The sequence below is a fragment of the Carassius gibelio genome, chromosome B19, assembly GCF_023724105.1.
Source record: "Carassius gibelio isolate Cgi1373 ecotype wild population from Czech Republic chromosome B19, carGib1.2-hapl.c, whole genome shotgun sequence".
Classification (NCBI taxonomy): domain Eukaryota; kingdom Metazoa; phylum Chordata; class Actinopteri; order Cypriniformes; family Cyprinidae; genus Carassius; species Carassius gibelio.
This window is the reverse complement of record NC_068414.1, coordinates 33,927,922-34,072,100: the sequence shown is the minus strand read 5'-3', so window position 1 is coordinate 34,072,100 and position 144,179 is coordinate 33,927,922. Positions and strand designations below refer to the sequence as shown.

The window sequence follows — 144,179 nt, the reverse complement described above, 5'->3', positions numbered from 1 at the left end:
ACCACCCAGAACACCCTAGCAACAAACGTCAACCTTCTAAAATACCCTCAGAACACCCTAGTAATCACCTAGAACACCCTAGCAAACAAAAATCAACATTCTAAAAAAAAAAAGTCAGAAAACCCTAGCAACAAAGAACAACATTCTAAAATACCCTCAGAACACCCTATTAACCACCCAGAACACCCTAGCAACAAATGTCAACATTAAAAAAAAAAAAACCTCGGAACACCCTAGTAACCCCCCAAAAAACCCTAGCAACAAAACAACATTCTAAAAAAAAAAAACAGATCACCATAGCAACCACTCAGAACACCCTAGCAACAAACAACATCCTAACAACCCCTCAGAACACCCTAGCAACCAACAACAACATTCTAAAAAACCCTGAGAAGATGCTAATGACCATATAATTAGGCCTACATAATCTTGTTTAACTACAAATGCGACTGTGGCTGTTATGCATGAACAAATATAAATCATTAATCAAAAATAAATAAATCGATTGTGTGACATTAATATGGCTCACTGAGGAGCGATTCGAAACAGAGGTCAAAGCGCAGAGCTTTACAGCATCTGTCCCGGACTGAAACTCCTCAGTGTCGAGAGGCTTTTACTAAATAAAGATCTTATGCAACAGTCGCTGCTGTGAAAGGAATAACACACTGCATTCATCTGCTCCACTGAATTCATTACGACACCAAAAGGCCTCCAGAAATACAATTCTCACGAACACTGAAGTAACGATCATTAAAAATGATGCATTAAAACACATTCTGGATGCTGATTGGTCAACACTGCATTCTTGTGTCGCTAAAACACCCAGGCAGGCAGTCATGAACTAAAACAGTAATAAACTAAATATACTAGCAACATAAAACCTTCCATGCCTTACTGCTTATAATAGATATGTGTAAGTTTGTTTGATGTTACAAAGCTGGCTTGTATCCCAGCTCATGTAGACAAATAGAAGCAAACCATCCTGAAGCTGATTCGGCTAAAATCCCTGTTTTTATGACCAGTGGCCAACGCTTTGGGAAGCCAGTCATTAACGGTTACACACTTAAACTTAAAGTACAGCATCTGTGGCATAATAATTATGAGGTGTACGTGTGTGATACTGATTTTATACAAACAAGAAGTTAATATTCAGCGAGTTACATTTTAGACGCAATACGGTCTGTTTCACCAACAAAAAGCTTTTCAAGCAAAGCTGGATCCCAACTTTCCTAGAGTCTCCAGAGTTTCGTTCCTGAATCAGTCGTGTAAGTTAGTGATTCAACAATCCATTCATAAAGAAAGTCACTTGCTTTGTTTCTAAATTAATCTGCTGTTTTGAACAAATCATTTGAGTGAATAATTTAATAAATCACTCATTAAGACAGAGACTTGCTGCCACCTACTGGCTGTTTTAGCATCATTTATTTATTCATCCTCGACAGGCCTAAACCCTCCAAGCATAGTATTGTTTAATTATCACTATTGAAAAAAAAAAGAATACATTTTCTTTTGGTCAATATCACACACAGCTAGTATAAAATTATGTGCATGTTCTTTGGTTTTGTTTCATTCTGTCTTTAATCAAAGGATGCTTCCAAACATTATGGCATTCTATTTGTGCAAAAGCAATAACCGCAGACAAAGACAGATGTACTGCACTAAAACCAAAAATAGTTATTCTCTGGCACTGCTTAAATTCTTTTCTGGGATGAGTAAATGCAAACTTTCCTACAGCCGGGCAGCAATCAGCATCTCAGTGGTGAGGATTCATGCAAACAGCAGATCTGTGCGCTCGGTGGTCAGACTGTGATGTAAAGTGTTTACTGCGGATGCAGCCTGAGACACACTGAGAGAATCCAGTCCTGCGGCCCGTCCAATTACACTGCGCATCCAACACAGATCACGAGAGCCATTCACAAACCCATCAGAGCCACAGCACAGCACTCACAAATCAGTTTAAACACTCACTTTGAATAAGTTTGACTCTGCCACCCAATGAAAACAGATGCCAGATAAACACAGCTTTTTAAATCAAATGTTGTAAGCCAGCCAAATACTTCATAAACGGGTTAACTAGCAGTTTAACTACTAGTTTGACCCTTGACGAACTCCAAGCTGCTGCACTGTGAGTTTCACACGGATCATGTGACTGATAGGAGCAGATCAGATTACACAACACAGATGGAGACCACAACACAATTCAGCTGCTTTGGTAAAAGAAGAGAATTATAAATATAAAATTATCAAGCTGTATCAAGTGAAAATGTTATTTTTTTAAATATTATATTTAATACAAGTAACAATATAAAATATTACTATTTTTATTTTTTTATTTTACATGTTAATTTTTCATTTGAGTATAATTGTATTCATTTTATGTACTTTTGTTAATTATATTGCCTTTTAATATTTTTTACTATTTTTAAAATATATAATTTTTTTAATTTTAATCATGATTGAGATATATATATGTGATTATTATGGTTATTTAAAATGTCAAGAAAATAACAACAAAAACAACAAATAAGCAAATGAATAAATAGATGGCATAAAGAAGCACTACTCAGTTCAAGGATACAAAAATAGAAACACACTTTTATAGGTACTGTTCTTGGATAACATGATATCAGTCTGAACACAGTTCAGCAGAGACAACAAGAGAAACACAAAGCCAGTGTGACTCACCAAAAGGCCTTGAAAGCTTCATAAAGATCCAGTCGGACTGCATATGAGAGCAGCGTCGAGTCTTCTGTCCGGACGCACAGCTGGCTGAGAACCTGGAGAGAGCGTCCAGACATGGGTTAAAGCCCACTAACCAGCAGTCTGCAGTAAACCAGCCACACACACACACACACACACACACACAAACACCTGCTTTGCATTGCTCGCTGTTGATGGTCAATCTACATGTTGTTTCAACACATTCTCAATAAGAGAAGTCAAAAATGTGCTTGACACACAAGCTGACATGAAACTCACCAAATAACAAAAGCCTTGTCCCCCGAGTTTGAACTGAACACTGGCTTTAATATTGTGTTTGCATATTCAAATAAACATTTCCAAAGGCAACAACCTCTTTAAAGCAATAGCTTGTTATTATATTAGACTTTAATTTTGTTTTTGCCTGTTTTGAAGCATGCATCATGGGAGTATAAATCATATTTCCTTCCATGGAAAAGAGCACGTAGTGAAGCTCAAAGCAAGATTCAGTGCACAAGAGCCCAGTGAAAGTGAACGGGACACCAGGAACCTCTCAGTTGTGTAACAGTCATCCATCAGCTCTCTGTCCACCAGCAGGTTCACATTTAGACATCACATACTCAACACACAGCTCATAATGTCATACACATATGTAACATTAACATAACATTTCATACCCGTATATAAGAGACATGCAGCATTTATACTAAGCCTCAAATGTAACCTATAGCTGTTGATGCATCCGTGAACATTTATGAAGCGCGCAGATATAAACCAAAATACCGCAGTGATTACGTGGCCAATCAGCTGCTACTATCACACAGAGCTGCAGATGCGTGAAGAGTTGGATGTGAATGATGACGCGCACAGAACATCAATCAAACGATCAAAAGAGCCGCCGCCGACGCGGTGCAGCGCAAACGCTACATTGTAAACACACTCACCCTGACGCGCGCGTTCCTGTCTTTATGTCTCTGTCAGAAATGAAGATGAGATTGTTGTGCTAGTTCTGTTGCTGCTCTTCTCGGGTTCTGTCTGCACTTCAGCCGCTGTTTTAATGCGCCTTTAAAGGCGAAATATCACTGACAGACGCGAGCCGCTTCCGTCGACGGATAAGTAGATTCATTTACATAAGAGGGCGGGGTTTAGAATTTAAAGGTAACTTCATCATTCGCCACCTGACTGCTGAGGTGCCAATGACAGAAACATACTACAGTGAATGTGTAATTATGTACAACATATATAGTTTACAATAGGGTTGGATAGTAAAAATCTAAAAATAATATAAAGTTAATATAATAATAATATAAAAAAATATAAAGTTAACTGAAATAAAGCTGAAATGTAAATAAACTTAAATAGTTATATTTTAAAAAGCACATAGCAAATTTACCAAATAAATATAATAAATGGGGGTGGGGAAGTATCTGAACCAGTAGTGTAGCCAGAAAAGAGACTCTGGGTGTGCATATGAAAATCTGGGTGTGCCACATTTATTGTCAGTTTACTGTGCAAAATTATGGGATAGCATTTTTGTCACACTGCTTCCGTCCAACCATACTCCTAGTGTTAATTTGCAGGTCGTGTCAAAATGTAGTTAATTGTTAAATGTAATAATTTTCTTCCGAATACGATACTTTTAAACTTTAGCTATTTCATTTTGTTTATTTTTCATTACAATTTATTCACTTTAAATAAATTATAATATATAATTATAGGATTAAAATGAATTGTAGTTGCTCAATATAGAGCTTTTTTTTTCATGTTTTTGTAATGTCTGGGAAGCCAGAATGCGCATGCATCAACAGAAACATTTATTAGCTGAACCCTGTTTTTTTTTTACGTGCCATTTATAGCAAGCCATATTACAGATGATATTACAGATGCTTTGTCAGATTTAAGTTGAAGCGCGTGCCGAACCGTGTGTGGTGAACCGAACGCTTTGGGTTTTTTTTTTATTTCAGCGAACCGTACCATCCCTATTACCTCAATAATCAATCAATTACAGGCCTAAAACAATCATGCCCGAGCAGACGGATATTAGTACATCTCATCACACCGGCACCCGCGTCTAAATCAGTTGTATGGTCTGGTTTTCAGTCTAAAACAGTTGTGTCAAGTATAAATGTCTCATCTGTTTCGGGAGGTGCGCGCGCAGTCAGCGGAGGCTCGCACCTTTTTTTCTCAGATTTTGAAAAATCTTCGCGATCAACTTAAAAATACTTCCAAGATCGACTTTCGACCGCGATCGACGGGTTGGTGACTCCAGATATAGCGACCAACTTTTTTTGAGCAAGCATTGATTATGCGTAACACAATCTCAATTTGTGGGAGGCATGTATTGGGCTTCAAACGCTGTGCGCGCACGCGCTACGCGGGACGTGTGGTCACCCTACCTGGCACACCCGTCTAGAGTGTGTCCACCTTTGTGTGTGGGTCCATGTACATGCTGAATCGACAGGTAAAAAAAAAATATTATCAAGTCCAAATATTCCTTTATCACCAATTAACTGTTTGACAAACACTTCCTGCTTCGATGTCCAGATCTGAATTTAAAAAAATCTCAAACATGCTCCGAAGTCCCGATCTGAATCAAACCGAGTCGCGAACAGGCTCCGAAGTGCCGATCTGAATCAACCGAGTCGCGAACAGGCTCCGAAGTCCCGATCTGAATCAACCGAGTCGCGAACAGGCTCCGAATTCCCGATCTGAATCAACCGAGTCGCGAACATGCTCCGAAGTCCCGATCTGAATCAACCGAGTCGCCAACAGGCTCCGAAGTGCCAATATGAATCAACCGAGTTGCGAACAGGCTCCGAAGTGCCGATCTGAATCAACCGAGTCGCGAACATACTCCGAAGTGCCGATCTGAATCAACCAAGTCGCGAACAGGCTCCGAAGTCCCGATCTGAATCAACCGAGTCGCGAACAGGCTCCGAAGTCCCGATCTGAATCAACCGAGTCGCGAACAGGCTCCGAAGTGCCGATCTGAATCAACCGAGTCGCGAACAGGCTCCGAAGTGCCGATCTGAATCAACCGAGTCGCGAACAGGCTCCGAAGTGCCGATCTGAATCAACCGAGTCGGGAACAAAAAAAAAATATATATATATTCTAAGTAAACAACAATAGCCCAAGTTTAGTAAACATTTTTTATTGAGGCTATAAAAAATGATTTTGCATTTATTTTTAGGTGTGCCAGCTGCCACTGTGGGTGGCACAGGCACACCCTGGTACACCTGTGGCTACGCCACTGATCTGAATAAATCTTAAGGTTTTATAACTCATTTTTTAAAAAGTATTCAATGAAATAAAGATGAAATAAAATATAAAAATTATCAAAACTTTAAATGTCGTCTTGACAACTAACTGAAATGAGTTTAAAATAAAGCACTAAAATTACTAATTGGAAATAAAAACTAAAACTGAACTAAATGCAGAAATATTAAAGAAAAAAAAGAAAAATGATAAAGAAAAAAATAAATAAATGAAAATAACAAAAATAAAAAGTGACTAATAATAAACAAACAATATAAAACACAAAATGTAATAATTCATTTGTATTTACATTTATTTATTTGAAGAGGTACATTATTCTACGTACTACACATTTCATGCTGTGCAGAATACTTAATAATTATAATCAATAAATCGCAGTCAGTAAACACTGTCCTAATTTCTTCAGACAGGCCTGTGGGCATCAGCTGTCAATCAAACACAGGATGTGGTGATGAGCTCTCAAAATGATCAGTAACATTCCCCAAAAACAAGTATGTGAGTGCATTTGAGTCTTGTTATTTAGTATAGCCTGCATATGTGCATATTCCATTGTAAAATATAGATTCAGTCTTGACTTTTTATTGACGGTTTATTTATTGATTTGTGAATACATCATTTCTGTTAGACAAACTGAGCATTAAGTGATATTCAGCTCATGTCAGTGTGAGTCAGAGCTGGGATACAGACAGAACCATGTGGAACGTGTGGGGTTTAATACATCTATAAGAATAACAAGCAGTGGGAAATCTCACCAAACACTTCCTGTTTGAGCGTATCGCTGGTTTAATCACACTATCTCTGACAGGAGATCACATATACATCAACATAACATATCAGTCCACAAACTAAGCTCCTGTTTAAATTCACCGTCTCCTAGGTCTGGAAACGTATTTGCGATGCAATAATTATTTTAAGTGTTTTCTGTAGTATCTGTTTAAAATCTGCTTGGTTCTTGACAATAATCTGCTGAAAACATGCTTGCTCCTCTAGAATTTGTTCTTGGTTCTTGACAATAATCTGATAATAACGTGCTTGCTGTTCTAGAATTTTTTCTTGGTTCTCGACATTAATCTGATGAAAACGTGCTTGCTGCTCTAGAATTATTTCTTGGTTCTTGATAACAGTGTTCAGACGGTTCCAAATTTCTCTGTTTGCGTCGTTCTGCTGTCGGTTCTTGTATTCCTCTTGGTCTGAAGAAAGTTTTTCTGCATCACCGTCTGAATCTGCGACGTTTTCAACGGTGTCTGGGGATGGATTTAAATCTTTCTGTTGATCCACATTAGACGTGCTGGTCGTATCGCACCCGTCCCATGCTTGAACATCATGTTCGTTACAGATCGCTGTGTCTTCTGATTCTGCATTAATAATAATCATAATTAATTAATACCAATGCTACTATAAATAATAATATTAATAATAGTTTAATTAGATTCCTCTATACGCACCAGTAGATTGTCTTGGACGTTTTCGCTCAGGGGTGTTAGGTATCACACCGGTCTCTCGGGGTCTTGCAGGCTTTTGTCCACCAGTCTGAACCGACAGAGCAGTCACGTCCTGGTCTTCCTGATGTGTTATTGATAGCCTCCTAACACCTACACCAGAACTGCCATCAACAAATGCTTGTGGTGATAATGGTGGTATAGTGTTAGCAAGACTCCTCATATGATCTAGAGTGAAAAGAACAAGCATCTAATGTTTTTATCTTTTTTTTTTCAAATATGTGGTATATTATAAATAATATGCACGATTAATACATACCAGTTGGTGCAGAGTTTGTAGATGTTTGCGGTGGGGCATGGATCTGGGCAGTCACAACCACTTTTCTTCCTGTTTGTGTGAATAATGAGAAAGAAACGATCATAAACAATGCATACACAACGCTCAATTTGCGGGGAGTTAACAGGCCCTTAAACACTCCAGTGCATGTACAATTTATTTATTTTTATGACATAATATAAATTATTAACAAAACTTACCGGGTGTTGTGGTGTTGTCAGGCCTAACCCCGGACGCCTCGGATGCAATGCAAGGTTGTGCTGTCGGTGAGAATAATGAAAAAGAACAACATAAACACGTGTTCGTTATCCTCTTAACTGTCACTCATATTTTTGAACATAGACTTCAAAGTGCATGAGCCAAACCTAATCTTTGACAAAGGTCTGAACTCCTGATATTGATGTAGGATTTTGAGGTGCACTTTTTCCATAAATTAAACTAATAAATTACTTTTCCTACATAATTTAATAAAAAAGATTGGTAAAATATCTATTTAGGAGTCTTAGACCTTTCCAACCATAGATTAGATCATGATTAGATTAGGTTTAATTTAAATTTAATTAAATTTAATAGGATTTAATTTAATTGTAATATAGTGAAGTAAACATAGGGGGCCCACCAGGGGGCCAGGGGACACTTTTAAACATAATGGTATGTTTATTATTATTATTATTATTTATATATAAATTAATAAATAAAGATACAATAGTGAATCATACCGTTCGTGTTCAATGCTATGATGTCATTCACAATCGTCTCATAACCGGTGTTCTGCTTACAGAACATCATATCGCCTGTGAAGCAATGGGAACTCATACCGTGATCACATAAAAACACATTTGATTTAAACAACGGATGTGAATTAAAACTAGACTTACCGTTAGGAGAGACAGACATTTTCCCCTCAAAAAACAATGTTGTTCTGATTTAACCCGTAGGAAAAAAAACTGTTAAGCTTCAGGTCCTGCGGTGGAAGCTTTTGTAATCGCGAAATGCTGCCGCGAAAAAGGGGCGTGTCCCGTGTAGCCAACATCAAAGGAAACAACACCCTCATGAAATATCATTAACATAAAACCACCCTATACTTTAAAGAAATGAATAAAAACTGTTTTTTATTTTTATTTTTATATATAGAGAAATTTTAGATAGTTTCACCTATTTTAAATATCAACACTCACATTTATGTGTGTGTGTGTGTGTGTGTTAAGAAAAAAAGATTTTAAAAACTTAGTTTAAAATTTATGTGAGATTTCAAATCTTTTTACACAACACACAATCTAAGAGTTTAAATCACATATCATATACAGTCCTCAACATTAAGGAACATCTGTTTGATTTTATTAATTTTGGGTTAACATTAATATATTTATTTCTACGATAGTTTGATTAGTTTTTGATTTAAATAAATGTTTCTCTCTTTCTCTCTCTCTCTGTCTTGTTTTAACAAAAGTCTACATAAAGGACAACGTCGATGCTTCTAAGGCGTTAAGACTTCTTTTTTTCCTGTTGGCTTTCCAAAAATTATAATAATTCTCACCTGGAAAGACGTGTGTCCAGACAAGCTCCTCTTCAGAGGTGGAGACGGGCCAGTAGCCACACTGTCTGTGTTTAGGTATTAACATATAGATCAAACAAACATCGATCCTGTTAAGGTGACAATACACTCACTTTGCTCAGACATTTATTCCAGGAAGAGCCCAAACCCCTTCTGACAGGAAGTGAACAACAGGTCAGGAAGAAACTCCACAGAAACCCCCAAAGCTCAGGTGAGAGATACAACCATCATAAATCCAGTAATAAATACAACAAAGTCAAATCTGACTTCTGTTTGATCTTTTGATTTACACACACCTCCGTCATGTCCTCCTCATGTCAATCAAGGGTGACAGGACCCAGTGACATGGCAGTCACGTGACAGACAGGTCATATAACCATAAATCAAACCATAAATCTGACCATGTACAAATTTGACATATGACAACCTGTCAATCAACGCATAAATCAAGCCATAAATCAGGGTCATCAAAGTGTCACAAAACATATTAAATAAATAAAAAATTAATAAAGTACATAAATAAATTTTTTTAACTGAAAATATAACAAACATATCAAAATATTATTTTGAATATGTGAAATGTTTTATGTCAATATGAAAATGTACTAAAACTATTCAAATAAAATTCGAAATATATTGTAATACTATATATATTGTATTATATTATCTATTATATATATATATATATTTAAAAATGTAAAAAATGAGAAAAGCACATAAAAAGTGACTAATAATAAACACACAATATAAAACACAAAATGTAGTAATAATACATTTGCATTTACATGTATTTATTTGAAGAGGTACATTATTCTACGTAATACACATTTCATGCTGTGCAGAATACTTTATTATTATAATCAATAAATCACAGTCAGTAAACACTGTCCTAATTTCTTCAGACAGGCCTGTGGGCATCAGCTGTCAATCAAACACAGGATGTGGTGATGAGCTCTCAAAATGATCAGTAACATTCCCCAAAAACAAGTATGTGAGTGCATTTGAGTCTTGTTATTTAGTATAGCCTGCATATGTGCATATTCCATTGTAAAATATAGATTCAGTCTTGACTTTTTATTGACGGTTTATTTATTGATTTGTGAATACATCATTTCTGTTAGACAAACTGAGCATTAAGTGATATTCAGCTCATGTCAGTGTGAGTCAGAGCTGGGATACAGACAGAACCATGTGGAACGTGTGGGGTTTAATACATCTATAAGAATAACAAGCAGTGGGAAATCTCACCAAACACTTCCTGTTTGAGCGTATCGCTGGTTTAATCACACTATCTCTGACAGGAGATCACATATACATCAACATAACATATCAGTCCACAAACAAAGCTCCTGTTTAAATTCACCGTCTCCTAGGTCTGGAAACGTATTTGCGATGCAATAATTATTTTAAGTGTTTTCTGTAGTATCTGTTTAAAATCTGCTTGGTTCTTGACAATAATCTGCTGAAAACATGCTTGCTCTTCTAGAATTTGTTCTTGGTTCTTGACAATAATCTGATAAAAACGTGCTTGCTGTTCTAGAATTTTTTCTTGGTTCTCGACATTAATCTGATGAAAACGTGCTTGCTGCTCTAGAATTATTTCTTGGTTCTTGATAACAGTGTTCAGACGGTTCCAAATTTCTTTGTTTGCGTCGTTCTGCTGTCGGTTCTTGTATTCCTCTTGGTCTGAAGAAAGTTTTTCTGCATCACCGTCTGAATCTGCGACGTTTTCAACGGTGTCTGGGGATGGATTTAAATCTTTCTGTTGATCCACATTAGACGTGCTGGTCGTATCGCACCCGTCCCATGCTTGAACATCATGTTCGTTACAGATCGCTGTGTCTTCTGATTCTGCATTAATAATAATCATAATTAATTAATACCAATGCTACTATAAATAATAATATTAATAATAGTTTAATTAGATTCCTCTATACGCACCAGTAGATTGTCTTGGACGTTTTCGCTCAGGGGTGTTAGGTATCACACCGGTCTCTCGGGGTCTTGCAGGCTTTTGTCCACCAGTCTGAACCGACAGAGCAGTCACGTCCTGGTCTTCCTGATGTGTTATTGATAGCCTCCTAACACCTACACCAGAACTGCCATCAACAAATGCTTGTGGTGATAATGGTGGTATAGTGTTAGCAAGACTCCTCATATGATCTAGAGTGAAAAGAACAAGCATCTAATGTTTTTATCTATTTTTTTTTCAAATATGTGGTATATTATAAATAATATGCACGATTAATACATACCAGTTGGTGCAGAGTTTGTAGATGTTTGCGGTGGGGCATGGATCTGGGCAGTCACAACCACTTTTCTTCCTGTTTGTGTGAATAATGAGAAAGAAACGATCATAAACAATGCATACACAACGCTCAATTTGCGGGGAGTTAACAGGCCCTTAAACACTCCAGTGCATGTACAATTTATTTATTTTTATGACATAATATAAATTATTAACAAAACTTACCGGGTGTTGTGGTGTTGTCAGGCCTAACCCCGGACGCCTCGGATGCAATGCAAGGTTGTGCTGTCGGTGAGAATAATGAAAAAGAACAACATAAACACGTGTTCGTTATCCTCTTAACTGTCACTCATATTTTTGAACATAGACTTCAAAGTGCATGAGCCAAACCTAATCTTTGACAAAGGTCTGAACTCCTGATATTGATGTAGGATTTTGAGGTGCACTTTTTCCATAAATTAAACTAATAAATTACTTTTCCTACATAATTTAATAAAAAAGATTGGTAAAATATCTATTTAGGAGTCTTAGACCTTTCCAACCATAGATTAGATCATGATTAGATTAGGTTTAATTTAAATTTAATTAAATTTAATAGGATTTAATTTAATTGTAATATAGTGAAGTAAACATAGGGGGCCCACCAAGGGGCCAGGGGAAAATTTTAAACATAATGGTATGTTTATTATTATTATTATTATTATTATTTATATATAAATTAATAAATAAAGATACAATAGTTGAATCATACCGTTCGTGTTCAATGCTATGATGTCATTCACAATCGTCTCATAACCGGTGTTCTGCTTACAGAACATCATATCGCCTGTGAAGCAATGGGAACTCATACCGTGATCACATAAAAACACATTTGATTTAAACAACGGATGTGAATTAAAACTAGACTTACCGTTAGGAGAGACAGACATTTTCCCCTCAAAAAACAATGTTGTTCTGATTTAACCCGTAGGAAAAAAAACTGTTAAGCTTCAGGTCCTGCGGTGGAAGCTTTTGTAATCGCGAAATGCTGCCGCGAAAAAGGGGCGTGTCCCGTGTAGCCAACATCAAAGGAAACAACACCCTCATGAAATATCATTAACATAAAACCACCCTATACTTTAAAGAAATGAATAAAAACTGTTTTTTATTTTTATTTTTATATATAGAGAAATTTTAGATAGTTTCACCTATTTTAAATATCAACACTCACATTTATGTGTGTGTGTGTGTGTGTTAAGAAAAAAAGATTTTAAAAACTTAGTTTAAAATTTATGTGAGATTTCAAATCTTTTTACACAACACACAATCTAAGAGTTTAAATCACATATCATATACAGTCCTCAACATTAAGGAACATCTGTTTGATTTTATTAATTTTGGGTTAACATTAATATATTTATTTCTACGATAGTTTGATTAGTTTTTGATTTAAATAAATGTTTCTCTCTTTCTCTCTCTCTCTGTCTTGTTTTAACAAAAGTCTACATAAAGGACAACGTCGATGCTTCTAAGGCGTTAAGACTTCTTTTTTTCCTGTTGGCTTTCCAAAAATTATAATAATTCTCACCTGGAAAGACGTGTGTCCAGACAAGCTCCTCTTCAGAGGTGGAGACGGGCCAGTAGCCACACTGTCTGTGTTTAGGTATTAACATATAGATCAAACAAACATCGATCCTGTTAAGGTGACAATACACTCACTTTGCTCAGACATTTATTCCAGGAAGAGCCCAAACCCCTCCTGACAGGAAGTGAACAACAGGTCAGGAAGAAACTCCACAGAAACCCCCACAGCTCAGGTGAGAGATACAACCATCATAAATCCAGTAATAAATACAACAAAGTCAAATCTGACTTCTGTTTGATCTTTTGATTTACACACACCTCCGTCATGTCCTCCTCATGTCAATCAAGGGTGACAGGACCCAGTGACATGGCAGTCACGTGACAGACAGGTCATATAGCCATAAATCAAACCATAAATCTGACCATGTACAAATTTGACATATGACAACCTGTCAATCAACGCATAAATCAAGCCATAAATCAGGGTCATCAAAGTGTCACAAAACATATTAAATAAATAAAAAATTAATAAAGTACATAAATACATTTTTTTAACTGAAAATATAACAAACATATCAAAATATTATTTTGAATATGTGAAATGTTTTATGTCAATATGAAAATGTACTAAAACTATTCAAATAAAATTCGAAATATATTGTAATACTATATATATTGTATTATATTATCTATTATATATATATATATATTTAAAAATGTAAAAAATGAGAAAAGCACATAAAAAGTGACTAATAATAAACACACAATATAAAACACAAAATGTAGTAATAATACATTTGCATTTACATGTATTTATTTGAAGAGGTACATTATTCTACGTAATACACATTTCATGCTGTGCAGAATACTTTATTATTATAATCTATAAATCACAGTCAGTAAACACTGTCCTAATTTCTTCAGACAGGCCTGTGGGCATCAGCTGTCAATCAAACACAGGATGTGGTGATGAGCTCTCAAAATGATCAGTAACATTCCCCAAAAACAAGTATGTGAGTGCATTTGAGTCTTGTTATGTAGTATAGCCTGCATATGTGCATATTTCATTTTAAAATATAGATTCAGTCTTGACTTTTATTGACAATGTATTGATTTGTGAACACATCATTTCTGTTAGACAAACTGAGCATTAAGTGATATTCAGCTCATGTCAGTGTGAGTCAGAGCTGGGATACAGACAGAACCATGTGGACGTGTGGGGTTTAATACATCTATAAGAATAACAAGCAGTGGGAAATCTCACCAAACACTTCCTGTTTGAGCGTATCGCTGGTTTAATCACACTATCTCTGATGAGAACAGCACGTCAAAGCCTCTCGCAGACCATTCTGCTGCCTGTGACCTCTGACCGGAGATCACATATACATCAACATATCAGTCCACAAACAAAGCTCCTGTTTAAATTCACCGTCTCCAAGAGGTCTGGAAACAGCTTCTGATCACGTCTGTGTGTGTTTCACACGCTGAAGACGACAAGAAACTGCTGAATCGCTTTCCAGAGGTCAAACACACAAGAAAACACTTCAGTCAGAAGTTCTTGTTTTAGTGTAAGTCAACCTTATTTCAGTCATTATTCACTTATAAATCCCCAGGAGAAATAACAACATAACCGAAAGAAAGAAAGAAAGAAAGAAAGAAAGAAAGAAAGAAAGAAAGAAAGAAAGAAAGAAAAACGAATAAAAAATGTCAAAAGCACATGGCGAATGACTAAAAAAATTTACTAAAACAACCAAAAACTGTTTAAAAAATATGATAAAAAAGAAATCTAAAAAGAAATAACTATCAAATATTGTTTTACATAATTTTAATTTTACAAAACAAATTGTTTACATAATTTATATAGGCTAGTAGTGTGTACAAATACTTTAAATATATGATTTTTTTTATTTTTATAAAAATTATTTGGGAAATTGTATGCCTGCGAAAATACGACAGCCTACTGTCTGGGAATATGATCACATTATACCATTTTTAATAACATTATATTTTCGTTATTGTTATCATTATCTTATTGTTTTAACACGCCCCCACACACTATTACGCATTACGTGTGTTTAAGTGTTTGCCTTATTTGAAAACTAAAAAAGGGGAATATTTAAGCAAACGTTTATATTTGCTCTGAATATTACTGTCTGGAAGACAAATGTTTGTCTAAGCTGATCTCGTTTAGTTTGGTCATTTCTACTCTAAATCACCTGCTCAGTTATTAATCCTTCCAGAAAGTTCAGACCATTAGTTTTTCTCAGGTCATGACACGTCAGGCTTCGTCCGGGGCTATTTGTTGTGTTTATTGTCGGAGTGTGAGGAATAAATCAAGCTGTTGTCATAAAGGCTCGAGGGAGATGTTGTGCGCTGAGGGCTGATGGATGTCTGGAGGAACACGGGTCACCGAGCAGCGCGACACAAACACGTCCGGCTCGCTGGGATCGCGGCCCGCGCGCAGACTCCACACCGGCGGGAGTCGGGACCGGAAGCCATTGTGTGGATGAACTCTGCGCGGCGGAGAGAGAGAGAGAGAGAGGCTCCGGGTCCTGGACGAGCTCCAGACCGCTATTGTTCCTCCGTGTGAAGTGTGTGATTATCTGGAGTCTCTGCTTCCCCTCCCTCACTTTCACACCCGGCGGAACCATCAGCCCCCTGTGGTAAGCATTTTGTTCTAACCATGAAGAAAAATATACAGTGGTGATGGGGGTATTTAGGAAAACATTGCCATATGGCAACAGTGTACCAACAATGGAAAATAGTCAAAAAATGTGATTATGAATTTCTTTTCAATTGGAATGCACATCTGTTTTAGAAATTGATGCATCCAATCTTCATTTCCATAAAAATCTGCCACACACACACACACATTTGTTTTTGTGAAAAGTGGTGTAAAAAAGGTGTAATTTTTATTCTGTAGAAACTGTATATTCTATAGCCCTACACCAACCCTAACCCTCACAGAAAACTTTGTGCAATTTTACTTTCTCAAAAAAAACCTCATTCTGTATGATTTATAAGCATTTAAAAAAATGGGGACATGGGTTATGTCCTCATAAGTCACCCTCTCCTTGTAATACCTGTGTCATACCCATGTCATTATACAGAGTTGTGTCCTGATGACACAAAAACAAGAGCGCACACACACACACACACACACACACACACACAGTCACTGAAGGCCCTTCCTCATTGTAATCACATGGAAGAGCCAACTCTACACTCTTCCTGTTGCCCTTTCTCTGAAATATTGCTGAACTATAACTTTATTTTCTTATTCATGCATCAACACAACTAAACTACACTGAACACTTTAAATAAAGAAATAATTGCAATCATATTATTGATGTTACTATCTCTTCAATTCAGTGGGAAAAAATGTGTTGGAGGAACATTCAAATGTCATTTGACTTAAAAACAGCACATCATCGACTACTTAAGGTCGGTCCTTTTAATTACCATATTGCAATATTTTGTATTTTTCACAATAACAAGGAAATAGAAATCATTTGTTGACATATGGCAACTCCATACCATAAAGGGTTAATGGGGCTCCACCAATCACAACGCATTTGTATTCTCGCTGGAGCTATCTAGCTTATTTTTAATGTAAAATGACACAGAATGTGTTAATATTCTTGAAATAAATGCCTCTTATAAGAGAGTGTTTGCACAACACCACTTTCAACTAAAAACTTAAGCTTTTCATGCATTTTGGCTGTTCATTTACACAACAATGCCGTACTGGGATCCTGAAAACAATGCTGTTGTTGTCTCTTAGAAAACGTAAAAAAGTTAATTTATAAAAATCGTGATGTTATGCACATATCTTATATGTTTTTAGTTTATAGGTTTGCATGCAGGTGCATAGTTTTTCTTTACAGTGTGTCACATACTGTTTGATTATGTTCTTCATTTGAGTTAAATTAAAAAAGCAAGTTCTATATATAGTGTAAAGATAAACCTGTAATTATTTCTATTTTAGATCTTACTGTTGGTGGCCTTTCAATCAGGGATAAAAATGTAATAACCAAAATTTTAAAAACAACTTTAATGTGTGCCGTACTTGAATGTGTGTGAATGAGATTTGAGAGCAGCTGCAAAAGAGAAGATTTTCTGTGAATAAAGATTAAAAATGCTGTTTTCTTGCATCAAAAGCTAAAGCACAGCGACTGAGTTGCACAAGTGTCCCAAGGTTTTGGAAGATGAACTCACCTGATCTTTTCTGAACACAGAGTTGTTTTTCTACTTTTCCTAAAAGTCCATCACATTCCCTGATTGACTTTTTAATTGGTGGCTGATTGCTCAAGAAGCAAGCGTTTATTCCCCGAGCGTGTCTTTGCTAGAGTAAATCTGCGGGATTGTTGAACCTTATTAAAAAGGCTCAAAATGTGCTCAGGAGAACAAAACACAATCAAAATAAAGGAAGAAAATAGCATGTAGACAAATAGATTTCTAGGGTGATTACTGAATACTTCAACATCTATAACATTTTGTTTTTTTTTCAGTTGTTTTAAAGAAAATATTTGTTGAATTAACATACTGATATGATAAAGTTCATTTTACAAGTAATTCAACAACTTTATCTGATGGAGATTGTGTTGGGGTCATTTTCTCATATTTATATGACTCATAATGCTCAAAGTACTGATTAAATAATTTATTTCTTGTTGAAATTAGCTAACTTTTTTTGCATTTAGGGTCATGAATGTGCATGCAAAGTTTCAACAGATATGCATTTTGGAAAAGCTGTACAAATATTGATTCCACCATTGACCCTCATTGGTTTCCATGCAATTAGCCAGACTCTAAAAAACAGAAAAACTTTACTGTAACTAGTAGAAGAATAAAATATGGCTTACATGAGAACTTAGGAAATTCAAGACTCACAGTTTACTCGTAATTTCTTTTCATTTTTTTTTTAAGTTTCACAGTCAAAGCTGTTTTTTGTTGTTGTTGTTGTTGTTGTTAATAATTATATTCTATTTGACCCAGATAAGTGTTTGAAAAAACACAATAAAAAGGCAGAGAAAGTACAAATACATTATTAGATGATATTTTTACTTAAATTGAGATATTTACACCTTAGTGTTCAAATAGTCACTACAAGCAATTATTTTAATTGAATAAAAAAATTATAATTTATTTATTTTATTTGTTTGTTTGTGTATATTCTGAACATTAGAATATGGGTAAAACGGACCCCTAAAACAATAGAAATAACACAATAAAATAGATGAGAATTACTGAATTTCTCACATATTTTGAGCTTTTCATAGTGTCAGTTTTTGCCTAACTGCATAGAAACCAAAAGTGGGTCAAAGTGACCCCCAAACACAAAAGGTATAATTCTCACAATTTTTTTTTGTTGTTGTTGTTGTTTTTTTGTTCTTTTTTGCATGAATCTTTGTTTTTCATAGAGTCATTTTTTGCCAAATTGAAACAGAAGTTGTAGCCAGTTTTCAGCACAACAGGAGGATGATGCATTGCTGTGGCAGCTGCAAAAGGGAAGATTTTCTGTGAATAAAGATTACAAATGTTGTTTTCTCACGTTAAAAGCTACTCTAGATCAAATGAGCTGCACAGGTGTACCAATGATTTGGAAAATGAACTCACATTAACTATTTTTGCTCAAGGTGGCGCATGAGTTTCCATCAAAGAAGACAAGCATTGGTATAAAGTGTCTAATAGCAAGTGTGGGTTTGGTTTGCTGTGGTGGCTGATGGTCTGCAGCGTCCAGCATCTGTTTCCATCACAGTGGATTTGAGTGTGGACAGCGGGTTTATTTTAGATGTGTCAGAATGTCTCATTCCTCTAGTAATCCTCAAGATGCTGCGTGAATGTCACAGAGGATTCAGGATCTCTGTCTCTAAATACCCTTTCCTCTCCATGCATCAGGACATCAAACCTCAATCTGAAAACAACCACAGACAATCCTCAGTGGGCTTTTCAGTGAAAAGAAACTATTCTGAGCTGCATAAACATGCTTTTACATTTCTACACGTCAGCATTCCCTTTGACTTTGACTGATGCAGTTTGGATTAAGTGAGTTTTTGCACACTTTGTCTGCCAGCGAATTAGTGTTGAGCATTTTAAAAACTGATTGATGAAAGAGAGCTTGTGTTTGCACGAGGTTTGCTTTTATGAAAAAACAAGCAAATGTCATCTGGAATATGTGACTACCTGCATAATTGCTGTGAACAGACAGAATATGATTTATGAAGCATTCAGCATGTGCAAAACAGTTCATGAAGGGAGAAAAATGTACCAGATACTTGAGAAAAACTGATATATTAATGTGTTTAACTTTAAACGCAAACAAACAATGAAAAGTAGAGGTTAAAAACAAGACATTAAAAGGGTGATATATAACTAGTTTGCTTATTGTTGTGTATATTAGTGATTTTCGTGCATTATTTGACATCAGCAAAGTATTTACATTATTTAGAAAGCAACTTCTTTATAGCCTTATTCCACAAATCAATTTAACATTATTAACATTTTGAAGGAAACGATGCCCTCTTGTGGTAAGTTTAATGTCTCACACTCAAACAGATGTTTACTTGTGAAGATCTAAAACAAATGTTCATTAAAAACACATTAAATATCATATCATTTTATGTAATAATTTAATTAAAAAAATGATTTGAGAAATATTTATTCACATTAACAATTTTATATACATTAAATACTTAAGGGTTTATATTTGAGTTTACAGTGAAATTACTGTAATTTTATCATTATTATTATTATTATTATTATTATATTTAATTCCATGATTTTCTTTTCCAGGTCTTAAAAAGAAAAATCATACTTTAAAAAATGTCCACATATATGGTGGTTTTCCAAAAACCAATGCTTTTTTATTTTTGGCTGCTCTAATTCATTTAAATGAATATTCCTCAGGATTTATATTTGATCACAAACACATTTTCAAAATAGACAAAAATAGCCATTTCTATTGATATAACTAGAAAATGTTCTATGGAATATAAAGAATTATGTGACCAGTGGCGTAGCACAGTGGCAGCTGGCACACCTAAAAATAGATGCAGAATTATTTTTTTATAGTCTCAATAAAAATTGTTTACTAAACTTGGGCTATTGTTGTTCACTTAGAATATATATATATATTTTTTTTTGTTCGCGACTCGGTTGATTCAGATCGGCACTTCGGAGCCTGTTCGCGACTCGGTTGATTCAGATCGGCACTTCGGAGCATGTTCGCGACTCGGTTGATTCAGATCGGCACTTCGGAGCCTGTTCGCGACTCGGTTGATTCAGATCGGCACTTCGGAGCATGTTCGCGACTCCGTTGATTCAGATCGGCACTTCGGAGCCTGTTCGCGACTCGGTTGATTCAGATCGGCACTTCGGAGCCTGTTTGAGATTTTTTACCAGTCGATTCACCATGTACATGGATCCACACACAAAGGAGGAGACACTCTAGACGGGTGTGCCAGGTAGGGGGGACCACCCGTGACGCGTAGCGCGTGCGTCACGCATAATCAATGCTTGCTTAAAAAAAGTTGGTCGCTATATCTGGAGTCACCAACCCGTCGATCGCGGTCGACAAGTCGATCTTGGAAGCATTTTAAGTCGATCGCGAAGATTTTTCAAAATCTGAGAAAAAAGGTGCGAGCCTCCGATGACTGCGCGCGCACCTCCCGAAACAGACGAGACATTTATACTTGACACAACTGTTTTAGACTGAAAACCAGACCATACAACTGATTTAGACGCGGGTGCCGGTGTGATGAGATGTACTAATATCCGTCTGCTCGGGCATGATTGTTTTAGGCCTGTAATTGATTGATTATTGAGGTAATAGTGATGGCACGGTTCGCTGAAATTAAAAAAAAAACAAACCGTTCGGTTCACCACACACGGTTCGGCACGCGCTTCAACTTAAATCTGACAAAGCATCTGTAATATCATCTGTAATATGGCTTGCTATAAATGGCATGTAAAAAAAAAAAACAGGGTTCAGCTAATAAATGTTTCTGTTGATGCATGCGCATTCTGGCTTCCCAGACATTTACAAAAACATGAAAAAAAGATCTATATTGAACAACTACAATTCATTTTAATCCTATAATTATATATTATAATTTATTTAAAGTGAATAAATTGTAATGAAAAATAAACAAAATGAAATAGCTAAAGTTCAAAATTATCGTATTTGGAAGAAAATTGTTACATTAAACAATTAACTACATTTTGACACGACCTGCAAATTAACACTAGGAGTATGGTTGGACGGAAGCAGTGTGACAAAAATACTATCCCATAATTTTGCACAGTAATCTGACAATAAATGTGGCACAGCCAGATTTTCATATGCACACCCAGAGTCTCTTTTCTGGCTACACTACTGCACTGTATTGAGATGTTATCAATATATCTTCTGTGTTTGATTTTGAGAGAGTTTGTGTTCCTGTTCACTGCCGTCTCTATGCTCCTAGACTCTTTCTGACCGTGTTTCAGAGCTTTAATCAAATATGTAAAAGAATCTCAGATCTCTTTCATCAGTTCAGACTCCAGCCGTTTAACTCTGTCTGATCTTCACATACGAGGAGTTTGTTCCTTTAGATTCTGTCTCGTGTAACTTCATCTTACGCTCTGCAATTCAATTCCCCAAATGATTCAGTCAGTGGAAGGATCTGACTGTAATTTCCCATGGAGTATGAAACATCAACATCCAATGGTTTGATGTTAAACACTCAACATTAAATACATCTCAAACCAATGTATATTTATAAGGAAGTTAAGAAAAGGGTCTGAGTGCACATCAGTTGCTTTCTTTTGTTTTCACCCAGAATAGGAATAGTTCACCCAGAATCATTTGATTGTTTTTAAATCAAATGAAGCCTCTTTGAAATCTCAACAATCTCCATCACTCATACAGATAAAGAAAGAGCATCTCTCAGTATAGCAATCACCATTATTTTGTCTTGTGTCTCATTCTCTCTCTTCAGCAGCTGATCTGTCTGAAGTGAGTCTCGCTGTTCACTATCTGCAGTTAAAAACTAAGCTTAGGATCAGAAAACACAAAATGTCACAGTTTGCAACAAGCACAACAAAACTGATGTAAGGCAACTTGTGACTGTCGTAGTTCAGGCTCTTTCGTGTTTTAGTGTAAATCCACTGTAGAAACATTGACAACTTAATTACTAATGGGTTTAAAGCTTATAAAAAGTAAATTACTTTAAAAAAAAATGTATTTCTCTGACTTACCACAACAATATTTCCATCAGATCATAAATTTAAATCAGCAGGATCAGTCTCTTCTCGACCGTTGGAATTCAAAAACGTGCACTGCACTCAAATGCAAACAATTTGTTTACTTTGTAAAATTAATGAAAATAATGAGTTTATAACCTCTTTTTGTTTATGTTTGGTGTTCAACAGATAAAACAATTTAATCCATAAAGCAAAACTATTAAGTTGTGGTACATAATTTCACATAAATGACAAAGATTGAAATTATAAAGAGCAGCAAACAAGGCTATAAGTAAGGGGCCGTTCACACATCGCGTTTTTTGCGCGCTCAAGTTCGTTATTTCAAATGTAGGCACGTGGTATGCGCGCTCATAATGGAAGCGACGTGCGCTCATTTTTCCAGGTGTATCCTCACCGCATCAAGCTAAAACATCCAACTTTTCAAAAGCACCGCAGGTCATGAGACAAGAACCAACCAATCAGCTTCATCCTTTCCCGTGAAAACTCAGCCAATATGAAGGAACAGCTGATCATAGCTCTATATGGATAGGCATTTTTAATTAATTTAGTAGATAGTTCTAATTACGTTTTCCATGCGTGTTTAGGTGTGATATGTGAACTCGTATTTTTTGTTTTAATTATGTGCCTTTTAACAGTATCAAGTATATTCAAAAACTAAACAAATCGTGCCTAAAAAGTGCATGCATCTAGGCTAATGTAAAATTACATGATGAAGTCATACTAGTGCGCGTGTGCAGTTTGAGTGCGTTCTTGCATTATTCGGTGTAGTCAAATCCATTTATGAATGCATTTGAATGATCACAAAATTCAAGATATGGGGGTTAGAAAATTTATATATTTATATCATTTTATGTAGTTAATCAATATCACACGAAGAGTGCCATTTCAGTTTTTCTCCAAAAATCAGCATGATTAAAATACGATATTGTTACTCCAAACAATAATTTAATTACAAATACAAAAAGCCTTTTTTAGCATAAAAGTTCTTTGGAGTTTAGTAAAGAACCCTATGGTACTATATAGAACCCCACTCTTTTTTCTAAGAGTGTGTTCTCCTTGGAGATTGAAAATGTTTCTTTTTTGAGACCCCAGGAGCCCAAATTCAGACCCAGAACAATAAAACCCACAGAAGAGGTGGGAGTTCAGAGGAATCTTTATATTACCAAACTGCAGGGAGAGGAAGAGTAGATATAAGCCATGATCTGCAAGATTACCCACAATCTGATGTGATCCGACCACCTCAGAGAAAACCAGTGTTGAGGTGCTGCAAGAGCTTTTGAAGCACAGCAGCTGTGAATCATTTGAGTCAGTTCGGGAGTTCGGAGCGAGTTCGCAAATCATTTGAGTCAGTTCGGGAGTTCGTAGCGGGTTCGCGAATCATTTGAGTCAGTTTGGGGATCACGAATCATTTGAGTCAGTTCGTGAGTTCGGAGCGGGTTCGCGAATCATTTGAATCAGTTCGAGAGTTCGTAGCGGGATTCCGAATCATTCGAGTCAGTTCGGTAGTTCATAGCGAGTTCGCGAATCATTCGAGTCAGTTTGGGGATCGCGAATCATCTGAGTCAGTTCGGGAGTTCGGAGCGGGATCGCGAATCATTTGAGTCAGTTTGGGAGTTCATAGCGGGATCGCAAATCATTTGAGTCAGTTTGGGAGTTCGGAGCGTGAATCATTTTAATCAGTTCAGGAGTTCGGAGCGGGTTCGCGAATCATTTGAGTAAATTTGGGGATCGCGAATCATTTGAGTCAGTTCGGGAGTTCGGTGCGGGATCGCGAATCATTTGAGTCAGTTTGGGGATCGTGAATCATTTGAATCAGTTCGGGAGTTCGAAGCGGGATCGCGAATCATTTGAGTCAGTTTGGGGTACGCGAATCATTTGATTCAGTTCGGGAGTTTGGAGCGGGATCGCAAATCATTTGAGTCAGTTCCGAAGTTCATAGCGGGTTCGCGAATCATTTGTATTCAATGATCAACAACAGTATGACAACAATATGACATTTGCCAAATTCATGTCAGATACAGCATAATTAAAACTTGTCAAATCTGTTTTAATCAGCTCAGATCTTTTGCTCAATGTAAAATAATGGAAAAAGAGCTTAAATGGCAGTGACCGACAATTAAAGGCAGTCAGGCAGCATCAATAATGAAGTATTTAGTATGTTTTGGTAATATGAGTTTGAAGTAATAAACAGCTTTGAGCAGTGATATAATTATGATCTTGAAAATGAATTTATGGTGATTCGGACGTGACATGAATGCAGCTTGAACAAAAACATGTTGTGAGCCCTGAAAACACTTTCATATAATTTCTATAAAGGTATTATACCGTTATATGTACCTATATTTAGCATGCATCTTTTACATGCTAATTTCATTAGTTTGTATAAAAACAAAAAGGAGCAAATAATGATATTCTTCCATGTCGATAAAACAAAAACATAACAATACAACATATTCCTGGCAGTGCTTTAGTGTTTTCTCCAAGGTTTTCAACTTCCTACTTGAGAAGCGCTTTTGGTCACTTCTTTGTGTCAAGTGAACGACTTGAAAAACAAATGCAAGCATTACAGTCGGCTTCCTTATACAGCATGTCATCTTTCTAGCTTTAGCCCATAAAACACATTTATGATTGTAAGAGTTATCTATCAAGTAGAAATACAACAATAACAAGCATGTACACTACCTTCCACAGTCTGGGGTCTGTAAGATTGTTAATACTTTTATTCAGCAAATATGCATTAGACTGATCAGAAGGGAGAGCTATAGACATTTATAATGTTGCAAAAGATTTCTGTTTCAATTAACTCAGAATGGCACAAAACTTTTTTGGCATTTGGAATGTGAACACACAAAAATTTAGGGCTTGACTGGAGCAGGCTAAGTGGTCATAAAAAAAAATCATCACACTTGTGGTCTTCAGTCAGAAATGACCAACCATAGGAAATGAATGTGAAAATTGACAAAAACACAAACATTTATCGGATACAAATCTGCCACAATGCAGAATGCATTCAAATGAAATGATATGGCTATAACCATATAGTCATAACGAGTCAGAAAACCATAACAAGAAGTTGAAATCAGATCAGACCCAGAAGCCTAAAGCTCTGATAAAACATTCCTGTTCATTTTTGTTGTTACATTTTAATAGAATTTGTAGAATTTAAAATGAATTATGTTTTGTGTAACAAAATGCTTTCTCTGTGTTCAGGTTTGACTGTAGTAATAATTCAAAAACTGACGCTTTAAATCAACATATCCAAACCCACAATAATACAAATAAGTATTTATGTCTAAAAACATTATAGCCCTTTAATATAGAGCTTCATGGGAAACTAAGGGCTAAATAATGGAATTGAAGATGTTTTTCTTACTTTACTCCCAACTTACTACAAAAAATAAAAAGTTAAGCTTTTAAAATTTTGGGTATCCAGTCACTTTTGACTGTGAAGACCACAAGTGTGACTCCCGAATAAGGTGCACCAGAGGGTTAAATGCTATTCTTTTTAACTTTCTTTTCATCAAAGAATCCTGAAAATAATGCATCACAGAAATATTGGGCAGCACAACAATTTTCAACATTGATAATAATCAGAAATGTTTCTTGAGCAGTAAATCAGTATTTTAGACTGATTTCTGAAGATCATGTGACACTGAAGACTGGAGGAATGATGCTGAAAATACAAATTTGATCACAGCAATAAATTCCATTTCACAACATATTTACATAGTTTTTTAAATTGAAATGGTTTCTTTTTTTGACAAACAAATGCTGACTTCTTTCAAAAACACAAAAAAATCTTACTGACCCCAAACTTTTGACCCCTCGTGTGAATAACATCTTTGATGACAGTGATTAGTGAGGAGTGAATATCAGATACAGGAACATGCTGCGACACGCTAAAGCTAACGGTGTTAATTAAACAGGAAGCTGAAGTGATGTGGGCTCAGGTGGATGGACTGAAGTTCATAGGCAGTGCTAATTCATCTGTCATGGTGAAACCATCGGTCATTCATTCGTCTCTCTCCGGCGGGGATCTGTCTCTCTGTCTGCGCTGGGCTAAAAACTGCTGGACCACAGACGACCAATCCACAACGTTCTCCACACGCACCTGTCCTCCAGACATGGACAGCACCACCTGACCGTCTGCATGTGTGTATGTATGATTGTATTCATTTAATCAATCATTCAGTCAGTCATTCAATAAAGCAATAGCCAACTCATAGTGGTAGAAATTTAAATAATCATAATAACAACAAAACTTCAATAAATAAATGATAATAGAATAATTACCATAGCTTTTTTCATTAAAACAGTTTTTGAACTGAATATTTTGAAGTAAAAGACTGAAATAGCTTTTTCTTGTTAAATGTAATCTACTAAACTTTATTTACAAATTTTTTACAGAGCATTATATAATAATATATTATGATAATTTATTTGAATGCGGCAAAGGCTATTTTTATTGTATACTAATAGTCAAAGTCAAAATAATCTTAGAAGCAATAAAACTTCAATAAATAAATAAAACAGAATAATTAAACAATATTTCTCTTACAACAATATAAAAAAATAAAGCAACTATTTAGTTTTTTTCCGTGTGATATTTTACAGAAAATCTAAAATTAGATTAAAATTTACCCAATAAATTAATCTTCTCCCAAAGAAGAGGAGGCAGTGAACTTGTGTACTTGCCTTCGGGAAGGATCTGCGTCCTCTTGTTTCCTCTGGCAGATGCTTGAGCCAGCAGCTCTAGAGAACGAGAGCCTGTCAATCCTTCAGTGTCTTCATTCTCATTCATCTCATTACGACACTTCACAGAGCAGATCTTCCCTGAACACAACGGGAACGAGAAACCTTGAGATGTAAACATAGAATACTAAAAAAACTAATAAACTTAAAGAGAAAAGACAAAAAGTGCAAGATGTAAACTCGATATTTTAAAAAGGCTAAACTGTGAGATGTTGCCTTATAATTCTAAGAAGAAAAAGTAAATAATGAGAGATGTAAACTTCGAATTCGGAGAAAAGAATATTACAATTGTGAAAGGTAAACTCAAAATTCTCAGGAAAAAAGTCAGAATTGTGGGATGTACACTAAGAATTCTGAGAAACATTTTTAGAACTGTGAGATGTAAATTAAAAATTCTCAGGAGAAAAGTCAGAATTGTGGGATGTTAAAATAGAATTGTGAGAGAAAATTCAAAACTGCAAGATGAAAACTCAGAATTCTGAAAAAATAAGGTTAAAATTGTGAGATGTAAACTTAGAATTTTGAGAATTCTTTTTTTTAGAACTGTGAGATGTAAATTCAAAATTCTCAGGAAAAAAGTCAGAACTTACTTAGAATTCTGATAGCAAATTAAAAACTGCAATATGTAAACTCAGAATTCTGAAAAAAAAAAAAATTGTGATGTAAATTAAAAATTCTGAGGAAAAGTCAGAATTGCAAGGTGTAAACTAAGTAATATAATAATAACTTGCAAAATACAAGATATAAACTCACAATTGCAAAAAAAAAAAAAAGAAAGTTTTTGTGCTTTGCTGGACACAAGTTTCCACAGTAACATGCAAACGATCTCTATATGAAAAGATAAAAAGTTCTACCTGCACGTTTGCAGAGGACCTTGATGGAGGAGAACAGGTTGGAGAACAGGTTGAAAGGAGATGGAACTCCAGATTTGCGGCTCATGTCGCGGATCAGAACGGCGCGGCCAAACTTCCACTCCGTGTCAGACTGAGCCTGGATGCGCTGGTACGTGTCGCTCATCATGGCAATGAGCAGGTTGATCAACACAATACACGTCACCACCAGATACACACCAAACACCATCTTAGCCAAAACGGCCGTGGCAGGAGGCGAGCGCTCCAAGTCGGGAATTTTATCCGGTTCGGATAAACCAAACAAGGCGAAGAAGAGCAGCACAGACATGTTTATAGGATCCGGAACCGTCACATTACCAGTGCTGTTGTCTGAATCTCGAGGATACAGCGGCTGACACAAAGCAGTGAGACTCAGCGTGAAGGCAGTGTGGAACAATATGAGGATCACAGCGAACCGACACAGATCCTTCATCAGGTCTCGGATGATTATAGCCCACGGGCCGAATAAGTGATGGAAGGTGAGGAACTCCAGCAGCTGGATGAACCCCAGCATCATCGCCACGGCCAGCAGGACGTTTCGGGCGAACAGACAGTGCAGATGCAACGGCGGCCACCATTGGGTGAAGACCGCCAGCAGGTGGCACAGCAGAGCCGCAGCGGAGAAGCCCAGGAGAAGAAGACGAATCCACGCTAATCCGGCACGCTCACCTGGAAACGTCAGCTCAGATACCAGTATCCCCCAGAGCCAGATCAGCAGCAGACACTCAGACCAGCCGGGAACCAGACGGCCCTCAGACAGAGGACTCACGGGCGGATACACGATCGTCAGGATGAACAGAGCCAGCAGGAAGACGTGTGACACCAGGTGACTCATGAACTTCACGATTGGGATGGTGTTAAAGCTGAGTGGAGATTAAAGCAATCAGTTACAAACATTTCTCCTCAAATACATCAGTACACTGAAATGAATTCAGCACCAACTTCCAGTTCACGCAGACTTTAAAAACCTTTTGATCTAATTGAAATAATAATAAAAATAAAATAAATAAAATGCAAATATTAGATTCAAAACAAACTTAGACAGACTTATAAAATTTGAAATGTTGCTTTGGCAAATAACTGAAAAAAAGTACTTAAATACTAAAATTACAAAATCTTAAGTTGAAATAAAAATAAATTTAAGCTGAATAGTAATATGAAAAAAAGATAAATGTCAAGAGCACATGAAATAAGTACAAATTAAGATAAAATTAAAAATGAAACCTGAAAATATAAAACAAAATCTAAAATATTATTAAATATCATATAAGTTTATAAATAATTCTAAACTGAGAATACTTCTAAATATTAGATGAGAAATTAGAAATGTTAACTTGGCAAATAAAATTACTGAAATAAAAATAATATTTTTAAGCAAAATGGAAATATAAGTAATAAAAAAATAAGTAATAAAAAAGACAAACAACAGTAATATTTAAGTTTCTTTTGATCTTTCGGTCACACTTTATTTTAAGGTCCAGTTTTCACTATTAACAAACCATTAACTACATCTTTTGCTTCAGTAATCTTCTAATTTGCTGCTTATTAAGGTTAGTTAATTAGTTAGGTAGATGTTAAGTTAAGGTATTATGTAGAATACGGTCAAGCAGAATATGCGCTTCGTAAATACTAAAAACAGCCAATGTTATTAAAAGGTATGCTAATAAGCAAGTAGTTAATAGTGAGATTTGGTCCTATACTGAAGTGCTACCGAACTTTCCATTCATCAAAGATTGCTGAAACTAATCATGGTATTAAACAGCACAACTGTTTTAACATTGATAATAATCAGAAATGTTTGTTGAGCAGTAATTCGGTATATCAGAATGATTTCTGAAGATTATGTGACACTGAAGACTGGAGGAATGATGCTGAAAATACAGCTGCACATCACAGAAATAAATTACATTCTACTATATATTCACATAGAAGACCAATATTCCCAATATTACTGTTTTGACTATCTTTGATCAAATAAACGCAGTCCTGGTGAGAGGTTTCCTGTGTAAGAGTGTACCTGTGTCTGAGCGGCAGTGAGAGCGTCACCCACAGCGGAGGGAAGAGCAGCAGACAGAAGAACAGCAGCAGGATCTTCCATGAATCCCACTGCAGGCTTCCATGCCACACGTCTGTCAGGTACGTCTGCACCGCCGGATGGGACACCACACCCTTCCGCTGGCCCTCGATCAGGCAGTCCAGCACGCTGGCGCCCCGGTGGTCCACGGCCCTGAGGATGGGGCCCGCACCGTGGCCCCCGGCAGAAGCGGCGAGGGTCAGGAGGTCAGAGGCCATGAGCTCACAGTGACAGGTGGCGGCCTGCAGGTCGACGGAGCGCTCCTTCTCTCGGAGCGCGGCCAGACTCAGAGCTCGAGACAGACGCACACACGTGTCCAGAGGAGCCGGAGAATGAAGAACCAACTCCTCCAGAGACACATTATCATTCATCCGGCCGCACACCATCAGATTGAACACAAACTACAGACAGAACACAAGACAAAACCTGCTGAAGGATCCAGTTTGAATTGGTTTATTTGAATTGGTTTATTGGTGGACTTAACCTTCACATAATCCAGTTTTAGTAAAAGTGATGTGCCTCAGTGTTTCACACGCAGTGTATGCGTGAGTCTGACCTTCTTGTCTTCCAGCAGTCGGAGGATGTTCTTCTCTCGTCTCAGCAGGAAGATGACGGTTTCCTCGTGGTTCTCCTGAGCGGCGTACTGCAGCGGCGTCCATCCGACTCGACATTCGACACACGGTGACGCCCCGCTCTCCACCAGGAACGACACCGCCTCCAAACATCCAGCTTTAGCTGCGTAATGCAGCGCCGTCCAGCCACTCTGAAACACAGACCAAACGTACATCAGCTTGGCTGCTTTAAAAAAAAAAAAGTCATATACATGTTATTTCAGCTTTATTTATAGGGGTTATTGCATGAGAAATCAAATTCCCCTTGATATTTCAATACAGGAGAGGTCTTTGTCTGTCTAACACATCCTGCAAGCTTCATAACTTGAAATGTCCTCATCCTGTTCGTCTCACCGTGTCCGTGTGGTTGATATCCGCTCCCTGTCCCAGCAGGACTCTCACCATGGCCACGTGTCCGTGTGCGGCGGCCAGATGCAGACAGGTACATCCACGCTTGTCGGTCAGGTGCAGGAGAGACCCAGAGCGGCTGAGCAGCAGCCCGACCACAGCCGTGTGTCCGCTCTGAGCCGCCAGGTGCAGAGGACTGGAGCCCTGAAACACACGACGGACGGTCACTACTGCGCTCAAACATCACGCTTCACACCACAGCAGTGCTTCTGATCTCTTGCCTGAATGTTTGTTTCTGCATCGGCCTGAACACCAGGAGAATTCAGCAACAGACGAACCACGTTCTCATGACCGGACTGAGCCGCCAGGTGCAGAGGAGTGTAGCCTGACTGAACACACACACACACACACAAACACACACACACACACACGCACACAGACACACACACACACACGCAATCATAAATCGTGCACTGATGATTCATTATCTTCACTATAAGTGCATTGTGGCCTTTGTGTCTGTAAAAGCAAACTACCTTAAGATATCAATAATTATTTTGAGAGAATGTATGTTAAATATTCTTTACATACACTGTTTAATGCTGTATGGAGGTGACAAATGCATTTACTGTGCACAGGAAATAATATTGTAGAAATAATATTATTAATTAAATATGTAATATTGAATATATATTTAATTATATGATATATCTTAAATATATTTAATTACAAATTGATGCATTACAATATGAATGATTATTACAATATGAATACATAATATAAAATTAGTATTATATACATTTTATAATATTTTACTGCTGCACTGGGTCTTTATGCAGAATTTAGAGCAGTTATAACATTTATTTAGAATAATATATACAATTTATTCTGTAAAATGTTAACTGTGTAACTCAATTATGAGTTATTTTTTAACATTTGAAATAAAGATAAAATTATTAAATTGATGTTTTTAACATGAAATGATAAATATATAATCATGGACTAATTTATAAAAGATCAATAACTATAAATATATTTAAAGATAAATATAAGTAAATACACATTTTCAAATTAATATTTGTTTTTATTATTTTATGATATACAGAAATTGGAGCATAAATCCTACTCAGAATTAACTTGACTTCGTAGAGATTTATTAAGATAAAAAAAAAAATCGATTAAGTTCAATAACCTTTTCCCTTCTTTTTATATATATATATATATATATATATATATATACACAGGTCCTTCTCAAAAAATTAGCATATTGTGATAAAGTTTATTATTTTCCATAATGTAATGATAAAAATTAAACTTTCATATATTTTAGTTTCATTGCACACCAACTGAAATATTTCAGGTCTTTTATTGTTTTAATACTGATGATTTTGGCATACAGCTCATGAAAACCCCAAATTCCTATCTCAAAAAATTAGCATATTTCATCCGACCAATAAAAGAAAAGTGTTTTTAATAAAAAAAAAAGTCAACCTTCAAATAATTATGTTCAGTTATGCACTCAATACTTGGTCGGGAATCCTTTTGCAGAAATGACTGCTTCAATGCGGCGTGGCATGGAGGCAATCAGCCTGTGGCACTGCTGAGGTGTTATGGAGGCACAGGATGCTTCGATAGCGGCCTTAAGCTCATCCAGAGTGTTGGGTCTTGCATCTCTCAACTCTCTCTTTACAATATCCCACAGATTCTCTATGGGGTTCAGGTCAGGAGAGTTGGCAGGCCAATTGAGCACAGTAATACCACGGTTAGTAAACCATTTACCAGTGGTTTTGGCACTGTGAGCAGGTGCCAGGTCGTGCTGAAAAACGAAATCTTCATCTCCATAAAGCTTCTCAGCAGATGGAAGCATGAAGTGCTCCAAAATCTCCTGATAGCTAGCTGCATTGACCCTGCCCTTAAAAAAAAAACAGTGGACCAACACCAGCAGCTGACATGGCACCCCAGACCATCACTGACTGTGGTTACTTGACACTGGACTTCAGGCATTTTGGCATTTCCTTCTCCCCAGTCTTCCTCCAGATTCTGGCACCTTGATTTCCGAATGACATGCAAAATTTGCTTTCATCCGAAAAAAGTACTTTGGACCACTGAGCAACAGTCCAGTGCTGCTTCTCTGTAGCCCATTTCCTGCACACGCCTGTGCACGGTGGCTCTGGATGTTTCTACTCCCGACTCAGTCCACTGCTTCCGCAGGTCCCCCAAGGTCTGGAATCAGTCCTTCTCCACAATCTTCCTCAGGGTCCGGACACCTCTTCTCGTTGTGCAGCGTTTTTTGCCACACTTTTTCCTTCCCACAGACTTCCCACTGAGGTGCCTTGATACAGCACTCTGGGAACAGCCTATTCATTCAGAAATTTCTTTCTGTGTCTTCCCCTCTCGCTTGAGGGTGTCAGTGATGGCCTTCTGGACAGCAGTCAGGTCGGCAGTCCATGATTGCGGTTTTGAGTAATGAATCAAGCCTCAGGAATCTTTTGCAGGTGTTTAGAGTTAATTGGTTGATTCAGATGATTAGGTTAATAGCTCGTTAAGATAACCTTTTCATGATATGCTATTTTTGAGATTTTGGGTTTTCATGAGCTGTATGCCAAAATCATCAGTATTAAAACAATAAAAGACCTGAAATATTTCAGTTGGTGTGCAATGAATCTAAAATATATGAAAGTTAAATTTTTATCATTACATAATGGAAAATAATGAACTGTTTCACAATATGCTAATTTTTTTAGAAGGACCTGTATATAAAAAAAAAATAATCTGATTTATTGGAATGACAAGAAAAACACTTGTGGGTTTGTTTCCCAGTGAAAACAAAGTGTAAAACTTAATTTCAAAGCAAGAATTCCCCAAATGAAGGAATCTAATTAAGAATGGCTTCTTTGCTAATATGCATGTTCTGCGGTGTAACTCTGAGTGAAAGTGTGGTGTCACCTCAGCTAACGGCTGTTGTCTCTTCACGTCATCTTTGCCGCTGCTGTTGTTGTTGTTGGGGAATTCACTGCGTATTGTAGCTGGAACTTTAGTCAGGATCTCTCTCACAAAGTCCACCTGTCCGAAACAGGCTGCCATGTGCAGAGCCGTTAAACCCGTCTACACACACACACACACACAAGGTTCACTGAATCATTACAGCATACAAGTTTTGTTCTGCTTGACCTTTATAAGCAGAGGTCACGTGTTCACATGCAGCACCTTGGAGCTCTGGATCTTCAGTGAAACGCTGCCTTTCAGCACCTCCAGAATATGAGTGTGTCCATTCTTGGCAGCCAGATGTACGGCCGTCATGCCCTCCTGAAAGAGTCAGGTATTAGAAATGATCATGTTAAATGTTCTCCGCCATATTTGGTCTGTCTAACTCACGGCGTCCTCCTCCGTCACTGATGCTCCAGCGTCCAGAAGAACTCTCACCACCTCAGTGTGACCCCCAGCAGCAGCCAGATGCAGCGGACACAAACCGTTAGCCTGCAGAGTCAGAAACAGCAGAAGATAGAGTATTATACACAACTCTTCTCATTTTCATTTAGATTCATGAACTTAATAAAATTAATAAACACTATATAGATATATATAAATATATAAAACCATGACATATTATATTCATTCATCTATACAGGACGTGTGTGTGTGTGTGAGTGTGCGCATGTGTGTATATATATATAGTGTTCCTGTAGCTCAACTGGTAGAGCACTGTGCTAGCAAGCAAGCAAGCGCAAGGTTGGGGGTTCGGTTCCCCGGGAACACATGATAGGTAAAAATTGATAGCCTGAATGCACTGTAAGTCGCTTTGGATAAAAGCGTCTGCTTAATGCATAAATTTAAATGTAAATTTTAAACATATATATATATATATATATATATATATATATATATAGTGTATAGTATATGTATACGTGTATGTTTAACAATCAAATAATATTATTTGAATATTAAACAACACGCACACACACATTTCGCACAGAACATTTAAAATATATTTACTTTTTTTTTCAGCCACTTCCCAAGGAAACATTTCTTATTTTATTTGGTTCAACTAAGTATTTAAAATATCTAAAACTTAAACTTAAATCAAACTGAATAAAAAACACGGTTGATGGTTAATTTAAATATCTAATTCTCATTCTTGTATTTTTTTTTATTAATATATTTAATTAAATCTAAATGTAAATTAAATTCTGGTATTCATTTTTGCTCTTGCATTTGCTTTTTATTTGCAGTTGTTTTGTAACCGTAGTATGAAATGTGTATACTATTGGGAATATACTGTTACTAATTAAAATTAAGTAAGAAATATAATAAAAAAATATATATAGATATATACACATTAAAAAACTAAATTAATAAAAACTATTTTTTATTTATTTTTGTTCCAAATTTCAAAAACTTAAACTAAAATCAGAAATAGATAATGACAGTAAAATAATAAAAGCTGAAATGAGCAGTGACGTCCTGACCTTGTTGTTGAGCGTGACCGGTCCCTGATTAAACAGGAGCAGCTCTTTAATGACAGCCACGCTGCCTTTAGCTGCAGCCATGTGTGTGCAGGTCGCTCCCTCCATGTTAGCTAGCACGGCTAATTCAGGCCGCTGCCTCAGAAACAGCTTCACCACCTCCGAGTGATCGCTCTCCGCCGCCAGATGAAGAGGAGTCTGACCGCGCTGAAACAAACACCACCAGATGAGCCACCAGGAGGATCACGGGTATTATTCTCAGGGTTCGGTCAGTTATAAACAACACGACTGGGCGAATTCAAGAAGCATATTTTGAGAATATATATAAGATATCTTATACTTCCTTTAGACAGCAATGTCAGCAAACAACTGCATCTGGAATAGCATATACACCACGAAAAGCTGCATTTACATTTCTATAATAGGAAAAAAATACTGTTTTTAAATGTGAAATTATGAATATACAATCACAAATTGATTAAAATATGAAGAATTATGAATTAGTGTATACATATTTGTATTATAATATTTATTTTTAATATTTTATTGTCTCTATGCAGCATTTTGAGAATTATTTAGATTGTTTCATGTTTAATATTTTAATTCCAAGTACAATAACACAAAATAGCAGAATTATTATTATTATTATTATTATTATCAGGGTTCTGTTAGCTATAAAGATGACATTTATGACTTATAAATAAAATATTGAGAATAATTTATCGAATTTACCTGAAATGTTTCATAAACAGGTTTTATTATAAGAACTTTTGTTCAAATATTTTAAGGTTTATTTTGGTGTCACTTCACATTAAGGTCTCATTCGTTCACATTAGTTTATGCATTAGCTGACAAGAACTACTAATTACCAATTAATTACCAATTAACGATTATTAACAAACACAACTTGTCATTTTAAAAAGATATTAGTAAATGCAAGAAATTCACATTAGCTTGATTAATAAATGCTGCAGGTATTGTTCATCACTTCATGTTAATTAATGCATCAAATAATGTTATAGGTTTAAATGTTGTTTATTATTTATAGCTAAATTCGTACAAAAGTTGTTTATTATTATTTATTCGTATAATTTACTGTTATACTGAATTTGTATTAGTTACAGACATTACTCCGAATAAACTTGGCAGTGTAAAAAGCATTCATTTAGCTAAATGTAAAAATCACTTAAGAGTTATTTCAACTATATATCAGTTGTATTAAGTTACACGTTTAAATTTAATTTGTTTAAATAAAAGAAACAATTGATAGATGACAAAATCAAATTCACAAAGTAGTTTCACTTTGCTGGCAAGTCCATGTTAGAAGTTGAACTCATTAAATCATGGTGGATTTGAGATTTAATCTGAAGAAAAACACACTATATTATCTCTTGCAGGTGTCTGTGTTTCGGTCTCATCACACTCACTATATCTGTAGCAGTGATGTCAGCGTTCAGGTTTAACAGACTGCTGCAAACGTCCAGCTGTCCGCTGATGGCTGCCAGATGCAGAGGCGTCTGCTTTCTCTGTGATGAAAACCAGCCGCTCAGTTTCTGTTCTCTGGGTTATGGTATCTGCACAGAGCTTTGGGTTCTTACCAGAGAGAGAGCATCAACACTGGCCTGATGTGTCTCCACCAGTAACCTGACGAGCCGCGCTGAGCCGCTCTGAGCGCTGAGGTGCAGAGGCGTCAGGCCCAGTTTGGTCTTGGTGTTCACAAAGGCCTTATGGGACAGCAGGAGGTCCACGATGTCTTCATGACCTTGTTCTGCAGCCAGATGAATGGCAGCCTTCCCCTCCTGATGAGATTTCATAGAAATCCACAATTCATTATTTCTGAAGCGCTTCTTCAGGATACAGATTCAGAGATTCAGATCCATAAATAAACTTACAACTGGAAGTCTACAAATAAAACATTATGTTGTAACATTGTCACAATTATTTTTATTAAAACAAATTCTCCAACATCGAAAATAATCATGCACTTTGTTTAGTATTATGTAAAGAAGAAAACAATGATTTTGGTTAAAAGTGATTTTGTTGTTGTTATTGGAGTATGTTTTAGAAGAAAATACTTTATTTTATTTTTTTTTAACTATACTTCGAAATTTCACGTTTAATAAAATGTTACTTCTTTGTAATTGTGAAATTTACAAGCCATTTCTGAGTGAAAACTGTTTCTATAATTTGTCTAGCAAATACATACTGTTATTTCTAAATCAAGTTTCTTGGAGTAGCATGTGCATACAATACTATGGTAAATGAATACAGCATTTACTCGTAAATAACTCTACTAAAATACTTACATTAAAACAAATTACATTTTTGTATTGAACTTTATTAATTATATTGTTAAAATATTTTTATATTTTATTATAATTAAATTATTATTTTTATTATTTGTCAGCTATAAATAATTAACTCTAAGTAAAATATTCAAAGAAAATCTATTCTACAGCTGTTCACAGTTTTTTCCCCACACCATTTAACACTACATTAACATTAACATTTATATAATATATTTATTATAAAATGGAATTCACTTTAAATAGATTTATAAATGCTTAATTAAAAATATATGAATAAAATAAATGACATCCAAATTATATAAATGAGAAGCAAATGAAAGCTAAGCAGAAATACACACACATATATATGTATATATGTATGTATATATATATATATATATATAATGCAGCAGAAATAAGGCACTTGAGTGACAGATCGTCTCTGACCTCATCAAACACATCCAGTCTGGCGTTGTTCTGCAGCAGGATCTTCACGACCTCTGTGTGACCCTGCTCTGCGGCCAACAGCAGCGGTGACCAGCCGTTCTGTCCCACACACACACACACACACACACACACACACACACACACACACTTCAACTCTAACGAACCAAACTGATTACAGTGGAGCTGACAGTACATATGTGCATCCAGGGTTATTATTGTTAATTAAATCTAAAACTAAAAATATGGAATATATTTTAAAATAAAAAATTTTTTTTGTTTGTTTGTTATTATGAAATCGAAATAAAATAATAAAATAAAACAAAAATGCATTTTGCTCTTGCAACTTAAATAATTGTAAAATTAATCACTAAAACTGGAACTAAAAGTAAAACAAAAATAACATGAAACCTAAAAATAGATCAAATAAAAATAACCTAACACTACTAAAAACTTTTTTGTTAACTGATATAAAGTGATGTAAAATATAAATATTAGACAAAAACTAAATAAATTAGTAATCTTGTCTTTGTAACTAACTAAAATAATTAGTTAGTCACAATATGTTGAATTACTAAAATAACTGGAAATAAATAAATAGCTAAAATGCAACTAAAATGAAAATTAAAACCTAAATACACACAATATAAAAATCTATTCTGAATAGTTACATATACAATAAATAATGAAATGGCATGACAAAATTACTTAAATTAAATTACAAATGAAATATAAAAAGAAAACAATTTAAAATATAAAAAATAACTATGCTTAGATAAGAAACACTTTTACTCGTGTTTTGAGAACATCTGATCTTTAAAAAAAAGTGCAAAAAATAATGTCACCGACTCAATTCAAATAAAATAAAAGTTTTTTTTTAATCACTTTCTTAATCAGCACATTTTTGCATGTTTTAAAGAGTAGGTAAAGTACAAGGAAAGAAAACAGTGGAGTCTTTTCAGCTTGTCAGTCTGAGATCTTTCTGAGATGTGAGGCAGATCTGTAGTCTCTGTTGATTTGTACCTTGGCGTGTTTGTTGATGGCGGTCTGGAGCTGGTTGGAGGGGACGTTCCTGAGCATCTCCTGGAGGACGGCGGTGTTTCCCACCCTGGCGCTGTAATGAAGAGGCGTCTCTCCGCTCTGAGGAAACAACAGATTCACAGCAGCAGTTTACTGGTCAGTTGTGTGTCACGATGTCAAACAGCACAGAGCACACCTGTCGGGTGACGGCGGTGACGTCGGCGTGATGCTCCATCAGGATCTTGATGATGCAGGTGTCCTCGTCCGGCTCGTGCACCGCGTCGCTCCTGAGCTCGGCTGCCAGGTGCAGCGGCGTCTCGCCTTTCTGCAGGGGGCACCAAACACAAGCAGAGCATGCTGGGTGTTAACTGCTGCTTTGTAGTTAATCACCTTGTTCTCATTGATCTGTGAGTCTGACCTGGTTCCCTTCACGCACACAGAGCTCCGCCTCCTGACGGCTTCTCTCATTGCTCAGAGAGTTTAAAACCTCCTCCACCACACGAGCGTGACAGTGACGCACCGCAACGTGGAGAGGGCTTTCACCAACCTCAACACACAGATACAGATTGAGATAATATTGATATTGCAAATAAATTTAATCTGCTACAAGAGAAGACCTAAAGGGTGAAAATGCAAATACATAAATTAATCTTAGTATGCATGAAAAGAAAATGGGGGTTGAGCTGATAAATACAAATATAAACAACATACAGAATACAACACAAAATATACATACCTTTCAAACAAGACATTTTAAACAAACAAACAAATAAATAAATAAATCTTAGTATGGCTTTTTTAAAGTTGGGGTTTGAATAAAATACATAAAAAATACAAAGCATAGAATGCATGAAACAAAATATAATAACTTTTGCATTGAAGGCATTTCATTAAATAATAGATAAACATATAAATAATACATTTTAGTATGTTTTTTGTAAAAGTGGACATTTAATTGATAAATATAAATACCATACACAGTATTTAATACAAAAATATAAAATTGAAAGACATTTCAAACAGGACATTTAAAATAAATAAATTAATTAATCAATAAATAAATCTTATAGCTTTTTTAAAGTTGGGGAGAATATATATATTCTTTATATTTTGTTTACAATATATTTTGTTTATATTTGGAGTACAAAATATTATTTAATATTTACATTGTTCTACATTTTTATTATACACATGCTAAGAAACATCAGTTAATGCAACTGTTAACATAAACAATGAACAGTACTTTTCCAGCATTTATTAATCTTGTTTAATTATTATTATTTTTTTAAATTCTAATACACTTTTAACATGATTAAATATTAATAAGTAATATTACGATTAGAAGCAATATAAGATATAAGATAATAAAATTGCATTATTTATTCCTGAATTTTTTGTTGTTTTTGTGTCTCACCTTGAGATGCAGTTATTTTTCAGATGTATAATAAAGTACCTTAGACTTCCAGGTCATGTCTCCAGCCTCCTGGATCAGCGCTCGTATCATCTGCAGAGCGCCGTGACGCGCGGCTACATGCATAGCGGTCTCTCCGTTCTGATCAGAGAAGGAAACACGCTTTTAACGGCAGGTTTTCCTTCGTTACACACTGAACCAGTGACGCCCACCTGCTGCTCTGCGTTCACATCGGCTCCGCTCTTCAGAAGCATCTCAGCCACTCGTTCACCTTCCTTCACTCTCGCTGCGATGTGCAGAGGGGTCTCCTGCGCCTTCAAAGAGGACACACACATCAATCAAGAGTTTGCTTGCATTCGCTGTCAAATTTCATAAACTGATATTGCATCCTGGAGGTTTTTTTTTGTTTTTTTTTTACACTGAGCAATTTTTTTTCACTTATTTTTTGCAGATTGATACAGCCTTAACTTTACTGGACCTGAAATGAAAGCTCCCTATGCGAAAATAATTATTCTATAACATTTTACAATAAGGTTTAATGGCAATGACACTTCTAAAGTGAATTAATTTCAGTTGATTTTAATTTCAATATTTACAAGTAACAGTGCTATTTAAGAATCACTGAGATACTATTATGTTTTATTGATGTTTTTAATTAGCTTTTCTTTTTATAGTTTCTGTTTTTCTTTTTGTTTTGTTTTAGTAATTTTGTTTTGTACTAAAAAAAATATATATTTTAAATTTTACATTTTTATTTAGTTTCAGTAATTGGTTGTTATTTAGTACGTATTTTTAAAAATATATTTTATTTTATATCTGTTAATATTTAACAAAATTTGAATTGCTTTACTACATTTTTATAACGTTTAAATAGTGTTTAATTTGTATTTCAGTGAGAAATGTTGCTCAACTACCTGAAATAAAACAAATATATATTTTTATTTAATTGATTAATATTATATTTTATTTCAAGTAACGGGAATTATTTTTATGGTTTGGTTGTTTAGTGGTTTTTTAGTGTAGTATGTTTTTTCTTAATGTGTCTACAAAATGTTTATTTATTTTTATTTCAGTTTAAGTTTTAGTTATTTTAGTAGTTAAACTAAATTAACATGAGAAATGCTGTATTAACAACTAACTAAATAATAAACCTGACTATTGCACTATTAAAATCAAGCTGTATTTGTTAATATTATTTAATGGATCAGTGCCTATGCGAACTAATAATGAACAGTTAATATATAGATACTGTAACAAATGTACTGCTACAAATGTATCATTGTTATAGTTATAGTTTGACCTAATGAGTACTTATTGTAAAGCATTGCCTCTTTTTATTTAAATTTGGTTATGATTGTTTTATATAACTCCTCTCTGAACTCTTCTGGAAATGTCTTCATGATAAATCAGATCCGTACAGGTATGTTTTTACCTTTCCTCCTCTGAGCTGCACATTTGCCCCGAATCCCAGCAGCATCTGCACCACCTGTGGCTTGCAGCTCTCCACCGCCATGTGAAGCGCCGTCTGTCCGTCTTTAGCCGTGGAGTCCACATGCGCCCCCTTCTGGAGCAGAGCCTTCACTACAGCCGTGTGTCCTCTCTTAGCCGCGGCGTGAAGACAAACCGCCCCTGACTGCACAACATCACACAACACCCAACCACACACAAGAACACATTACAGAAAAACGATTAGACACAACCAATCCTGAAAACAAGATCTATATAGTTATAAAATCAAACAAGATATTAGGGTTTCCTCTGGATTTGGAAGTCCTATAATGCAAGGAATTCAGTTTAGCGCAAAGTATATCATGCACTAAACATTGCAAAAATATATAATGCAAATCTCTAATGCAACTAATGAGAATTTTTCAAAGCAGCATTGGATCGCATCATTCTGATCCAAAAATATGATTTCAGATGATCAAATTTGGATTAGCAGAGCTTTAAATAGGGTTACATATCAAAATATAAGCTACTGGAATTGCAGAACAATCAGCATTATGCCACATTAACTGATTTTATTTGACAGAAACAGCACAATAAAATCATATAAATATACCCTACTATTTTCAGTTCCTTTAAACAGTGAGATTTATTATCTGACCCACAACAAATAAAGAAAAATTAACAAATATACATGCAATTGTAAGAAACCACAATTGACTGTCTCACTGTGTCACTGTAATTAATATATAGCGATTACAATAAATTTAATGTAATATATATTAAAATATATTTAAATTTCAATTTAAACTGGACTTTGAATAACTTTTGTTTATTTTAATTTTTTATTTATATTTTTTAGAATTAAATATACAATTTTTTTTTGCTTGATATTGACAGTTGTTTGGGGGATTATTATTAAAAATGTTTTCTATTTTCTTCCTTATCTACTTTATCACTGTAATTCTTGTTTGCAAAATTTCATTCTGTTCCTAAAATCCCTGAATCCACCAATTCGAAATATTATTAAATAATATAATATAAATAAAAATAAATTTAAAAAATCAAATAGTATTTACATTTTTTAAACAATTTTCATTCAGAAATTGCTAGTAAATTCGGAAATTACTACAAAGAAACTGCACGTTAACACTGTATGAAACATGAAATATTAAAGCAATTGTATTTTCTTGTCAAACAAGTTTTGAACAACAAATACTGAAGGTCTGATCCAGAATCAAAACCTAAAGAAACCTTCGGAAACCTTTCTCTTCTTTTGAACAAACTATTTTCAAGATCTAATCCAATCTTCAAACTTGTAATAATCAGTCTACTTCTAAACTAATTTGACAGATGTGTTGAGGACCTTGTTGGGCATGTGCAGCGAGACGCCTTTCCTCAGTAGCATGAGAGCGGTTTCAGGGTGACCACATTGAGACGCGATGTGCAAAAGTGTGTTGCCGTCCTGTACAAGATCATACGGGAGATTCATTAGAAACATCTTCACAGAACACAACATTGTGCTTAAATTTGCACTCAGAGATCTCAAAGTGGATTCAAATATTTCTCATCAAATAATATGAGACGTTCCTCCATCATTTTATATCTTGGTACACTTTTACGTTAAAGAGGATTGACTCATTTGTGTCTGTTTTCAATTGATCAATTTTAAACTTAATTAAGACTTTATTTTTCCATTTAAGGAATAATAAATGATTTGAAAGCAGATCACCTTTGTTCTTGCTAACACACAGGACTTGAACTTCTCGGTGAGGATTTCGACTGCACTGGTGTGTCCCCGCTCTGCGGCGATGTGGAGAGGAGATCTGTCCATCTGAAACAGAGGAGAAAAACTGATTTGAAAAAACAACAACAACGGAGACATGAAAACATAATTAAACAATGAAAACAACAACAAAAAAAACAATAAAACACTAATTTAAAATTAATTCAAATTGTAAAAATATCTAAAAATTCCATTTAAAAAAATAAATAAAACACTTTCTTAAAATATCACATAAAATATTAAAATAAATATAATACAAATTAAATGTATACAGTAAATCTATATAAAAAATAAACATTAATAAAACTTTATGAAATAAAATACTTAAAAAATAAAAAATAATAAATCAAAATGAACTCAATCAATCACAAAAATGTAATATTAAAAAATAAAATAAAACAATGAAAATTATCTAAATGACATATATGTAAAAGGAAAATGCATGATAAATAACATTACAAATAAAATGCTTACTAAAAATTTTACAATTATGTCAACTGCAAAATAAAAATGAAACAACTTACTGAAAAAAAAATTATAATATTTACATAAGAACTATTTTATATGCTTACTTTTTTGGAATTGTAGCTTAAAATTGAGTTCAGTTTGTTACAATTGAATTTCCTGAAGGCAACTTGAATGTATTTAGACATAAAACAATACTTAAAACAGTATAAAAATAAATAATAAAAGTACATAAATCCCTAAACTTAATTAAATTATATATATATTATAATATAAAAATATTATATTCAGCTCTGGAAAACATTTAAGAGATCACTTGAAAATTCTCAGTTTCTCTGGATTTACAATTTATAGTTATGTGTTTGAGTAAAACATAATTTTTATTTTATTCATCAGACAACTGATGAAATTTCTTCCAAATGTTAAATAAATATGTTGTCATTTAAATAATTTTTTGACATTTTGTCAAAAAAACTAAAACAGAAAGTTGCCATGTTTCCTAGCATGTTTAGTATACCCCTGTTTTAACTAAAGAAGAGTTAAGAAAACAGTATTTGGGGGAATAACCTTGATTTTTAATCACAACAAATGAACACATTTGTTATTTTACCCAATTGTCATGTATGTAATAACAATGCTCTAAATTAAATATTTCTATTTGAAATTTGGAAGAAATGTTATCAGACCCCTATAAAATGAAACAAATATTCACATTTTACTCAAACCCATACCTATCATATCCATTAAATCTAGAGAATTTTAAAGAGGTCTCTTATTTTTTATCTAGAGCGGTCTATTCTTTTAAAAAATATATATAATATTAATAAATAGATCAAAAGAGATCAAAAAACATTTGGGAATCCTTCTACATAAACAGCCAGGCTTTATTACTGAATTGACTGTTCAGTAATTTATGAACACAATACAATGTTTTCAGTGTCACCTTGTCTAAGATGTTGGGACTGGCTTTGCAGTGGAATAAAAACTTCAGCATGTTCTCGTCTCCTTCCAGAGCAGCGATGTGCAGAGGAGTCTGCCATTCATTCTGTAAACAAACAGGGCATGATGGGTAATCAGCTCAATACCACTCTGTCCTTTCCAGTTTGAGAAATCAGACAGGAATGGAAACACAATGTTTGTATTTCAAACAGCAGCACAACATTGACTCGTATGTTATTAGCAAACCTCAGTTTCTTCTCATTGCTTTCCAGGTTACCAAAAGCTGTTGCATAAAAAAAGCATTAATGTTTGCCTACAAAACTAACACTGGCTTTAAACCCCTTTACATATATTTCCTGCTTCAGACTTCTGTGCCTCTAGAAGCTTGCGTTCTGCAAGTGGACTAAATATTATAGTGCCATCCCAAAGAGACACAAAATCACATTGACATCACTTCCATCTACAATTGAACCTCCAACACTTAACATGACTAAAAACACATCTGTTCCATCTTTATTTGACCCTCTAACTATAGAACTTTCTATTCTATTTTAATTCTACTTCATCTATTTGTCTTATTTTTTATTTAAAAAAAAAACACTAGCTTTCTATTTTTTCTATTTTTACTTGTTTTGGTGTGTGTGTGTATAAAATGTAAAAGCATACAGTCTACTCCACGTTCCTGCAGCACTGCAGTTTTAAATGTATGTTCTTTTCATTCAGATGAGAGGTGAAGCTGTGACGTATCGATCTGCCGTTGGTCACAGAGTATAACGTGATGCGAATTCACAGGCCAGAGTTCACCAAGCTTGAATTTTGCCACGGAGTGAAATGCCAAATATCGTTGCACGGGCCTGCGTTTGTGGTCTGACATATTTGCATGTGTATGAATGGAAGTCAATGGAAGGAAAAGTCTAGTGTGACCGCAGCTTTATGCTAACTGAGATTTTTGTTATAGCACTTGCATATTACTCTTTTGTTGTTTTTGTTTGCTTCCATTGTCCTCATTCGTAAGTCGCTTTTGATAAAAGTGACTGCTAAATTACTACATGTAAATGTATTTCTTTTCTTTCAACTTTTTTTTATACATTTGAAAAATAGACCCTCTTACACTAGAACTCTATTCTATTTCTATTCTTTCAAATTGTTTATTTATATTTAAAATGACCCCATAACACTTGCATTCTCTTTCTCTCTCTCTCTCTCTCTCTCTCTCTCTCTCTCTATATATATATATATATATATATAATCTCGCAGCGTGAACTGCATTAGACTAACTGGGACTTTATTGCTCTATTGTTACTCTATTGCATCTTTTGTCCTCATTTGGAAGACACTTTGGATAAAAGTGCCTGCTAAATGACTAAATGTTAATAAAATGTAAATGTGTGTGTGTGTGTATGTTTGTGTCCCCCTTATGAAGCACTCAGACACTCTCTAATGAATGATGAATAACTGATCAGAAAGCACTTAAACGTGAATCTGAAACTCAGTCTGTGCTTTCTCCGTGCTTTTGTCTCAACCAGGGTTATTATCATTTATATTATTACATTTATTTTAGTAAGTTATCTAGGCAACATTTTTTTTTATGTTGGTCTCATTGGGATACTATTTTTGTTTTTATTAATATTTTGAAGTAGTTTTTGGTTTTACATTTTTTTGTTTGCATTTAAATTTTTACTACAATTTTGGTAACTTTGTTGTTCAGTTTTTTTATTACATTCATATACATCAATGTTGCCTGGAGAGTTATCTGGAATAAAATAAGATTTTTATCTTTTATTTCAGTAAAAGTTTATTGTGTGGATTTAGTTCAATATTATGATGCAAATAATCTTCCATACGAGCTGTCTGTTCGTCCATCCCTGACCTTTAACAGGACAAACATTTTCCTCCATCCACCCTCAAACTCACTCTTCACTCGTTTCCAAGCCTCACAGAAAACTCCAGAGCGCTCCAGAAACAATCCCAGCTGTCAAAACAGACTTTAAAGGTAACACTCACTGACTGTAGTTTGGCTTCTTTCCTGGCAGTTCAAGGATGAAGATTTTTGTGCGTAACTCAGTTTCACTTCTGGGCTTATCAAATGAGCAGTTTTCATCCTTCAAAGATTTTTATCCTAGAATTGTAATAATTATAAAAACAAAAATACTATTTTAAAACGTTAATGTAATTCTAGGTAATTCATCAAAGTAATCAAAATTTCTTCAGTAGAGGGTACTCCACTCAGGACCATTCCACCCATCAACCACCAATATCATCACTTGGACACTAGCACCTCTCATACTGTTGCACCACACCCGAACTACATCTCCCTTGAGTCACTGCATCACAATCACCTTGCCACACCTGCACCTCATTCATCAGCCAATTTCCTTGCCACACCTGCACCTCATTTACACACATATAAGCACCACAATCACTTTCACTCACTGCAAAGTCTTGTTTAGCCGGTCTAGCATTTCCGAGCACTTTCCCTTGTGTTTGATATTCCTGTGTCTGATCTTCGATTGTGTATTTCGACTCTGATTCTCTGCTGCCTGCCCCGATCTCTGCTTGGTTCTGTTTTCGATTCTGGTTACCCCTAAAATACCTGACGCCGTTCCTGATTTATGCCTGTCCGACCATTCTCTGAATGAAGTTCTGCACATGGCTCCGAACGCCTCTGACTCCTTGTTACAGGAATAGAGCCAGCTGTAATAAAATTACAATTATATTTATTAATTGTCATTTTAATAATTATTTAAAATTTATTATAAATTAATTTTTGTATTACTATTTTTAATCAAATTACAAATAATTTAAATGATTTTTAATAAATAATTCCTGGTTACTAGAAACTAAAGGTACTTAATAAAATCACTCAAAATGACTGTAACGCACAATAATACAGTATAATACAACTAAAACATCAATTTAGTACATCAAATTAAACTAAATGAAAGGTTTCCTGGACAACTAGCAGAAGTTTTTGTATTTATTTTGTTGTATTTTAAAGTAGTAAACTTTAATAACACTATAAAGCCCATGAATAAATTAAAAGAAAAAAAACTTGTGTAAAAACAAGTAATTAAATTTTTAATAAATAAATGACTACAATTGCATATAACTAATAGTAAAATAACATGTTATCTGCACAGGATGTGGCTAAAGTGATCAGCAATCACACAGTCTATCTCCATTTACACAAAGATAATTTTCAAAGATGTTTTTGATATTTTCTTCCCCTTCCTTCCTTTTCCTGGGGGGAAAGCACCATTAACAGGGAGACCGAATTGGTGAGCCATCAAAAGGGGCCAAAAAATGTCAACATGTCCCTTGGGTACAAAATCTGCCTTTTCCTTCCTCAAAAGGCCTCTGAAATCCATTATCTCACTTCTGTTCATTACTGTCCATTCTGGCCATTGCCTTGTGTCTGTTCTTATTAAAGCTCTCAGTGGGACCCAATCTGTTCTTTTATTCTGTTCCTGGCTCTCACATTGGGTTTAATCGACTATCATAACGGTGGCTACTGCACAAGCTAACATGTATAACAGAAACTAAAGGAAAATAATGTCTAGACTTGATCTAATCTTCAATTAAGACACATCATTAGACAAGCGTAATCTGCTAAAACACAAATTATAATGTTTCCATTCAAAAGTATGTGAATACTCAGGCTAATGACTTATCCAAAAGTTCAATTTAATCAGTAACACGGAAAAAAATACTCTTGCCTTTCCTAAGTTTAACTTAAACAAAAAAAAAACATTTTTTTTTTTGATAATGGAAATAAATATACATTAACTGAAATATAAAACTAAAAAAAAAAAAAAAAAAAAAAAAAAAATATATATATATATTATATGTATAAAATATAAAAACAAATACAAACTGAAACTAAAGTGAAAACATACTGTAAAATATAAAAATAACATATTTCAAAATGAACAAAAACTATGTTACAGAGTATTATTTCGCTATTGGCCTGATGTGAACCATTACTCAAACTAAACAGATCTCAGAACATCTTTAAACTGGAAAGCATCTCTGAAAGCCTTGATGTTCAACAGGTTTGGTGAAATCATCTGTCCATCAATCAAAGGTCAATGGTCAACAGGACACAGACTCATAGGACCAGACAAATCAACAACAGAGAAGCCCTTTGAGCATGTCTTTGCTTGTTGTGTGTGTGTGTGTGTGTGTGTGTGAGAGAGAGATTCTTACATTCTGAGAATCCGGATTTGCCCCAAAATCCACCAGGACTTTGGCCATCTCAACATCTTTCCGTCTGCAGCAGATGTGAAGCGCAGTGTCGCCGTTTGCCTGGAAACACAATTCAACCATCAGAATATAAAACAGATACATCATGCTGAGATGCAAAATAAGGTTTCAAAACAACGGCCAATCATGATTCGGAGACTATAGTGGTATTGATTCTGAGTTTCAATGAGGGTTATAATTATAAACCAAATTAAAACCATATTATATATATATATTAATATATAAAATAAAGGTTAAAGGAGACTCATTATGCCCCTTTTTAGAATGTGTAAAGTAAGTCTCAGGTGTCCGCAAAATGTGTCAAAATGTGAAAATTCCTGTTTTGATTGGAAACAGAAATGCTCTGTATCTTTAAATGCAAAAGAACTGCTGGTCCCCAAACAGAAAAGGGCTGTGCCTTTACAGCTCATACCTCAGATACTCTGACAAAAACATTTGCTTGGTTTAGATTATCATGTCTAACGCACTGAAATCATGCGTTATAAACCATATTAGTTTAATCTTCAGGTGTACGGTTTTCTGAGCGCACACATCTGAAGCATGTGCACAGTTCACAGCATGTGAGTACTAAACTAAGATATCGTTCATATCTAATTGCACTTAAACTGTCAAATACACACGTTTATGTTAAAAACACACAGGTTACAAAAATAGTTATGTTTTTTGAAGGTCAACAGTTGGGAAAGAAATATTATATTAGAAGTGTGTGAAAGCAGTGTAATATACAGTAAATAACTCAATAAATCCACTGCTCTGTTGTCTCCTCTGAGGCTGGGACTCTAAACAGTGTTCTGTTCTCATCAGTGAACAACTCTAATAGCATATTTATGACACTAAAATAACACTGGTTTGATATTCCCATGTTCCTCTGACTCAGTGGATGAATGCGTCTGCTAAATGTAAATGTATTCCAGGTCAAAGGCAAATGAGGATGTCCAACATTTTTTTAAATTAGTTAAAAAACACTTAATAGATCTAGACAAAGAAAAGTAAACTGACCTATTTAAGAACTAGAGAGCTTTGTTTTGAGTAAGAGATGAGCGCTAAATTTCCACTGATTACACAAACCCAACTAAATCAACAAATGTGGTCAAACTTTTATGATCAGGGTTTCCTATTCAGAACTTTTTCACTTGATTAATCCTAAATTACACTACGTTATGATAAAACTGAGAACATGTTAACGTCACAAATGGCATTCGAAAATAATGTTAAAAGGTGTTTTGCATTTCAGTTACATATTTGACTTAAATAACTTGATTCGATTGTATGAATGTAATCTTCAGGTTTTGAAGGTCATGGGACGCTTACTGTCTTCATGGCCCTGAGCTGCGGCTCGGATTGGCCGGAAAGGAGTTCCCGAACAGTCACAGTATTCCCAGCTTCAACAGCCAGCAGCAGTGGAAGACAGCCATCCTGGAAAGAGAGGAAAATGGTAGGGAACATTTGATCTTGTAGTGAAGAAGATCTATTTCTTAGCTGAATCCAATAATTACATTCATATGACAACACCACATTTTCTGGCCACTGTAGTGAGTATCCTAGTTTTAATAAACTAATTATAATTGTTACATTTACATTTATTAATTTAGTAGATGCTTTTATCTAGGGCCGCCCCATAATAGTTGACTAATCATTAGTCAAAATAAGGGCAATAGATGCAATCAAAACCAACAAAAGAGCAATAATATGAGTGTATGGGACAAATATAAGTGCTGGGACAAATCCCGGATAGTCTAATGCGGTGCAATATTTTCAATATTTTTTTATAACAAGTAGATAAACTACAAAAAGCATAAAGAACGCTAGTGTGAGAGGGTCAAGTTTTATATTTTTTATAAATAAAAGAAAACAAGTAGATGGAATAGAAATAGGACAAAGAGTGCTACTGTAAGAGGGTTGATTATTGTATAAAAAAAAAGAGATGAAAAAGAAAACAAGTAGACAGCAGAGGTAGATGCACATGGACGTTTCTAGGTGTATTTATGCTTTGATTTGAAAGAAAACAGCACATCCTTGTGGCACGGCGGACACAGAAGAGCGTAGGCAGTTTGACTGATGTGGAGAGACACAGAGGAGACTGTTGACAAAAGACCTTTAAGGTGAAAGTGATTTTGTGCACTTTGCGTTGGGACCATAAAGCGGGGTTCACTTGCAGAACGCAAGCTTCTGGAGGACACATTTTTCTCATATAATTAATCAATAAGCGTGATCAATGCTTTTGTACCTTGTCTGGAATAAGACGAGCATCTTTGCTGCTGAACTTGAGCAGAGTCTGCACGACTCCGAGTCCTCCGGTCGCTCGAGACACTGCGTAGTGCAGGGGCAACTGATCACTGGGCTAAACATGAATGAGAATTCAGTGAAATCAATGTGAGCTGTTCTTTGAAATACATGGAGTATAAGATTTACACACAAAATGCATTCAGAGGTCAATGTAATTAAGGAATTAAAGTCTGTTCTACTGTTATACAATGTGATTTACATTATAAAAAAATGTGCAACAGAACAAAATGTGTGATTAAAAAGTACGAAACAGACGTTTGATTGACTTTTAGTTAAATGTTTAATGCAATTAAATAATCAATGCATGTAAACATTAAACTCAATCTCAATATTAGCCGATTATGATTATATGAAGATAAAGTGAACTGAACAGCTCACCCCTGCTGGTAAATTGGGATCAGTTTTTTTGGCCAGTAGTTTGACGATCTCGTCTTTGGAATGAGCTGCAGCGATGTGTAACGCTGATCTGCCATCCTGGTCAATAAAAACAACATCAAAATGAACTAATTCCTACAACAAAAATACATAACATATCATTAAAACACATTAAAGAGTGTAAAATATTTAATTGCAAGTAGTCACTAGTTGTGTTCTACGCTCAAAATGTCTGTCAGGATGCATCCCTTTTAAAGTTACTTCTATTTTTCTTCAGTTTAATATACATTTTAATACAAAAAGGTATAATATATCTATAAAACACACTACCGGTCAAATACAATGCGACCGGGAAAATTTTTATGTTTTTGGGACTCTCCATATTAAACATTTTTTTCCTACACAGATATGAAGCAACTGTTTCAACACTGATAATTAGGGCCGGGACTCGATAAAAAAAAATTAATCTAATTAATTAGAGGCTTTGTAATTAATTAATCGAAATTAATCGCATTTTAATCGCTTATAAATATTTGATCTGAGAACAGTGAGAAGTAATTTTTTTTCACATGGATTTATAGTATACCATTGAATAATGACTGAATACATAAGCTTAAGCAACAAAATATTGTTTATTTTTGTTCAACCAAGTCTAGCAGACCAGTGCAATTTTTGCCATTAAGTGTAGCAATAGCATATTTAGAAACAATTTAGAAATAGTACATTCCAGAAATTCAGGAAGCTTATATATATATATATATATATATATATATAAAACATTGGAAACACTGACTATTAGAAAACATCTCTCTGTTGCTTCAGAGGCCATAACATACTAAGTCCAACTCTCAATAACCTTGGCCAAAACAGTTCAACATATTCTGTTGCACCAACAAAATAATACATAGTTCAACATAAAGTGTAAAGTCCACGCTAGCTGCTATATGTTTTGCGTTGAGGTGATGCTTGAGGCTCGATGTGCTACGCCTGCGGTGATATGCGAACGCTAGTTGGTGCTTCAGTATAATCGGTCCCGCCGAAACTCATCCAGTGAGAAACGTTCCGCGGTGCAAAGATAAGTTATTAAAAATGCGGGAATTTTTTTTCTGTAATTAATTAATCTTAGTTAACGCGTTATTTTTTGTGTAATTAATTAATCTCAATTAACGCGTTAAAGTCCCGGCCCTACTGATAATAATTAGAAATGTTTCTTGAGCAGCAAATCAGCATAATAAAATGATTTCTGAAGATCATGTGACACTGAAGACTGGAGGAATATGCTAAAAAAAATTCAGATGCGCATCACAGGAATAAATTACAATTTACAATATACAGAAACCTTTTTTTAAATTAAAAAAAATATATTTTTAATCACAGACTCTGGTGAACAGAACTTTCCAAAAAACATTTAAAAACTTAGCAATCTCAAATGTTTGACCTGTAGTGTATAGCTTATGACTGTTTGAAAGTTAGAAGAATATAGAGAAAAATTAAGAGAAAATTAAATGCATTGATCATCTCTGATACTGACTTCAAAGTGTAAATGGATGACGTTTAGTCCTGTGCGCTACTGACCTCACGGTCTGTTTCCACAGGAGTCTGTGTCTCAGACAGTGAAGTGGAAGACTATAATGCTTGTAGAGGTTATCCAAGGACATTTCACGACAGAAGCTTTTAGTCACTGACACAGCTTGACTCCAATGGTTAAGTGAATGGCCTTTACACACATGCACAGCTGGACAGACATTCCAGCCGGATCGCCAAGAGTTACCGAATGACCACAGATCTCGTAAGTTTGTGAGCAAAGGGGAAAAGGTTGTAAGCAGTCACCACTTCAGAAAAAAGCACAAAATACCAGGCTACAACCGAATAGATAGTTTGCACCCACATTACCACAGTTAGACATTAATATTAATTCTCTGAAACAGGCGGTTGGTGAATTCACATTTATTGTAAGTCATTTTTGGTATTGGAAATAACTGTGCCATCCTGTCAGAAGAGAAATGTTAACCAGGATTGCAATTTCAGCTGCTTACAGTAGGGAACATGCTAATGCTACTGTAACATTATAGCGTGGTGAACCACAAAGAAAACAACAGAAACACAACCGTTAGCACTATTATGACTATCACTGGGCTGAAACATTGTATCAAAAAACATCACCAAGATTCCAGATATTTTCAGGAGAGTTTGCATGGTGTAACTGAACTGTGGCAGAAGTAGTTTGGGCCTAAAAACACAGAAAGAGATATTCTCAAATAAAGCCAAGGTAATACTCATTTTACATACAGCACACATTGAAAATGATAGGAATATGACAGTGGGCAAATGCATAAAAAGCAGCATAATTTAAAACCACAAATTTAATGTCAAAAACATTCCATTCGTATGGACCGAAAGTCATGCAGAGTACACGCGATCAGGCAGGTCACATTGCACTTCACAAGAACTCACAAGAAGTTCATTTAAATTATATAAATGTGCATTTGCTGGATGCTGACAGCAAATGAGAAAGTAATAAAATGTTTGCCTTTTTATTATTAATAATATAAAAGGAATCAAAATACTTTTTTGTATACATTTTAATCTCTTTGTTTAACAGATCTTGCTCTTGCTCTGGTCAATGCTTGCGCAGGCTCGTTTTCCTGGGAGAAATGACCATATAAGGAGTTCCACCCTCATCTATGTCATGTAGGGCCACGATCGAAAAAAAAACTCTCTGAAACTTATACGAACCCGGAAGTAAGACTTTTGCCACAGAAATACTACGTCATATGTTCAGATAGTTTTTTGAACCTTTGTCTATTCTTAGCATGAGAACCCAACTCTTTAACAGTGCAAACAACCTTGAATGCATGAAACAGCATGGTCCCTCCCATTTAAATATATGTGACCCTGGACCACAAAAACTTCTTAAGTGTCAATATTTCGAAATTGAGATTCATGCATCACATGGAAGCTGAATAAATACGCTTTCCATTGATGTATCATTAACATTTGGCCGAGATACAACTATTTGGAAATCTGGAATCTGACGGTGCAAAAAAATCTAAATACTGAGAAAATCACATTTTTGCCCAAATTAAGTTCTTAGCAATGCATATTACTAAACGAAAATTAAGTTTTTATATATTTACAGTAGGAAATTTACAAAATTTCTTTATGGAAAATGATCTTTACATAATATCCTAATGATTTTTGACATACAAGAAAAATTTATCATTTTGACCTATACATTGTATTTTTGTCTATTGCTACAAATATACCCCAGAGGCTTAAGACTGCTTTTGTGCCCCAAGGTCACATATTACAATAGAAAACAGTTATCTGAAATGGTAATATTTCACATTATTACTGCTTTTACTGTATTGTTTAGCCTCGAGGACTTGCTGTCTGCAACATGTAGAGTGTTTCAAATCAATTGAGTTTCCAATTCAGTTGATGATGACTAACTAACACTAGACAGTAAGAAGGTTCACTAGGTTTTAAAGCACAGCCTGAGACTGACCTATGTGTCCTACTGTAGCAACTAGTTTTATTAGTCGATGCCAATTGTGCAGAAACTAGGGCAGTTATGTCAAATGGAACATGTATAAAGACGTAATTTGGAGAATGCTGTTTTAATAATGTACCTCATACTTTCCTTGACGTCCAAATGCAGACAGTAAAGAATCTCTTTTGTTCACTAATCTTCCCTGGCTTAAACCACAGCGTGCCAAAGACACCAGATCCCAGCTCTACGCACCTGAAAAAAACTATGTGTGCTTCTCCAAACCCCTAAACTTCATGAACACACGGTAAAGAGCATTCCAGACACGTCCAAAGATGGATGGAATATATTACGCTGAGGAATTTCTAAGTGAATCACTTCTAGTCCCAGTGAGGTTTCCACCACTAAACTTCTGCAGATTTTGAACCAACCAGTTTTGAAAGATAACTGGCAAGCGACTGAAAGATCCCACATCCCATGGATTATTTATTCAAGCATCTTTCACCACACGGTGTCCAAAACTAGTATTTACATCAGCAGAAATGTATAGGGTAAATCAATAGACGCGATGGGAAACTGGGCGATGGGCTGAATCCAGACCTCATGGGTTTTGGAGAACCTCGAGTACAGACAAACAACTTGTCATAAATCATTTCCACTCGTCCCCTGAAACACAAGTGATGGACGGCGAAAGTGCCAGTGAGCTACGAAACAAAACAACATAAAATTAAAATGCAGCTCAGCAAAGTGCCAAAAAACAAAAACAAGAAGTGGAAACTAAATTTCAGCCAAACAACACTGACATCTAGAAATCACTCACTATTCATCCACGACATTCTAGAAAATTTACACAGAAATAAATTAATTTAAACTAAATACTATTTAATTATTTATATTTCAAACTTTAGTGTTTAATTTAATAAAATGATTAATACTTTTTTAAAGAAATGTCACAACTTTTATGCAGCATTTTGTTACATAACATAATTACATAATCTGATTACATTTTAAGATTAATCACAACAAGGTTTTGGACAAATTTATACCTAAAAATAAATTATACACTGTACTTTTTTCTAAGTTGTAACTTTTTACGCCAATACACTTAGCAAGAAAATCACTTTTTTACTTCAATTTCAAATTTAATTAAATGTGTTACTTACCATTCCTTTGTAATTATTTATTCAATTTACTAGCAATTTCCAAGTGAAAACGGTTTAAAGTAAATCGTACACCACATTTTCTTTACTGCGTGTTCCCTTTGGATATGCAGAAATATAGCTAGTAAAAGTCACCACAGATGAAGACCAACAAGTAAAAACACCCAACAATAAATAAACTAACCACAGTACAGCCATGAGAAACAGTTCTCACTGTGACACTCACATCATACCGCATTACTTCACAGTAATAACTGTGTAATAACAGAAATAGATTCAGCACTATGGTTTATCATCACAAAGACAGGCATTTCTTCAATTACATTTTCCTCTGAACTGAAACGTCTTTTTTTTCCCATTAGGAAATAAGATTTATTCAAGTGATACCAATTGTTTCTCCTAGACAGCAATGAAATTCAATTTGAGAACAAATGGAAACATTGCTTAAGCTCTGTCCTTATAAAAAGGAGATAAAAACTCATTTGTTTTTTAACTAATAGTAAAGCTTTTGCTCATAATCAGACTGCGATTGGAACATTTCAAAAAAGTCTCTTCTGCTCACCAAGGCTGCATTTATTTGTTAAAAAATATAGTAATACAGTAATAATATTGTGAAATATTATTATAATTTAAAATAGTTGTTTTCAAGTGAATATACTGTAAGATTTTATTTATTTCTGTGATGCAGCGCTGTATTTTCAGCATCATTACTCCAGCCTTCAGTGTCACATGATCTTCAGAAATCATTCTAATATGCTGATTTGCTGTTCAATAAACATTTCTGATTATTATCATGCTGAAAACAGCTGTGCTGCTTTATATTTCTGTGGAAATGGTTAAAAAATTATACTGTTCAGGATTCTTTGATTAATGGAAGGTTCAAAATAACAGCATTTAACTGAAATAGAAATCGTTTGTGACATTATAAATGTCACTTTTGATCAATTCAATGTGTTTGTGATGAACAAAAGTATTAATTTCTCTATATACACAATCACACTGAAAAGGCTGATGTTTTTGGAAGAGCAGCACATGTTGAACAGGCGGACAGATTTGCTGTAAAACTCTCTCGCCCACTTACCCTCACACAAATGTCCAATTCCAAGTTTCGTCACCTCTTTATTTTTCCTGTTAGATTCAGTCTTCTGAGTGACCACAGAGTGACAATAACTCACGAGGCGTCCACTGAGCTGTAAAACTCAGATACTGACACCTACTTACTGTAGTACAGCTAAAACATCACACGCTTTATGTGTCAGATTCCATGACCGCATAAAAAATTAATAAGACAATAAATTGTGATTTGAGCAAACACCTAAAATGAGGAAAAGGAATAGTTCCCCCAAAATGTGGAACTGCTGAAAATTTCCATATCCTTAGGTCATGCAAAACGTAGGTGAGTTTGTTCTTTTATCAGATTTGGAGAGATTCAGCATTACATCACTTGCTCAGCAATGGATCCTCTAGAGTGAATGGGTGCCGTCAGAATGAGAGTCCACACAGCTTATTAAAAACATCCACAGAAATCCAGTTCATGTATTAACATCTTGTGAAGCCATAATAACACTTCCTCCAGTAAAAAGTCAATCTCCTGTTGACTCTTACATCAAAATCCATCCAAGTATTTGTTTTGAACTGTTTTCACTTGTAAACAGTGTTTGATCTGTGCATATTTCTCTCCTGATTCAAAGCCTTTTTTTTTATTATGAATAGAAGAGTCATATATCAGCTGGAAGCAATCAGTTTTAAGTTAATGATGGATTTGTTTATTGTTTTGTACTAACATGCAGCTTTTTGTTTCACAAGACATTAACTAATGGACTGGATTGGTGTGGATTATTGTGCGGTTTTTAATCAGCTGTTTTGATTTTGATTCTGACGGCACCCATTCACTGTTGCAAAAGCGATATAATGCTACATTTCACCAAATCTCTTTAGATAAAGACACAAACTCATGTACATTTTGGACGGCCTGAGAGTGAGTACAACTTCAGCTAATTTTCTTTCTTGGGTGACCTTTTAACATAGCAAACACCCTAGCAGCTTCGCTTCAGAAAATCTAGTGTTATTTAATAACTTCAAAACCACTGAACCTTTTCCATTAAAAAGCTTAATTGCCTGCTCCTAATGAACAACATCTGCGTTGAGTGACGTGTTCTGGTTTTGTCTCACAGGAGTGGGAGTTATTTAAGTTGAGACATGACTCCAGACGCTGGGAAACTCCTACCTTCGTTTTGTCACTTGGATTGACACCCAGCTCCAGCAACCTGTCAACGATAGACAGACGGCTCTCTCGCACCGCGACCATCAGGAGGCTCAAGCCAGACTCCTGCGGGAGGACAAGGGAACATAGTCAATATTTCACTGCGGCGAGAAATGATTCAGTACCGTGCTTATATTCACGGCTGAAGTGTTTGGATTACACAAGAGGGAAATCAATATAAATGTGGAACAGCTTGAACATTCAAATCCAAGTTATTTTTTTTATACAGCATTTTGAACACTGCATAAGCAGATCAAAAACACAGCTGTACTGATTTTAGGAACCGTTTTTGTTTAGCTAAAACACATTACACAGATCCATTGGTTCTGTACCACAATACAACTTCAGACAGCACAAGTATTTTATTAATTTTATTAATTTTTTTAAATGGTATATAACTACAGCAGTTACGGTAAATATATTGCTTTGTATTATAAAACAGCAAACACCAGAAAATGTAATATGCAACACATACATACACATGCATACAATAAATGTTTATTGATTGAACATTTCTTAGATTTTTCTTTGAAATATATACAAAATTATAAATAAACAAACAAATGAAATTGAAAGATTTAAAATCAAACTAGACTAATTAAAACATTAAATAAATTACTAAACATTTGTATGCGTATATAAACACAGTAAATGCTTATGAATTGAATATTCTAATTTGTTTAATTTTACAGCAATAATTTATATATGATGTATTTAGTATATTTTAATAATTCAAAAATAATAATAATACTTTGTCAAGTTTTATTTTAATACTAAACTAATATATAGACTGAAATGAAGTGAAATGTATTAAATTAATAAATGTTCATTTTATTTATACACATTTAATTAATACATACAGACACACACACACACACACAGAAATATATATATTTGTTTTTATTATTATTAATTTTATACACACTGTTAAGACTCAAATATCAAAAAGGTTAATTACATTTTATTTATTTAAAATTTTCTACATTTATTTTTTTTTTTTTTACTCCGAGTGTAACGTGAGTTCATAAATACTGCACGCCAAAATATTATATAATACGGTAAATTCAAATTCGAATTCAAATATAAATATATATTTATTTCATAACGGAACCCTCCTTTGAAACATGCATGCGATAAGAAGCCCCTGGAGCGCGTCTCTCACCTCGTCGATGTGGAAGATCTCCGGGTGTCCCTTCTCCAGCGTCTTGAGCTTCTGCTCCAGTGCCGTCCAGTCTCCCCTGAGGGCCAGAGGCATCAGGCGCTGGGGGGTCCCGGACACAGAGGGGCTCTCTGACATCATACAAGAGCACAAAACAACCTCACAGGAAACAAACGATGCGCGTCTGTCAACACCATAACAAACACACGCTCATTTAACAGACGAGACGCGGACAGATCTGCTGCAGGTGCGGTCTAACGGTTCCTCCCTCTTGGTAGGAGGTATAAAGAGAACATTCCTCCGTTAAAGTTTGCAAACTCCGCCTTCAGATCCTCCTGTTACCCTGGATTCAACAAAAAAGACCACTGAAGACAAGCCCACAGAAAAGAGACAGAACAGTAAGAGCTTAAGCTGCCGAAAACAGCTTTTCAGCTCGACTTTACTTACTGCCATTTATAGCAAGCCATATTACAGATGATATTACAGATGCTTTGTCAGATTTAAGTTGAAGCGCGTGCCGAACCGTGTGTGGTGAACCGAACGGTTTTTTTTTTATTTCAGCGTACCGTGCCATCCCTATTACCTCAATAATCAATCATTTACAGGCCTAAAACAATCATGCCCGAGCAGACGGATATTAGTACATCTCATCACACCGGCACCCGCGGCTAAATCAGTTGTATGGTCTGGTTTTCAGTCTAAAACAGTTGTGTCAAGTATAAATGTCTCGTCTGTTTCGGGAGGTGCGCGCGCAGTCAGCGGAGGCTCGCACTTTTTTTCCTCAGATTTTGAAAAATCTTCGCGATCGACTTAAAATGCTTCCAAGATCGACTTGTCGACCGCGATCGACGGGTTGGTGACTCCAGATATAGCGACCAACTTTTTTTGAGCAAGCATTGATTATGCGTGACACAGTCTCAATTAGTGGGACGCATGTATTGGGCTTCAAACGCTGTGCGCGCACGCGTTACGGGTGGTCACCCTACCTGGCACAACCGTCTAGAGCAGTGGTTCCCAAAGTAGGGGTCGCGACCCCACGGTGGGTCGCGGGACCCCGGCGCAGGGGTCGCGAGATGATTTCGATATAGGCTTTATATATTTTTGTTTCAATTAATTTAACTCTTTCGCATCGCACGTACGATCACACCGGTGTGATCAGTCTAGGCTAGTCCCTGGAGTGTAACTGTTACGACCACACCGGTCAGTGCATGACGTGAAATTCAAATGTGCTCTCGCGAGTTGGCTGGCGCTGAGCCAGAGACAAGTGCGCTCAGAGCTGTCATCACAACTTTTCAGTGTTTTCAACCACATAATGTTTATTTTAGGTTTCAGACATATAAGTACTAGAAAAAACAATACATTTAGAGTTTGTAAAATACACACTGCTGTCAAAGGAAGAGGCAATAATAATCTTTTTCATTATAATTAGACACATTTTATTCATATCAGATACACATTGTGTAAGTAACTTTAAAGTTTACTCCATTATTCTCCCAGTTCACCAGCCACTTACTTTTATGTATTTCGGGAGAAGTGGATGAATTCACGTGTTGTAAATCCAACAGATCTGATTCTCTGAACTGCGTCTGCGGCACAAACTAAGATGGCGGCGCCCATCGCGCATACAGCTCAACTAACGCGATCGTTATAAAGGTGTTTAAACAACAAAACACTTCCACTTGCATATATTTGACAATCGGAATATCAGCTATTTCATGCCATATCTAACAAATTTGTTAATATTTTGAATAAAAAAGGAAAAATGAGAAAAGCGGATCATTCATTCAGCTCTGTTGTTGCTGCGGTATGTCACGTGACAAGCAATGACGCGTCACCATGGAAAGCATAAAGTGACACATCTAGCGGATTAGCATGAGTGTGTGTGTGTGTGTGTGTGTGTGTGTGTGTGTGTGTGTGTGTGTGTGTGTGTGTGTGTGTGTGTGCGTGCGTGTGTGCGTGCGCGCGCGCGCACGGGTGTGAGCACGCGTGTGAGCAGCTCAGACTTACTCGACTGGTTCCTGATGGCAGAATAATGAACGAGTTCAACCCAACATAGCTGCACAGTTACTTTCCGAGAGAGAACAGGTGGATATCGAGCAGCTCATGCAGAATTGTAACACTGATTCTGCACGCAGAACAATAAAATATAACTTCGTGTGCTTTGAGACTGGGCATAAAATTGATTTGCTGTACATTTCACGCGACGAGAGGTGTTTTTTTTTGGGGGGGGGGGGGGGGGGGGGGTCGCGGGGCAGCAGCGTATTTATCATGGGGTCGCGGGCTAAAAAGTTTGGGAACCCCTGGTCTAGAGTGTGTCCACCTTTGTGTGTGGGTCCATGTACATGCTGAATCGACAGGTAAAAAAAAAAAGCCTCAAGTCCAAATATTCATTTATCACCAATTAACTGTTTGACAAACACTTCCTGCTTCGATGTCCAGATCTGAATTTAAAAAAATCTCAAACAAGATCTGAATCAACCGAGTCGCGAACAGGCTCCGAAGTGCCGATCTGAATCAACCGAGTCGCGAACATGCTCCGAAGTGCCGATCTGAATCAACCGAGTCGCGAACAGGCTCCGAAGTGCCGATCTGAATCAACCGAGTCGCGAACAGGCTCCGAAGCGCCGATCTGAATCAACGGAGTCGCGAACAGACTCCGAAGTCCCGATCTGAATCAACCGAGTCGCGAACATGCTCCGAAGTGCCGATCTGAATCAACGGAGTCGCGAACATGCTCAGAAGTCCCGATCTGAATCAACCGAGTCGCGAACATGCTCCGAAGTGCCGATCTGAATCAACCGAGTCGCGAACAGGCTCCGAAGTGCCGATCTGAATCAACCGAGTCGCGAACAGGCTCCGAAGCGCCGATCTGAATCAACGGAGTCGCGAACAGACTCCGAAGTCCCGATCTGAATCAACCGAGTCGCGAACAGACTCCGAAGTGCCGATCTGAATCAACGGAGTCGCGAACATGCTCAGAAGTCCCGATCTGAATCAACCGAGTCGCGAACATGCTCCGAAGTGCCGATCTGAATCAACCGAGTCGCGAACATGCTCCGAAGTGCCGATCTGAATCAACCGAGTCACGAAAAAAAAAACAATAATAATATATATATATATATATATATATATATATATATATATATATATATATATATATATATATATATTCTAAGTAAACAACAATAGCCCAAGTTTAGTAAACATTTTTTATTGAGACTATAAAAAATAATTCTGCATCTATTTTTAGGTGTGCCGGCTGCCAGTGTGCTGTTAACTTACCTCAGAATCAACCCCGACATTTTAATGCTCAAATATAGTTAGTTAATCTCTATTTCCAGGTTAAAATCATGTCCATCAGCATAGAAATGTGTTTTCGCTTGACTACATAACGTTTATTTGGTCTAACATGGTAAATTTGATCAAAATAAATATAAGGTATTTAAGATCCCGCGTTCGTTTTTAACAGAAAACAGACGCCGCCGCGCTCGCGAGCGGCACCACGTGACCAATCAGATATTACTTTATTAAAATCTAATCAAAGAAAAAATGATTTTACTCACATTTTTAGTTTTCATACTGTATGAAGAAAATAATAAATATATTTTAAATTAGGATGTTATTGCAAGCTTCTTCCGTAACGATACGTGAAAAAGCCCCTCTAACGTTACGCAAAAATCAAATGAAATTAGACTAATTAAAACATTAAATAAATTACTAAATACATTTTGTGTGTATGCGTATATAAACACAGTACATGTTTATGATTTTAATATTTAATTAGTTTAATTTTACAGTAAAACTTTATATATGAATAATCAATAATAAGTCATACAAATGAATTAAAATGGTACGTACTAATATTTAATTGTACATTTTTGCTGTTCTCGTTGCATTTGCACGACTCTAACCAGTAGATGTCCTCAGTCTAATGGTTTTCTGTTGGCTTATCCTAGCACTGCTTATATTTCCTCAACCTGTTTTTAATAACACGACTGCTCATTTTTTTATAATTTCATAATATAGATAATCTAATAAAATATATTATTATTACTATTATAATGAGTCACATTAGTAATTAGTATAAGAATAAGTAAATCGCGATTTCTGATCCATCAAACGAGGACTTTTAGCACTAAATCTGGGGACTTGTATTATAGAAATCACCAACCATGAACCGGAAGTCAGCCACTGTCTGTCTCTGGTCTGTTTACTTTTGCCTCTGCCGAATCCACTTGAACACAAGTGCGTATCTGAGTTTAATTACTTGTTAGTTATAATTCTGTGTGACATTTAAGTGGATAGATGTCAATTCATGCATTACAATATTCAGTGCATAATTCTGAGTGACTGGAGCTTGAAAGTGTGATACTGTCTGTCAAGGTTATTCTGTTTGAAAGCATAGTCAACCTTTTAAAAGCTTATTTTCTAAATACAGTTTAATATATAGCTAACATATACATTTTATATCTGGGTGGTTGATATTTCAGTCAGTGACATTATATTTATTATCACCTAATTATATATATACTATATACAGCATAAATATATATGTTGCAACAGCATTTAGTTATTTATAGATATTTATGCACACAGTATTTATGCTAATAAAGATATGATAGATATAATAATATAGCATGTCAGATTGGCTCTGATGTCAGGTCACAATTATATATATATATATATATATATATATATATATATATATATATATATATATATATATATATATGTATGTGTGTGTGTGTGTGTGTGGGTGTATGTATGTATGTATATATATCTATACATAACTAAATGCTATTGCAACATGTATATGTATGCTATACATATATTATGCTATATATAATATATATAATGAGGTGATAATAAATATAATGTCATTTTGGCTCAGTTGTCACTACCTGGTTTTGCAAATTAACTCTTCATTCTCATTATATATATATATATATATATATATATATATATATATATATATATATATATATATATATATATATATATATAAAATGGTTAATGTGTTTTCACTATTAACTCTGATTTTATTATTCATTTTTTTTATCGAATTAAAAAATAAATCAATAAAAAAAAAGATTTTCTTGTTGTTCTATCATTATTTTTTTACTATGATATATACTGAAATTAAGACTGCAGCAATAGTAATGATCTACTTGTTTTTTCCTTATTTCTTGCAGTGAAGGTCTGATGTGGTCTCAGTCCTCTCAGCACAGGTTGGTCACAATGTCTCTGAGATGCTGTCAGAAGATGTTCCTGAGACTCTCTGGAGGCTCTCTGTCCACCGTGAAGAGCTGCATGTGTTTGAGACGCTACACTAGAGCAGCTCAGAGTCACAGGAGGGTGGTGATCACCGGCATCGGACTCGTCTCTCCCCTCGGGACAGGAAGTGCTCTGCCCTGGCAGCGTCTGATTGGTGGAGAGAGTGGTCTGGTTGCTCTGGACCCAGAGGAGTATAAGACGGTCCCCTGTAAGGTGGCAGCCCGTGTCCCACGAGGAGATAAACATGGAGATTTCAACGAAGAGGCGTTTGTGTCCAAAGGAGAGCTCAACAGCATGTCTCCAGCCACGGTTATGGCCATCGGTGCCGCCCAGCTGGCTCTTGAGGATTGCGGATGGTTTCCCAGAAGCCCTGAGGAGCAGCTGAGCACCGGTGTGGCGGTCGGGATGGGTATGGTGTCTCTGGAGGAAATCGCTCGGACGGCCTCGGCCTTTCAGACACGCGGCTACAGCAAAGTCAGTCCGTTTTTCGTCCCTCGCATCCTGGTGAACATGGCCGCGGGACACATAAGCATCAAACACAAACTCAAGGGACCCAATCACGCCGTGTCCACCGCATGCACCACAGGAGCTCACGCTGTCGGAGACGCGACTCGTTTCATTGTTCACGGTGACGCCGAGGTGATGCTCGCCGGCGGGACGGAGGCCTGCGTCAGTCCGCTGTCCATCGCAGGGTTCGCTCGCGCTCGAGCCCTCAGCACCCACTGGAACCAGGAGCCCAGACTGGCCTCGCGCCCCTTCCATCCAGACAGAGAGGGGTTTGTGATGGGAGAAGGGGCGGCCGTGCTCGTTCTAGAGGAGTACAGACATGCAGAGCAGAGGGGTGCGCGGGTGTACGCTGAGGTGCTGGGATACGGGCTCTCCGGAGACGCCAGCCACATCACGGCTCCAACCGCAGACGGAGACGGTGCCTTTCGGTAATACTGTTTAGCATAGAAATGCAATAACATAGAAAATAAACATGACTCTGTTTTATTACAATGTAACATAGCACAAATTATATAAAACCTCATTTGAAGACAGATAGGATTTATCTAAGACTAGCACCATAATAATACATTTTCATTATTTACAATAATACAATAAAATGTAACTTATTTTATTAGCTTAATTTGAAATACTAAAATAACTAAGACTAAATAATAATTTAAAAAAATTATACTATAGAGACTATATATATACTCATAGAACCTGATAAAATGCCAAAACAACAAAATTATTAAAATGAAAGCAAAAACCTTAACCCTAAGTCTAATTTGATATTTTAAGAAAAAATATAATTGGGTGTCAATGATACTAAACTTAAACTGATGATAGACAATGAGGGACATGGAAAATATATAAAACAGAAAAGAAAAAAAAGCACATAGTTCAAAGAGTATTCCAAATACATTTAATTTTCTTTAATATATAATTAAAATTATATTATATTAAATTAGTGATGTCCAGTTTATTTTTCTCTACTACTTTTTTAATAGAATTATTAAGTAATGGAATAGAATAAATTATAGAATTTGCAACTATAGATTTTGAATTATCCCCCCCCAAAAAAGAAACAGATCAAATACTTTAAAGTTTAAGAGACCGTTTATGTAGAATAATATAATTACATTCATCCCTTTACGTACACTTATTAGTACACAAATAAACATTTATTTTTGTAACCTGGGCTTTTTTATTGCAACACAACATAATCATATATAACATTGTTTGGTAACAGGCATTACAGAACATGGATAGTACAAATATAAGACAGTTCAAAGAGGTTTTCACATACTTATGCATTTAACAAAAAAAAAGTTCATTTTGATTAATCAGAAATAAAGTATTTTCACATTTGTTATTACATTTCATTTTATTTTAATACATACTTTATTTTAGGGCTTTATTAAATATATGCAGGCAGTTGACCTTCAAACGTGATGAAATTTGAATGCTTAGATATTGTTTTATTTCATATGCTTAGACCCTACTCAATTGCAGGTTTTTTTGGACTGTCTCACTTTTAATGTATGTAGTGTTTTAATGTATATTTAATAAAAATATACTACTGCTACTCTTTCATATGCTTGGATATAATTGCAGGGATCATCCAGGAGTGTATTAATCAGCTTCTCCTGCTGTGTTTCAGGTGCATGACTGCTGCTCTCCGTGATGCTGGAGTGTCTCCTTCAGACGTGACGTATGTCAACGCTCACGCCACCTCCACGCCGCTCGGAGACGCCGCGGAGAACACTGCCATTAAGAGACTGTTTGGGCAGCATGCGTACTCACTGGCCGTGTCCTCCACTAAAGGAGCGAGCGGTCATCTGCTGGGAGCGGCTGGAGCGCTGGAGGCCGCCTTCACTGCCCTCGCGTGTCACCACAGCGTCCTGCCGCCCACCCTCAACCTGGACCGCACCGAACCAGAGTTTGACCTGAACTATGTGCCCTGCACAGCACAGACCTGGAGCTCCAGCGGACGCAGAGTGGCTCTCACCAACTCATTCGGCTTCGGGGGAACAAACGCTTCTCTGTGTCTCGCCAGCGTGTGATCACTGTAATGCAGATGGATGATCTCTGTTCAAATCCACTGGTGTTTCATTATGCAACAATAGAGTCGACATGAAGTGGAAGTTGCAATAGTCTTTTCTACTCTATTGTGACATTTAACGGCCCCTGTATACTTCAAACTAAATATGTAGTTTCGAACAAAATCATGGAGTTTGAGTTTTTTTCTTCATGGCAGTTCAAAACAGCTCACCAAAGCAAACTCTCTGGAGTTTGTTTTGGCTCCTAAGCACCTTTGAGTTTCTGTTGGTCCGTGGGGTTTATGCGAAGGAAAGGAAAAATAAAAGGTAGCAAGTACCAAATACATGTTTCAAATAAATGTTACACTATACTACTGCTGTTGTTGATCTTTCAAGCTAATTTAAAGGGTACAATAAATGAAATTCAAGTTGCACGTAGTTATTTTCACTATCGGGGGCTAGATACAAATCCTATTTAAATATTAAAGCTGCAAGCAGCGATGAACAAGCAGAAAGTTATTCTGGTTCACAAAGCATAATTATACTATATATTTAATATATATAAAAATTATACATGGATTAATGCACTTCAAATATCTGATCAATTTAAATTACAAGTGCTTTTGCTAAAGAATTGTAATTGTAATGCAAACCCTCACAGGGCAAAAGCCTATTATTAAAACATAGATTTGTATTTTATTGTGACCCGATTGGTATCCTTTGTGATGTGAACATTTAATTGTGATATATTGTAAAACAGTAAATTTATTTCTAATTAATGATAATGCTGTATGGTAATGATAATTAAGCGGTAATCTGTCATGGAAACAATGTCATAATTCCAAGTCTTCATTTTAATTTTCTGTATGCAACATCCCCCCCCCCCTTTTAATTATGCATAATTAATCATATAGGATTATACAGTTTTGCTAAGATGGTTTTGGTTCATCATTAATCATAAAAGTAAACAGATCATATATATATAAATTAAGTACAACCTTGATCAAGCTAATTGCCATTAAAGCTGCAGTAGGTAACTTTTGTAAATATATATTTTTTACATATTTGTTAAACCTGTCATTATGTCCTGACAGTAGAATATGAGACAGATCTGTGAAAAAATCAAGCTCCTCTGGCTCCTCCCAGTGTCCTATTGCCATTTGCAGAAATCCATCGCTCCCGGTAAGAAACAACCAATCAGAGCTGCGGTCCGTAACTTTGTTTGTGTTCAAAATGTAGAACAAATGTATATAATAAGCGAGTACACCATGAATCCATTTTCCAAACCGTGTTTTTGTCTTGTCCTGAATCACTAGGGTGCATCTATAATAAGTGTTTATATTCGGACTATTTTAGATTGCTTCGGGGGTACCGCGGCGGAGTAACCCAGTACCTTTGTGATTCTTCATAGACATAAACAGAGAGAAGTAGTTCCGGCTACGCTGTTCTTCCACAAGACGCAAGCAGTTCTGTTTATTAACCGCTAGAGCGTCAAAAGTTACCGACTGCAGCTTTAAGTGGCAACAAATAGCCATTTTCATCCGGCTAAAAATGCTTTGACACACAACCTGAGAGTGTAAATTCATTGATTGTAATTGACAGGTGTGATGATCAGAGGGGCTGAGTTTCTACCATTAAAGCTCAAGGATGGACTAAAATATGGATAGATTTTGCCAGTGAAAGACTGACCAGTAAAAGAGTAGATAAGAGAGCTTGACTCCACATCATAAAAGGAGACCAGTCCCTTCTCATAATCCACAAACACACCGATGCGCTGCGGTCTCACTCTTAGAGACAGAGGGACAGTGGGATAAGAGAGGGCTGCATACTGATTCTTATTTCTCAGCCACACAGTCCAGAATCCATCCAGAGGACTCAGTGTGATCTTTCCCTTCCTTTTAACAGATTCTCTGGCCACTCCTAATTCCCATTCAGTCTTCCCCTTTACCTGCACCTCATAATAAAACTTCCCTGAGGAGAATCCCTCCTCTGCCAAGACATTTGAACAGTAAGTAAACCTCTTTGGGCTATATGGGAGCTTTTGTTTAATGTCTCCATTTCTCACTTGTTTTCCATCATAAGACAGGATGAGATCAGGATAAGCTGTATCAGGATCCAGAGTCACATCCACTGAGAAAACAAAGAAAATGCATCACAACTTTACCGTAGACAGATTTTGAGATTAGGATTAGGATTAAGACAGGTTAAAGTGCCCCTATTATGCCTTTTCAGATATTACCTTTCATGTGTTAATGAAGCTGTTTGTGAACGTAAAAGCTCTGCAAAGATATTGTGCACAATAAATAGTTATTGTTTCTTTTCTTTAGAAAAAAGAACCGGTTCTAAACTGCCAAAACGATTAGTCTGTAAATAAAGGTTTTACTTCCTGCACAAAGCTATGTAAACTTGTAACAAATCTGCATATCCTGTTGAAAAAAAGTCATATTCTGGTTAGGTATTTTTTTTATGATCTGGACATGAGCTGGTCCTGAGCAGGAGCTAGTTGCTTAGAACCAGCACTTGACCATCTTAAACCAACTCATGACCAGATAAGGACCATCTTAAACCAGCTTAAACCAGCAGCCATGCTTCAATACCAAACTAGCATATGCTGTTTTTTTCAACAGGGTAATTCCAGCATGTGGTCTTCATCGGCTGCCCTTGAACAACATCTACTTTGACCCTCAAATACATGTTGACACTGTTTTCTGGGTGTGAGAGCAAATCTACTTTGCATGCACTTCCAAAGGATGAGGACTTGAACTGATAAAACCACCATCCTCATTACTGTTTGCATCACTGTGTTTATGCATGATGAGGAAACAGAAATACAGTTATGGTAATTGGCGTTTAGTTTCTGACATGTGCTCTAAGCACTACACCAATCACAAAAGACTCGGTCATCTGACTAACCAGAGCAGAACAGGCTCAAGGAAAGACACCGGATGCTTGAACAAACCATTTCAGAAACTTTGAGAAAAGTGCTGATGCTACAATGTATATTTTGAGAACACTTTTAAAAAGTGTTTAAAATAAAGCTGTAAATGTACAAATAAAATAAAGCTTTATGAATGTAAAATGAGTGTAGAGCAGACATCACTGTACCTGCATACTGCTGCATCCACTTCAGCTCTGTAGAGACTAATGACAATAAAACATAAAAATCTTTTATGTATAAAGACAAACAAATCGAAAAACAATTAAAGCCCAGCTGCTGTTTGAGATGGAGGGATGTAATTTCACACATGCACGCACGCACGCACACACACACACACACACGTCTTGATGTCCATCAGTTTGATTGTCTGGGAAAATATTTACAATTCTGAGCTGCTAAGATGGATCTACACACAATTGTTCGTAGATTCTCTTAGAAAATGTATTCACAAAATATGAATGAAACAGTTGAAAGGTGAAACAATCACAGAGTGAATATAAAATGAATGTTTCTCTATCTCCCCCATGCATGGTTTCTGAAATGAATAACTAACAATGGCTGATAATGATGCCACAAACACATTCACATGCTTGCATTTCAGCTCAAACCTGATTCATTCTACATTAATGAGATTAAATTCTGATAAATATATGTACCGGTCTGTGTGAGCTTCTCATCTATAGTGTCCTGCAGCTGAGTCAGAGCTCCCCTCAGAGTCTCCAGACTCTCACTAGTCTCCATTCTGATCTCAGGCCAGTTCCTGGTGTTTTTAGGGCTGCACAGGGACGAGTAAATCTACAGCAGGAGAGGAGAAACCCTTCAGCATGAGGAGTGTCATACTGCATTATCAGTGATCAGAGAGATGCTGACTGACCTGCAGGAGGTGGAGGTGATCTTCAGTGTGTGAGAGCTGCTCCAGCTCAGTGCTCTTCATCTTTAGCTCACTGATCTCCTGCTCCAGCTCTTCAATGAGCTCTTCCTCCTGTTTCCCTGCTGCTTTCTGCTGCTCGTCCACCGTCTCCAGCAGTTCAGTCTGACATCTCTCAATGGAGCGGATGAGATCAGTGAAGAACTCAACACGAGCAGCTTTCTCCATCTCTGTGTTTCTCTGGAGAACCAGGTCAAAGAATTAGTGTTACCATTGCTCATACAGTATGTTGATTTTAGGGGAATTTATAATTTGCTTAAAGAAAGTATTAAACTCAAATCATGGAATATTTTGGAATGCCATCATTGGGGAACATATACTCACGATAAACTAGTAAACTCCTAATTACTGCTTTTTGATAGGAACCAGTTGTTAGGTATAAGGTAAGGTTAAGCAAGCTAGAATATGGTAAGGCAGAAAGAGGGACTGTAAAATTGCCAGACAACTGGAAATACTTGGTCTGCGTATAAGACTTTTGGATACCTGGAAGTGGATCATAGTCAACATTTGAATTGAATCAAAAAAGTTTGTCAAAGTTGTCTTAAGACAAGAATGCATTTTGGTTTTAGATGAGAGGTTTTGATCCACTACAAATATTGACTAGTGTAAATATATTAAATTAAATGATTTTAAACTCACTTTTCTGACTTCCGCTGAGTGTTTGATGTCTTGAATCTTCTTGGTTCTCTCCTGGATCATCTGCTGTACTTCATTTTGAATCTTCATCTATAGACAGACCAACACAACACATTTATAACAGACATTTAAAGGAACACGCCACTTTTTTTCTTTCTTTTTTTTTAAATGGTCATGGAGTTAAACATTTGAGTTTTTTTTACCATTTTTGAATCCATTCAGCCGATCTCCAGGAAAAATATCTAAACTCTTTGGTCATTTTTGAGCGAAACACTTATGGTCTTATCAGATTCAATTATCTATGCTCGCAAACGGTAAAACTCAACTGTTTAATTCCAAAAAAAAGTGGAGTGTTCCTTTAAGGTGATGATATATTATCAATGTTGCTTTGGCAGTGTTTTTCTTCTGCAATTTCTATATGTATACTTTAAAATGGTTGTGGGCCCCGTGTGTTTCACCCAGCAACTTTGCTCAAAAGGTTGCCCAATATATCATCACATTTACTGCTTTCTGTTCACAAAATATTTTAGAAGATCAAATAAAAATTTGATTCCTCATGATATGAACCATTTAAAAGCGGTTTTACCTTCTGCTCTTCACTCTCCTTTTCTAGAGGAACAGTGCTGTGGTTCTTGTGGTCTGTCAGAGCACACATGGGACACACACATGTCCGATCATCTCTACAGAAAAGCTCCAGAGGCCTCTCATGTTTCTGGCATATGTAGTCCTCCAGATTACTCACAGGATTCATCAGTTTGTGTTTCTTTAAACCTGCCACTTTCAAATGAGGCTCCAGGTGAGTTTCACAGTAAGAGCTCTGACACACCAGACATGACTTCAGGGCTTTCAGCTTTCCTTCCTCACAGATGTCACACCGAACTTCATTTTTTTCTTCAGGACTTTTCTTCTTATAGTGATCAGCAACCTCTCGGAGTGTGATATTAATCTTGAGATCAGGTCTTTGGCTGAAGGTTTCTTTACAGTAAGGACAGCTGCAGGTCTGGCTGTTGTCCCAGTGCTTATTCAGACAGGTCTTGCAGAAGTTATGTCCACATGGAGCAGTGACTGGATCAGTGAACACATCCAGACATATAGAGCACTGAAGCTCCTCAGACAGTGGACCACTGGAGGATGACATTGCTGAAAAGATAAACGATTAAAATAAATGATTCTTATTGCTGAACAGTTGAAGTTAAATACATTTACAGGTATGCATTTTTAGCTGACACTTTTATCCAAAGCAACTTACAGTGCATTCAAGCTATACTGTACTTTTTATTTATTTTTTTACCAGTATGTGTGTTCCCTGGGAATTGAACCCATTATCTTTTGCACTGCTAACACAATGCTTTACCACTGAGCCACAGGAACAGAAATACTTCACATACACCTCCCAACTGAGGAACGTTTATTTCAGTATAATCTTACAATACCTCAAAAGTCTGATTTTGGCAATTTGGGGTTAATAAGGTTCGCAAAATGAGATAATTCACCCTAAAATTAAAAATCTGTCTTCTTATACATATTTTTATGAAATCTGAGGGATTTCTGTCCCTCCATTAAAAGTCTGATGAATCATAATGTTTGTAAAGAGATCAAAAAATAAATCCATATGAATTATGCGATTAATTCAATTCTTATGAAGAGATAATTGTTTTATATCATGAACAGATGTTATTTAGGCATTCGCTTCCTATTTAAAAGTGTCAGAGTTTTAAGTAAATAGACTAAAAAAAAAAAGCTTTGTTTAAGTTCTCTGAAGAGATAGTTATGGATGGGTTTGGAGTGAGATGAGGGTGTTTAAACGATAAAAGAAATTCAATTTTTGGTTGAACTAACCCAGATTTAATATTCATTGCATTATCCCACATCAAATACCAAATAGCCTAGCTCAATATCACTAACTACAAATTATTAAATAATTAATTTATGCATCTATTTATCGTTCTACATTGAATTTACAGATTTTCACTTTTTCCAACATAAAATCACATCATGACTCTTTAATCAATATTCATTATAATGTACAGGAATATTTATATCATACACACTGATATGAACTAAAAAGTGTTAAGCTGTAAAATCATCAGTAAACTAAAAAAGGTAAGTAGCCTATATTTGATATGCTTAATCTTGGTTCTGTTCAGATTATTCTAGTAATGTTTCTATCACTAAGCCTACCTGTGAGTTTCAGATGTTTCCACAAGAGTCTTTGAATGGCTCAGAAAATATTTTGTGTAACTTTCAGGCATCCATATTGTCATAAGTTTCATTTTCTCGGAATCTCTCACTGAATTACAGTGATGTCAGAGTATGGAAAGCCATTGTAACATTTAATCTATAAATCATACTAGTATCTTTTTTCATGTTACTAGTACTTATTTTTTAGATACTAGTATCTTTTCCATTAAGTACTAGTACTTATTATTTAGCTTCTAGTGTTTATTCTTTAAGTACTAGTGGATTTTGTAAAGTTACTAGTACTTATTCATTAGATACTAGTACTTAATCATTAGATACTAGTACTTACTCCAATAGATACTAGTGTACATTAATGTTCTGTACAGGGCACACTGGTGCTGCAGACACTGAATGTTTTTACATTAATGTCCTGTACAGGGCACACTGGGGCTGCAGACACTGAATGTTTTTACATTGATGTTCGGTACAGGGCACACTGGTGCTGCAGACACTGAATGTTTTTATATATATTAATGTTCAGTACAGGACACACTGGTGCTGCATACACTAATTTTTTTTACTTTAATGTCCTGTACAGGTCATAACCAAATGTTATGTGATTTCTTATGGGTATACCAATGATTTTAAACTTCACCCCCCCCCCCCCCCCCCCATGAGAAAGTACACGCTTGTCAACTACTGTATGCCCTTCCAGACTCTGTCTACGAAGCAAAGCGAAGTAGCAGAGTTTGGTATTACCAGGCTATACATCTACAGGTGCTGGTAATATAATTAGAATATCATCAAAAAGTTGATTTCACTAATTCCTTTCAAAAAGTGAAACTTGTATATTATATTCATTCATTACACACAGATTGATATATTTCAAATGTTTATTCCTATTAATTTTGATGATTATAACTGACAACTAAGGAAAATTCAGTATCTCAGAAAATGTGAATATTGTGAAAAGGTTAAATATTGAAGACACCTGGTGCCACACTCTAAGAAGCTAATTAATTCAAAACACCTGCAATGGCCTTTAAATGGTCTCTCAGTCTAGTTCTGTAGCATACACAATCATGGGGAAGACTGCTGAATTGACAGTTGTCCAAAAGATGACCATTGACACCTTTCACAAGGAGGGCAAGACACAAAAGGTCATTGCAAAAAGGGGCTGGCTGTTCACAGAGCTCTGTGTCCAAGCACATTAATAGAGAGGCGAAGGGATGGAAAATATGTGGTAGAAAAAAGTTGTACAAGCAATAGGGATAGCCGCACCATGGAGACGATTTTGAAATAAAACCCATTCAAAAATGTGGGGGAGATTCACAAAGAGTGGACTGCTGCTGGAGTCAGTGCTTCAAGACCCACTACGCACAGACATATGCAAGACGGGTTTCAGCTGTCGCACTCCTTGTGTCAAACCACTCTTGAACAACAGACAGTGTCAGAAGCATCTTGTCATGATTCTGCCCTCGTGTCCTTGATTTTTCCTAGTCTTGAGGCAGGATCATGGCAGACCCGTGTTTTGTGTTCAAGCACATGGCCTTGTCTTTGGGCCATGGGCTTGTGTTGTCTCGAACCAGCAGCGGTGAGCGCTGGCGTGCCCGAGCCGGCAAAGAAGAGAGCTGTATGCAAGTCTGCAGTCGTGAGGGCGGAGGAGAGAGCCGCGGCCGACTCTGCAGCAAAGACTCTAGTACAGTCTGTCTCATCTCGTAAGGAGATACCAGTTATCCTAGCTGCTAAAGCCTTCTCAGATTATTTGTCTCGTCTTGTCCAGATCCTAGAAGTCCCCGTCAGTCCTGTCTTGTCCCCTGACCCAGTCCACAGAAATCCCGAGTGTCCAGCCGTCGTCTCCCCATGTCCCGTAGATGTCGTCTCCCCGTGTCCCGTGAGTGTTGCCCCGTGTCCCGTGAGTGTTGGCCCGTGTCCAGTAAATGTTGCCCCGTGTCCCGTAGATGTCCCGTGTCCTGTTGTTTCCCCGTGTCCAGTAGATGTTGTTCCCCCGTGTCCAGCTGTCGTCTCCCCGCGTCCCGTAAGTGTTGCCCCGCATCCCGTGTCTGCTCCTGTCATGTCCTCTGTCAGTTGTCCCGAGACCCCTCCCCGCCCCTCACCACCCAGACCTGCCCGTACCCCCCGTCGTCAGCCTTCGTCCTGTCCTCCTAAGATCCCTACCCCTCCCACCCACCCTGGTCTGTCCCCCATGAACTTTGTGCTCCCGCCTCCTCCCCTTCCCTGTTTGTTTTTTTTGATTTGCCACCCTAACCCTGCCATTGTGTATTCATGTTTGCCGTTGTTATTATTTGTCATGTCTTGTTGGTTTGTGTCTGTGTCCCAGTCTGTCATGTCAGTCATGTCCCGTGTTTGATGTTCCCTTGAGGAGCGTCTGGAAGCCGCTCCTTAAGGGAGGGGTTCTGTCATGATTCTGCCCTCGTGTCCTTGATTTTTCCTAGTCTTGAGGCAGGATCATGGCAGACCCGTGTTTTGTGTTCAAGCACATGGCCTTGTCTTTGGGCCATGTGCTTGTGTTGTCTCGTTCCCTTGCCCCGCCCCCCTTGTTATCCTAGTCTTGTTGTGATTGCCTTATCTGTGCCACCTGTTGTGTCCTGATTAGTTCCCCTATTTAGATCTCCTAGTGTGCTCTGTCTTGCGTCGGTTCATTGTTCCACTCTGTGAATGTTCAACTTATGTGTTCCTACCTGTCAGCCTCCTGAGATATATTGTCCTTGAAACCCCTCAAAGAAGTCTTTTGTCTAGCAGTGAGTGTTTATTTGTAGTTCGTGTTCTCCTGTTTAGAGTCCTTGTTTACCTTGTCTACTCAGTTTTTGTTAAATTATTTAGTGTCTACCCTAGCCCTTGTTTTCCCCCTCGTGGGTTTTGTTTTTCCCCTTTTTTTGTATATAATAAATCCCCTGTGTAACCCGATTCCTGTCTGCACTTGAGTTCCTCCCTTGCCAACCCTGACACATCTCGCCTGGGCTAAGGACAAAAAGGACCGGACTGGTCTAAAGTTATGTTCACTGATAGGTTAATTTTGCATTTCCTTTGGAAATCAGGGTCCCAGAGTCTGGAGGAAGAGATGAGAGGCACACAATCCATGTTGCTCGAGGTCCAGTGTAAAGTTTCCACAGTCAGTGATGGTATGGGGTGCCATGTCATCTGCTGGTGTTGGTCCAATGTGTTTTCTGAAGTCCAAGGTCAACACAGCCATATACCAGGACGTTTTAGAGCACTTCATGCTTCCTGCTGCTGACCAACTTTATGAAGATGCATATTTCATTTTCCAACAGGACTTGGCACCTGCACACTGTGCCAAAGCTACCAATACCTGGTTTAAGAACCATGGTATCCCTGTTCTTAATTGGCCAGAAAACTCGCCTGAAAATCTATGGGGAAATGTGAAGAGTAAGATGCGATATGCCAGACCCAACAATGCAGAAGAGCTGAAGGCCACTATCAGAGCAACCTGGGCTCTCATAACACCTGAGCAGTGCCGAAGACTGATCGACTCTATGCCACGCTGCATTGCTGCAGTAATTCAGGCAAAAGGAGCCCCAACTAAGTATTGAGTGCTGTACATGCATTTCCCTGGTAACTTTACAAAAGACACTAGTACCTTAAAGGGGGGGGGGGGTGAAATGCTCGTTTTCACCCAATATCCTGTTAATCTTGAGTACCTATAGAGTAGTACTGCATCCTTCATAACTCCAAAAAGTCTTTAGTTTTATTATATTCATAAGAGAAAGATAGTCTGTACCGATTTTTCCCGGAAAAACACGACCGACTGGAGGCGTGACGTGTGGGCGGAGCTAAAGAATCACGCGCGCCAGTAGGCTTTTGCGTTGAGAGCGTTTGGAGTGACATTACCTTGAGGAAAAAACCATCATCCAAAACAAACCATGGCTAACAGTCAGATTCAGCCGTTTATTTATGACCCAGAATCAGATCCCGAGGCTGAAACTTAACGAGAGCAGCAGCAGCAACGACTCGCTCCGAGCGGGGCTCGAACCCGGGTCTCCGATGGGAGGCGGACGCACTAACAAGGAGGCAGAGATATTTTAAGCAGTTTTACTCACCGCATGCGTTTCCATCACACGATTGTGACCCTTTTTCGTTGGGATTGCATCATCCTTAAGAAATAAACGATATGCAAATCCGTCGTCAAACTGGGCCTTGTTTGTAAAACAAGCATCTTCGAAATGCAGGGAACAAACACAAACACTTGCACAACTCTGTTGATGCTCTGTAAAAATAAACTCCATCCACTGGTCCCTTAATGCTGTTTTTTCTTTGGTAATCTGTGCAGGGTTGTCTTGCCCTGGCAACCAAAAACACACTTCTTTTGTGACTTTTCGCGACGCTCTCGCTCTGATCAGTGATTGTCTGTTCTCAGCCTCTCATTGCTCTGCTCTACGGGAGCGCGCGCTCTTCCGGCAAATGTGTCCTCGGGACCCATATAAGGAAATTCCGCTCCATCTAACGTCACACAGAGCCATACTCGAAAAAAACTTTCCGAAACTTGTGACAAACCGGAAGGAGTATCCAGAAATACTCCTTCAAACGTACAACTTAATTTTTTAAACTTTGTCCATGTTTAGCATGGGAATCCAACTCTTTAACAGTGTAAAAAACTCAGTATGCATGAAATAGCACCCCCCCTTTAAGAATAAGCAGTAGTTAATGAATAAGCACTAGTACTTAATGGAAAAGCTACTAGTATCTAAAAAATAAGTACTAGAAACATGAAAAAGATACTAGTAAGGCTTATAGATTAAATGTTACTTGGCTTGCCATAGTCAGAGCGCCTCCTGCTGTTGTCCTGTATCCGGGTTTGTTTGTTTTGCTCATGTGTGTCTGGGACTGATGTTTCTAGGTCATGAAGAACAGATATCAACAGACCAACAAAGCTGTTTATCAACTCAAAACTGCTTGGTCATCATCTAGTCATCTGTGCACATCATCAAAGGAATTTTTCATTCTTTAATGCAATTATGAGCAATCGTCTACTGTTTCCCTACATTATCAATTGCCGATGTCATGTCACTCAAAATGGTTCTCTGTTTCATAGTCTTAAGCATCTAGGATTAGTTAATTTATAAATAAATCAATGCAATGCGGTTGAACTAGTTGTCACGGTGCATCAGTATTCTCTATAAGACTTTTTTTTTTGTAAATGTGTCCTAAAAATGTACGCAGGAGGTTAAAGAGATGTCTTCTCTGAATATTACCTAATTGTTTTAACATAAAGCTCTTTTCACACCACTGGGATCAAAGAGTTCTACGTTACTTTAGCAACAGCCGTGTCAACATGAAAGGGTCCGATGTGACAACCAGATCACGTCACGTCTCCTAGCAACTCCCAAATAAACTCAAGCTCGTCGGTGTCGCTGTTGAGGAATAATCAGACCAGACGCGATATTTAAGGCGTTATTAAGTTTTATATTCGACGGTTATTTGATGAATACGCGTGTTTGTTGTTTGTAAAGCGGAACCCGAGGTCTGGAGTGCAGAGATCCAGCCGGACGCGTTCACAGCAGAATAAACTGTGAATGGTGTGGAGTCATCTGAATTAAAACTGCAGGATTATGTTCAAAAACACATTTCAGAGCGGCTTTCTGTCCATCCTCTACAGCATCGGCAGCAAACCCCTGCAGATCTGGGACAAGAAGGTGAGCAGACGGCGGGAAGGATGCTAGATTGACTGATGGAGCTCAGCTGCTGCTGATGCACTCACACCAGTCACATATTCAGACTAGAATGATGCTCGAGTTTACACTTCATCCGCTTTAGTTGTGAAAGATATAGCCTCGGTAACGTTATACACATTCTTGCAAAAAGTACTATGATATTACCATGGTAACAACATACCATAATGATACTGTTATAGCATTCGTTCAAGTACCTACAGAGTGTTATAGTACCGGTATATGCTTTGGTATTTATTAATTAGTTATTATTATTTTACATTTATTTTATTTTAATAATTTCGTTTTTAAGATTTAGTTGTCATCAACTTGAAACTACATGAAAACGATAAATGTTTCCTTGGCAAGTAGCTGAAATTAATAATTTTAGTTTGTATATTCTGTTAACGGTATTTTATTTTAAGAAACAAATTTATATTATTTTTAATGGGTATAGTTTTAGTTATCCATAATTTTTTCATCTGTTAATTATTATTAATTATTATTGTTTTATTTTTCTATATATTTTTGTTATTTTAAAACTTTAATTTAAACTAAATAAAAACTATAAATGTTTCTTTTGCACGTAGCTGAAATAAATAAAAATTTCTGTTAACAGTATTTTATTTTAAGAAACAAAAAATATTATTATTTTAGTGGTTCTAGTTTTAGTTATCCATAATTTTTTAGTACATCTGTTAATTATTATTATTTATTTTTTTATATTTTTGTTATTTTAAAACTTCAATTTTGTTAATTATTATAAATTATTATTATTTTATTTTTTCTATATATTTTTGTTATTTTAAAACTACTTTAAAACTAAATAAAAACTATAAATGTTTCCTTTGCATCTAGCTGAAATATATATTTTTGTAATTTTATTTTAGTTTATTTCAATTAACACAAATGATTTTTTAATAGTTTTAGTTTTAATTAACTGTAATACCCCTGATATATGAATTATTTTTAAGTATGTATATATAGTTTTTATATTATTGTATTATATTGTTTATTATATATATATATATATATATATATATATATATATGTTAACTGAAAAAATATACACACACACACACACACACACACATTCTGTTATAACCTGAAGGATAAAAGCTAATAACCTAAAGGATAGAGAGGTTGATGTAGGCATGAATTATGCTGTTGCAGGTCAGAAACGGACACATAAAGCGGATCACAGACAATGACATCCAGTCTTTAGTTCTGGAGGTGGAGGGGACGAATGTGAGGTGAGTCTGTCTCTCACACACACACACACACACACACACACATGATCAGACCTGACCCGTGTGTGTGTGATCTCCACAGCACCACTTACATCACGTGTCCCGCCGACCCCAAGAAAACCCTCGGCATCAAGCTGCCCTTCCTCGTCATGATCATCAAGAACCTCAAGAAGTATTTCACATTCGAAGTTCAGGTAGAGACCGGTTCTTCAGATCAGTCAGAGTTGATTAGTGATGTCAGACGTGTGTGAATGTGTGATGGTCTTCAGGTGCTGGACGATAAGAACGTGCGGCGGAGGTTCAGGGCGAGTAACTATCAGAGCACGACCCGTGTGAAGCCCTTCATCTGCACCATGCCCATGCGGCTGGACGACGGCTGGAATCAGATCCAGTTCAACCTGTCTGATTTCACACGCCGGGCGTACGGCACCAACTACATCGAGACGCTGAGAGTGCAGGTGAGAGGCTGATCCAGGGTATTTTAGGTTATATTTGGGTTATAAGTTTTTTTTTTTAACTATTCATAGAACATGTTTCATGTGTTGTGGCTCCAAGGCTCTGGAACTCACTTCCTTTAACATCAAAAGCTATGGGTCCTGTAGGATCTTTTAAAAAACACTTTTTGGACAAGCTTTTAGTTTTAATTAACAATATGGTTTAGCTGGTATTTCATTTTGTGGTATTTGTACAGCTGGTGTTTTGATTTTTGATTTTTTTTACTGTAAAACACGTTGTGCTTCCTCTTTGTCTGTGAAAGCTGCTTTATAAATACATTTGACTACTTATTTCAGCACAACATCAAGAGGAAAAATATAAGAAAATCTATTTTACATACAGTGTGCTATTTTGGGACTAACTCTAGATGTGCTCAATTGCTAGATTTAACAGCTGTTTATTGTTTATGTTTATGGTAGGTTGTTAAAGTTAGCTAAATAAAAACTAAAACTATAAAAACATGTTTGTTACTCAAACATTTACGTTAACTAAAATTAAATGTATAAAAACTTTTTTTCAGATAGTTTCCAAAGCAACTTATAACTTCAACCGCAATAACTATAACTTAAAAATAATTAATACAATAAGAAAATAGGAAAAAAAATCAAATAAAAAAATATTTACCCAACAAAATTATTAAAATGTAAATTGAAAATAAAAACTAATTCAATAATACTTAACATTGCAGACAGTATGTATATATATATAGTATATAGTAATATATATATATATATATATATATATATATATATATAGTAATACAATATGATCAAATGTAACTATATAATATTTAAGCAGCAGAACATATCAGATTTGTTTACATCATAATTTCTTTGTATTACAGTTGACTTAATTGTTTAGAAAACAATAATTTATATAATATAGATTTTAAAAATAAGATTTATGTACATTTATATATAAATAAAATAGTATATTTATAATATTTTATTGGACTCTATATATATATACATATATGAAAGAACAAATAGCAGTGCTTTTAAAATCTGCCAATACAAAAATAATTTCTAATGTCAGCAAACCTTCATGATCGAAGCTGTTATTAGAAATATCCATAGTCAGTATGGACTTCGCTCAAATCATTCAACTGCAACAGCGATTTTGGAACTGGTAGAAGAAATAACCAATGCTATGGATAAGAAACATGTTACTGTAAGTGTCTTCGTGGACTTGCAAAAAGCGTTCGATACCTTAGACCATTAAAATATTATTGAGTAAATTATATAAATATGGTATAAGAGGCATAGCTCATCAGTGGGTCAAAAGCTATTTAAAAGAAAGAGAGCAGTTTGTTGAAATTAATAACACAAAATCAAAAAATTGTCCAATAACTTGTGGTGTACCCCAGGGATCGGTACTAGGTCCAGTACTTTTTCTTCTTTATATGAATGATATAGCAAATGTTTCTAAGTTACTAAAATATATTTTGTTTGCGGATGATACTACTTTATTTTATGCTGGCAAAAATATAGATGACGTACTACAAGTCGTAGAGTATGAGTTTGGGAAAATTATGAGATGGATTAACGCCAATAGATTGTCTTTAAATATTAGTAAGACAAAATTTATGATTTTTAGTTGTATAAATAAGGATTTTGATGCAGCATTGTTAGTACAAGGAGTACAGATTGAAAGGACTCATGAATTTAAGTTTTTAGGTGTTGTGATCGATGAACAGTTGACATGGAAATTCCATATTGACCATGTTAAATCTTGGGTATCCCAAATTATAGCCATGTTACGTAAGGTAAAAGTATCTGTTAATAAATGTGCCTTAATCTTGTTATATAATTCATTGATTGTTGAACATTTCTGATCTTGTAAAACCTTACACAGCTGTTAGGCAATTAAGATCTGGAGATAAGCTACTTTTATCGGTTCCTCGTTCTCGCTGCAAATCAAAAGGTGATCGAGCTTTCTCTGTAGCTGCCCCAAAGCTCTGGAATGGTCTACCCTTGAGTATTAGGGCTTCTCCATCACTGGATGTTTTTAAAACCAGCTTAAAGACATATTTTTATACCTTAGCTTTTGAGTGATACTGTTTATGTATTTATATTATTTTATTCTTTTTATGTATATATAGTTGGTGTTTTATGTATAATTTGTCTGTTGTATATGATATTTGCTTTTATCTCCACTCTTTTCTATTTTAAATCATTTTTTACTGTAAAGAACTTTGGATCAGCTACAGTTGTGTTAAATTTGTGCTATATAAATAAACTTTGACTTGACTTGACTTATATAGAACCAGTTTTCAAATTACAAAAACGTGCCATTCGTGTTGTAAATGGAAGTGAATATAGGGCCCACACAAGTCCAATATTTATACAGTTAAAAATCTTAAAATTCAATGACTTATTCGAATATAGCCTTTTAAAAATAATTTATAAAGCTAATTTGAAAACATTACCTGACAAATTGCAAAATAGATTCATCAAGAGAGTTAGTAGATTCAATTTAAGAGGAACTGAAGTCTTTCAGAAACCTGAATTCAGAACAAAATTAAAGGAAAGATGTGTCTCAATACAAGGTGTCAGTCTGTGGAACAATCTAAATAGCGAAATTAAAACTTCAATATCGTTTTTTGTTTTTAAGAAGAATGTAAAAGCATTACTAATGAAGAAATATTATGTTTCTATTTAGCAGGAAAATGTGATATTTGATTTATGACTATGTATATGTGCTGCAAAGTAGACGAGTGTTGTAAGTGCACCTCTTTGGAATTGTAATTTAACTTATGTTGATAAGGGGCAGATATTATACGTTTATCTTCTTTCTGCTCCTTTTCATTTCTTTTTTTTAAAATAATGGAATAAAATATGAAATTAAATAAAAAAAATAAAATAGCTTGAAACTAAAGCCGTCAGACTGGTGATGATGATGATGATGGCCGTCCTGGTGTCTTTCAGATTCACGCAAACTGTCGCATCAGGAGGGTGTATTTCTCTGATCGGCTGTACTCCGAGGACGAGCTCCCCGCTGAATTTAAACTCTATTTACCAGTACAGAACAAAGCAAAGGTGAGCTTCACCAGGCCTGCTTGTGTGCAGAATCATGTTTTTCTGTCGGTGTGTATTAATCTTGTGTGTTTTCTCCACAGCAGTGACACAGCAGATGGGATTCCTTCATTTCCTCTCTGTTTTATCTGCACACGTTCATATTGGATGGTCTTTTTGTTGTTTTTGAAGTGTTGTTTTGGATCTTTGTGATTGGTTTCCATCTGCTGAATAAATATTTTATATGCACAAAGTGAACCCTGATTTTATTCGGATTATTTTAAAACAAAGCCATTTTCTCTAAATATGTTAAATATTGTCACATCATGTTTAATGCGAAACTAGATATGCTGATGTTTGAAAAGATTTATTAAACTGGAACACGAGCTGCCGAAACCGTACAGGGAAACTGTAAAAGGTCTTCAGTAACAAACTTTGGCTTTCTCAGGAAAAATCAGCTGGTTATTAAATCTATCAAATGTTTTGTAGAAAGGTACTTCAAATGTTATTCAAAAACTCTTCAAACAAGTCTGTTATCAAACCTGATTGCAGCAGTTACAGTGGAATAAAGTACATTTACATCTCAGTATTATCATAACCATGGTCAATTATGAGATCAAAAATACACACACAAATAATGGGAGCAAGCACCGCAGCAGTCGAGATGTTTTAGACAGATAATCAGAGAACAGAATAATTATTTCTGTATAATCTCTTCACAGTATATGAGAATATGTTATCTAGGACATCTTTCTTGGCCCTATTGCTGCTTGAATCCCATTAAAATCACATCTAAATAACACTGCAGGCAATTTAAACAGCAACATTACATTTTGGCTTTAACAATTTTGCAGATTCATGTTGATATGATCTGTTTAAACTGAAATTTATCAGGTAATATCGAAATTAACAAAAGCAGTTAGTACATTCTTTAAAATGTTGACAAACGTCATGCATTTCTGAACAAAGTGCAACAGCTCAAAAATTCAGTCTATCACACCAAAGCAACAGCACGAAGAATTAAAAAAACAACTTAACATTTATATTGCAGACACAAATGAGTTCCCTTCTGAAATGCATTTGGAAAAGTACAAACACTTTGGATTTTGTGCCTCTTCGAATTGATCACCTTAGTATGAAAATGTCAAGTATGAAACATTAGTGAGAAGGCATTGCAATGATGTGTTACTCTGGCTCGGCAGTGTTAACATCAGATTGCACGTTATAAAACACTCCTGCTCTATTCTTTCAGATCACATTTAGTATGGGCTGAAGTCTGTTAAAAATTTAATATCTCCTTTTCTCAAAATATATGCATTGTGTTTAGATTCAGCAGATGTGGTTGTGTCATGCCGCAGTGCTCTCATAATGAAGCACGTAATAGTCGTGGACGTACATGAGCACGGCGATCGGCTGACCGATGATCAGTGACATCCAGACGGCGGCATTGCCGTAGTTTCCCCTCAAGAATCGGCCCACGAGATAGGCCAGCGGGATCTGAAACAGGAAGTAGAATGAGAAATGAGGAATTTTATTTGATGCTCAACAAGCAATATTGAATATTTAAGACTGACCTGTGCCATCATTCCCAGAAACGCCCAGAACCGAAACATCTTTAGAGGAACACTCACTAAATACTGGCAGAAATGACACAAAGCATCGTCAGGACTATTAGAGAAACAGGAAAAGAAAAAGTCTGACTGTAAATTGTAGTGTAGGAATGTAAGTGTGGAATGAAACCTCATGGAAAAACGCCGACAGGAAGAACACGGCTAACTGAGCGGATAACTTATTCACTCCTTTCACCAACATGGGCTTATAAAAGTGTCTGAGGAGAGACAGAATGAGAAATCAATGAACAAACTGCAGTATGACGTGAACACACAACACAAACTATATGTAATATGAACACAAAGCTCAACACATAACACATAAAGTGATGATAACCCCAGCTCACCGCAGGCACCACTTGTGAACAGGAATGTTCCAGTTCGACCAAAAATACGGAATCGTTTCAGAGTTCCTGCAAACAAAAAGCTCATTAACTACTACACTCTGGACTATACTAAAAACCTTTTCTCATGAAATGCATCTGCAAGCTGTTTTATGTCTGTAATGTGATGCATTCAAAGCAAATATGCAGAGTTGTATATGGATCATGCACAAATATTATTAACACACATTTAAAAGATTTTATTTAACACATTTTTGAAATGTAGTTTGACTTTTGGCTGGGAATAAAAAAAAAAGTGACTCCAAAAGATATGCATTGAGTAAAAGGTCCATTGATTCTAATGATAGCTATAAAATAAACAACGTAATAATAATTGTTTCTCACAATTCAGAGTGAGAAAAGTGAGAAAAAAACTCAGAATTCAGAATGCAAGTTTAGATAAATTTGAAATGAGAAAAAAGAATCTGAATTGTGAGAAGAAAAGTTTAAATTACCTTTTTTATTTTATTTTATTTTGTTACAGAAACAGGCTTTTATATCTATGGAAGAGGATAAGAAAAAATAAATGAAACCATCTCGATATTAAAGTCATTAGAATTAGGGAAATAATTTTGTTAAATTTCAAGAAAACTCATTAAATAACAAGAAAAAAGTTGTTAAATTGCAAGAAAAAAAATTGAGAAAATGTTGAGAATAAACTCATTAAATTACAAGAAAAACACTTGTTATATTTCGCGAAAAAAAAAAAAGTTTTTGTAAAGAATGCTGTCTTGTTTTTGTTTTATGGACTTCTCTCCTCTATTCTCATAGAAAATATTTGTATAGTTATCATCCTTGGTATAAACAGACACTTTAACACACTGCAGGTTTAGCTAGGTGTAAATCAGCTCTGGACGGAGGAAGCCACTCACCACCAGTCGCGGTAAAACTCACGGTCTCCGAACCGCATGAGCTCAGCTACGAAGTTCATGGAGGAGTGGAAATACCAATAGAAAAAGATGAGCCAGATAAAATGATTGGGCACCTGTAGAGGGACAAGGAGAAGGGGCGGGGCTTGTGCCATTAGACACTCTGAGGAGGAGGGGCCACAGACATGACATCATCCAAAGTGACAGCAGCTGTTACCATGCGAAATTCAAGCAGCCTGGAATGCTTAATTTTGATTGGTCAATCATGGCATTCAGCACTTAAATGTTCTGGGAAATGCTAAACTGTATAATTCGGTTTTCAATATTTTTTGTCAATTTATTTTTGATTTCAAGGGCCACAGTGAAAGTCATTTCAGCAGCACCTGCAAAAGCTCTAGCAGCAAAAGTCCATCCATGACAACAACAGCATCTGTCTGCATTGGGTTCTCTGGACACTTACAGCGAGCTTCAGCAGACGTTCAACGATTCTAGAGAAATCCATGTCCTGTTTAAAGAGACAGATATGGAGTCAATTTAACGCTGTATATATACGCAAAAATAATTATGTTTTGCAAAATTAAATTAAAGTATTGAGGAAAATAAATTTGCTTTTAGCAAACAAAAATTAAGAATTGCAAAACATAAATTAAACAGCGTGAAAGCAATGATTTTGCAATAAATATTTTCATGGTCATATCTATTAATTTTTTTGCAACGCTGCTTTTATTTCGCGTGTCAGTCTAGTTTGAGCTTGCGATACCATTTTTCCTTTGCGCTTCACTTTTCTGCACGTCTCTCTTTGTGGCACTGTTTTGACGCGCGGGCAGAGTCAATGGACGGGGACGTGTACAACACGACTCCCAGGAAGTGACGTCACCGGCCCGAGACACAGCTCATTGATCCAGGTCCTGTCATGATGAGCAGAGACTTTCGAGTGGATCGTTTATTTTTATTCAGTAGCATTAAAACATTCATGTTTTCGTTTTGTTTACTTTATTAACAAATGTACACTCTTAGAAAAAAAGGGTTCATTGGGGTTCTATATAGAACCATAGGGTTCTTTACTCAACTCCAAAGAACCTTATATGCTAAAAAGGTTCTATAATGACAAGAAAGAACCCTTTTGGCACAAAGGTTCTTTAGGCTATTATTCATTCATATATTACATTATTCTGCAACATTTTGTATTTGTAATTAAATTATTGTTTGTAGTAACTTAATATCACATTTTAATCATGCAGATTTTTGGAGAAAAACTGAAATGGCACTCTTCGTGTGATATTGATTAACTACATAAAATTAAATAAATATATACATTTTCTAATCCCCATATCTTGAATTTTCTGATCATTCACATGCATTCATAAATGCATTTGAATACACTGAATAATGCAGTGAAAGAATGCACTCAAAATGCACACGCGCACTATATGACATCATCATGTAACTTTACATTATCCTAGATGCGTCCATTTTTTTGGCATTATCTGTTTAGGTTTTGAATATACTTGATACTGTTAAAAGGCACATCATTAAAACAAAAAATACGAGTTCACATATCACACCTAAACACGCGATCCCGCTCCGAACTCTCGAATTGATTCAAATGATCCGCGAAGCCGCTCCGAACTCCCGAACTGATTCAATGATTTGCGATCCCCAAACTGACTCAAATGATTCGCGAACCCGCTACGAACTTCCGAACTGATTCTAATGATTCGCGATCCCCAAACTGATTCAAATGATTCGCGATTCCGCTCCGAACTCCCGAACTGACTCAAATGATTCGCGATCCCCAAACTGATTCAAATGATTCGCGATTCCGCTCCGAACTCCCAAACTGACTCAAATGATTCGCGATCCCGCTACGAACTCCCGAACTGATTAAAATGATTTGCGATTCCGCTCCGAACTCCCGAACAGATTCTAATGATTCGCGATCCCCAAACTGACTCAAATGATTCGCGATTCCGCTCCGAACTCCCAAACTGACTCAAATGATTCGCGATTCCGCTCCGAACTCCCAAACTGACTCAAATGATTCGCGATCCCGCTACGAACTCCCGAACTGATTAAAATGATTTGCGATTCCGCTCCGAACTCCCGAACTGACTCAAATGACGCTGCTAATACACATATACATTTGTTAATAAAGTAAATAAAACAAAAACATGAATGTTTTAATGCTACTGAATAAAAATAACGATCCACTTGAAAGTCTCTGCTCATCATGACAGGACCTTTTTTTTTTTTTATTATTTCTTCTTTAGCATACATTACATAACATGTATTAACAATACATCCAAAGTCAACAGAACTAATGGAAAAAAGCAAAGATACAAAAAAGAAAAAAGAAACAAAAATACAACAGATAAAGTATTAATCATGGTACATGAAAGATCTCATCATATCTCCTCAAAAAATAAACTTTTTTTTTTATTATTAATTAGTCTTAGTGATTTAATTAAATATTCTACTTCACATATGAATTCTATAAAATTTGTTTTTTTCTTAAGAATTCTTTGTTTGTAAAAATAGAACTTTGCTACAAGGATAAGAAAGTTAACAGATGATTCTAAAGATTTGTTTGGGTTTTCAAAAAAACAAAAAACATCCTTAATGAGTAAATTACAATTCATTTTAAGTTTAGAAAAACAGTAGACACTCAAATCTTTCCAGAAAAGTGATGAAACATTACATGAGAAAAATAAATATGACAGGACCTGGATCAGAGCTGTGTCTCGGGCCGGTGACGTCACTTCCAGGGAGGCATGTTGTACACGCCCCTGTCCCTTAACCCGCCCCCACGTCAAAACAGTGCCACAAAGAGTGACGTGCAGAAAAGTGAAGCGCAAAGGAAAAATGGTATCGCAAGCTCAAACTAGACTGACACGTGAAATAAAAGCAGTGTTGCAAATAAATTAATAGATATGACCATGAAAATATTTATTGCAAAATCATTGCTTTCGCGCTGTTTATTTTATGTTTTGCAATTCTTAATTTTTGTTTGCAAAAAGCAAATGTATTTTCCTCAATACTTAAATTTTCATTTGCAAAACTTAAATTTTTTGCGTATATATATATATTTTTTTGTAAAGTAATCTCTGAAATCAGATTTTTGTAAAGTAAACATAAGAACAACTTTTAAATGGTTAAAAACATTTCAAGACAAATACTTGCTGGACTGAATCTAATTAGATTTACTACATTTATGAGAAAATCATGTTCAAATGTGAGTCACATAAGATCGTCAGTCTTTTGAGAAAGGTAATTGTATTGCATTGCACATATGTGACCATGGACCACAAAACCAGTCTTAAGTGTACATCTTTCAAAATTGAGATGAACTGTTTCCATTGATGTCTGGTTTGTTAGGATCGGACAATATTTGGACAACTATTTGAAAATCTGGAATCTGAGGGTGTAAAAAAATCTAAATACTGAGAAAATCGCCTTTGAAGTTGTACAAATGAAGTTCTTAGCAATGTATATGAAGTTTTGATTTATTTACAGTAGGAAATTAACAATATATCAATGGAACATGATATTTACTTAATATCCTAATGATTTTTGGCATAAAAGAAAAATCTATTATTTTTGACCCATACAATGTATTTTTGGATTTTTGCTACAAACACACCCCAGAGACTTAAGACTGCTTTTGTGCTCCAGGGTCACATATTGTTTATTGATAACAGTAAGCATTTAAATCTTATCTTATAAGTCATTTATTGAGTGATAGCTGGTATTTATATTATTTCATGTCATTAGTCTGGCATATTTTTGCTCAGTTTGAGCTTTTGAATGAAACTGAGGTATTTGTTTTTCTTCATATTCTCACTATATAACACTATATTAGCCATAAAATCCTGATGTATCAGATATGATACTAAACAAAAACCCATATGCAAAATCATTTTTTTGTTTTTTTTTGTCTAAAGGTTCAATAAACTGTCCCTTTAAATAATTAGATTTTTTTCTGACTATTACTTTATATGATTGAATTTACAGGGTGTTTCTACCTGAAAGGGTTTCATTGAGTTCTGAATCGTCGGAACCATCCACTATTAAATAAAAAAAAAAAAAATCATTAAAAACATCATGCCATATACACACACAATTAAGCTCTAATAAAACGACTCGTTGCATACCTGCTGCATTAATCCAAGCATTAACTGCATTAAAAACACCTGCAAGAAAGACATTATCAGAAAGTGCAGACTGTAAACGTGAGTCTCTGCTGTCTCTCACCATCTCGAGCAGTCGGCGCAGTAAGAAACGCTTCCGTATCCGCCGAGAGCGTGGGAAGTTCAGATCGTAACACAGAGTTGGGACGAAAATAAAATAATACATGTCTGTAATTAAATACATTTCAATTAAATGCATTATTTATTAATTCAATTCAATGATTTGAACTGATATTTTAATTACAAGCGAGCTGATATTCCTTGTTAAACAGGCTGAGTTGTTGTGTAGTGACTGACCTCTGTGTGTGAGGTTTGCTGGATAGCTCACGTGTGTGTATTCAGTCGGGCCATTGGCTTTGTGCACAGATGGGCCTAGAGGAGAAAATAAAACATTAACACACACTGAATACATTCAGATATTCTCTGCCAGGAGACCAGCCACAACAAGTATAACAACAGGACTCACTGATCAAATATGAAAATTCATCACACTTTTTTTTAATGCTGATGGTGAAGCTGCATTAAATGTGCTGTTGTTCTGTGTCCAGCATGTGGCAGTACAGCACAGCATTAATGCTCACGCTCAGACTATGAGCAAACAGAAACCGTGCAATGCCTCTCACATCTCAGTCTGTTTGTACAGATTCAGACAAACACTGAAAGCCCTTCACAGCAAACACCAGATGAGAAAATACAGGGTTTATGAAGCGCAGGAGCTGCAGGAGGACAAGCGGCAGGTCTCACTGCTGCAAAATTAACAACTGGATGCAAATCAAAACAATGCATTCAAACCGAGAGGAATATATTGCAATGATAGTTCTAATGTGTGCTATATATGCATTAAGATTTGTGCAATGATGCGTTTCACAGCAATGACTGTGTACTGTATCTAGAAGCATTCATGCACAGAAATGCATGTGAATGTTAGAATTAGCTTGACTTCAGATATGAATGCATGAAAATGTGAGTTTGTGTGTGGTTTGTGGTGAGGCTGGAGGGTGACTCACAGGACTGAGAGCGGGACAGGGTTCGAGCTTTGGCCTGTCTGATTTCTCTGCACCATTTGTTGACGTCTCTGTATGAATACAGCTTCAGGAAGAGAATGGTGAAGACACTCAACGCCAGAACACTACCCACTGAAACACAGCCACGAGACAGCAATACATTTCCAACATGCCAACAAGGATTACATTAAAAAAAACATAATATTCTTATTAAACCCACAACCAAATCACATGGTCAGAAGGCCAAATCTGCCACTGATAGAGGTTTTGGAAGTTAATGCATAAGAAAACCACTTTTTCCTGTAAGATTGAAGGTGTAAGTGTTATACCTGGGGTTATAGAGGTCAGGCTGAGAACTGTCCCGGCCGGGACAAATAACAGAGCTGCAAGATTGATGCAGTGGAGGAATGTCCCGGTGCCCTCGGAGATTATGCCCTGGAAATTACAAGATTACAAGACTTTATTAAAACAAACCAGCAACGAAAAGCACCTGTGCTAACAGATATACATTTAACCTGCAATAAATACTCAAATCTTCTCAGTGGAATCTCAGGAAGAAATTTCATCTCCAATACAAACGTATATTATAAATACAAAATAAATCAATAAATGTGAAAAATGTATAAACATTTTTTAAATATATATATTTATATATAGTTTTTTCAGATTTATTAATTATATATATATATATATATTGCATAGATTTTGTATTTTATATAACATATAATAATAATAATCCGAATTTATATGGTAGATTTTACATTTATATTCTATCATCATTTAAATTTAGTTTTTTTTTGCATTATAGTAATGAGGATGGGATATTTTCACATAGCACTATTAAGAATAAGATAAAAGTGTGCTTAACTGTCATGTGAATAATGTCCTAATGCAAAGAAAACCTTAAAGGTAAAAAAAGAAAAAGAAAAAAGCTTTGTTTTATTTATACAATTTATTTGTTTTTATTTATTTATTTTGAGGTAAAATGCGATCTGGATTCTGAGATTCACTCTTCAGTGTAACTGGTTATATTTGTAATCCATGACTGTAATCACATAGTTCATTCCCAGCATGCAACTCACCACAGAAAGCTTTCTCTCTATGTAGAACGCTGCCATTATAAAGACGTTGGAAACTGCAAAAGCAAACAGATTAGACACGGCATATTGAAGTGAGCATGCATGGAATATTGAAGTGGATTTTTATGATCTTACATTATGCATGAAAGAAAGTGTAAATGTGGTGTGAAATGATGTCTTCAGCTCGAGCTGATCTGCATGTATCACACACTCATCATACCAATGATCAGGCACGGAGCCGGCCAGCTGTACGGGTCCTTCAGGAAGAGAGAGATGATCTGGATGGGGTCCACCAGAACGCCATATCTGAAGACGAGAGGAGATCACGTCATTTAGATGCATTTCTAATGAGAAACATGTGTTGAGTAAACACTGCCTTCAATTTTTCATCATACTGTATATACATAAATTCATGTATATAAATATATAATTATATGAATATAATTTGTGGATTTAAATCAATAATTAATTTTAAAAAATCATTTATAATTTTATATTACATATATTATGTATAAATGTAAATGTATGTAAATATAATTTATATAAATGTATTATATAATTTGTATATTTTATAATATAATTTAGAATAATTTTAGTATATAAAATCATTACATATTTATAGCATTTGTATAATTGTATTTATAAAAAAAAAATATATGTATATATATATATATATATATATATATATATATATATATATATATATATATATATATATATAATAAAATATAATAAATATTTTTATTATACATTTTTACATTTTTATTAAACATTTTATAATTTATAATAATTTATGATAATTACACAGTACATGAAATCATTCTATAGAGAAAGAAAAAGATTTTTTTCACTGTGACACATATATGTATGAATGTATAGGAAATATGTGTATATAATTTATGTCGTTTATAATATAATTAGTAAAAATGCAATAAACATAATACTATTTATATGTAACATATGACAAATATTTACATCTTTGTAATTGGAATGGGATTTTTTTCTTAAAGCAGTAATGAGAATTGGTGAAAAATGTGTTTAAGTCATAAAAAATAATAATAATAAAAAAAAATAAACGCCACAATGCAAAAAAGGAAAGAAAGAAAAGTTACGCAATGCAATGCAATGCTAAAAACATTTCTTTTCTTTTTTCAATTTTAAAACATTTCTATTTTACATTTTCTACAGTTTTTTATTTATACAAACAAACAAACCAAAAATGTAATAAATAAGCATGACTGTATTGCTATTGTTTGCTTGAAAGCCTCAGATTTGCTAATGCTAATGTTGAATAATGTATAGTGAGGCTGGGCTAAAAAATCCCAGAAGCCAAAGTTTGTGCATTCAACACCTGGTAGAAACACCCATCAAACCACAGAGTTTCTTCATCATTACTACATCTTTCTCCAGAGGGACGAGCCCAGCGATTAGTGCACTATATGCTGCTCTGGATAAAAGTGCTTGCTTAATGACAAGTAACAAAAGACATGCATTTAGTTCCTGCCGGGCACAGTCATTATCTGTCTCATTCAGACGCTTCAGCTGGATCATTAGCCAGGAATTAGTGAGTCACTGAGCGTGAGAAATCAAATTAGCATAGCTGCTTTATTTATGAATTAAGCAACAAATGATGGTAATGATATACTTACTTTATAAGGTTCTCCAGGACCAGCCGTGCATTGGACAGAACCTGAAACACAAACAAATGAACCAATTTAATGCATCTGCAGCTCATTTGTATCCAAGCTTACAGCAAAACGAAAGGAAAATGAGTTACACCGGAGGACAACTGATGTTTAACTCTATAAACGGGATGATTCAGGAGGTTTTGTCACATTTGTGTCTGTTTGGTAGAGTATGAAGATGCGATATTAAACATTTGCTCATCTGGATGATATGTCGATGAAACATTCCTGGTTTGATAATAAAACCAAATGACTATTCGAATGACTTAGTAGTTTATTATTGCATCTCATATCTTCCTGTCTGCTTTTTCTGTTTCTTTCAGAAAGTATAGTTTCACAAAGTTAGTCAAAATATGCAGTTTTAAAAACTATATAATCTAACTTAAATAAAAAACTGCATGATTGCAGCAACTCTGTTTGGATTATGATTAAAATCCCTCGGTTGCCTCGAAGAAAAGCTTTAGTTGACTTATATTTCTTTAATTATGTATCATTTATTTTATTTGACATTTCAATTTCACAAAGAACTGTGCCACATTTTGACTGAGAAATAATAAAAAGACACCATTTCATTTATAATTTGTCTTAAAGCTGCGGTAGGTAACTTTTGACGCTCTAGCGGTTAATAAACAGAACTGCTTGCGTCTAGCGGAAGAACATCGTAGCCGGAACTACTTCTCTCTGTTTATGTCTATGAAGAATCACAAAGGTACTGGGTTACTCCGCCGCGGTATCCCCGAAGCAATCTAAAATAGTCAGAATATAAACACTTATTATAGGTGCAACCTAGTGATTCAGGACAAGCCAAAAACACGGTTTGGAAAATGGATTCATGGTGTACTCGCTTAGTATATAAATTTTTCTACATTTTGAACACAAACAAAGTTACGGACCGCAGCTCTGATTGGTTATTTTTTACAGGGAGCGATGGAGTTTCTGCAAATGGCAATAGGACCACTGGGAGGAGCCAGAGGAGCTTGATTTTTTCACAGATCTGTCTCATATTCTACTGTCAGGACATAATGACAGGTTTAATAAATATGTAAAAAATATTTTTTTACAAAAGTTCCCTACAGCACCTTTAAATCACATTTTTGGTAATACAATGGTGAGAAAATCATATTGTGAAATCAGTATTGTGAATCATATCGCATCGTGAGTTGAGTGAATCAAAGTCACTGCTTGTAAAATGAAAAGCTGCGCGTTTCTAAGAAGCAAATCTATCTTTAAGGCATTTAAACTTAATACAGTTGCTAAAATATGAGTCTATGATCCATAACAAGCTCTTCTTCCAGTGTAACAGAACATCTGCTGTCCTCTCACATCAACATCCACACACATATCTGTTTACAGCTGCTTTGTAAAACTTTTAAACAGTGCTTGATCGGTGCATATTTTTCTCCTGATTCAGACGAAACCAGCTTTACACTGGAGAAAGCAATATTATTGATAGAGGACTCATATTTTAGCCAGAAACAAAACAGTTCAAAGATAGAAAAAAACAACCTTTTTAATAATGGATTTGTTTCTTACAACAACGTTTCTTACAAACACGCATTTTTTCACTTCAGACATTAACTGCTGGACTGAAGTGCTGTGGATTATTGTGATGTTTTTATCAGCTGCTTGGACTCTCATTCTGACACATCTGACCTCTGACCTTTTAGAGCAGTTTTCATGCTTTAGCTTTCTGCGCTCGAATTTCAGACCCGGCTAATGAAAATCAACTTCTTCTGAGTGTTACATCAGCTTTATTTAAACCAAATTCACTGTGATTTGATCATTTTATTCATTAAAAGCATAACAAAGCACCTGAAGGCTTTAATATTTAATCAAATCACAAGGCCTGAAGACTTTGAACCACCGTCGATAATATACGACAGAAGAGGATTTGCCGAAAGACTTTCTTATTCCAAAGGCCATTTGATTAGATTTGCGTCGGGAAAACTGCCAGACTCAACCCTGACCTCATTAAAGGCATATTGCTAATTGATTTAGCACATAGATCCATGCTAGGGTAATTGCTTAAAGGCTGTTTGAGCACAAACACACACACACACACACACACACGCTCTTTTCCAAAAGACTTGCAATTGACTTGAACCCTCAAATAGTTAGACCTAAATTTAAGATTTATATATTTGAATTGCACATAAAATTTCCATCTTTCTACATAATAATAAACATAATATGGTGCACATTGACAGTCATACATTAATGAAACAGGTCAGATTTCTGCACTCAAAAATCATGGTTTAGTTACTAACCATTTACATTGATTCTATTGAAATAATTACATTTTCATTCAAAACAAGCAATATTTCATTAGTTAGGATGCAAGAGATTGAAACAAGTTGGATTTATTGATGAGAAACATATAAACCTGGTTACTGTGCATTTGAAACACAATCCGTTTATTAGAATTATTACAGAAATCTGACCTGTTTTCATTTATGCATGAATGACAAATATGAATCACATTAAGTTTATTAGTTTATGTTAAAACTGTGTAATGCAAATGGATGGAAATTTTGTAACAATTCAAATACAAACATCATATTTTCTGAGGGAAAGAGTTTAACAGAGCATTTGATTTTTAAGCTAATTTTTTTTACATTCTTTAAAGAGTGAAATTACTATAAAACTATAAAAGAAAAAAAAAGTACAACATACAAGAATAAAAATTAAAAGAAAGAAAAAAGAAAAGACACTGAAATCACCCTGATCTTTTATATAAAATATTGTCACTTTAAAATCTCCGAGCTCTGTTTTAAAAGGTTTATCGACTATTATTAAAAATGTGTTTCTCTACGGAGAGACGAATGAGAGTTTGACTTTCAGGACCCTGCTGTTGCTCTCCATCTATTTCCTCAAACTGAAATCACTCAAAAGCAGTCGCCTTTCTACTGGACTTTCATAATTATCCATTAACGGATTCAAAGCATTTGAGGATGTTCCATGGGAATATGGCAAAAAGAAAAAATGAAGTAACAGCTAAATCCCACAGAGAGCGTGGATGTGATGGCGTTTCAAAGCGAGGATTAATACTGCTTTCAGAACTGTGATTTGCTTTCCCTGGCTTTGAAGACGCTGCTCCAGTTTCTCAGCGGTTCAGGGTGAAATAGATGTTTATTTTTAGAGGACGGGTGACATTTCTGAGCGTTCATTAAAGTAATCCCAGGAAGTGTTTGACTTTTCATTACAGCAGAGGAGAGCGTCTCTAAGACTCGGCCGCTCGCTCTGACAGACTGAGATGGACTTGAAGTCTTGTGATTGACATCTCATCATAAGTGACGTCCCTGTAGCATTAGCGTATACATCCTCCGCATATTAAATGTCAGAGTCATTGACACTGTATTTATAGACTGCGATGGAGCTGGCAGGATCTGTTAGTGGGTCAAAGGTCACGCAAGAACAGACAAAGGTTTTCAGCAAAACACTTTCCAATCTGCAATGAGATATATATATATATATATATATATATATATATATATATATATTATGATGTCTTATAAGTGTATATGTCCAATAAACAGTGTTGTTAACTAAAACTAAAACTAAAACTATTAAAAATCATTTTGGGTATATAAAATAAAATACAAATATTAGATTAAAAACTTAAACAAACAAAAAAAACCTTTTTAAAAAGGGCCTTTGCAACTAGCTGGATTACATAAAGTAAGGTTGAAGTACTTAAATTACTAAATCTATAACTATTAAAATAATTTTGGGTAACTGAAATAAAGCTGAAATATAATAAAAACAAATATTATATGTCAATTTGTAAGTTGCAACTTATTATTATTTTTTTATTACCTTGGAAAAGTAACTGAAATAAGTTTAGGTTGAAGCTAAAACTATTCAAAATCATTTTCAGTCACTGAAATGAAAGGAAATAATGTAAAATAATGAACTAAAATAAAATAAAATAAAACATAAAACAAAACAAAATAAATATTAGATGAAAAACATTTAAGTTCACAACCACTAAATATAAGTTGAGTACTAGAATTACTTATATTACTACTAATTTTTTTTATTTCAATTAATATGGAAATAAAATACATTAAAAGCTAAATAGAAACATTAAAAAAAAGGCAAAAATCACATAACAAAATCACTAAAACTTAATCTAAAACTTAAATTGAAAATATAAAAATAATTCTAAATATTTATATTAATATGTATAAATATTGCAATATTATATAATTAATACTAAAATCAAGCTGAAATCAAATAAAACATAAATATTAGATGAACAAACAAAAATGAAACCTGAAATACCTGAAATTAATGAGTTTAAGTTTAAAGTACTGAAATGACTACCAGTGAAATAAAAATAAATGAAAGCTAAATAAAACTAATGAAATAATATTTAACAAAATTACAAACTAAAATTAAAATACACTGAAAAGGATAAATATAAAAAAAAATATATAACATTATATTATATAAATAGTACTAAAATAACATTGCTGATAAAACAAGTTATGCATGGTAAATTTTGTTAGTCTTGCTAAGCAGACGACTCTGAACTCTCTTTGACACTTAACACAAAATGAATGCATTAAACCTCAGACAGCATGCTGCTTGTTTTGAGAGGACAAACAAACAGACAGCGAGAGATCGCAGAGGAATAAACACCCTCTGGGTTGAACTGTACGGTTTAATGTGGGAACTCATGTGAATCGAGGCTGTCACAACAACTTGAGCAAAACTTCAGTCACTTCTCTCTGTCTCCACTGCAGAAATCTGACTCTAACTCATACGTCTGGCATTGTGCTGCGTGTCACGTGATCATACGAGACCGGAGCCGAGGATAAAGGTCAAACTCTTACTCGATTCAATCCTAGTTCTTCTCAATAGCCCAGAATGAACTTGACGCAACTGACCGTGATGAAGGGCAAACATAGTCTTTTTGATCATTCAGGCAACTGCATGGTCAATTACTAGATCTTTCCATCTAGATTTCATTTCTGTTGTTCCAGATCATCTGAGGACAAACACAGGGAAAGATTCCAGCAGAAGAGAGAACAAAAATAACCAGTGTGATAAGACTGAAGCCATCCAAAGGTTCAAGTCCAACTGAGTGACAGTGTTTATGTTCAGGTAACAGCGAGGGCCTAAACTGAGTCATCTTACAACACCAGCACACTTCAATAAAGTCTTACTTTTACATGCTTTTTCAAACCAATAATAGCTTGAATGTGGGTTCTTCATGGTAACAGATTTGTAGAAGTGTAGCATTGCATCACTTGCTCAACAGTGGCTCCTCTGCAGTGAATGGGTGCCGTCAGAATCCACAGCCCTCCAGTCCATCAGTTAAGTGAAAAAGCTGCATGTTTGCAAGAAACAAATCCTCAAAGACATTTTTAACTTTCTTCAGACTAAAATACGAGTCCTATCCGTAATATTGCTTTCTCCATTGAAAAAGTCAACTCGTCTGAATCAGGTGAGAAATACGCACAGATCAAGCACTGTTTACAAGTTAAAATACCTTATTGATGAATTTGTTTCTTATAAACATGCAGCTTTTGGATAAACAAGATGATATTGATGGTGTGGATTACTTGTGATGTTTCTATCAGCTGTTTGGATTCTCATTCTGACGGCATCCATTCACTACAGAGCATCCATTGGTGAGCAAGTGATGCAATGCTACATTTCTCCAAATCTATTCTCATCTAGAGCAAACATGGGTATTTTCTGGACCTGTAATATTGGACCTTACATGATCTGGAGACTCACCAGCATGACCACACACCAGTTGAGGATTCCTCTGTAGTTGCTGTAGCCGCTGTCGGAGCTGAGCAGCGACTCCTGCAGCTTATGGCAGCTGAAGAGACAGACAAAATGAGTCAAGACGTAGCTGATCACATGCATATGCATTTCTGGTCTGATATACCGCTATTAAAGGCTTCAGACTACAGCCCAGAAAAGTATTTGGACACTTAAAACATCTGAATGTCATTGCAACCAAGTGTCATTTGTTTTAAATGAAGAAGTTCCTGCAGCATTTGAGTGCATTTATACTCAATATGATGCAATGACATTTAGACACGGAGTTTTTTTATACTGTAAGACACTGATGTTGCAACGGGTGACGAAATGCCAGAGTTTGAGCAATCTCACTCTTAATGTGTTCGAGTATATGAGGCGTGATTTATAAAGGTTATTAAAGATTGTGGTCACGCTGATCTTATTGATTTTATAAGTGATTTCATTTGACAACAGCTCATTACCAGGAGTGGCATTACCTGAAGAGATGTACATCAGTGCTGTTATGTTAACTAAAATGATTCAAATAGCTATCGCTACTTCTAAAAGCTGAAATAAGTATTAATATTAAAGAAAAATCCTAAAGTTAAAACATTAGAGATGTTGACAACTTAATGAAATCAAATGAGCTTAAAGTACTAAAATTAATAAACTTAAAATTCTATGAATTAAAAACTATTAAGTGAAAAAATAGAATAAATCTACAAAATTAAATCAATTTATACATTAAAATATATAAACAAAATTACAAAAATAACAAATGACTGAAACTTAAACTCAAATTACAATAAAAACTAAAAGTATAAAGAAAAAAGTAAATTCAAAATAATAATAATAAAACTATAACACTACACCGCTCGTGTCCTTTTATATACAGTATACTGCAAACATGAAGATTATTACCTGAAAATACTAATATCTATACTAAATATACGTGTACAGTATATATTGCGCAGGAAGCAGTATGCTAGTTGTTCTGAACGTGTCTGTTATGGTTTTTTGTAACCGTCATTAAAAACCTAACTGAGTTTGACACATGCACTGAAAGGAGAACTAGCATTACACAAGTTCTTTCACTTCCATCCTCGGTTTAGGAGGCTTGAGGAAACATCATGATTAGCCTTCAGTGCTTTTAACACTATATGGTCACAGCTCCCAAGCCAAGCAGAGCAGAGTGACCCATCAACTGAAGTGAAATACTGTACAGTATGTGACCGACTGCTGCTGGAGTTATAATACAGTGATTACTCCATGTGCTCGCTTGCACCATTTCTCAGGCCTCCTGACCTTCATACACTTCCCTGCACATCTTCAGTGTGCACATGAGGGTACAAAGCATAAAATAAACTTGTATAGAGACTACCAAATACTGAACCTATTAGCATACAGAAAATGTTTAACAAAACTGAAATCCATATGTGTGTCATTGGTTACAACTAGAAAATAAATATGCATTGATGTATAAGAATTTTATATCACTATGATCATTTGCGAGTTGCAACCAGGCAACTTGTGCACTTGTGCTGTCTTTTAAATGAATGCACTTGCTTTGGTATGTCCAATAAACAGTGCTGTTTTGAGTTGGGCTAAAACTATTAAAAGTAAAAATATAAAAAAAAAATATGAACATAAGGTGAAAAACCTATACTTAAAAAAAAAAAACGTTTTAAATCTCTTTTGAATTAAAAGTTTGCCTTGGAAAATAACTGAAATCAATAAAAGTACTAAAATTAATCAAATGAAAGCTGAGATATAATAAATAAGTTTAAAATAAAAATAAGTTTAAAATAATTTTAACTTAACAAAATCTTTTAAAATATTTTTAAATAAAGTAAATCTTAAACTAAAATTAAAATTAAAATATGCCAATATGCCTCTGCATATATACATTATAGTATACTGTTAATATTATAGTACATTATGAAATCACTAGGGAACATGTCTAATAAAGTGATGTTATTGTGAACTAAAACTCTCAACAAAAAAAAAATTGTTAACTGAAATAAAATAAATAAAAAATATCTGTTGAAAAATTTAAAAACTCACACTAAAGTTCTAAAATTACTAAAACTAAAATAAATAAAGATAAATAGAAACAATAATACAATAAAATATAACATTGCACATAACAAAATTACTAAAACTTAGACTGGAATTAAAATGATAACTGAACATATTGCAATAATATTGCATGAATGATTGGAAACTAAAAAGGCATAGGCCTTCATCCCTGGACACGTGTCTGTACAGTAGCATCATCTCGAGATCTATCTAGATTCTGGACAGAGAGAGAGAGAGAAAGAGAATGTGGCACATAAAGCAAGTCAAAAACATTGTAGTTGAATAACACATCTTACCAGAAGTCGTGGTCGCCAGCATCGCGGTGATTCTTGTGTTTATTCGCGGGTGTGTCGTGTCTCGGTCTCTGACTCTGCTCTTTCTCCTTCACCTGTCCGCTGAGCGTCTTCTGATGAGCTCCCGCCGCGTCACCGGAGATCGTGCTTCTCCGTTTGAGCTTCACCAAGCCCTTCTCGCTTCTGTCACCCATGCTCGCGGTTGTGATCAAGCAGATAGACCCGTCGTCTCTGTCATGTTCTTGCCGTTTCGCCGAGCTTTGATATCAGCGCGCTGAATCGAACAGGACGCGCGCGGCACATCAAGCGTTGCGCAATGCGCGCGCGACTCCAGATGCACCATGGCACAGTTTACTCAATCATAAAGCCCCTTTTAAAATCATCTCCACGATTTGCCAATAGTTTGTCATAATATATATATATATATATATATATATATATATATATATATATATATATATATATATATATATATATACATATATATAAAACTGAAATAGCTAATTTATTGTTTTAGCTATCCAATGGATACAATAAGATCAACTTGGAAAGTTTTTATAAATCTGACAAGTTAGGCCTTGTTTAATGTAGACACAAGTTCAGGTTACAATAATAATGCAGCACGTTTTCCATTTAGTATTTGCCCTATCAGAATGTTCTGAGATTTTTTTTTTTTTTTTTTTTTTTGTGCCCTGTTGAATAATGTTGTAATCCAAATTATGGTAATGATGATCATTAGTAGTACAATTAGAAGTGGCATTGTTATTATTTTATTAAAACATTATTTATTATATATTTTAGAATATCATATATTTGATGTATTATTTTTATTGAAATTTTACTTATACTTATTCATAAATTATATATATATATATATATATATATATATATATATATATATATATATATATATATATATATATATATATATATATATATATATATATATATATATATATGATGAATATATATATCATATCAAATCATGTCATATCCATTTAGTCATTTAAAAAACTATTTTATCCAACGCGATATATTATATTATATTATATTATATTATATTATATTATATTATATTATATTATATGTCAAACTTAAAACCTGAAATTGCGGCGGTAGTAAGTGATAATAACTCATGTAAATACAAACACGCCGCATGTCTGTCATCATGGGCAGAATCAAATTTCAAATGAGCCAATGGCGTCGAGCCTCTCGTTGTCTTTAAACCAATCAGGAGAGACGTTGACAGCAGCCATGGTTGGTTGAGTGACTCGCCGGTAAGCGTAAAGCTCGGTTGACGAGCAGTGAGCACTCACTCCACATCTCGACGTCGATCTGAGGAGAATCATAACCGTCACTTTCTTTTTGTTTTTACTGTCAGTTTTTAAATTAAAACTATCTCATAATCATCAGAACAGTATGCATTTGATATCCTTATTACTGTGAGTCGCTTTAAGGGATGAAAAAAGCGAGGAAGCGACTGTCGGTGAGCGGATCTCAAGCGTCTGTCAGGAAACATGAAGGTAAGTTACCGGGTTCCGGTCCAATTTTAATGTCCTGAATATAGGTGGGAGATTCATTATGGTTGGGTTAGAAGTTAGTTATTATGATGTCTCTAAGTTAGTGTTAGATCCATGAGAAAACCATTTAATGTGTTTATGAGAGAATTATTATGTCACTGAATGTGTAAGAGATCCATTATATTGACAGCGAATGATTGACGGGTCCATATGGCGTCATCGAAGCTCAGAAAAGACCTCTTATGTCACTAGATGAGTGAGAAATATATAATGAAGTCTAGCTAGTGGGTAATCTTTTATATTAATTCGGGATTCAGATAATCAAGAGATCTTACGCTGTTATTGTATTTTTTGGGTAGGTTATTGTGTTACACAGCATCATGTGACATCATGGTTTTGTTTCATATTTAGTTTTGCTGGCTTAACCACATAATTATATCTGTACATGAAGCTTTATTCCCAATAAGACTTATTTATCGTTGTCAGAGACGTTAACATTGTAAATACACAATTTAAACATTATCACTGCACTGTGCTTACATACAAGAAAATAAAAAACGCAAATATTAAATTAAAATTAGTTTTGATTTAACATGTAGTGATTCCTCTGAGAACCACTGATTTAAGCCGTGCAATGCTCAGTTTCAGAGAAAATTTACAGCAAACTGGGCATTCACTTTGCTGCATGTTTAGTGTTAATTTTGCATCATGCTTCATAAGTTTGTATTTTATCTGCAGAACAGTTACCCTGGAAGAAACAGAAGCTCCTGGACATCCATCAGGCCCTGAACAGTGACCCTGTGGACATCGAGACCCTGCGGCGGGCGGCTGTGAGCGAAGGAGGTTTGCTGACGGATGACATCAGAAGAAAAGTTTGGCCCAAACTCCTCAGTATCAATGTGTACAGTCTGCCTGCCAAACCCTGTAAGTGTGTGTTTGTGCATCTGGGACGTCCCACAAAAACTTCAGTGTTCTTTTTTACATTTTATTTCTTTTTTTATATTCCTCATTTAAAGCCAAAGATGACCGAGAAGACCACAAAGACTACAGACAGGTGGTGCTCGATGTCAGGAGATCAATGCGACGCTTCCCGAAAGGTCAGTATCTGATAAATGAGTCAAAGAATATGACACACCATCACATGATCTGATTCAGTCACTCTGGACTGTTTGGAGACATACTTACAGTCAGCACTGTTTGCATTTATTCATTTTAATGTCCAGCATGCCATAAAATCTGACATCCAAAATATAAAAATTCTGATTTGACTGATTTGTGTTTTTTTTTTTTTATTGTAAATTGTGTGAGGTTTTTATAATGAAAAACTAAATAAATAAATAAGCTAAACAATTTTAATTCAATAGCTTGTTCCATTTATTTTTTAAATAATATTTTAATAGCCTGGATAACAAAAATATTAATTATATTATCAGTAGAATATAACAATTAGAGTGCAATATTATCAGTATAGATTTTTGATTATTTGATTAATTCTAGATTAGAGAGTTAGTGAAATATTAACAGAATACATGTATTCATTTAACAGACGCTTTTATACAAACAACTTAAAATTCAAAATATTAATGCAACAACAAAGCAAATCAAAAGTTGAAAGAAATAAGATATTTATTGTAGATATGTATTTTTTTATTAATTTTATTTTTCTTTAATATTGTTTTTAACCCTAAAATGTTCTATATTACCACAGTTAAATTAGATTTTAAATCCCAGATTTTCAATGTAGAGATTTGACCTCCTGACCTTTAAACACCCAGTTATTCCTCTTTATATAAATATTTGGAATTATGTAAGATTTTTTGTTATTCATTTTATATATTTATTTATTTTTACATTGCCAGGTTTAAATTTATTTAATTTAATTTTATTTATATATTTTCCCCATTTTCACTGTGGTCACAGACTTTTGTACCTCATTGAGAACATCTAAATATTCTTCTGCATATTAATGTTTGCTTGTATAATCACCAATCTTTCCAGTGTCCTTCAGTGACATTCTTTCACTGTGAATTCAGAACAATGCATTGATTGTGTGTTATCTATCCCAACACACATACCTTGAGCTTTCCATGTGATATTTGGAAAGTTGAGTTTTACACGTCATTATATCTACAGAGTTAGTTTGATCCTACTGGAATAATTAATTTCTATCGAACAGTGCTTTTTTTTTAGTAATGCGTTTGGTTTTGTGGTGGTGTGATCGTTCTCAGGCATGCGTGTGGATGAGAGAGAGGTTCTCCAGGAGCAGCTGATTGACATCATCCTGGATGTTTTGAGGAGAAATCCTCAGCTGCACTATTATCAGGGATATCATGACATCGTGGTGACCTTCCTGCTGGTGGTGGGAGAGAAGATGACCATAGCAATCATGGAGAAACTGTCCAATCATCATCTCAGGTGAATTAACCTGATCATATGTTCTCTCCCAACATAATTCTGATTATAATGTTATGTTTTGCTCCTTGCAGCAAAAGAGAATTTAGTTTCACATAAGCATTTTACATTTTTTTAGGATTATAAATCAAAAACTTTACTGATGCATCATCAACTTGCACATTTAAATTTGTGCATTTTCCAGGCGCTTTTATCCAAAGCAATGACATTTTATCAGATGCATTCCAAGGGAATCGAACCCATGACCTTGTAGCTGCTGCTGAGCTGCAAAAATTACTTCTTTTTGTTTTGCTCTGATGTTGATAAGAATTCTTATCTTAAGTATTTTCTGTTTTCTTCTGCTGGAAACTGCAGGGATTTCATGGACCCCACCATGGACAGCACAAAGCACGTCCTGAACTATCTGATGCCCATTCTGGAGCGCGTGGACCGAGAGTTACACGACTTCATGATCAGGTAGACTGCTGACTAGTGACTGGTTATCTGTAGTGATCGACCGATATTGATTTTTTATAACCGATACCGATTATTTGTATGTTTATGTACCCGATAACCGATATGCAGAACCGATATTTATTTACTGTTATACTTCTGTTTCTGACAATTATTACAACACAAATGATCTGAAAAAAACATTTTATTTATAACAATCACTCCCTCCTTGCATACAAAAAAAAAAACATTATATTTATACACAAATAAATAGAGGGGTCTGAGTCCAAAAAATTTAAGTGCACTGTTATTAAGTGTCTTTGTTTTAAAATAAAAGCTTTGATGAGGTAAAACAAATAAAAACAGGTAAAAAAATAAAGCACAAAAATGATTCTAACATATTGGTGGGGGCGGGAGTGCTATTTAGGAGTGCATAGCTATTTAGTAGTATAACTTAATACTCCCAGTTAAGCAGAACTAGGTTTTAGTGTAGAAAACAGAGTCTTTCAGCATTCTGCCCAGTAAGCCTGCTTCCTTCAAAAATGTCATGCAGTGGCCGTGCATGAGGCTTCCTGATCATCAACCCAGTCAGGTGCTGAGCAATATGAACGAACTTTTATCCCGAGACTATATAAAGTTAAACAGCACTTGTCAGTTTGCATTTTATGATCTAAATTTAATCTAACGTTAAATCATGAAATGCCAACTGACAAAGTGCTGTTTGACTATAATTTAATCAACCGCGATCGCGCATGGAGATAATAAATAATTAATTTCCACAAAGCGGTAGGCTATATTTATATGTGTATTAGCGAAATAATTGTTATGTAGTAAATGATAATATAATCTAGGGTGTTTAAACAAGATAATCTTGTCAAAAGTTTCATTCAGTGGCCGTGCTTAAGCCTCCAGATCATCCGTCAGTTGCTAAGCAATATGAACAAACTTTCTCTTCTAGACTAATGGTGAGCAAATACAACAGATAGAGAATTAAATTCAACGCTTTTATTTTCAACATGCACTCATTCATGTCTGTTTTATTTAATTCATGTAAAGATACGTCTTTATTGGGGCAGGACATGATGAATTACACTACGTGACTCAATGAGTTCGTCTCAATTGTTTAGAAACAAGCTGCATAAATTAACTATATCAGGAATTTATGTCTCAGATCTCATTTGTGCATGTCTGTTATGTTAAATAAAGTTGATTAATTAAAGCAAACCAAGTAGAACATATATTTACCTGTGCACTGAGTTGTTGTTGACTGATCTCTTCAGACGCCCGGGCTGCAATGGCGGAAACGGCCACAAGATGGCGCCGTAAATCGGCGAATCCGATATTACAAAACCGATACCCGATTATGGAAAAATGCTTAAATATCGGGAAAAATATCGGTAAACAGATACATCGGTCGATCACTAGTTATCTGTGATTGATCCACGTTCTTACATAAATGTTCTACACAACTACAGTTTTTATAAAGATTAAACTTTAAGGTAGTTCTGGCTCTAAATTGATTGGATCAGGCATGTTTGAAGCTGTTGTAAATAACCAGCTGTGACTGCATATCAGTTATATATTAATGCATCAGCCATAAACAGCCTCTGGTTTAAAAGCTTGGCAGAAGGTTGTTGTTGTCTTTTTTTTTTTTTTTTATTGCTGTTGGTTATGGAATCCTGTTTCTGCCAGAATAATAAAAAAAACAGGTTCTGCAGGTCTCAACCTCTTAACTTGCCCTTCCATAAGTTCTCAGAGTAGAAAGTCTTAAATTCATGAACTAATCACATTAAATATTTAATACGTTGCAGAAAATGAATATCTTCCTGATTTTCTTCTTCAGTACAAATATCTAAACACCCTTAAATCAAGAAGATGCATTTACTTGAGATATAAGTGTATAACAAAGTTGACAAAATTTATGTGAATTTGTGCTTGAAACTATTCTTTACATGTTCTATAAGCCTTAGATTTACCTTCATAAAACTAGCAAAACATTTTTTCTTGCAATTCTGATTTTATATCTCACAAATCAGATTTTTTATATAAATAATCTATATAAATTAGTGAGTGTAAGCAACCGTTAAGTCTGCTTAAAGAAATGTACTGCGTTAAATACAAGTAAAGATCTATCAGCAGCATCTGTGACATGCTGTCAATTATGACTTACGGTTATACGTTACCAATGTTATTTTATAAAGGATAAGTTCATCCATTACCGTAGTAGCCTTGAATCTAAAAGGGTGAATGACAAAACTTGACATCCAAGAAAATAGAAGAACATGCCGAAGAATTGAACAGTGTGCTTCCTCTCCAAGTGCGTTACTAAAAATATGTTTGCTGTTACAAAATCAAATTGTCAAAAAAAAAATTCATGGTAATCGGTTTGTTTTGATCCCAGATCATTGATTTCAATGCATCTGAACAGCTGAGGTTAATATACTTCTCTGTGCTGAAGAGGGCAGCAGAGGGCATCTTAAACAACTACAGAGTCATGTGTTAACAGGTTTATCTTTGACTATTACACACTGTATGTGACTGTAAAGCTGCTGAAATCTGTGACGTGGTTCTTGAATGTCTGTACGTTTGCTGCCAGTAGATGGGAGCTGTTTATACTGAATCGGGCGAGAGAAGAGGAGTAGCAGTGTGTAGTAGATGTACAGTTCACTTCACCTCTGTCAGATCAAAACTGATTTCCCTGCAAGGACACACACACACACACACACACACACACACACACACACACACAGGCGCTTTATGAAATACTCTCACGAGAGACGGTTTTGTGTGCGGTCCTTTATCAAAGTCACTGTCACAGGGCTCAACAGTAAGGATTTGTTGATTTTAAGTTAGTGCTTATTGCTCTGCGATTTCATTTTTCAGTATTTATATAATTAACATAGTTTTTTTTTGTTACTGTTATAGTGTTTTTTTTATTGTAATATATGATAAATAATACTAATAATTCTGTTTATAATTTGCATTAAAATGTTTGCAGATAAAGAAGTATCGATTTTATTCGTTGATAGTTGAATCGTCATAGTTTTTGTCATTCAAAAAAAGTTTTGTCCATTATCGTCTCGTTGTCGTCATTGTTGTTGATGGACATTATGACGTAAATTATTTGTCAATGAAATAAACACTTGGTAACACGTGCTTTAGGTCATGTAGTTTATTATATGTAGTTTATTTTTACATATTTTGTTTTAGTTGATTACTGTTATAGTGTTTTTCATTTTTGATGTTTTTCTTACTGTAATATATGAGAAATAATAGTAATAATAATATTTATAATTTGCATTAAAATGTTTGCAGATAAAGAAATATCATGCATAATGTAATTGAGTTTATTTCTTTATTAAGAAATTAATTCTCATTTTATTCATTCTTGCAATCTCGATAAATCCCATAGTCAGCTACAGTTGGGGCTGAGTAGCGTTCCGAAATTTTCGATACTGATACCTTGACTTTGATACCGATTCCTGAACAATACTTTTTTGATACCAATTTTAACAAAGGAACAAAATGTAACCAACACAGTATATCAGTGCAAATAGTTTTAATAAAGCTCAAATGGTCTTCAGTTTACACATCTGATAGGCTACATTTACACTAGTGTGTGTGTTTGTTTTAAAATGCATAGCTCAGACAGACTCCTCATTTCTATCCATTTTCCACTGATTTAGTGATGAGCATTAGCAGCTTCCAGCGCTGTCTGTCTGTTCTCATCCATGATCGCTGCTCTGACTCAGAGGTAATAACATATTTCATTTCAGCAACATCACATGGCCAAAACACACATTAGACGGCAATCGGAAGTTATTACAAACACTCGATGGTGGTTTAAAGTGAGTTTTGAGTAAAAGCGGAATATAAACCTTTTTATTTATTTTATTGTCTTATGTAGCATGATGCTACAGTGTGCATGAATGGTCACGTAACACCAGTGTTAATTTTGAACCTTAAGCATTTAGGTTTATTTAAGCCTTACATCTAAGGGGGCTGGCCTGGGACGCATTTACACTAGAGCCTCACGTGTGAGCCACATCTCTGAGTCTAACCGATGACGCAGACCGATCTGTGTATTACGAACCACGAGAGCTATAAGGGCCTTTCACGCTTTAGCAGATGTAAAAACACTGATCGATCTGCGCCACGCCGCTTCTAGTCAAACACACATAGTGCTGCAGGTTTATTGGCTTCAGGTTTATAGGTTTATAGGTATCGAAATTTGGTACCTAATGACGAGACGGTTTTCGATATGCAATGGTATCGAGACAATTTGGTCGGTGTCTAAAAAGTATCAAACTCGATACCTAGCCCTAGCTACAGTAGCTAGATAACACACACATTTCAATCATCAAAAACTGCTAAACCTCACAGAAAACAATATATTGGCATTTGCATAAAAATGCTTGTTCATAGTAAAGAAACATAAGGTTGTGTCGTATGAATGCAAGCCCTGTGCTGAAACTCACATAATGATCATCGTTATTGTTGATCCTAATTTAAACAGTAAAAAAAAAAAAGCTTGCATATTCCTCACATGCATCTTGAATGTTGTCAGTCTGTGTGGTGTGTCTTTTAAAACCTGATGCTTATAGATGCATGCTTTCTTGCTGTGTGACTGTTTTGTTTAAGTGAAAACTGTTTGGTGTGGCAAGCCAACAAAGTTGTTGATATTCTTGATAGATTGTTGATGTCGCCTTGCATCTGCAAGTATTCACGTAAACCTGAGGCTCTGAATTGCGTGTGGCTTTTCCGGCTTGCGTTTGTAAAAGCAGGTTATTTTAATGGCGACTCATCTAAAATGTAGAGAATAAGAGGTTCTTCATCAATATTGCATGTGCGTGTCTCGTCGCAGCGCTGGTCCACAGGTTTAATGGTGTTGCTCACTCAGGTGCTGTTGCTTTTGCTTTTATAGATCTTTCCAAACAAGTTAATAAAAATGCAGAACTTTTAAAAAGGCCATGGGTGGATGAGACAGCCTAAAAAATAAATGTTTTTTTCCTGTTTGTCTTTGTGCATCAGTCGGTCTTTACAGATAATATATTTGTGCCTAAATCCAAAAAGCATTCATACTAGGGATGCATGATATTGGTTTTTTGCCAATATCCAATATGCCTATATTTTTTTAACTAATTTTTAGTATTTTAGTTCTTATTTGTTAGAATTAAATGAACAATAATGAGGGTTTTTTGACAGTACATTGAAGTTTTAAAAAAACTATAAATCAATTGCTGCATTTCCCCCCAGAAAGATGCAGTTAACCCTAACTTTGTATTTTAAGATTTAAGATCTTTTTTTTTTTTTTTACATATTACACATGATTAATGAATAAATCAGTATGTATATATATATATTACATTTAAAGACATTAAGGGACGATTCCGATTCAGTCCGATAATAAAGTGCATCCCTAATTCATACCCCTTCATTTTTTTCATGTTTCTGCCTTCAAGCAATCTCCACTCCATACACCTTAATGACAAAGCAAAAACAGTATTGTCACAACTTCGTAAATGAATAATAATAATAAAAACAGAAATAGGTGCATTGCATTAGTATTTATACTCTTAACTCAGTACTTGAAGCACATTTAAAGCCTCAAGACTTTTTGGTATGATGCAAGCTTTGCACATCAGTCGGGTTGGATGGGGCAGACACACATTTTCAGGTTTCTCCAGAAATATTTGATTGGATTCAATCCCAGTTTGTGGCTGGGCCATTCAAGGATGTTCACAGAGTTGTCTATAAGCCACTCTTGCTGTTTGCTTAGGATCATTGTCCTGCTGGAAGGTACATTTTCTGCCCAGTCTCAGCTTCTGAATGCTCTAGACTAGGTTTTCATCAAGGCTATCTCTATATTTTGGAGCATTGAGCATTTCTTCTTCTCTGATGTCTCCATTAGTCCCTGCTCCCAGCACACTTCAGTTTAGGGAGGGTGCTCTGCATGTGATGAGAAGAGCTGGTGTCCTTTAAACATGATGTGTGGTATTGAGGTTCATTGAAGTGCAGTAACATCTGAACGCTATGTGAATGCTCCTGAGCTAAATTTTGACTGTCCCAGATAAGTTTTTTTATTTAATACATTTTCAAAGATGTTAAAAACCAGTTTTTAGCTTTGCCATTATGGAGTATACTGTACGTACTGTAGTTTGAAGTGGGGACAAAAAGTAGTTCAAAGCAGTTTAACATGCGTCAGCAACACAACCAAACAAAAAATATTGTATTTGTCAAATCATGTAGGTCAATGAAAAGACAATAGAAATGTACAATAAAATGTACAAAATCTATCTTTAAACTTCTCAATTTTAATTTCCAGTTTCCTTAAAAACAAATTTCCACAGTTTGTAACCAATTAAATATGACTTTAAAATAATAATAATAATTGTCATGATTTATTATTGTATAATTTATTATCATTTTATTGTAATTATAATGTAATAAAAAATATGAAACCGTAAGTTATTAAATTTTATAATAAAACTATAATAAACTGTAAAATTGTAAAAAAAATAAATGTATTTTACAGTAAAATTACAATTCTAATGTTTACGTCTCAAAGCATTAGGAAGCATTTAAAATGTTTAAATGTTTAAAAGCAATAAATAAATTGTATTAATTTAATTTTAATTTAATACATTTAAATAAATAAATAATAGTAAAAAATAAATCTCATACAGTTGCCCATGCAGTGCACTTACAGTTTCATGGCTGGTAAAATAAATAAATGAAATTCTGTGGCTGTAGTGCATCTGTAGTCCATTGGCGGGTCACTTTTGTTCTCGTCTTACACGTACTCGTGACCTTGCAGCACATTTACAGAGTGGAGAAAAGGCCTACAGCAGCGTTAAATTGTTTGTGTGGAATATCAGTGACATCAGAGACGGTGATGAATGAATGTGTCAGACATGCGTTCCTGTGTTTTGCACGTGCTAAATGCTTGGGTGGGTTTTTAGAGGAGTTTCAGGAGGATTCACAGGAGCTCGGCTGAGTCCTGTCATGTTTGGATGTCCATTTCAGAGATTATAGGCCCTTTCAAAGGTCGTGTTGCCATTGAGAGTGTTTACTTCTGCCGGATACATACTCTACATGACGCATACAAGCGTGCTGCCTTGTTATACATGCTTAATGCTATGGTCACAAACCTCAGTTCCTGGGGCTCAGTCATGAGTTTTTTTCAAATATAAGAATTTGCTCTGAAATGACGTTGGCAAACAATGCCAAGGAAATGTTTCTCTTTTACATGCAGTTTCAATTCATTTAGTTTTTAAATAAATGAAGCTCAAATTGAAAAAAATAATATATATATATATATATGAATGAATGAATGAACAGGACGTCTAAAGCATTTAATAACCTTAATCTCAATTTTAATATATAATAAGACATTTTTCAACTCAAAAGTTGTATCTTAACATGAATGAAGAAACAATGAACAAATAATTTGTAACTATTTCATTATTACTAATGACATTATAACTAATAAGTCACTGATATTATAAATTAATAATAATTTGAAATGACTAAAATTTAATAAAGAAAAAATTACTTTGATTAATACATTACTTACATTACTACATTAATAAAATTACTAATAAATTAACCCAAAAAATTACTAATAGATTAATTAATAAATTGCAAATCATTCGAAACTATTTATAGATTAATGCATTGCTAATAAAAATTACTAATAAATTAATGTATAAATTACTTATACATTTATTTTAATTACTACAAGCTTAATGCCCTACTAATAAAATACCTAATCAATTAATGGATAAATTACTAATAAAATCATAATAGATTGATGAATTATAAAATTACTAATAGATTAATAAATAAATTACTAATTAATTAATTTAAATAATTAACAGCTTAATGCATTTCTAATAAAATACCTAATAAATTAATGGATGAATTACTGCTTAAATAAAAAAATAAAAATCATAGATTAATGCATTACTAATAAAATAACTAATAGATTAAAGAATAAATTGCTAAGTAATTAAAGAAAACTGCTAATATATGAATTGCTAATAAAATAAATAGATTAATGAATAAATTCCTAATAATTTAGTTTTTAAAATCCTAATAGACTAATGCATTACTATTAAAATGACTTATAGATTAATCAATAAATTGCTAATTAATTAAATAAAATTGCTAATAGATGAATGCATTACTACTAAAATGACTTCTAGATGAATAAATGCTGTAAAACATATTTTTAGACATTGTTCGTTCATGTTTTCTAATGCATTAACTCAAGTTAACAGATGAGAGCTGATCACTGATTGTCTTTGTGTTGCAGGTCTGAGGTGGGCACTATCTTCGCCTTGAGCTGGCTGATCACATGGTACGGTTACGTCCTGTCAGATTTCCGGCATGTTCTGCGGCTCTATGATTTCTTCCTGGCGTCTCACCCACTGATGGCCATCTACTTCGCCGCTGTGGTAAGGAGGAGCGTCTCTGCGGTCTGTGCTTTAGTCGCTCCATCTCCAGCCTCTCAAGGACGTCCAGCAGTGCTGTGTTTGACCTTTTCAGTGTTCCTGAGAGAGAAGGGTCTCTAAAAATATATTTTAACATGACTGGGCATCCTTAAAGCTCAACACTCCTGCCACAAGATGCTGAAAAAGCCACTTTCACATTTACCATGTTTCAAAGACCTTGAAACACTGCTGTCTTCTTCATCTGCCTGGATGACAAGCGCTTTAGTTTAGTTTCATCTATCCAATTATTATTATTTATTTATTTTATTTTTTTGGCAAGGCACATTAAGCAGGTTTTTTTGCTTTTAAAAGGGCACAGTATTGAGATGAGCATCACATTTATAAAAATACAATAGATTTCAGTTTTAATAATTTAACAACTAGTCTACTAACATTTTACTACTAAATTATTAACTTATTTCAACTTCTTCTAATTTTGTTTTCATCTAATATTTTATTATTATTATGTTAATTTAATATTTATTTTTGTGATTTAAAAAAAAAATACTGTTTAGTTTTTGTTTATATTTATTTCGGTTTTAGTCCTTAATATTCTTCAACAAACTTTTTCATTGCAGAAAGAAACCAAGGCAAAACATTTTATATATTATTTTATTTTTTTCATATTAGGGATGACATCAATAATAATAATAATAATAATAATAATAATAATAATAATAAATGTGTTATTATTATTATTACCCTAATATTTCTTCCATATGTTTTAATATGAAATAATAATAATAATAATTATTATTATAATTATATATTAAAATTAAAATGATATATAAAAATAATCATATTTATAATAATAGCAATTATTATTGTTATTATATTTAAATGTATTTTTATTTAACTTAGTTCTGTTATTTCAGTAAATAATTTCATTTATATTTATATTATATTTTCAGTTACTGAAAATGATTTTTCATAGTTTCCGGTTTTAGTTAACAATAACAACATTGGTCTTTACCGGTCATGTTAAATCTCATCAGGTTGCCAGTGTTGATTCACTCGTTTACATGTGAGCTCTAAACAGGTCATTTCTCATTAACTAATTCATGTCTGCATGTGTCCATCTGACTTGTCTAACAAACGGTCTCTATCCTCAAGGATGGCACTCTTTTGCTGTGAACAGTAGTTTATAGTCTTCCCATGATTACACTGAAGTTTCAGTCAGTAGTGAGAGTGCAGATCAAGAAGCTTTTGTACTCCTAAAGAGGAGTTGTTTACCATGTTGTGCCTCAGTATTTGTTAATTCACTTATTTAGGCGATCGCTAAATTCAAACAACAAACGTGGCTGCACTGAGAGGGGTTTTCTTTATTTTTCCACTCCTTCCTCATTTGATGCAGGAATCGAGGGCACTTTGTTGTAACGGGATCAGTTAATTAAACTACTCTAATGAATTCACCAGAGGTTTGTGTGGAAGTGTGCCTCTTTCTTCTGTCTCCACGAGCCGCTCCCCTGCTAGACACAACAGCGAAAGCAAAGGGGGCCAGCGGCTGTTTGAAGTCAGGAGAAGAAAGCCAGCAGGAAATGTAGGTCTTCGGTGCACTCACACACTGCTGGACGTGACCCGGCTCAGCTCTGAGCTGCTCTTATTTGACCTGTGCTGGGAGGGACTGTAGACACCCGTGCTGGAGTCTGATCGGCTGCAGTGAACCGCTGGTGTATTTTACAGTTAGTCCTTACAGGCAGCTCAGTGCTGTTTGCTTGTAAGAGAAGAAAACTGTTTAGTCTTGGTCAAAAATGTATCTTATTCTGACCAAGAATCACCCACTTAGATGGGAAGAGACTGAGCATGTAAATTTACAATCAGTCACATTTTTTTATATATATTTTTTTATTAAAACTATCTGCACATAAGAAGACATTTACTTGTTTTACAGACTTGTTTTTTGAAAATGTGTCTTGAATTAGAATTAAAATTAATTTTTCTAATTTGTTTAAAAAAATGTTTTTACTTTAAAACAAGAAAAGCTAATAAAATAATACCAAGTAAAATAAAATAAATGAATTTAAATTAACTTAAAGTAAAAAAAAAAAGTTTTGCGTGTTTTGTGTGTATTATAATTGATTTACTGTATTGTACTGTACAATTAGAATAATTGTAAAGTTTAATTTGTCTTATCTTTGAAACATAATAGATTTGTGATATGAAGTTGTCTTATATATTAAGATTTATTTTCAGAGATTACATCTTGAATTAAGATTAAGAACTACATCCCTATTGTTTTTTTATATACTTTTATATTATTCATTTATTATTTTAAGTTTATTATTATTTTCTTATTTAAACATCAATTTAAAAATGTTAAGTATAAATCGAACAGAATTACTCGTTTACTTTAAAAAAACCAAAAAGGGGTTCAGCACAAAGTTTTGTCTAATTAGTTTAGTACTGTGGGTTTACACATTGATTTCTTGTTTTTCTTTTTACTCAAATAAAACCTGATTTATTTCACAGTGAACTATATTGTTCTGTTCATGGATGTCTAGTTTACATGCTACTAAGTGATTAAAAAACTATTCTTTTATATTTTTCATATATTAGAAGTTATGAACCTTTGTCTACTTCAACAAAATTCTTCCTCAGAAGTGTAATTTTAACATTTTTAACACAGCATTTGTGTCCCAGTGGATGGTTATACTTGAATAAAGCCAGTCGATCAGATTGAATTGTCAGTTTTGTCTACAGTATGTGTCAGACGGTCAGTGAATGGACTGTGGGCGGCCCGTCTGACGTGGAGACTAACAGACCTGTGTCTCTCTCTCTCTCTCTCTCTCTCTCTCTCTTTCTCTCTCTCTCTCTGTCTCTCTGTCTCTCTGATCAGATTGTGCTGTACAGACAGAAGGAAGTGAAGAGCAGCGAGTGTGATATGGCCAGCGTTCATCACCTGCTGTCTCAGATGCCTCAGGATCTGCCGTACGAGGATCTGATTGGTCGAGCTCAGAGGCTGTTCATGAGCTGCCCCCCCTCTCTGCTGACCCAGTCTGCAGCGCTTCAACCACGCAACATGTGAGGCTCTCAAACACGCTTATATGCACACACATGCACTTGAACAAAGGTTTACACCTCTTCAGAGAAGCATAGATGCTTATAAACACTGCATGTTTTGGAGTGAAGCACTGCAGTGTGTTCATTTACACATGAGCAGCTCATAATCTGGTGTTTTTAAGATTTGTTTCACTGTAAATACTGTGCCACACAATCTCTGTCAGTGCATTTGGGAATACAACATGGCACCAACCAGGGGTGCGTTTCCCAAAAGCATTGATGGTTAACTAAAGCCGTTACTTCCATTGAATTACATTGCTAACGACGGAACTCACGACCAAAGTTGCTTTTGGGAAACGCACCCCAGATTTTTTTATGAGACCGGTTTATAAACTTTTTGCCAACAAATGAGCTTTAAGAGATTCCTGTAGTTTTTTGCCAAAGGGTTTAATGTTTGAAAATTAAGAAAATAAGATTTCTTTAATTTATTAATTTCTTTAATATTGGTATTGTTATTTTACAGCTGTAAAAAATTTAATTTTGTTATTATGCTATAAAATATTTTATTATTGATTGATACTATTGATTTTAATAAGTAATGTTTTGAATTATTTTTACAGAATATTTGATATATTATACTATTTATTTTACAGTACAATAGTAAGACAAAAGTTATATATTTCTTATTCTGTTTTATAATTTTTTTATTTTCTTAAATATTCTATATATTATACTTTTTATGTTACAGTATGATTAAAATATTGATGTCTTAATTTTTTTTATAATAATAATAATTTGTATTAATATTAGCATTTGGTATATACTCACAATATGATTTTATTTTATTTGTATTTATTTATTTGCCAAATTCTGCACCCCTACAAACAAGCTCAGCAAACCTGGAGATCTTTAAAAAAATTTTTGCATTATATTAGCTTTTTTATGTCTCCAAATTGTTCAGCCCTAAGTAGTGTTCTGTACTAGTTCCAGTGTTGTTACACTGTAAGATACTGTGCAAAAACACTTGTCATCTTTGGTCTGGAGGGGTGTTTGTTTTCACCCGTGTCCATCAGGTGGAGCTATTGAGTATGATATCACTTCCTTTGCACACGGTGAGACTGTTGCGCCCCTGTTGTGACGTGAAGGACGCTGAGCCGGAGCTGTCTGCGTCTCGCTCCTGTGTGTCTAAACACTCGCTGTCAATCTGACGATTGCATTCGCAGATGCAGGTGAAGCCACTTTAATGATTTATCTCTTACGGCAGAAGGAAACGATTCCTCCGGCATTCAGCGGGAACTGAATTCGAGTCCCTCCGTGCTGAAAAAGCCATCAGAGGAGAGATCTGTCTTGTTTAAGATCTCCCCGCGTCTGCTGTCGCCTATGAAGATTAAGAGCGAGAGAGAGACACAAATGAGAAAAAGGAAGTGACAGAACTGAGGATGAGGGGCAGCGAGAGAGACGGCAATGAGAGAGAGACCTGTACAAAGACAGAAACGCTATAGTGAGAGAGAAAGAGCAACAAACACAGACAGAGAGTGCAAGAATGACTCCGTATGCAAATCAGGCCTGCAATAAGGAAGCTCCGCCTCAATGGGTTATTAAAGCTCTGCCCTGATTTGCATAACCCCTCCCCCACCAGCATCTGTGTCCTCACTGAAAGCAAAGAACATACGTGTGTGTGTGTGTGTATGAGTGAAATGAGCAGCCTCTCTTGAGGCCGTGACCCGTGACCTTGATCTCTATTGTTCTGTTTGACCCTGTGGAGTGCTGTAATGAGGAGTGACACGTACTCCCTAATGGCTTTGACCCCCAAATGTTCTTCATTAAAACCCCCTGCACACCCCTCAAGCTAACACCCGGCCCTCCGCACGCATCTGACTTCATAAACGCAGCAACATTATATTATCACCGAGACTGATGCTCTGATCTCAGCGTTTGGGGTTTGTTAGCGCTGCCTGTTGCCCGTTTGATTAGATCTGGTGTGTTCAGGAAAGAAAATACTGGAGGAGAACTAACAAGCATCCGTGTCTTTTGTTGGATGCTGAGAGTTTGTAGACCGAGGGTGTTTGTTTGTATGCAGATTGTGTGCTGTAATTGTAGCTTTGTGTCTCACAGTTGCATCTGTGTTTTGTAATTGCGACTATGTATCTCACAATTCTGATTTTATATCTCCCAACTGCATCTACTGTATTTTTCATAACTGTAGCTTTATGTCTAGGTTACAATTGATCTTGCACAAAAACCCGCCCCCCTCCCTCACGCCACACAACATGTCCTCACAAAGAGAAAAATACATTGTGGAGCAAACACTGATGACACACGGACAGACGAGACAAGAGCAGGCTACTTTTGGTATGAAACAAGGTCTCCGCTTTCAAATGTGTTTATTTTTTAAACAACAAATAGCTCTTTGTGGTTCTTTAATGTGTTGAGACCGATCTCTGTAGCCCCTCAGTTCAAGCAGCACGTCAACCGATCGTCTCTTCCTCTTTACTGGTTATAGCATGAAATAAACATTAATGAACATCAGAAGGTATCTTGTTTCACAACGTGACTTCATATCTCCAAATTTTTCGTAATTCCAATTTTACATAACCCTGTATTCTTTCTTTAACCTTGTATCTCAAAACTGTGCCTTAGTATCTCACAGTTGTGTCTATCTTTCTTAATTGTGACTTTATATCTTCTAGTACTTTAGTTTAATTTTTTTTTGTTGATGCTATTCAATCGGAGAGATACAAAAAATTAAAAGCCACTATTATTAGTAACAAATTTGTAAAAATTTTATCTTACAATTCTGACTTTATATCTTGCATTTGCATCTTTTTGTAATTGAATTTATATCTATATTTATATCAGTTACATCTATTTTTCAGAATTGTGCCTTTGCATCTTAAATTCATTTACTTTTGTGATTGTGGCTTTACATATTGCAATCATGATTTTAAAGTCATTATTTTTTTCTAAATTCATGTTCCTGGTCTAATTTCTTTTTTTTTTTTTTCATGCATGGAATAAAAAAAAAAAGCAGTGTATTGCATAATTCAAATCTTCCACTAAAATGTAATAAAACTTGCTTCGCTTCTGAAGCGACTTTCCTTGATGATGTCATATGCCACACAGGCTGTTCGATAATGTTAACCGAGGGCTAAATAGTTTCCGGACTGAGGTAGTTTTTCATATGCATGTAAAAACTCGCATTTATGTTCAAATCTTTCATAATTTAAAAAGTTAATCTGGGTAGGTGCCATGAAATGCATCAGCTACCCAGATTTAGATAAAGTACCACAGGGTGTGGAAGATGTGCCAAACTAAACGGAAAGATTTCAGGAACATGACACCCACATCTACCTAGAGCTGGTCTGAAGCCTCAAGCACGTTTATAAATCGTTTTCATACTTTGGAAAGGCTGAGGCGAATCACTCAGTGTGTTGCATGCTTTATTGCATATGAGTTTTTTGGGGCTTTTCCTATTTTGTTTATTTATTTTTAGATCTAGAGAGAGTGCAAGGGGAGAGATAGACTAAAATAATCTGAGATTCCCGATTAAACACTAGGCCATTGCTAGGTATAGCTTTTTGTTCAGTATTTCTCAATCCTTTTCCTACAGAACCCCACAAGCATGCATGCTTTGGATTATTTGACATGCCTTATTCAGGTCACGGATGCTCTTGATGAGCTAATGAGCTAATCAGTAGAATCAGGTATGTTAAATAAGGGAGATCTCAAATATGCAGTGATGGGTTTGAGAAACGCTGCATTAGATTTACATTAAAGGTGTGATCTTTGTTTGATGCATTGCCTAAAAGGTTTGCAGTTTGCAGTTTCTGCTAAGAACCAAAGTAATGTTCACCAATTCCTACACTACAATGAGCTCTTTTGATAAAGAAGGAATCACTGAACTGGCCGAATCATCTTAGGATCATGAAATTAATGAGTAAACAAACGCAGGGCTTAAAGGAATAGTTTACCCAAAAATACTAATTTGCTGAAATGTACTCGCCCTCAGATCATTGTTTTTTTATTAGAAACAAATGGCATTACATCACTTGCTCACCATTGGATCCACTGCAGTGAATGGGTGCCGTCAGAATAAGAGTCCAAACAGCTGATAAAAACATCACCGTAATCCACAATTAATCCATCAATTAATGTGTTTTGAAGTCAAAAGCTGCATGTTCGTAAGAAACAAATCCATCAAGACGTTATAACTTTCTTCTGACTAAAATACGAGTCCTTTATCAATAATAACGCTTTCTTCAGTGAAAAAAAAAAAAAAGTGTTACTCATGTTGTCTTACTTGAAAATCCACCAACATATTTATTTAGAGCTGATTTGGACCGTTTTTGCTTGTAAACAGTGCTTGATCTCTGCATATGTCTCTCCTGATTTAGACAAGACTTTTTAACCGGAGGAAGTGTTATGGATTATAGACTCGTATTTTAGCCGGAAGCAACGGTTTGAAGGAAAAACATCTTAATGATAGATTTGTTTCTTATAAACATGCAGCTTTTCACTTCAGAAGACATTAACTGATGGAATGGAGTGGTATGGATTACTTGTGGATTATTGAGAATGACTCTCATTCTGACGGCACCCATTCACTCCAGAGGATGTGATGCAATGTTACATTTCTCCAAATCTGATGAAGAAACAAACTCATCTACATCTTGCATGGCCGGAGGGTGTGTTTTTTCATTTTTGGTTAAGTATTCCTTTAAAGAAAGTTCAGTTTACCCACTCGAAATTTAAACTTTTTGTGGTGGGTGGCATCATGTGCATCCAGCTCCTAAATACTATCTATTTAACTTGACTTCAAAGCATCATTATAGACTTGGATTCCTTGGAACATTTAGGTGAACCAAAATGGAGCTATAGAGCATATAGGAACCTTTAACCCTTTAACCTCCACTTGGAATTCCTGTGTGTGTCCAGTAAGCAAAGGCCTTTGGTGCATCGCAGCATGCTTGAACGAGCAGCTCCTGTTGACGTGACAAAGAGCCAGCACTTACGGTTCATCAGGACATCAGAGCTGATTCACAAAGACCTGCAGGACACACACACACACACTTTCACACAAGCCAAGTGCAGACTGATGGGTAATTGGGCATACCATCTCAGCAGCAAGTGTCTAATAATAGGGCCATCGTGTGTGTTAGATGGAAGGACGCATTGAATTAGAGCATCCCACTGAACTGTGTTAACCCATAACGTTATGACAGCGAGAGAGGGCTTTAAGTATATGCTCTAAAAGCCAATAACGGGCTCCCAAGGCTCTAATGGTGATCAGGTTTACAGGCATGTTACACCTGCAGGAGAGCAGGGGCAATTTTAGGGTCAGTGGATATTCAGTTCTCATCTGCAGAGCCCATAATTGTATTATTTCCAATAAAAAATGAGAAAAGAAATTTGCCACATATGCCTTTATTCTCACTTTTGATCAATTTTATGCATCTTTTTCGGAACAAGACTAATAATTAAAAATCTCATTTTCTTCAAATATTGTGTGAAATATATAATTAGTGAATATGTGGTTTTGTCATAAGATGAAAAATATATATGTGCAAATCAATTGAAACATGTAAGCATTTGCACACAGTTTTTACGCCCTAATAAAAGTGTGCATGTGATTAGTGAAGGAGACCTTCACAGAGGAGGAAGATGAGGGGAGGATTTCTGTGAAGACTGTGGAGTTGTGATGGTTTGACTGAGTGCAGACGTGGAAAATGTTCTTCCAGTGTAAACACATCCATCATCTGCTATATCTTCCTCACCACAGCAAGAACAGATTGAGCAAGAGGAAGAGAGCGAGGGGAAAAACAGAAGAATGATGTGACAGAGGTCACACAATCTGCTGCTTCTGAGAGAGGAAACGGTAAAATTAGAAACTCTTTTAGAGACAAGAGGGAGGGGGAAAAAGCGATCAAAGACCATCAGACATGTGCCACCTTGAAGAGAGCAGTCAGAGGAAACCAAAGACTAAAATACATCTCTGAAGTTGAGGGAAGAGAGATTCCCTGCAGAGCCCATCGCTTTGGGAGTTAAAGGGACAGTTCACCCAAAATATGGCAATTAGTTAACTATCCTCTTCTTTGAAACCTGTCTATACTTTGTACCTGAATCTTTGAGAAATCTTCACCTGGTTCTTGCCATACAACAACAGGTCATAGTTTCATATCTGACGACCAAATAAGCACCATACGGAAGTTTTCTGAAGTCATGAATAACTTTGTGTGAGGAAACGATCAAACAAAGCTGTTCTCCATTCCACATGTTCACGAGAATCAGTTGTTTTTGGCACCATGGATGTCAAAATCTGGTGCAGTGCAACAAGGTACCATTTTTGCACTAGCGCTAACTTAGATCTTTCCAGCAGTGTTATTCAGTGTCATTGATATATTGTTATATAGCTTTTTTTGTTTGTTTTTTTGTATTTTGAATCATTACTTTTGGTCATTTTGTTATTTTGTTGTGTGGTGTTTTGGAAGTAAAATTAAAGTAACAAATATTGAAATAAATAGCACCAGATAAAACTAAGTCTCTGAAGTATATTTGTAGCAATAGACAAAAAAATATTTTATTTTAATATTTTCTGTTTTCATTTCAAAGTAACTTGTCTTTTTTAGTGTGTATAACAATATTGCATTGGCAAGTTGTTCAAGTAAAACTAGGCACCATTATTGCAAATATGGTTTTAGTAAATATCACATACATCTTTGCACAAGAGTTAATTTAATACAGTTGATATCCTATTAAATTTTTGCTAAGATTTTGAATAAAATTTAATTTTTTATATTTTCTGTTTTCTTTTTAATTTGAACTTTTTAGGATTTTCTTCATTTGTATAAGTTCTTTTTATAAATAGTTTTTATTTAGTGTATATATGATAGATAGAATTTCAGCATTAAACAAAATTTTTTATGTTCCATTGGCAACTAGATCAAATATAATGTTTTATTTTAATACAACTAATAAAACCAAATTTTTTTTTTGTGGTTCTAGTTAACGATACTAACAGCACTTTGCACTTTGCACAAAGCTAAAATTTGCCTTTAGAAGAGCTGGACTGTGGTGCAGTTCTTTTGTGTTTCTAGTAACCTGAACGATGTGGTTTTCGGTGGATGAAAAAGCACTGCGTACAGCTCCTTTCATGAGCGGTTCAGGCCGGCTCTGAGTGACAGAGCTCTGTGGGTCTGTGTCGCTGCATTAGACTGGGGTTTACCGCTGGCTCTCCCGGGCCTCCGCTGGTAAAGGGAAAGTTTAAAAGTTAATTGCTCTGCTGTTACCTGTCAGCTATTTTCAGCAGTGGCGCATTAGCTGTAGATACTAATGAGAACTGGGGAAAACCGAGAATCAGAGGCAGGAGAGCAAAAAAAAAAGCACACAAAACAATGAAGACTTAAAGTCGTTGAGCCCGTCAGCGTCTGCCCGTGGTATTTCTTGTACAAGAGCCACTTTTTCATTAAATGTTGAATGTATTTCTGGCAGTTTTATTATCTTGAGTGAAAGACATTTGCATTCCATGTTTACTATTCTTCCATAGAGACCGTAATGAAATGGAATTGAATATTTTATGATTTTTTAATGATGTTTTTCCTCTAAACTGTGGAGAGAGTGTCGTGTAGCCCTCAGCATGGGCTCCGCAGGACTTGGGAAAACTCTGGAAATGAGGCTCTATCCGTGTGTCTGATTGAGACCAGAGGCCATGAGTCCGCTGCAGTTCCTGCTTTCTGCTTTCTGGGGTTTCTTTTGTTCTGTGCCTCACTCACTCACTCTTTTCTTGTGTTGTTCACTAACTGGGCGTTCAAACCTGACCTTTTTGTTGGTCACTTGGTTTCTGAAATCTCTTTTATTGTGTGTGGTTTTTTTGATGCACATAAAAAAACGTTTTCTTATCTGTTCACTAGGAAGTTGCAAAATCAAATCAGTTTTAACTGGATGTGGTTTTGAGACTTTATTTCTCTTTCAGTAAAGACTAATGTTGCTTTACCGCTGACTTGTATCACACATGATTATGATACTGTAGAGATATGACCTGGCATAGTTCTTAGGCTTAATCAGCATTTATAATTTGTTGAGTTTGTAGTATTGCTGTCGATTGACTTTAAACCAAAGTAACTGTTATCTAAAGCTAAACATACTAAAGATGTATTTTAACTTAATTTAAATATTATAAATGGAAATAAATGGAATCTTAAAAATAGAAAAAACTTTATTTTATTTTTGTTGTGGAGGCCAATTTCACAATTTTGTTTCGTGTGATTACTGAAATAATGAAAATTAAATAGACATTTATAAACGAATACAAATGACATTCAAATTGACTAAGACTTTGCCTAAAAATTGACTTAAACTTACATTTTTTGTTTAAAGTACTGAAATGACTAGAACTGAATTTAAAATTAAAGTGTTATTTTATTATTATAATTATATATGTGAAAAACTAAAATGTATATAAAATGTCTAAAAGGACAAATCTACTAAAACTTTAATATTTCTCAGGTATTCAAGTTCAAATACTACAAAAAAAAATTCTGTTTAAAGTACTACAGTTATTTACATTTAAATGAAATTAATAAAAAACATAATACACATTTTCAAAAAGAAGACAAAATAACGTAAAAAAAAATACAAAAATACTACAAAATTACAAACAGTTAAATAAAAATATAAAAACCTATAAAAAATACACCTGAAATACACAAACAAAAACAAAAGTTTTAAAACTTCAACTTAAATCTTAATGGAATATTAAGATAAGTATTAAGATAAAATAGTAGTGAAGTGACACTGCTCTCTGTTTCTCCGTTTCCCTTCTCAGAATCGCCATCAGCACCTTCACAGACTTCCAGACGTCTACACTGAAGCAGCGTCCCGACTCCGTCCTTCGTCAACAGCTTGAAAAGCGGCATGAAACCCAGCTAGCCCTTCCCATGAGCCCCCAGCCAGCGAGCACTAACCAGCTCATCAAAATGGCAGTGTGGGGTCTGTCGGCCACGTTAGGAGCGGCGGCGCTAGCTGTGGCTCAGACCGCCATGGACTGGGCACCGGAGTTTCTCTCGCAGATCTTCTGACACCAAACGCCTCGCTCACGTGTGACAAACAGGGTGTATTGCAATTACAGTTGTATGTGTTAAGTGATGCAAATCACCTGGAGAGAATGAATCTGCTGCTTATTTATTTCCGAACCGTGCTTTTTTTCTTATTTATAGATTTCAGCCAAGCTAATATTGGAGAAGTGGGAGGAGTCAAGCAAGGTTTTTGTAATCATAAGCATTTCTGGATGTCGTTCCATCAGCAGAATGTCAGAGAAAGTGCTCTGCTAGGCCGTTGTCAACAGCACAAATTATTAAATGTTTATTTTTTTTGTGCCGTCAGTAGTGAGTGAAGCTCATTAAGAGGAGAAAACGGGTGAAGGCTGAAAGACCACAGAGACCCGCTGGTGAACGCAGCACTTTACTACAACAACAACAACACAGTTTATTCTAGAGCCAGATCAACCTACACACACGCTTTCAGGTCCTTCAGAAATGAACCAGTGTCCTCTGTGCACACATTATACAGTCGATGCCTTTCTCAAAAAATAAATAAAAAAAAAGATTTACTTTAATAATATTTTCACTGAGAAACTGCTAGTAAATTTCACAAATAATTACAACACCAGGTATCATGAAACTACTTTTGAAGCAAAATCTTACTACTACTGTATTGTAGTCAACCAAAACCAAAACAAAACCTAAAACCAAAACAATACCTGTTCTTGTCTTAGGACAACATTTTTTTCAAATGTTGACTATTGTGGTGGATTGCTTACAAATAATAATCTGTTACTGATTACTGATGATCAGTTACTATATATAAATACATAAGTTTACCCTAATTTAATATTTTAGTATTTTTAATTTTAACTTAACTATGTTTGCACAGTTATTCAGAACGTAATGTTTGTTCATGATGGACTGCTGTTTTTGAACACATTTATCTTGTTTTAAGTATTTCTGGGCACACTGTAAAAAGTTATTTTTAAGTAGATGTAAATTAAACTTTTTATTTCAGTGCATTTTTCCTGAAAAAAAAAAGACCTATTAGTAAAAACTCAACTCATTTTCTTTGTTTCTTCAGTAGAACACAAACCAAGATTTTTAGCTCAAACTGCAATCTATCACTCTTATTATGTAAGTGGATGGGAATCACAGCTAAAACATACATAAAAAAAAAAAAAAAAACGTAAACAAAACCAAATTAACACTGCGGCTCGTGACGATACATTGATGTGTAAAGACACAAAACAATCAGTCTGTGCAAGAAACCGAACAGTATTTATAAAATGTTTTACCTCTGATTCACGCAATGTACAAACTGTTAGACCTCTCCTGAGCGTATTCTCAGCAGCAGGTGCGCGAGGTGTCCTCTTCTTCTTCTTGCTTTACAGCAGATCACAGACGTTCATTACCGCCAGCTATCTCTCAAATAGACCATTGACTCTCCTAGTTGAGATGGTAAAGAAGGTAACCGCAGTTAGTGTTGAAGCAGCCATGTCAGGGAGATGCTGTGTGTATATAGGCGAAATCAAAAGCACTTTATTTGAAAAGCAGATGCATTTAGGAATCTTTACGATTTACTTAAACTTACTTAACACAGAGCAGCCGTGCATTTTATGGAACTAGGAGAGAAGGTTATTCTGACTTTGCTACGACAATCTGGCGCTTCTGAATCAGCTATTGTATGTAGGTTTAAGTATTTGCTCTTGACTGTTCAAATGCAGAGAGTTGCGCATTGTGTGTGTGTGTGTGTGTGTGTGTGGGAGAGAGAGAGAGGGTCACACAGTGGAGTCAGCTGTCTTAACCGTCTGTGTCTTGTGTACTTCAAACACATACGAGCTTCATCACGGTGTCTGTCACACCACTCTGTTCCTCTTTCGGACTTGAACTGATGATAAAACTAAGGACATTATTAACTGTCTTTATATTTATTTTGAAAGATGAAGCTTGCGATTATGGAAAGGGGTGTTACATTTCTGACAAGTGTTAGTGGTGTTCGGCCAATCACAATGCACTGGGTCATCTGGCCAATCAGAGCAGACTACGCTTGTCAGAAGGAGGGGCTTTGTAGAAAACTACATGTTTGAGAGTGGCGGGGCATAGAGGACCTACAATAATGTACAGTATTTGAAAAGTAATGTTTTTTTTTTATTAAAGCATGTCAGCTGTGAAGTCTTCTAAAAAGAGCAATGCATATCTATCACAGTCTTGCGTTTGCAGGCAGGCGGGAGCGAGTCGATCGGAGCCCGACCGACTGCAGGAAGTGATGTGAGAGCTTCCACAGCTGGCTGCCTCTATTTGTGCCTTGGGTGTTGATGAGCGGCTGTTACCAGACGGTGCCCTCAGCCCAAAATCACCACTGCCAAAAAAAGGAAGACATAATGTGTTTGTGTGAAGTAAGTCTTCATCCCGGCAACTTTAATGTGTTTTTAATGTGATTCAGAGATTCTTGGAGCGGATTTTTTTTTTATTATTTCCGAGTGGCTCATGAACTCTTGTATTTTGGAAGTTCGGTGCATCCGAGTCGAAATTAGCCAGCTTGGCTTTGTTAATCTGAGTTTAAATCAAACCAAATTGCTATTTGTCAGATTCATGTTGTTATTTTTAGACCAATGATTGTAATAAGATGTTTGGAAGGAAGTTGACTTAATTCGACTGGCCGTGGAAAACTCATTCACAAGTATCATAAATACATAGTTGAAATGATATGACTAGAAATGGTATACTGAAAATAGTCAGTATGGGTATAAATGCATAAAATTATGTATGTATATGTGTGTGAATGTATAGATATGTACTTAAACTAATATTCAAAAAATGTTGGGTCTGTAAAGTTTTAACTTTTTTAAAGAATTATGTTGGGCTCACATTTATTTGGTCTAAAAATACAAATAAATGTATAAATTGTGAAATATTATTGTAATTTAAAATAGCTGTTTTCTAAGTGAATATGTGTTAAAATGAAATTTATTTCTGTGATCAAAGCTGAATTCTCAGCATCATTACTCCAGTCTTCAGTGTTTTTTTTTTCTCAAGAAACATTGATTTATTATCATTGTTGAAAGCTGTTATGCTGCTGAATATTTTTGTGAAAGCACTGAGATATATATATATATAAAATATTATTATTATTCAGGATTTTAGGATGAACAAAGTTCAAATGAACAGCATTTATTTGAAATAGAAACCTTCTGTAACATTATCATTGTCTGCACTTTTCATCAATGCATCCTTGCTTAATAAAAGTATTATTTTTTTCATTACAATGACCGACTCCTAACTTTTGAACGAGAGTATGTATTCTAAAAATGATTTAATAATAAACTTTATTTTATATAGCGCCTTTAAAACTAGCATCTCAAAGAGCTTATATGCATATAAAAATATGAAGTTAAAAGATACACACAAAAGTACCAGCAGTAAAGAACTAACCAAACAATACAAAGACAGTATAAAAGTAATCACATAATAGTAAAAAAGTATGTTTTAAGGGATGATTTAAAAACACGAAGGGATTCTGCATTCCTTATCTCAGAGGGCAGGGGATTTGACTATTTACTACAGTTGTTTTTAATAATCTGTGTCTTGATGGTTGATAGCAAGGCAGCTCTTGGAGCAGATCTTTTGTCTTCATTTCTGAAAGGCCTACAGTGCTGTATGTGTGAGGACAGAAGGCTGCTGGCTTCATTGAACACTGTTGGCAGATGATCCAGCAGATATGAAAAGAGACTTGACAGGAAAGCGATTTGGCTCTCCGGCCAAGTTTAAACAAGGTCTAGTTGACACCTGGACGCGGTGCTGTTTGATTAGAACACAGACCGCTCTACTTCTGAAGAAAGACTTCAACTTTTTAAAAGCTGGTCTGTTGGACAGTGTTCACGTGTATATATTAGAATCAAACGCTATGTTTAAGCTCCTTATTTGGAGTGATTTTGGGGTCAAAATAAAAGCTTTGTAAAAGATCAACCAGAATTAAACTGTATACTTTTTATTGACATAATCTGTTGAGTTTTAAAATCCATAAATGGACCCTTAACACCTGTATGTTATTGCAAGCACACAAATAAGATTGCATTTGACACACTCTGAAAAATCAAGGTTCTTTATTGACATTGATGGTTCCATGCAGAATCTTTATCATCCATGGAATCTTTCCATTCCACAAAAGGTTCTTTAGTTGATTCTTAACCGTGAAATAGAGTTCTTTTTAGAACATTGCACTTAATTAACCAAGATGGTTCGTCTATTGCATCACTGAAATAGGACTTTTTTAAACCTTTTTCCCATCACTTGCTCACAAGTGGATCTTCTGCAGTGAATGGGTGCCGTCAGAATGAGAATGAGTGCCAATAATCACAATAATCCACCTGTAACCAACACCACTCCAGTCCATCAATTAAATGAAAATGAAAAGCTTGTTTCTTAGAAAGTCCATAATTACCTTTTTTTTTTTTTTTTTACTTCAAATTGCTTCTGGCTAAAATGTCTATATATATATATATATATATATATATATATATATATCCTCTATCAGTAGTATTGCCTCCTCCAGTGAAAAAAAAATGAATCTGGTTAGAATCAGGAGAGAAATATGTGCAGATTAAACCAATATGTTGGTGGATTTTGATGTGAAAGGAAAACCGGAGATGGAGTGTTTCACTGGAGGAAGTGTTATTATTATGGATTATGAACTTATATTTTTGCCAGAAGCGACGGGTTAAAGTTAAAAGCATCTTGATGGATTTGTTTCTTACAAACACAAAGCATTTGACAAGATGTTAACTGAAGGACTGGAGTGATGGATTATTGTGATGTTTTTATCAACTGTTTGGACTATCATTCTGACGGCACCCATTCACTGCAGAGGATCCACTGGGGAGCAAGTGATGTGATCTTTAATTATTCCAAATCTGATAAATACTCTTGGATGGCCTGAAGAGGAGTTCATTTTCAAAAGATTTTCATTGTTATTCCTTTAAAACAAGGAAGTGTGCACTAGGCTTTAGCCAGCGACTCTTTCAGGTCATTACTGCAGCGGCTGCAGCGCAGGGTTGCCATCTTTTTTTCCCAGGAGCATCTCGCTGTACAGCAAGGTCACGGAAAGCACAGAAAGAGCAGCAAGAGATGCACGAGGAGAGAAAGAGATGGAGAACTGCTCTAAAGGGCAGCTGGGAACTCAATGGACCCGCCAAAGGCCAGGAGAGAAGGAAACAGAGCGAATGAAGCCAAGAATGGAGGAGAGAGCGGCCTACCGGGCGTCGCGTTCAGCCGGAGCAGCGGGGCGGGGAATGGATGGGCGCCCGTCGAGATGGAGGGGCTGTCGATTAGATTTCTCACAGCTCAGGTAATGAAAGACTCACAGCACCCATGCAACGAAGTATCCCATCATTCCCTCTGCCAATTCTATGTTTAATGCATACCGGCAGGTTTAAGCAGCGAGGCTTCTCCCGTCTTTTGCCAAGAAAACTCATGGAAACTAAACCCCTGATGTGAGGGGAAATCTACAAATTTCCTGGTACTGTTGCGAGTTGGGAAGAAAACTTTAGTTTGTGTTCTGTGTTTGTAGTTCAGTTTGATTTTTTTTCTTTCTCATTTAAACTTACAAACCAGAGTTATTTATAACAAATCACTTTGACCGTTCAAAGCCTATATTGCCTAAACTTTAAGGCCTTTTTAAGCTTTTTATAAACTAAAAAAAATATATATATTTTTTAAGTTGATCAATGTTGTTTTTCTAGTTACAAAAATTATAGTTAAATTCAATTTAATTCTGCTTCCTTATACTCAAATTGTTATTATTATTATTATTATTAATTTATTTATTTTTATGAAAAATTAAGCACAAATGAATAGTGTATAGGATTTTCTGCTGTGTTAATGAAATGTTTGTTGCAGTGCATCCTGGGATTGCTTTAAGTATTAATTTGATGTTCCTTTAAAACTTGGCATCTTAGAAGGCAGAATAATGTTAAAATAACTTAAAGATCATACAGTAAAAGCATGATGCTAGCAACTTCAAGGACATGGGTTTGATTCCCATGGAGCACATGAACTAATTCAAATCTATTCTGCGTCTGTGAAAGGTTTTGAGTGAAATCGGCCCAGCAAGGTTTTACTGCGGTTCACTTGGGGACCTGCTAAAGCATACAGGAACCAAGCCGAGGGTTAAAGGTCATTTGCATGGAGAGCTCTAGGGTCCTCCAGAGAAAGCTGCCCTGTCTGAAGGGGTCGACTCCAGGTACCCAAATGACAGAGGTGAGGATTAATATTCATGCCCATGACCCGGTTAATTGAGGAAGACTGGAGATCTGAGAGTCTGGCCTGACTGACGGTCAGCCGCTGATAGAGAATTAATCATGAAAAACGACAGCCCAGTGTTTTTGGGCACAGGTAGGAAATGAGCTGGTGTTAATGAGGCCCCTGAGCTCCTCCAAATCTGTAATGAGCTTTCTGAGCACACCGGCGCTCTTCCCAGCATGCATCTGGCTCTCTTATTCACTTAGATTCAAGACCTAGGAAGCTTCCTTGCTGTCTAAATTCTAAGGCAACATTTCTAATTATCCTAAAGTGAGGAAATGATTTGCAACACTCTAAATAGACAACAACTCAGCACAGCACACAAATCACACTCCTCAATTAAAATGAGATTGAACTCCCAATATTTTAAAGTGATCATGCTGCTAAGCTAAAACCAATATTCTCCAAACAAGTGTAACTGTATATGTAACATTTTTCAAAGTTGTAAATAAAAAGTGCCTAAAAAGTGTCATGTTTAATTTAATGTGCTACTTGCTGTTTTCATGACTTGTTTTTTTTTGGGGGGGGATTATTTGTTCAAAAAGCATGAATAGTAAATTTGCTAAATTTATGTGAAATAAATTGCTTTACAAGTAGGCCTACTGTACATTTTTCTGGTTTGACAGAATTTTTAAATATATTTCAACTGGACAATTACCAACCAAATATACTTAGAAATTAGATTGTTTTGCAGTGTAAATTAAATGTTTGTGAATATGAATGTTTGTTGCAATGCATTCTGCGATTGTCTTAATGCAAACGATTCCCTGGATGTTGCGTTAGAATTTGGCTTAATGTTGGAAAAGCCTTGTGTCTGAATCATGATATAAGATTTGTTTAAAAGCAATAAAGCATATAACCAATAAAGCAACTCCAACCTAATGGGCTCGATTCCTCCAGAATGGATGAAGTAATCAAATGTAATCCCTGAATGCAATGTAGCTAAGTCATTTTGGATAAGAACATATGCCAAATGCATAAGAGTAAATGTAAAATGTAGTCTGTTTAATGTGATGCTGTCTAAGTCACTCACTAGGTTGTGCAACACGATTTATTGTCTCAAACTCAGTTTTTTTCCTCAGCTAAACTTTCTAAACTGAGTCACATCAGTGTGAGTGATCTGGACCTGACACTTAGATTTCAATAAAACCCCTACAGACTGGTTTTGAATGTCACGCTCGCTTTGTGCACGCATCCCGGCCAGCGTTGCACACCTTAGAAATGTAGTGAGACTCATTTCAGTGAATTGAGACGCCAACGCAGGGCATTACGGGACGCCACGTGGCCACGGAGCATGATGCAAACTGCCTGTAATGAAAGCAATGATGCTCGCGCAGCTTGTATCTCGTCGGGGCGTTGGGGTCCCCTGTAAGGCATGCCAGACCAGAGGCAAATGTTTTAAACGTGTCCCATTTCTTAGAGCATGCATTTATGTATGAGTGCAAGCCATAAACCTCTGTACAGAGTCAGTGACACGGAACGGCACGCGTGTAGCACACTTTACCATGCACTGTGTGTTCGGCGGGAAGATAATGTCTGTGACTCGCTGTGGCCTCGGTGACTGAGCGAGACATTAAAACAAAGAACACACGACTGCACGCTTCAGAACGAGCAGCCTCAGGTTCAGCACTGCGCTGATTGAAGCGCTTGTCAATTACAGGTCAAACTGCTTTTAGCTGAGAGTGTGAACAGAGTAAAGGCCTCTTTGTTGTTGGAATCCTTCAGACTGCAGACTTGTAATTCTTCGTAATTATTTGTGCAATTCACTATAAATTTCTGGGTGAAAATTCAGAGTAATCCCCATACCAGAAGTAACTCCGTGTTCAGTGTTTGTTTGTTAACCTTTTTACGTTGCATTGCAAAAAATAATATACTAAAATATACTAAAGTACACAAACAAGTAGGCTACAAAGAAAAAGCAAGAGTGACTTTTTGATATAGAAAAACTCAGTGTATTTTCTAGTAAAATGTGCTACGATAATCTGTTTTATTTACAGTTTCAGCTTTTTTAAATCACTGAACAGGTGTTTTACTTTTAATTATTTTTAGGGCTGTCAAATGCTGAGCAATTTATTGTATCCAACAACAGAAATGTATAAAAAATCCTGTTTGCATAGAATATATGTGTGTACTCTGTATATGTATTATGTATATATAAATTCACACATGCATGTATAAATTAAAAAAAAATATATAATTATACAAATGTATTTTTTTCTTTAAAAAAAAGTGTGTGTGTGTATGTGTGTGTGTGTGTGTGTGTGTGTATATATATATATATATATATATATATATATATATATATATATATAGTGTGTGTGTGTTATTATTATATACATAATAAATATACACAGTACACAAACTGATTGGATGCATTTTTATTCACAATTAGTTAAAAGTACCAGGAATAAATTTGTCTTTTTTTACATGAACTACTTTTACAAAAAATACCAACTTTAAGGCACTTTAAGCTGTTTTCTAACTTTAGAACAAAAGCCAACATTTAAATTGGACAGTTTTTGCTTTTCTAGCTAAAAAAAAATAATCTAATTCCTTTAAATTTAAATTAATCTTAATTGTGTTTCCTTATATTAAATCTTAGAGTTTTCCACCTCAATTAAAATTCATGAACTGAAGTTGAAATTAAAACTTCTTTCTCAATTCAATTTTGAATGTTATAATATCTCCTGCAATAAACTGCTTCAAAAGTAATTTTGTCCAGTTTATATGATTATAAGATAATTTAACGGGGAAATTAGACCGAACTACAGACCAGACTGTGTTTTTAGGCGAGTGTGTGAATGTAAACAGCGAGGTCTCTTTGTTTGTTTACTGGCAGCTCGCCGCAGGAATCCTTCAGTCTGCAGACGGGTAATTTAGATTTAATGTATTGGCCAGAGACCAAAGACTGCAGGTAATGACTTACGCAGTCAACTTGCTGTGTTAGTTACTCTAAAAGAGTGACACAAGGAGATGTAAGAGCTGCAAACACTTCTCACAGACGCATTTTAAAGCATCACTGGCACTCTCACGGTCTGAAGACTGTTATTAAAGCTCGACAGCATGATTATACTGCAGTCTAATGCCTTCATTTTTGATTATAGTGGCTTTACCTGGTGATAAATGCTCTGATGGTACTGGTGGACTTTACACAACTGGCCATAGCATTTAAACATCTGATCACCAATTAAATGTGTTGTACGAGATGTGAGATAAATTGTACAGAGACCAGTTTTCTTTCGATTTTTTGGGAGAAATGCAGCATTACATGACTTGCTCACCAATGGATCCTCTGCAGTGAATGGGTGCCGTGAGAATGAGAGTCCAAACAGTTGATAAATACATCACAATAATCCACAGCACTCCAGTCCATCAGTTAATATCTTGTGAAGTGAAAACCTGCGTGTTTCTAAGAAACAAATCCACCATAAAGATGTTTTTTAACTAATTTGTATTATTATTATTATTATTTGTTTATTTTTTGTACCGCTTTGGCTTGTAAACAGTGCTTGATCTGTGCATATTTCTCTCATGATTCAAATGAGATGATTTTTCACTGGAGAAAGCAATATTATGGATAGAGGACTAGCAACAGTTTAAAGTTAAAAACATCTTAAAGATGCATTTGTTTCTTACAAACACGCAGCTTTTGTCTTCTCAAGCTGTTAACTGATGGACTGAAGTGGTGTGGATCATTGTGATGTTTTTATCAGCGGTCTGAACTCTCATTCTGACGGCACCCATTCACTGCAGAGGACCCATTGGTGAGCGAGTAATGTAATGCTGCATTTCTTTAAATCTGTTCCAAACTCAGCTACATCTTTGATGGCTTGAGGGTGAATACATTTTCAGCTAATGTCATCTTTAGGTGAACTATTTCTTTAAAAATGAATTGCATCTGAAGCTTAGCACTCTTTGTGTTTCTCCTACTGTACATAAAGTGTTTTTTGAAATGAGTTTGAAACTAACTTTTAGGAGCTTGCGTGCTTGATATCAAACAGTTAAGATTTCTGACATCTCTGTCACACTCTCACCTGTTTTGTACCCGTTTCTGTTGGTAATTTGCAATCACGTTCATTTGCAAGAACTAAAACTGTTGGCTAAGAAACACCGAAGTGATGTTGACAATAGCGCTCTTTTTATAACAGCAGGTGAGGAGAGCGAGAATCCAGAGAGAGTGACAGAAAGCCAAGATGCAGAGCGATGCAGAAGTTGATGGCGTCTCGGCGATGGGTTTCTTCCTCCCATATTGCCCAGCCCACAGGTATCATTACAGGCTTCATGAAGATAATATTCCTAACACTCAATACCCCGTGCCAGAAAAAGCCCCTCATGCAAAATCCATTATCCAGACATCTTAGATAATGGGATTCCACTTCCCCGGCTCGGCTTGCAGCCCTGCAGAGTGGCCGTAATAGACTTATAATCAGTTTTGATCATTATTTCTCCCAGCGCTTCAACGTCTCTGCTATGCTACGCCACGATGATCTGCTCTCGGTGCAAAATGTATCACGGTTCCAGTCAGACCAACCGCGGTGGGGGCAGAAGTAGGTGGAAGGAAGCGGACCGAAGGCTAAACGCTAAAGCGAACACGTGTAACCATCTGGTGTGGAGAGCAGAGGTTGAGCAGAGGCCCGGTTGTGGCCAGGAGTCTGTCATACTCGCTCGGTGTCAGCTGGAGAGAGATGCCTGACCAGCATCTGAAGCACAGCCCAACAGAGAGACAGACACAGACTTACGGAGAGTTCAGTGATGCTGTCATAACAGCTGCTTCTGCTACTGGACAAACCATTTTTATAATTATAATAATTATAATATACTTTGACAGTAAAGTAATAAATATATTTATTTGTGTAATATTTTATAATTTAAATAATACAAATATTTTGAGTATTATTTGTATTTATCATTTTTATTATTAATATTATAAAATACATTAATAAATATATCAATAGTTGTTAATAATATTTATTGATGTTTATTTTTTTTTACATTTAGAAACTATCTATCTATCTACAGTATCTGTTTGTTTGTCCATCTGTCCATCCATCCATCCGTCTGTTTGTCTGACCGTATCTGTCCATTATCTGTCCATTCATTTATTCATCTGTCTGTCTCTCTGTCTGTCTGTCTGTCTGTCCGTCCGTATGTCTGTCTCTTTGTCTGTCTGTCTCTGTCTTTCGGTCTATCCATCTGTCTGTCCTTCTGTCTGTCCATCCATCTTTCTGTCTGTCCGTTTGTTTCTCTCTGTCTTGTCTGTATGTCTCTCTGACTGTCTGTCTGTCCGTATGTCTGTCTCTTTGTCTGTCTGTCTGACTTTCTGTCTCTCTGTCTGTCTGTCTGTCTCTCTGTCTGTATATTCATCTGTCTGTCTGTCTGTCTGTCTGTCTGTCTATCCATCTGTCTGTCCTTCTGTCTGTCTCTCTGTCTCTCTGTCTGTCTGTCCGTCTGTCTCACTCCTTCCTCAGACACTGTTTGTTCATCTGCTGTGTCTCACTGAATGTAATGAATGTAGACTGCTATTTTGTGGTTTCATTAGCACTGACTCTAATCTCCTCTATAGTGAATTTCAGATACGCAACGCTGAACCTGCAGATTGGACGTTTCTTTCTGAAGCAGATTCTCTGTCACTCTTGTCCCAGTGACCTGCGGATCACCGGAGGAGGATTTAAGGACAGGGACAAGCTTCTGCGCCAGGAAAGCTTGGGAAGATAATTTAATTACATCATTTCAATAATTTCAGACTGCCCTTCTAAATAAATTAAGCTGCTATTAATAAAAATGTATTATTATTAATAAATGTATCTTTATACATACATTTATTAAATTATTAATTATCATAGTTAAGACATTAAGTTAACTGAGATTAATAGTTATAGTCTAATTTTATAATTGTTATTCTATAGTGCTTGTCGAAAGTATCTCAGCTCCTGCACACTGATTTATGAAGAAAGAAGCTGTTATTGAGTTATTAGTAATTAAGTTATTGAGCTGCCATGTTTCCTAACTCTTTAACCTCTTCCTGCAGGATTGCAGTGGCAGATGTTCCCTCAAACTTAATGGTTGCAAAGAGAGCGAGAAGATCAAAATAGAAATGCCACACCATGGTGAGTTCACAAGTGTGATTGATTCAGATCTCATCTTCATCTCACAGCAGAAGACCAAACCTGAAAACAGTAAATCCTCAGACACATTCACAACGGTTTTGATGTGACACTAACTGGTTTAAGTGGAAGTAATGAACTAGTTTCTGTCCGTGTGTTTGGCTCGAGGGCCGTTAGACTCGGTGTGATGAGAAATGAACAGTGCTTTCTGAGGAAATAACCACCCAGATGCTCTCGGCGCTTTGATTCATGTCAGCCGCATTCACACTGCAGCTAAATACAGTCCTCGTTTGGAGCATTTAAGTGTGTTTCAGCTCACACAGGTTGGTTTTTACAGGTGTTAGTGATAACTGAATTTACATTAAACCTGTCGAGTGTGAACACAGCATTGCATAGATTTTAAGCATTGCATATTTGCATAAATGTATAAACTCTTTTTTAACATTGTTGCAGTGCATCATATCACACTGTTGTCACTGTGGCCCAGAAAGTGTAAACTCTCATGTATGTGTGTTCATATTAATATATAATAAACATTACATATAATTTTAAAAAATCTTGGTCTAAATCTTGGTATTTTTCACAATTTCTTTATATATTTGATCTTGATTTATGTATTTAAATATATATATATATATATATATATATATTGTAGCCTTTTTTTCTATCAGTAACTGTTATTAACCTTATTGCAATCGGAAACGACCTCAATTCATATTAATGTTCTTCAGTCAGACTTTTGTTTGTTATAATTGTTGCTGCTGTTTCCCATTACCCACGTTTCCATCCAGAGCTGACTCTATCCTCTCAGCCTGCTTGAACGTGTACATTAATTTATGAGCCGATCTCTGTTCATTAACTATAATGTAAATAATCCTGTGTGAATGGCTCCCATTGCGTGTCATTATGAAGCTCTGGTGGTGTGGGCAGATATGTGTATGAGTGTGAGAGGTCAGGATCGGTGTGTATGAGGAGCGTTGTTCAGAGCGAAGACCACAGAGGATCATTACAGAGACTGCGGATCTCAGAAAGTGCCACATTCATCACACACTGTCCTTTCAGAAACCTTTTAATGAATCCCTTGTTTATTTCCCTGCTCCTCGTTTAACCGTCTGCTTATTCAGAGAAAAATACAAGTGTTCACTTTTAAGTCAGCTGAAGCTTTCAGAAGAGTGAAGATTAATTTCATTTATTTTTTATTTAGTTTAAGCACTACTTGTGTTATTGCTTCTTTAGTAGGATAAATCACTTTGAATAGAAGCATGTATATATATATATATATATATATATATATATATATATATATATATATATATATATATATATATATATATATATATATATATATATATATATATATATATATAGATAGATAGATAGATAGATATGTACTGTTTTTTATGTATATATAAATACACACATGCATGTATATATTTATAACAAATTTATATATATGTTTATATATTAATTGTTTTATAAATAATACAAATAAGATAAATATATACATACAAATACAGGTGAATATTAAAAAAAATATGCGACTATGCATGTGTATTTATATATACATAATATATATACACAGTACACACACATATATTATGTAAACAAAAACTTTTATATCGTGATGAATCATTTGACAGCACTAATATATATATATTAGAGAGAGAGAGAGAGTAAATATTTATGTATAAATTAACAAATAAAAAATATATATATATAATGTAATTTATTAAACCATTTCCTGTCCTTGCCTCTTTAGTATAAATAATAATATTGCAGTGCTGTCAAACGATTAATCACGATTAATCGCATCCAAAATAAAAGTTTTTGTTTACATAATATATGAGTGTGTACTGTGTATATATATTATGTATATATAAATACACACACATGCATGTACCTATTTAAGAACATTTTCATGTTTATATATGAAATATATTTGTATATAATATAAAATATAATAATATGAATATATAAACGTATATACATATTAAATGTTTGTGAATTTATACATGCATGATAAATAAACAGCACACATGTACATACTACGTAAACAAAAACTTATTTTGGATGGGATTAATCACAATTAGTTGTTTGACAGCACTACAATATGTATAATAGTTTTATTAAATAAATTTTAATGTATTTATTTAATATGAGATTACTAAAGATTGTCCATGTGTTTATAAGCTGTATCTACACAAATATAATAGTTGTAATATAATATGTACATTATATATACAACTTCCACCTGCCTCCTTGGTATAAATCACAACAACAACAAAAAACCCGTACTGTTCGGTTCACCACACATGGTTCGGCATGCGCTGGGACCGCTGTTCAACTTAAATCCAAAGCATCTGTAATATGGTTTGCTATAAATAGCAGTTAATATATGTTTATGTTGATGGATGCGCATTCTGGATTCCCAGACATTACAACAATAGCGATGAGGAGAGAAAAAAAAAACTGGACAAACCATTCACTCTTGATCAACGTGATTATGCTGGAATATGAGCAGTCATTTATTCTGTCATCATCTGGGTGCTGAAAGCGCGCGTGCACAGATACAGGGGCGGACTGGCCATCGGGAGCACCGGGACATTTCCCGGTGGCCTGATGGTCATTCTGACCTGCCACTGTGCAGTTGATCAGGCTGATGTGCAATAGGCTGTTATGCAACTGCAAATTAATTTATGG

At 35.4% G+C, this 144,179-nt stretch overlaps 8 protein-coding genes across 16 annotated transcripts in view; 3 read left to right on the top strand and 5 right to left on the bottom strand.

Moving 5' to 3' along the window:
* LOC127979139 (solute carrier family 45 member 4) overlaps window positions 1–3,808 on the bottom strand; it is a 49,386-nt gene extending 45,578 nt beyond the window's left edge. The window contains exons 1-2 of one of the 2 annotated variants that reach the window (XM_052584342.1): window positions 3,645–3,808; window positions 2,686–2,777 (exon numbers count right to left, since the gene is read on the bottom strand). The gene's annotated coding sequence lies outside the window, so the exon portion shown is untranslated. Of the gene's footprint in view, window positions 1–2,685; window positions 2,778–3,377; window positions 3,496–3,644 lie in introns of those variants that run through there. The other variant, XM_052584343.1, reaches the window with a different exon arrangement.
* Window positions 3,809–6,379: 2,571 nt separating this feature from the next.
* LOC127979146 (uncharacterized) lies at window positions 6,380–12,599 on the bottom strand. Of its 4 annotated transcripts, none has more exons than XM_052584355.1 (6): window positions 12,467–12,597; window positions 12,308–12,382; window positions 11,782–11,841; window positions 11,564–11,632; window positions 11,250–11,471; window positions 6,380–7,332 (listed from the first exon to the last, which is right to left on the bottom strand). In XM_052584355.1, the coding sequence occupies exons 1-6, from the start codon at window positions 12,483–12,485 to the stop codon at window positions 6,851–6,853; spliced, it is 927 nt and encodes a 308-aa protein (XP_052440315.1). In that variant the 5' UTR covers window positions 12,486–12,597; the 3' UTR covers window positions 6,380–6,850. The 4 variants fall into 4 exon arrangements, with proteins under 4 accessions (XP_052440315.1, XP_052440316.1, XP_052440317.1 ...); XM_052584356.1 differs by lacking the exons at window positions 11,250–11,471; window positions 11,564–11,632; window positions 11,782–11,841; window positions 12,308–12,382 and adding exons at window positions 7,423–7,644; window positions 7,736–7,804; window positions 7,954–8,013; window positions 8,473–8,547 and having other exon boundaries at window positions 6,383–7,332; window positions 12,467–12,577; XM_052584357.1 differs by lacking the exons at window positions 11,250–11,471; window positions 11,564–11,632; window positions 11,782–11,841; window positions 12,308–12,382; window positions 12,467–12,597 and adding exons at window positions 7,423–7,644; window positions 7,736–7,804; window positions 7,954–8,013; window positions 8,473–8,547; window positions 8,632–8,741 and having other exon boundaries at window positions 6,383–7,332.
* A 12,471-nt stretch (window positions 12,600–25,070) lies between these two features.
* LOC127979150 (serine/threonine-protein phosphatase 6 regulatory ankyrin repeat subunit A) lies at window positions 25,071–60,573 on the bottom strand. The gene is made up of 29 exons (XM_052584363.1): window positions 60,302–60,573; window positions 59,104–59,205; window positions 52,230–52,325; window positions 51,793–51,906; window positions 50,877–50,981; window positions 49,509–49,607; window positions 45,307–45,408; window positions 43,845–43,946; window positions 43,479–43,577; window positions 42,099–42,299; window positions 40,879–40,980; window positions 40,709–40,807; window positions 39,674–39,802; window positions 39,452–39,580; window positions 39,259–39,375; window positions 38,239–38,337; window positions 37,102–37,302; window positions 36,931–37,029; window positions 35,507–35,710; window positions 34,416–34,517; window positions 34,248–34,346; window positions 33,987–34,145; window positions 31,322–31,429; window positions 31,047–31,244; window positions 30,638–30,844; window positions 30,025–30,482; window positions 27,972–28,870; window positions 27,061–27,198; window positions 25,071–26,511 (listed from the first exon to the last, which is right to left on the bottom strand). The coding sequence occupies exons 1-29, from the start codon at window positions 60,437–60,439 to the stop codon at window positions 26,378–26,380; spliced, it is 4,839 nt and encodes a 1,612-aa protein (XP_052440323.1). The 5' UTR covers window positions 60,440–60,573; the 3' UTR covers window positions 25,071–26,377.
* A 49-nt stretch (window positions 60,574–60,622) lies between these two features.
* Window positions 60,623–68,471, top strand: LOC127979144 (3-oxoacyl-[acyl-carrier-protein] synthase, mitochondrial). 2 transcript variants are annotated; one of them, XM_052584350.1, is made up of 4 exons: window positions 60,630–60,696; window positions 64,459–64,543; window positions 65,491–66,507; window positions 67,722–68,471. In XM_052584350.1, exons 3-4 carry the CDS (start codon window positions 65,501–65,503, stop codon window positions 68,122–68,124), a joined length of 1,410 nt encoding a protein of 469 aa, XP_052440310.1. In that variant the 5' UTR covers window positions 60,630–60,696; window positions 64,459–64,543; window positions 65,491–65,500; the 3' UTR covers window positions 68,125–68,471. The 2 variants fall into 2 exon arrangements, with proteins under 2 accessions (XP_052440308.1, XP_052440310.1); XM_052584348.1 differs by lacking the exon at window positions 64,459–64,543 and having other exon boundaries at window positions 60,623–60,696.
* LOC127979142 (E3 ubiquitin-protein ligase TRIM39) lies at window positions 67,242–74,921 on the bottom strand. Its single transcript, XM_052584346.1, has 7 exons — window positions 74,784–74,921; window positions 73,189–73,742; window positions 72,606–72,692; window positions 71,913–72,146; window positions 71,695–71,833; window positions 71,206–71,241; window positions 67,242–70,230 (listed from the first exon to the last, which is right to left on the bottom strand). Exons 2-7 carry the CDS (start codon window positions 73,738–73,740, stop codon window positions 69,683–69,685), a joined length of 1,596 nt encoding a protein of 531 aa, XP_052440306.1. The 5' UTR covers window positions 73,741–73,742; window positions 74,784–74,921; the 3' UTR covers window positions 67,242–69,682.
* A 4,710-nt stretch (window positions 74,922–79,631) lies between these two features.
* Window positions 79,632–85,487, top strand: LOC127979149 (cilia- and flagella-associated protein 20). Of its 2 annotated transcripts, none has more exons than XM_052584361.1 (6): window positions 79,632–80,455; window positions 81,644–81,723; window positions 81,803–81,914; window positions 81,990–82,178; window positions 85,143–85,253; window positions 85,337–85,487. In XM_052584361.1, the coding sequence occupies exons 1-6, from the start codon at window positions 80,372–80,374 to the stop codon at window positions 85,337–85,339; spliced, it is 579 nt and encodes a 192-aa protein (XP_052440321.1). In that variant the 5' UTR covers window positions 79,632–80,371; the 3' UTR covers window positions 85,340–85,487. The 2 variants fall into 2 exon arrangements, with proteins under 2 accessions (XP_052440321.1, XP_052440320.1); XM_052584360.1 differs by having other exon boundaries at window positions 85,334–85,487.
* Window positions 85,488–85,580: 93 nt separating this feature from the next.
* LOC127979143 (diacylglycerol O-acyltransferase 1-like) lies at window positions 85,581–104,497 on the bottom strand. The gene is made up of 17 exons (XM_052584347.1): window positions 104,182–104,497; window positions 101,795–101,882; window positions 96,011–96,051; window positions 94,582–94,667; window positions 94,365–94,417; window positions 93,612–93,717; window positions 93,286–93,414; window positions 92,576–92,650; window positions 92,343–92,446; window positions 92,243–92,281; window positions 92,114–92,155; window positions 88,552–88,596; window positions 88,095–88,207; window positions 87,187–87,252; window positions 86,970–87,057; window positions 86,804–86,866; window positions 85,581–86,726 (listed from the first exon to the last, which is right to left on the bottom strand). The coding sequence occupies exons 1-17, from the start codon at window positions 104,370–104,372 to the stop codon at window positions 86,577–86,579; spliced, it is 1,479 nt and encodes a 492-aa protein (XP_052440307.1). The 5' UTR covers window positions 104,373–104,497; the 3' UTR covers window positions 85,581–86,576.
* Window positions 104,498–105,440: 943 nt separating this feature from the next.
* Window positions 105,441–129,593, top strand: LOC127979145 (TBC1 domain family member 20). Of its 3 annotated transcripts, none has more exons than XM_052584351.1 (8): window positions 105,441–105,701; window positions 106,437–106,622; window positions 106,715–106,795; window positions 107,927–108,113; window positions 108,465–108,566; window positions 116,860–117,001; window positions 119,874–120,058; window positions 128,859–129,593. In XM_052584351.1, exons 1-8 carry the CDS (start codon window positions 105,638–105,640, stop codon window positions 129,109–129,111), a joined length of 1,200 nt encoding a protein of 399 aa, XP_052440311.1. In that variant the 5' UTR covers window positions 105,441–105,637; the 3' UTR covers window positions 129,112–129,593. The 3 variants fall into 3 exon arrangements, with proteins under 3 accessions (XP_052440311.1, XP_052440312.1, XP_052440313.1); XM_052584352.1 differs by lacking the exon at window positions 128,859–129,593 and adding an exon at window positions 122,256–123,011; XM_052584353.1 differs by lacking the exon at window positions 128,859–129,593 and adding an exon at window positions 121,302–122,249.
* Window positions 129,594–144,179: the final 14,586 nt, after the last annotated feature.

What these genes read in the sequence shown, in the direction of transcription:
- LOC127979145 (XM_052584351.1), top strand. Translation starts at nt 105,638, where the DNA reads ATGAAAAAAGCGAGGAAGCGACTGTCGGTGAGCGGATCTCAAGCGTCT. An exon ending in GTCTGTCAGGAAACATGAAG is followed by an intron (nt 105,702 to 106,436) that starts GTAAGTTACCGG and finishes TTTTATCTGCAG; the next exon opens with AACAGTTACCCTGGAAGAAA. An exon ending in CTGTCCAATCATCATCTCAG is followed by an intron (nt 108,114 to 108,464) that starts GTGAATTAACCT and finishes TGGAAACTGCAG; the next exon opens with GGATTTCATGGACCCCACCA.
- LOC127979146 (XM_052584354.1), bottom strand. An exon ending in TGACAACACCACAACACCCG is followed by an intron (nt 11,633 to 11,781) that starts GTAAGTTTTGTT and finishes TCACACAAACAG; the next exon opens with GAAGAAAAGTGGTTGTGACT. An exon ending in TACAAACTCTGCACCAACTG is followed by an intron (nt 11,472 to 11,563) that starts GTATGTATTAAT and finishes TTTTCACTCTAG; the next exon opens with ATCATATGAGGAGTCTTGCT.
- LOC127979144 (XM_052584348.1), top strand. Translation starts at nt 65,501, where the DNA reads ATGTGGTCTCAGTCCTCTCAGCACAGGTTGGTCACAATGTCTCTGAGA. An exon ending in GACGGAGACGGTGCCTTTCG is followed by an intron (nt 66,508 to 67,721) that starts GTAATACTGTTT and finishes GCTGTGTTTCAG; the next exon opens with GTGCATGACTGCTGCTCTCC.
- LOC127979149 (XM_052584360.1), top strand. Translation starts at nt 80,372, where the DNA reads ATGTTCAAAAACACATTTCAGAGCGGCTTTCTGTCCATCCTCTACAGC. An exon ending in GTGGAGGGGACGAATGTGAG is followed by an intron (nt 81,724 to 81,802) that starts GTGAGTCTGTCT and finishes TGATCTCCACAG; the next exon opens with CACCACTTACATCACGTGTC. An exon ending in ATTTCACATTCGAAGTTCAG is followed by an intron (nt 81,915 to 81,989) that starts GTAGAGACCGGT and finishes GATGGTCTTCAG; the next exon opens with GTGCTGGACGATAAGAACGT.
- LOC127979142 (XM_052584346.1), bottom strand. Translation starts at nt 73,740, where the DNA reads ATGTCATCCTCCAGTGGTCCACTGTCTGAGGAGCTTCAGTGCTCTATA. An exon ending in ATCACCTCCACCTCCTGCAG is followed by an intron (nt 71,834 to 71,912) that starts GTCAGTCAGCAT and finishes CTCCTGCTGTAG; the next exon opens with ATTTACTCGTCCCTGTGCAG. An exon ending in TGAGAAGCTCACACAGACCG is followed by an intron (nt 71,242 to 71,694) that starts GTACATATATTT and finishes TATTGTCATTAG; the next exon opens with TCTCTACAGAGCTGAAGTGG.
- LOC127979143 (XM_052584347.1), bottom strand. Translation starts at nt 104,372, where the DNA reads ATGGGTGACAGAAGCGAGAAGGGCTTGGTGAAGCTCAAACGGAGAAGC. An exon ending in TGCGCCGACTGCTCGAGATG is followed by an intron (nt 92,282 to 92,342) that starts GTGAGAGACAGC and finishes TCTTTCTTGCAG; the next exon opens with GTGTTTTTAATGCAGTTAAT. An exon ending in AACGTCTGCTGAAGCTCGCT is followed by an intron (nt 88,208 to 88,551) that starts GTAAGTGTCCAG and finishes GTCCCTCTACAG; the next exon opens with GTGCCCAATCATTTTATCTG.
- LOC127979150 (XM_052584363.1), bottom strand. Translation starts at nt 60,439, where the DNA reads ATGATGTCAGAGAGCCCCTCTGTGTCCGGGACCCCCCAGCGCCTGATG. An exon ending in AGATCTTCCACATCGACGAG is followed by an intron (nt 59,206 to 60,301) that starts GTGAGAGACGCG and finishes GTCCTCCCGCAG; the next exon opens with GAGTCTGGCTTGAGCCTCCT. An exon ending in GGTCCTCTGCAAACGTGCAG is followed by an intron (nt 27,199 to 27,971) that starts GTAGAACTTTTT and finishes CGTTGTGTTCAG; the next exon opens with GGAAGATCTGCTCTGTGAAG.